Source organism: Aythya marila, assembly GCF_965140915.1.
Source record: "Aythya marila genome assembly, chromosome: 2".
In the NCBI taxonomy this organism is placed as follows: domain Eukaryota; kingdom Metazoa; phylum Chordata; class Aves; order Anseriformes; family Anatidae; genus Aythya; species Aythya marila.
Window position 1 is genome coordinate 43,912,955 of NC_139043.1, and position 144,179 is coordinate 44,057,133.

Consider the following 144,179-nt stretch of genomic DNA (forward strand, 5'->3'; position numbering starts at 1 on the left):
GTTTCCTAATGACGATACTTGCCTGCACAGGGGGAGCTCACCGGTGTGAAGTTCAGGGCACAATGCTCTCCTCTGAACCTTGTTGTAGTTGGGAGGGAAAGGTCACTTTTGTAGAAAGTGCAGTAATAAGTGTGCTGAGAATTGCACCGATCTGTGCCCTCCCTCCATTAGGGCAGTAAAATCACAGGGAAAAGAGAAAGCGCTGCCCTACAAAATAAGAGGTTAAAAAAATAGATATATTTCACAAAACTTGTGCATCAGATCTGCTTGTAGCAGGAGTTACAGATCTTTTAGATTAAAAATGAAATCTACAAAGAGAAATCCAGGACATTTGGTGTTGTATTGTTTGAGCAGAGATTGCCGAATGCGAAGCATCCAGCGGGGATCGCAGCAGCGCTGCACTCTAAGGCCACGCTTGAGGAATGGGGAAGTATTTTAAAACACATCGGCTGTGGTGTAAATCAAACACCTTCGCTGAAGCCACATAAGGGCTCATCTATGCAAAATTTACAGCATTTTAAGCGTACATTTAACTTCTGATAACTCTGGTACAGTTCTGGCTGGGAACAGTATTAGAGCAGTTAACACTTTTTCAGCTTGGTTATGACAAAACATATATGTTTAAGGAAATACAGCAACAAAAAAGAAATACCAGAGCGAGTATCCATACAAAGTTTCACTGGTTTGGCTATCCTGAATTCGACCCTGGCTCTCAAAACCTTTTTTTGCCAGATAAACCCTTCCTATAGAGCCCTTTGCACCTGTACCTCCGGCAAACCAGGTGGAACGAGGCCCTTACCCAGGGTGGAGATGCAGCTCCGTAATTAAACAGCTTCCTTGAGGAAAACAGGTTTGCTTTTCAAAGCAGTCTCAACAACAACAGGGTCTAAACCAGAACAACACCGAAGATAAAAGAAACGCAATTAGCAGTGCAAAGAGACGAGGAAATGGCTCTAGTGCGCAGGAAAATGATTCATAACGCTGCTGGGTAATTTGTGCTGGGCTATTTATTATGCTCACACACATGGTGATATATTAAAATTCTTGTTGGCAAAACGTCCTTTCAAAATTAAATGATGCTTTAGCCTCACCACCAGGATTTTTCTCGTCCCAAGTCATGTTTGTAATAAACTTTATTAAATGTGATAAAATATTACACAGTTCAAACAGAGAAACCCAATGGGGAAATCATGTCCATTTCTGTGAAACTAAGTAGTGGAGCTTTGTTGCTGGCATTAGGAGAACAGCTTTGTGCTTTGCTAGAGATATGTTCTAGAAAATCCCCATAGTTCTCCATGAATAATTGAAGACAATATATAACCGAGATGCTTGTTTGCTACCTCCAGAGTTGGATCCTCAAGGACCATTAAATTAATTTTTAATAACGTAGGCTACGGCTAAAGTTACGGGACACGAAATTTCACTCTAAATATGTTCATCGTAAAAAATAAAATAAAATTAAATCTCAAGGTTGCAACCTGGGTAGCAGGAGGTTTACAATGACTAATAAAGCAGAAAGGGAGACATTAGGAGAGCTTACTGTTACTCCAATTTGTTTCTCACACCTCATTTGTTATGCCCTAGGTAAGAGGGACGCCTCTACAGACTTCACTCCACAACTTTAACAGTATGCAGCGTGATTGTAACACTCACATTTTCCAGTCTTCTTCACTTACACAGGCCCTTTTTATTTTTTATTTTTTCCCCCCAGAAGCAAGGAACCGTGCAGACCTTTCAAGTGTGCCGGGCACCTGCCTGATCCCATCCACGTTGGTTTTTTGTCATACACGGGCAGCGACAAGGCAATTTCTGCCAGCGCCTCGGGGCGATGCTGCAAACGTTTCAGAAATTCATTAACCGAGAAGAACTCGCTGTAATAAATTGTCTGCAGAATAAATTTGCACGGAACAAAATAATCATTAGGAAACCCGGCCCACTTGAAGTAGTCGCTAACTGCACCTAGGCTGCCATTAATCGCTGCATAATAGCATTTCACCTAGTATTAACTCTACCCTCAAGAAAGGCTGGATTATCTTTGGAAAGAAAGGTGATAAAGCAAAGTAACAAGGAAAAATGTATCTTCAGAACAAAAAGAGAACTTTTCAAACATCCTGTGTCATGGAGAAATCACCATTTCTACAGACTCTCTCTAGAGATGTATTGAAACGCAAGCACATTTTGTAAAGCTGTAGTGGAGTTTTCTGACGTTATTTGGGCATGAGGTTTTAAGGCTCAGGATGACAGCCTGTACCCAGAGCAGCTTTTACTCCACCAGAAGCAGAAAGCAGTTCTGGAAACTGTAATTTCTCAACGCTCTTTGTTCCAGGCAATGGTCCCTGTTCACTCAGGACAGAGAAGCCTTTGCCCAGGAGCAACGGTGCTGAAGGAGGCAAACGGAGGGGAGAGGAAGGAGCAAGACAGAGATGTGCTCAGCACCTAATCCCTTCCACTCTATTCTTAAACACTGTTCTGTTTGGACATGGATATTTAGAGTAAACTCGTCCATGATCAATACCTCCCAAGAATAATCTTCTGAGGGAGAAAATCAGCAGCCACTCACCTGGTCAGAGCTGTGCTGCTTTTCTCCAGAAGGAATTTCTAGAACACATACAGCGAGTTCATTATATGCTCTTAGTGCTTTACTTGATGAGAGGAGCTTTTCAGAAGTGACCTTTGAAATTAAGACATAATTAAGTTTTAAGGCTTCTGAGAGAGATCTGTGAGGACTTGTTCAAGACATTTGAAGATACCTCCAAAGGCAGTAAGGTCTCCGTGGCTGCTGGAGGGCTGGCCACCCAGGTAGCATCACCAAGAACAACCACGTTTCTTTGGAAAGCCCTACATATGGCACATGGCCCCATGGCCAACCAGTGACCAGATGAATGGAGATTACTAGGCAAGAGGAGGGAAATGTATATATGGCAACACACGGATAAAAGCTTGATTCAATTATCACTAGATATAATCTGGGATGAATTCATCTATTTGTGATCTTCTTGATGTTTCTTAAAATGTTTGTAGTTTCTATTTTCATGCCATGTCTTTCTCAACTTATTATGTACCTATATCTTTAATTAATGTCTCATACCAACACTTTGAGTAGAAGCTTTAAGTAGTTTTTAGAAGTCTCTCGTCCAGATGTGTATTAGGCTGATGAATTTACAGAACGTAAATAATTTGTTGGAGGTGGATCTGGTCTCAGCCAAAAATCTGGTCTCAGCAGGGCCTTTTGGTCCACCCACTTTTTACCATTCCAAAATTGATATAGGGGATTTCTGGCCAAAACCAGAAGGCATGTACATCCCGATTTACAGCACAGATTATTTTTACTCCAGAATCTGTCATATCAGGACAGCAGAGATCTGGACAGTAATAATACATTTGCAAACATACAGTCTTTTAAATTTTGGTTCATTCATTTGATTTTTGATTAATTAATTTGACTTTTCTGGTAACACAGGCTCTAAGAGATCCAGCTCTTAGACTGTTCCAGGCATCATATGAATACAATCCAAGACAAGATTCCCTCTTGCTAAAAGCTTTGTAAACTGGTTAGTCATATTAAAGCTTCGTGACCTTTACAGAAAGGTCTCACCAGCTCAAAGATTAAACAGAGAACATGCACGTGATCATGCAATGCACCAACTGCCCTGTCTTTAAATACCACCTGTTGGAGGGATTGTCCGTTTTGATAATATCACCCAGGAATTTTCCTTTGTGTGAAACTGAAATTTATGGATCTGCATTTACTCTTAAAAAATGTTTTTTTTTTTTTTTTTTGAGCATTCTTTGTGTAGAAGTCATAGCTCTGGCTCGATGGACTGCTTGAAATGAACGCGGGTGGAAAACTGGAGTCATCTACGCCCTTAGAGTACAAAACAAGCACAATTCAAAAACAGCCTAGAACTATGACCCACTGACTTAATGAACTAGAAACATGACATTAAAAAAACAGCCCCGAATGAGAGGTTCCCAGGAGCATGACAAACTGATGGGTAAAATAACGTGCGGGTTGGACAAAGCGCTATCAAGGAAATGCCTTGATCTTGAACTGTGGCTGTCAGATCACAGGGTGGTCTTGAGGGAGGACATCAGGTTCTCATCCGATCGCTGCTTTTAGTAAATGGTCCCAGAATATCCAGTTACAGGCGGAGGGTGTGCACAGCCACCGCAGGCATGAGCTGACTGCTCAGCTATGGCCCTACAACAATCCAACAGCAAAGTGGATGATTAAGGAGAATTAATTAAAAAAAAAATTAAAGCGGACTGTGATCTTCAACTACATCAAATTGCCTTTTGTTCTCCACAGCAGCTAGGTGGGGATGTTGGAAACGAATTAACAAGAAAATTATAACCCTGCTCTTTTATCTAACCTCTACGTTAAACATCATTTCATGCTGTTGTTGCAGCCAGCACACCTTCGGCCTCTACCATGGTTCCAAAACTTTTTTACTTCTGCTGTTGAAATCCAAGAGAAGCTTGAAAAGGGGTTGGCAGCAGAGTCTAGGGGGAGTGGGGCTACAGTTAGCACAACTCACAGCATAGACAGAGCCAATCTAAGCCTCTTCTCTTTTGATAAACACATTAGGAAAAGCAAAAGTGTTCAAAAAATATTTAAGTGTATCAACAGATGGTGACACACAATATCCAAAAGCTGGAAACAAGATTGTAAGGAGACTTTCAGAATGTAAAAGCTAGCAAGAAAATACTAAATTTCATCTCTACTAAATAAAATATCGTCAAAAGCCTTTTTTTTTTTTTCTTTTTAAGACATTACAGAGATCGCAATCAATCAGTCTGGCTACTTAGACATACAGCGCCCCATCAGAGGATTTAGCAAAAATGAAGTACTAAATTATTCAGTATTTAAGCAATCGTGTAAGGAATATGTAGCTGTAAAGGACAAACTGCAAAAGAATATTTTTCTGTTACTTCAATATATACTGTAGTTTCAACAGGACAAGGTAAAAATCTGAACATTTTTTCCACGCACAGAATTGAGATCCCAATTTAGCCTCATATCTCAGTCAAATTCTTCCTGTATTTATATGCAACAGAAGAAGAGCACAATCTGTATCTCTGAATTTAACTTAGTATTTTTACAGCCATGCTCTCTCACAGCTGTGTTGCATTTGATTTTTATTTATTTATTTTAAGCCTCCTCTGTTACAAATTCCCACACTGTTATGCTTATAAAGAAATATTAGGGAAGTCTCGTCTTTGGATCCATGTACTACAGACATACAGCATGTGTGTAAGCCCAAGGAATCACAAAAATAACCCTGTTCAGATGCATGCTGTATTCTCAGAATGACAATTTTAAATGAATGAGCTTTAAAATTTCACCATTTTCCCAATAAAAAAGCTTTTTAGCTATAACGTACACAATCTCGATCAGAACCATTCAAATTCTCCAAGAAAAGCTCTGATGCATTTTGAAACACGCTTAAATACATCAGCTCTAACCTTCTGCGATATTTACCAGTTTTAAGTCTTTTTCAAGATTCATAATCAACATTTTGAGTGTCTTGCAGAATGTGAATACAAGCCAATCGGTCCCTGAAAGCATATCACAGCAATTAATAGCCAGAAGAACAGTGACCAGATGGATATTATTTCACTTATTTCATACAATTTTTATATACAGCTCAGAGAATCAAAATTGCATATTAAGCTGTTAAAACACACGTAGGAAACTGTAGCACTGTAATCCATACAGAACTGATGCCATAAAACGTTAAGCATACACCTGACAAAATGGAAATTGTTGTTTGCCACTGCATGCATCTCCAGATCAAAGTATTAAACAGCATCAAAATAACGCATTAAAGGTGATTTTAATTTATTTTTCTTAAGTCCCCGTGTCTTTTATTCTAGCACTGAATCTTTGAATTTCCTTCTGGCAACTGCACTAAGAGAATAAACCTTCCGGAGAGGTTGAATGACACGATCTGGGCACCGTGGTTTATTAACTCACGACGGATGACCAGCACACGTTTCAAGTCTTTGATCACTGGGAAAGATTTTTACTTATCTTTCAAACATTTATTGCAGATTTCTAAACAGGAGGAGGAAAACTCCAATTAAGCCAAACATTAATGACTGAAACAGCAAGACACCAACTCCACCTAATTTAACATTAGAATTTGTTTTCAAAACAAACACTTCTTGAAACTTCATACTGAGCGTGTTTTCACTTGTTGGTCACAGAGCAAGCAGGAATTCTGTACCAAAAACCACCACGGTAGATGTTAATACTCATTTAAAACTATCGGCACGACGAGCTGACAGCATACAGTCTGTTGAGCAGAAGGCGAGGTGTTCTGCCCCATTTAAAAGCAGGTCACAGTTTCAAATTCCCATTTCCACTCTGCCATTGTGATGAAAGGCTTTCAGAACTCTAGCCCCATTTCTCTCCCTCCCCACCCCCCAATTAAAATACTGTAACATAAAATATAATTCTGACAGATTTAAACCATACACACAGCTACCTAAACGGACAGTTCTGTTACTTTCAGGACAGTGTTCAAAATAAATCAAACCTGTCAAAATAAAATAATACCTATGACACGCACATTAAGTTCAGGTTTTTTCCCCAAGGCTTTCCTACATATATTTAAGAAAAAGAAGGTTGTGAGGACAGCATGTTTGTAAACTCAACCGTTCTGCAGTAAAATTGAACCACAGAAAGTGTGCTATAATTCAGCTAAGATACAGACCTTACAATGTTGAATTACTGAACTAGAAAGAATCTTAATTTTTGCTGCTGCTCAATTTTTGAGCAGTTTTTAGAGATTGTAGCGTGCAGCCCCTTTCTCTGGGAAGACAGCAGCAGAACCGTGACTGGCTTATTGCACAAACCCAAGAACTCAGCCAGGCAGTGAGCATCCAAGGAGCAGGCTGCCAGCCTTTTGGGGGCTGACATGTTTTGTCAGAGGATTTTAGCTACTTCCCTGCTAAACGGAATGGCGAGACTCATGAGATGTATTCCAGACTGGAAGCGTCTAATTGCAATTATTTTCATTACTTCCACATTTAAACTCCATCATCCGATTCCCTCTCGCCCGTCCTTGCCTACTCCTATCAGGCCGGGGTCCTGACAGACCCTTTACACTTGCTGAAAGATCCCACATCCTTTCATAAGGGCTTTTTACAGCTTACTTCTCCTTCCCCAGCCACTTCTAGCTGCCTTCTTTAAGACTCGGAGAAGGTCCGTAAGTCTTATCACTGTTTTTTTATGACATTAATGTCAGCCTCACTCAATCCCTAGCGGGATTCCTGTCACAATCACATCTAGACCCTCAATCGAGTCTACTAACCTTCCCTCATCAAACATTTTCTCTCTTCTACAGAGAAATTGGAGAGCTGCTTCTTGCCTGAATGCCTCTAAAGGGGCATTCAATTCAAGGAAGAAGAAGAAAATTGCTACGCAGCTTTTATTACAGGAGCTGCCCTACTTTCAAAGAGCTACAGGTGACAGGACTGGCTCAGTTGCTTAGTTCAAATGGGACACAAACATTATTGTCAATACTAGGTGGAGGGAGGGGAAGTAACAAGCAATAGAAATTAATTGTTTAGTCAGAAGAAACTATCAACTGAACTTTATGACCTATGCAGGAATTGCTAAACATTTGGCTGAACTAAAGGCCCAAGAAACTCCAGTCTGCCTCTCTATTTTAAGAGACACGTTTGAGAACACAGTGTTGCAAACTTAACAACAACGATGACAAAAAAAACATCATAATTTGAAATTGAACCTTTCAACTGAAAAACTAGAGAAACCCAACAATTTCCCTCCTCGATACAGATGTAAATATAAGGCAGGTAAACATCAGAAAAATCCTTTTTTTTTTTTTGCCAGTTGTTATCGGTGAAGTCCATAAATATTAAGCTGTTGGATTTTCCTCAAAGGATATTTTGCAAAGTAGCAACCCAGATACAAAACACATCTTGGCACGTATTACAATGAAAAAGCGTTGACAAATTCACACACTTTCATTTTGTTTAAGCAATAAAGTACCAGTATAGACACGTTTGCTCTACAGAGCCTTACTGCAAGCTCCTTGCTCTCACTGAGAAGTACTTAACACTTGCAGACAACCCCACTCAAATCAATGCTTCCTTCCCTTAGATGTCACGTTAAACTACTCAGGCACTAAGTGCCATGAATGGGATTTGCAATCTGGTAGTAGTGTACATAAAGATAAGTCTTCACAAAATTTGAATTGTATTTGCTTCACAAATACAGGAAAACAAAAATAGAATGACATCTCCTCTACAGTAAGTGCAGACAGTACAACTGGCATGTTTTGAAATTCTAAGGCAACAATATGGGACCAGCATATGAAACTGTACTATAGAGACCAAGTTAATGTACTGCTTTCTTCTGCAGAGTAGAAGTAATTTTTTTTTTTTTAATTCATTAAGAGGTAGCAATATGAAATGCCAATATTGCCACCAGATAACTTATATACTCAATTTCTGCATTGAAAAAATCCATTAAGGTGATATGTAGTGTCTGGTTTGAGTACTATACTCTATATTCATGGAAGTCTGTCTGGCAATATTCGTGTGTATTAAAAACACACATGCACATTTTTGCAGACTTGCAATTTAATATCTTTTCACCGTTAACTACAAAAATGCAGTGTGGCAACTGCTTTCACACACTGGGACTCCTACAGCAGTACAGAGAATGTACAGATGCTTCACCTAGAACTTGCAATACTGTGCATTGTGCAAATTGCCTAGGACCCCAATCCTTTCTGAGCAGCAGTTAGAAGAAAATTTGAGGGTTGAGTACAGATATCAAAATACAGATTTAAATAATTTACTCTTAAAAACACTCATATTTATAGCCTCTTACAGAAAATAAACAATTCATCTGATTATCAGATAGGTCCTCAGCTTTTCCAGTTCCAAGGTATACACAGGTCTCCATCCTGCAGCACGGAGTAGAAGTGTGAAATGCAAAGGTGCATGCCTTGTAGGTAGGGTAATGATTCTTCCAGCAGCCGCTTACAGCAATCTATCATCTGTGCACTGGAAACGCTGGGTTCCTTATACAGCCGGTCCAAAGAAAACTTCTCAGTGGAAGTACCAATGAGCTCTTTTTCTGTAATCATCATCCTAGCAAATGAAGACAACATACGAGGACAAAATTAGAGCTTTCAAAAACCATTAACTTGAACCAACCTTTAAATAAGTACATTTACAGATTACACACATGTAAACAAAGGTAACGCTTCTTCATGTACAGGTATGGTACAGCTGTAATTTTGGTGCAGGACAATACCCACATCTGCCTCAGAAGCTAAACTGCGTATTCTTCCATGACCATGGGCAACACCATGCCTACACACTTGAAAGCCTGCATCATTAAATTTTTATTTTTTTTTTGCTAACAAGGTAATCGGAAAAATACCAAAAGAAAAATCCTGTGAGGTCTATTTCTAATATAAGGCATGGAAGTACTCAAATAACCTTGGAAGTACGAAGTTTAAGAGTAAAACTGTGTAACTACTCTGTCTTCTTAACAGTACTCTGCATGCCATCAAATCTAAGGGATGACAGATACAGTCACTTGATGTGTATTAAGTGTGGTAGTAACTTACTAATTGTAGGAAGTATACAGAATAACAAATTCATAACTTGCAGATGATTATTTCCATTCACTCTAAACAAAGAGTAGTGAGACAGATCACACAGCAAATTCAAGCTCCTCAGAAGTAAAGTTAATTTGCAGAATTAAGATGACTGAAACTGTGGATTGTATGATGCAGATTCAGATCAGATTCAGCACGCTTATACCTCTACCACAATACAAAACAGCTACCTTCTGAAAGTGAGGAAGTGGATTCATACTAGAAGACTGACATTATCCGCACAAATAACACAATTTTGTGGAACAGCAATGTCCAAACTCTCCAGCACATCAGGTCATACAGAATTCCAATTATGCTATGCTATTTACCACACATAAAACATTCACCTGCATGTTCAAAGTATATCTAGTACATCTCAAAATGTTTTTCTTTATCTCAGATCCCCTATACAGCCACAAGATGCTAAAGAAAATCAGAAGTACAGAAAGGGCTCTTTTCAAGGAACCATTAAAAGGAAAAAGGGGTTTTCAGCTTCAATAAAGAGACACTACCAGAGAAACATGACATATCCACACACAAAAAGAAGAGGTAATAAATACGGAGTGACTGTTTTGTATTACCTACAGCATAAGAACAAGAACGCCAAATGAGATCATCAGGCCATGGTCTATAAAATAAAGAATACCTCTTCCCTCCTTCAATACACACGTGGTAAACCTAATTCAACTCCGCAATTTGCTGCCACAGGATATTTTGAAGCCACGAAGTGTAAGCTGGCTCAAAAAATAATTAGACAATTAAGAAGGGAATAAAGATCTAGTGAATGCTTTTAACATGAGATAACACTTCCAGCTTCAAGTACTTAGTCAAGTACAGACTGTCAGAAACTGGAGAGGAGTACAGAGTAAAAAGAACACCATAATTTTGCCCCATTCACATAGCCTTTCCATAAGCTAACAGATGATGGGGTTTCAACAGACCTTTGATATGACCGAGTATAGCTGTTCTCAACTGTTTCATACAAACCAGCAATCATGCAACACACAGAAGAGCTGAGATATTTAGCTTGCCTCTTACATTGTTACAACACAGCTGCTTATACTCTGAGGGGAGCCCCACAGTTCTTTCACTGTTAACCTAAAGATGTCATTATTCCTGGATGAGTGTCTTTATGATGTGGGGTAACGTGAGGGTTTTGGGGGGGAGTGAGTTACCAGATGCAAATGCATACATTTGCTACAACATCCCTCCCAACCTCTATAGACAACACTTTTCCAGCTGTCACATACAGAAAGCTGGATAGAGAGCTATTCAACAGTTATCACTGGCAAAAATAACCAACCCTTCATAGCTGTGCTTGGATTATGGAAAAACTCCAAAGAACCTCCATGCTGTACCAAAGTCCTCCCAAACGAGTCCTCCCAAGGAATGAGATCTTAACAGAGCTAAAACCATAAAAGCTTTCAGTAAGGCTTATTCCTAAAATAACCTTCATAAGATCATAGATATGCTCATGACAAAGTGTGAGGTTTCAGCAATTCATTAAAAGCTTTTGAAAGCAGAAAGATAAACTTGCAGTAACGACCTGTAAAAGGATAGTAACACTCGGTTATCCATCACAGTGTTTTATTCGAAATAAAATTGGTATCTCTACTTCACACTCTTTTTAATCCTCAAAGACACAAACAACACACAAGGTCAACAACAAAATTCACAAGTGTGCTGGATATTACATACTATGGACTTAATGTTAAGTGCTGGTACTGAGACTCACTGTAGTCACTCTCATCTCACAAGCACCTGTGAAAAAGTACCAAGGATGTATTTTTTTCCATCATTATATCCCTAGTTTTTCTCTTCCCCTTATTATGTGCTACCTAATCTGTTCCTCATCTAACTGACAAACAACCAGAAATAACAATTCTCTAGTCAGCCTCAGCTGTTTTTAGTTTTGTCATTTTCTTGTTGCAATTTAAGTAGCATAAGTAGAAGTATGTTGCTTTTCTTACTCCATAGAAGAGCAAGAATTTTCCTTTGTTAACAAAAAAAGAAAAACTCTTCTTTTGGGATGTCATTAAAAAAGTGTCTTGTAGGCAAGGATCTGAATTTCTGAATAAAATTTCTGAATAAAGTACAATTTCTGAATAAAGTACAACTATTTCTATCAGCTGAAGGATGGGTATTTTCTGACAACTGTTCATTCACAGAACACTTGAATTTTTAGCTTAGTAAAGCTGGTAAGTACATTTTTACTTTAGAAACAGAAGTTATTTCCACCAGAAGAGCACAAATACTTTCTTCAAAGTTCTGTAACAGCTACAAGTATACAAAGATTTTCGAAAGCTAAGCATACTGAGTCATATAAACACTTACTCTTCCTTTCTTTTCAGGTTCTCTCTTGCTTCCTGTGCTTTGGCAACAATAAACCATTGAAGGGTTGCTGGATCACAGACTGTTGGGATAGTAAAATGTCCAAATTCATGTAAGCTTGGTGTATATCTATCACTGTAATGAAACATGATGGAAATAAAAACAAGGTATTTTTTTCATATAAACATTGACATGAATTACTTTCAGAATGAATTCTAACTATGAGTAAGAATATCACTATATCATATTCAGAATAGCTGGTAAAAAATTAATCAATTTTGGCTTATGAGAACATAGAAGCATCACACAAATCTTTTCATTACTTTTCATAGGCAACTCAGTCAAAAAGCATCAAAAAAATACACCAACACCTTTATACTTAACTGCGTTGTTCTAATGGTGCAAACCCTTTTACTGGTGGAGTTACTCTTTATGTGAGAGAACAACTGGAACGTATGGAGCTCTACCACAGGGTGGATTATGAGCGAGTTGAGAGCTTGAAGCTAAGGATAAAAGGGCAGGGTATCATGGATGACACCACTGTGGGGGTTTACTACAGGCCACCTGATCAGGAAGTCACCAAGACTTCTACAGACAGCTGGAGGTAGCCTCACAATCACAGGCCCTGGTTCTCCTGGGAGACTTCAACCACCCTGACGTCTGCTGGAAAGACAACACAGGTAGGCATAAACAGTTCAGGAGGTTCCTTCAGAGCACTGATGTCAACTGATCAATGGGTGGTGGATGGGCCAACGAGGAGACGTGTGCTGCTGGACCTTGTGCTAACAAGACAAGTTGGAGATGTAGAGGTTGGTGGCAGCCTTGCTGCAGTGGCCATGAGATGGGGGAGTTCAGGATCCTATGTGGAGGAAGCAGGGAAAGAAGTAGGATTGGAGCCCTGGACTTCAGGAGAGCAAACTGGCATCTTCAGGAACCTACTACTTGGAGGGATCCCACTGGTTAGGGCCCTAGAAGGAAGGTGGGTCTGAGAACTGGTTAATATTCAAGTGTAACTTCCTTCAAGCTCAAGATTGGTGTACCCTACAAGTAAGAAGCCAAGCAAAGGGGGCAGAAGACCTGGGCACAGATGAGCAATGAGCTCCTGGAAAAACTCAAAACAGAAAAAGGAAGTAAAGAGCATGTGGAAGAAGGGACAGGCCACATGGGAGGAATATAGGAATGCCATCAGGGTATGCAGGGATGCAATGAGGAACGCTATGGCCCATCTGGATGTGAATCTGGTGCTGTGTGCTCTATATGAACCTGCTTGAGCAGGGGGGTCAGACTAGATCTCCAGTGATCACTTCCAACCTCAACCATTCTGTGATTTAAACCAGCACAACACTGTAAGATAAAAACTCTAATTTTGACTCTGAAGTTGATTAAAACATGCAGAACGTCTTTCAGTCCGACTCCTTCTGAACCCACAAAAAGGCATACAAAACCTTGAGAACTAAAAGACTGACATGAAAGTCTGAAATTTAGTTTTCTTCTTAGTGAAAGCAATAATCAGTGTGACAAAAAAATAAACAAAAAAAAACACCACAGCAGTAAAAGCTCTAGAAGGAAGAAATCTTCCCTATAAATACCTACCTTTCTAGAATCATTTGCAAGCCTCGCAGACTGTGAGGATGAAAACGTAGCCTACTGTCAAGTAATTTATTACAGAAAGAGTCCAGCGTCTCGTAGTACTCTTCTAGAGTCAACAGCGGTTGCAGCTCTTCTATGTATATAACTTGTATGCCTCCCAGAAGTTGGCTTATCCGATCTTCCAAAAACAGCAGCCTTTTCTGAAGTTTGTAATAATTTGGCAGTCTTTCAAAAATCTGTGCAGGCACACACACAAACAAACATTTCCTATGTTACACAGAACATTGTAATTGTAAGAAATTAAAAAATAAAAATAAAAAAGGAGCCACTGAGCAGTGCAAACACGTGATCCAAGGGAAAAAATTAATCAAACCATATAAAAAAATTAGAAATATTACATATATACATTTTGGTGCAAGATATAACGGAAAATGTTTGTAAGTATTTTCAGTATTTACACTATAAAGGCACCAAAAGGCCATAACAAGATAGATGGATGTCCTTTATCTCTCAATCTATGGAAATTAATACTCTCAGATCCCTAAACAATTATAATTTAAGGCCTACGTAAAATGTTTATCAGCACAGTTACAGTGATAGAGTTATTCTACATACTGTTAATGAGAGTGGTTTTGACAGAATAATTTATATCAACTCTAAAAAAAAAAAAAAAAAAGGCAGTCTCTGTTGCTGGAACAAGCTCTTTCTAAGGATTTGATTCGTAACATATTTTGTCTGGAGTCTGAAGGGAGGGGAGGGAAGGATGAGGCTCCTGATTTACAAATCTACACCAGAAAAGATTAAGAAACGTTCAGACTTGTGAGTCAATACACAAAAGGTAGGTGACAGGGAGAAGGCTGGAACAGGGAAGAAAGTGAAAAAGGAAAAGTCCATAGTAGTCACTTCCTACCACCTACCCAATTATTACTAGAATGCAGCTTTTCATATAAAAAATACTGCCACTGTTCTGAAATTGTTCCAATCTCTCTAGAAATGACAGAGCAGCGGAATCCAAGCAGCTTTTGGCATAACTTCCATTGGTTCAGCATTTGCATTCCTTGTATGGAAAAACTGCAAAAATCCTCTAGGTATCATTATGATAAACCATTTTACAGACCGATGTGGACATTATTTTATTACTTCCTTTTCTTTTTGTTTTTTGTAATTCCTAAATAAAGCACTAGAACATAGGAACGCTTCCTAAAATGGGTTAGAATGTGACAGAAGTTTCTACTCTCTAAAAAACAAGTAGCTAACCAGACCCATGAAGATCTTCATCAACTTTTCCTGTGTATTTAATCTTTGGTGCACTTTTAAATAAAAAGCCCTTGTTTTCAGGTTTGAATACAGACCTCTTTGACTTCCAAAGCAAATACCATCACCACGCTTGCTTTGCATAACAAATTAGTTTGATTTACATCTAATCAGGAATACAACTTTGTTTGTTAGCAGGAGCAGCAGTAAAGATCTGACAGAGATTGTTAGTAAAAATACATCACAGGATTAAATTTGGGATGCAATATACACAGTTATGCTAAACATAGCAGCTGCATTATTTCCTTTAAATTACTCATCAGTGATCTGCAACAATTAATATTTTGGTTACAGTTTAAGAAAGGATGTCATAGCAAACAGCATCACTTGCTTTGAAATCTTACTTTGGTCCAGTGATGGTGAACATCCATGGTCCCCAGCATTATGTGGCCTGCCGCACTCATACCTGAACGGTCTGTGAACACCACTGTGCGCCCTGAAGATTGAAGAAAGCTCTTTACTAAGTTTGGTTATTGTAATGATTCCCACAATTATTTAAGGTCTAGCCATGTAAGTCATAAGCAACACATTTTCACTGCACAAAAATAAACCGGTGCTTTCCTTCTGTTCAGAATCTGAAAAAGTGATTCTTAAGAACTCTGGTTCCAGAATTTTTCCATGCCAACCTCAACTAGCTTTTATTTTCTCTGTTTGAACAGATAGATTTGATAGATTTTTTTAGTTAACCAGACTTTTTCTTACAAAGACAGTTCTTAAAAAAAGAAAATTGCAGCAGACTGCATCTTCAAAGAATCTGTACAAATAATACATACCCAAAGAAATATATGCTGTGTACTTAAAGTATGTGGAAAAGGTTGGTCAAAGACCTATTAGCACAATCATTCAACGCTATTTCCACAAAGCTATCTGCAGCATTCAAGCCATCAGGAATGCCTTCGTATTAAGTTTTTTATTGGCTTGCTTTTAAGAAAGAATAAAAGCAACATAAAAGTCTAATGCTATTTTTAAGTGTAGCACAAAGATTCTCAAGTATTCTTGAGGGAAATAGCAGAGGCAACTACTTATCAAAATAAACTTCCAACAGATGTCTTCAGTGTGATGTATTAGTCTGCAAGACAAGGCTTAAATAGAAGATCTGGAAAGTACCAGACACCAAACCTGAAGAGTGTAAAAACCAAAACCAAATAAAGCCACTTAATTTCGCTGCCGTAAAACAATAGATGACAATTTCTATGTTATGCAGCATTAACATTACATGGCTGGAACTGTCTAAAATCACTAAATATAATGCTGCGTGCTGAACCAGCTGTAAGTTAAAGTAATGCTACTAGTAACTCCACAATAACTCATTTTTGAGATCAAAAGGGCAGGTGTTGTCTTTGTAACGAAGCATACTGGACAACTGTAAAAAGGGAGCATCATTCCATTTTTGGTGTTAAGCTCTGCAAGAACTACAAGGATGAGATTGAAATAATTAGGAATCTCTAAGATAGGAAAAAATGGACAAAAGAATAGAACATAATGGCTTCCAATTATGAGACCAGTTATTACTCTTCAAGAGTCTAGATGGAAAAGGCAGCTAATTATGTTGAAAACATACCTAGGGGAAGAAAAAAAGCTTCTCCTGAACCCATCTCTCTACCTCAGCATACAGACACTTCAACCTGCTCTCAGCAATCGTGTTTCCAAAATACTTAAGAGCAAGCAACACTGACTTCAAGACATCTAGTCCATCCTCTTACCCCAAGGCAAGACCAACTGTACTTTTAGGTACTCACAATTATTTGTCCAGTATATGATTAAAAACATTTGAAAATGGAGACTACAACAGGGTCACAGGACAGACCTCTCTAGCACTTTACATCCTTACCATGCTTAGGTAAAGAAACTAACTTGAAATCTGACACAGTTTATACCTATTGTTTTACTCACTCTGTCTTTTGACAAAGGATTAAGTGAACCCTCAAATGAAAGCCACTCAAAACTGAGTATCTGGAAACAGGCAAAAAATGTGGAGCTACAATTACAGCAAACAGCTACTGCCAAGGCCAAACAGCTATATCAAAAAAAATAGTGTGTCAGATTTACAGAATATTTTATTTTTTTTCCTGAGAAGGGACTTCATTGTGAGTATTTTATTGAACACACACGGTAATACGATTTTAAAGGGATTCTATGAAGTCCTCCTTATATTGTACATTTAGAGAACCACTAGCATTTTTGTCTTGAATCTACCACGAGTAACAACCTGTCACTACCCACTATCCTTTCAAAGACAGTCTGAATTTTTTGCATTTGTTTGTAGTACTTAGTCTTGTGCCTTCACCTCACTCCTCTTGCATTTATCAAGAAGTAAAAAGCTGAGTGTAGAGAATGCACTGTAAGGAAGGGTCACTGAAAACAACCAGTAGCTTAAAATGTAAATTCTCATCACCCTTTTAGTAAGCCTACAAGTTTTTTTTGCAGTTATCAAAAGCACTCATGAAAAAATACTACAGCTCCCTTGTCAGAGAAGAGTCATGTTAGCCTTTGAATCACTACTCTATTAGGATATATGGAACAAGCAGTGGAAATATACCTTTAACATTCTTTACTACTTCAGGTCTCTGTTGGACTAAGCGACCTAGACTGTGCAGTTGGCTACAGCGATGAGCAATACCCCAGCTTCTTTGCCACCTGGATAAAAATACAAATGCGAGCATTTCATTTTCAGCTTTATAAAAAAAAATAACAAAACAACAACACACAGGCTGAGATACAGACAAGAACCTTACAACTCAAATGACTCAAAGTAACACTTCTTCGACAGTGATAAAAGCAAAGACCTATCAGAAAGCTGTCCATGTCATGCTATTTGAAGAGATAAATGTCTAAATAAAATTTCTCAATCTCCCTTGAAATAAGTGCCAAGAACAATATGGGATAAAAACAGATAAGAGTAAACTCATCTAAGAAAAATAAATATAAAAGCTGGTGGATGGAACAGAATTTGAAAATTAAACCTCTTGCCTAATAAAAAGGGGGTTAGTTAGCAAATAGTAACATACGAGCCAGGATTCGGTCCACTCACGTGGCATGCAGCTTCTGTTTGCACACTGTGTAATGTTTGTCTAGAGCAGCAAATATTGTATATAAAGGAAGTTGTCTTTTAAGTTCTTAGCTCAAAATATCATGATTCTAGCAGTAAATTGCCCTTTTCTTTTTTTTAAACCACATTTGGAGTGGAATAAGTTTTGCTTCTATAATATCATCTTTGTTAAACCACTCAGTAGCCAGGTGCTTTATTAGTGACTTTAATAAACATAGTTTTGACATCTCTTTCCATCATGTAGAAGAGACAAGCTATTAATTAATCATTTCAAAAAGTGTTTAAATTAAAAAGTTGCCAGTATATCAAAAAACGATGCTTTTCATCTTTGGAAAAATTGCTGGCTGATATTGAACCATCTCAGAATGGGAAATTGGCATTCCAGGATTGTGCTGTGCCTGGCTGGGATGGATTTCCTTATCTTCATAGCAGCCCTGCGCTTTGGATTTTTGACTAAGACCAAGGACAACACGCTGATGTTTTGGCTATTGCTGTGCAGCACTGGCACAGCACTGAGGTTCTTTTTCTTCTGCTCTGCCCCCATCAGGGAGCAGACTGGGGGTGGGCAAGGTGGGAGGAAACAGCCAGGACAGGTGACTCCAGATGACCAGAGGGACACGGCCATTCCTGGTTATGGCATTTGTCTTCCCAAGCAACCATTATGAGTGCTGAGGTCTAAACACCTGCCTCTCAATGGAAAGTACTGAATTAACATTCAATTAACAAAGCTAACATTCTCATTCAACCTTTAAACACCAGAGCATTAGGCTGGAGGATCACAAATAGTAGCTTCCTATTAATATATTTATTTTTCAGACTCCTGGTACTTGAATTCTTTCCTAAACGATGGAAGGCTAATGTAACTTCTGGAAGGTTCTTAACTCCTCAAAACATAGCAAACCTATGTATTTAGTTACAAATGTTAGGTCTTTCGGAGCAGATTGTAACAGGGAACTTTTGTCCCGCTACAATTCTTCTGGAGAAATCTTGTTCAATGCAATAACAGTATCATACATGAAATACAGCTGCTTTGCTAGAATAGGCCTTTAAAACTTATGGCACCGTATTACAAAATGCCTCACTTTGGCTGTCCTAATGCAAATCCGACTAAGGTAATTTATTACCTGATATCTGAGAGCTGGAGCTGATGAGAAAGTTCCAATTTTAAACGTTCAAGTTCTTTTCTAAGTGGCAAACTCTTCTTTAGCTTTTTAACTGCACTTGCTTCATTATCATCTAGCCAGGATCTAAAAAAAAAAATTCAAAAAAAAGAGGAAAAAAGTAGAACGTTGAATTTTCTCTCTCATACAAACAGTACATCTTACTGCTAACATTGATGCTTTATTTCAAGTTACAAGGTAAAGAGATTTTTTTCTTTCTAAAGTAGAGGTCAGAAACTGAAAGCACTAACTGCTTGCCATTAAAATATTTACAAAGGTAAACCTGCTGCTCTGTATCTTCAGGGGGACTAGGCAATCAGATTGAATGGAAAGACTTTGACAACATTGCAACTATAAAACTTTGAGAGGTGTGAAATGTGTAGAGCAGCAGATTAGTGCTATTTATTTAGGCGAGCTGCTTCAGACATCAGTGCTTTAATGAAAGAAGTTCCCAATCATCTGTCTTTAATAAATAAATTATCCTAAGAGACTGTCAAATAAAGGAGGTGGTACTAAAGGGCCAAGTTACAAAACTCTTACAGAGCTGGAATGAGCACGGATTATACAGGTCAAAGTTTTACCGTTCTTTTGTCAGTAATCACAACCCTGGAAACATGACTTACGGTGCACATCTAAGGCCTTGAATAAACAGTTCATTCTATTTTTAGGAGAAAGCTACTCTTTAAGAGATTTAGCCTTGGCTGATAGCATAAGCTTATTCCCACACACTCATTTTTACAAACGAATACTTCAATTCTTATAAAGTATTCTAAGGGAATAAAGCAAACAAAAAAAGGAGCCCAGCACCAAACGGCTAGGTATTAAAACCAGACTGTTAATAGATAACTGCAATGTGTCATGTCTTGTCAATGTGTAAAAACAAGTAAAAATGTTATACACTTGCTAAATCCCAGTTAATAAATGTTTTACAGTAGTATGTAGTATAGTGATTTTCGTTGTGGAATGCTAGGACGAACAACAGGTATTTTTTATTTTCCAATGACAGAAGTCTCATCGTTATAAAAAAAGTTTTTGATACGCTGATTTTAACCCTGTCCCCAAAAGGAGCACATACAGTTTATAAACAACCAGCTTCTAAATTATAACATGCTGCATATAACACAAGTTTAGTATTTGTAACTGATGGTAGACCCTTAGAAGCACAATGCTATGCCATCTGGCAACTTGAAACACTCTGACCTTAATTTTCATGTATTACCTCCTTTCACGTATTATTAGGTTACAAAAATAAAATCAAATACAAGCCTTACATACGTTAAAGTAGTTTCCACTCTTTGGGCTTGTTCTAGGTCTTCCTCAGGATCCTTGAATCCAGTAAACGAATAGTAAGTTTTATCCCATTTGATCGGTCTGTTCAGTGTGCTTTTTGCTTCCTTGTGGGGCTGAGAGTTCACATTCAAACTCTGAACATGCTCCGTAGACAAACTGCAGGAGTTGAGAATATCTAATACTGTGCTCAGGAGATCTCTAGTATGTAGTGTAAAACTGACGGCTCGAAACCCTAAAAAATACAAGTCATAAAAATTAGCATTATTTAACTGAATTACTTTAACCACATTCACATTTCTCTCATCTTAAAAAATTAAAAACAAGGGTGCGAATACGCAGAAATTATTATGGCCTTGTTTTTTCAATATTCACTGCAAAATTCAAAGCAGTTTAACCTTTACAGTCATCTATCTCCAGAACTATAAACATTTTTAAGTATCTGAATCATTGGTCAAATCAGAAATCTAGCCACAGACGCAGCAAAATCCAAGAAAATATTATTTTGCTTTAGCAGTGGCAGTGCAACAAAGAATTCATATTATTACTGATCATCAATTTGCATGGAATTTGCACTTACACACTGGCTAAAATTAAGGTCCAGTAGTTAAATGATTGGACTAACTGCCCAATAAGAAAGGAAGCCAGTTCTGGAGTCAGAAGCAGAATGCTGCTGACAGTTCAACTGGCATAAATAGACTGGACATACTGCTACTATTTTCTTGAAACACAGTTATATTTTTGTTTTCTGGCAGTAAGGTCCCTCACAATTTGCTCAAGTTTTTGACTAGCAGAATATAGAACATAAAACTCATCTGTCAGATAAGGCATTTTGGTTCATGAGAAACAAATACATAAAACAAAATTAATGAAAACCTCTATTCTGAGCTTGGCAATATTGACTGTAGTCTCAAAGCTAAGAGAACACGTGGTGAATTAAAGCTTCAGATACTACATACGGCATCTGCTTTCAGAAGAAATTCCTGCTGATCCTACAGGCACCCTGCTATTGAGTACTACATATTGTCTGCAAAACAAGGACCCTCTTGTTGTTCAAGTTAAACATAAATAACGTATTTGAAGCACAACAATTATCACTTACATCAGTGTTTTTTTGTTTGTGTTTTTTTACTTCATCATACTGCAATTTAACCTCAAATTCTCATTCTTTCAGTACTTTTAAAAGTTCAAGATGTTTAATTAAGATGGTCTTAGCTGGTCTGATCTAATACACGTTTTCATGGTTTGACAGCATTTTATTCAGTTGAAAAGTCATCATGACTGCACAAGGCATCAAAGACTGCACAAAATTCTTTCAAGATTTTTAATACAGTAAGATACATTCTGCATGATATAAAAGCACCTGAAGTACTGAAGGATTCTTGAACATTAGAAGAGTTTGGTTCTCTTTCTCTTACATAAAAAGTAAGCTGAGTTGGTTTAAAAGAGCGAAATCCTGGTTTCTGCAGATTCTCCAAGTAGCCATTTAACCTCTTCAGAGAGTTTTCATTTACTTCCTGTTAAAAAAAAAAACACACACAAATGGGCCAGTTCTCATCTAAACCTTTTTAATCTCAAACGCAAAATTAGCATTTTGCTAATTTTGTCTGAACGACACAGTTCATATTCTCAGCATAAATGAATAATTACCTTGCATGAATACACTGTATGATGCACATACTTGTACATTCCTGTGACGGATTCCCCAAGCCCGTTTTTAGGGCTTTCAAAAAAGGACTTAAGAAAATAATCCATTGATTTCAAATATGATGCATGGCATTTCAAGCAATGTTATAAGTTAAATTGAAAAGACTCCATTGTGTTCATTACAAGAATTAAACAGAAAATATGACTAATAAAAAAAATGTTTAAGGATCTATCCTTGCTAAAAATAAATTAAGCAGTGAATCTTTTTGTTCTTTTGTAACTGTATTCAGCTGTAATGCTACCCCACCCCAAAAGCAAGGAAAACAGCACACTTCCATCCTTGATGCACACCACATTTACAAAGAAATCCCACTGTAAGATTTTTACCCTTTCTTTGGGATGCTGGCCAAAGAAATCCGGATGCACAGCAAAATAGAAAGGTCTGAGAGCATTGATGGCATCAGCTCCTGACAACGTTCTTGACTGAATAATGCATTGTAGCAATATCTTCTCCAGACATAACCTAACAAAATAATAAAATGTTTATGTATGATGCAACCAATCAAGTGACAAACTGGTATAAATTACATTAGAATGTGACAGAATGGAGTAAACATTCTCAATTGCAAGTGTAATCATTTAAAAGTGTTATTAGAAGTCTGAGTGCTGTTTTTTTTTTTCCCCTTGGGACTCACAAAACTGCATTTATACAGAGCAAACCTAACAGGTTCCAGACACGGTGGATGCTAATGGCTGATTAAAGACATTTAAGTACAATAACATTTTCCTCTAAAGTAGGCTCAAATGATAATTTCCCAGTCAAGTAGTTAGAATGATAAAGGCTGGCTTTAGTGGTATTTTTTGCAGCTGTTCCTAAAAAACAACCCTTGCATACTTTTGAATCTCCAAGTTAAAAACCCAGCCCCCCATTTTTTCTTCAAGCAGTGCCAAGGAGTATTAAATTTTTCCCAGATATAATAACCACAATTCAACCAAGAAGTTCTGCATTTGTTTGAGAGTCACATAGTCACGTCAATTTTGAAACAGATTCAATCTAATTTCCCAAACATTTACTCCTTTATAGGAGACGTCTAGTAAGATGACAGCACTTTTTTGTCCTTTGATCTTCACTGAAAGACAACAAAACCGAATTTCAGTGGTAGAAAAGAAGATTGTTTCAAGTAAGACCACAAAGAAAAAGTCAAATTGAAGTTCTAGGAAGTAGAGAAAGTGCAAAAGATTGACTAACTCCAATTATGCATAAATTAAACAACAGTTCTGCAAACTGCACATTTGTGCAACAGAAGACTGAAATGGAAGAAAAAGCAAGTTCTGAATTAAAGACCACCACCATTTCCTGCCATAGCTTAAAGCTGATATTCAAGTCAGCATACACTACAGTGTATTTAAAAATGGCAAGAAGAGGCAAAGCGTGAATATTGAATGATATATTTCTCCTTCACCTGATTTCACAGGGTAACAAATTCAACAGGCTAATCATTTCCTCTGTGATTAACGTTAATTTTGTTTTGCAACTCAGAAGGGTAGGGATTCTGCTCTGTTAAGCAATACAATACTGTTTCACTCCTCACAGTAACATTCACTCAAACTGCAAGCCCCAGTAAGAAATATACGGAAGGTAAGAAACAAAGCTGCTTCCAATTCACATAAAAAAAAAAAAAAACAAAAAACTATGTTAGTAATATTAAGCAAGACTGTAGAGAGCTATTTGCTCAGCATCCTATACCAAAAAGCCAACCTTGGACACAGAAACACGTGAGACTGTTTCTGACTGCTCTCATTAATTAAAACCCACCCCCAAAAAGCCCTAAGTCTGTGCTCAGACAGCATTTCTCATACTGGCAAATGAAACCGCCGAGTTGCTAAGCTGATGCTATGACCCTTACTTTACCTTTCTTCTGTCAACCTTTTGAGCTCTTCAATTAGAAACATAAAAGCAGTTAAAGCTAATGGTTTCTGCCTCTAAGAGGAAGGCAAATATTGAATTAGCAGGTCTTAAAAGTCAGCTTGCTGAAAACAGGAAAAGTTTGTGTAGAGAAGTGGGAAGGAAAACCTGTAACGTAAGAAGAGTGATGAAATTTCCAACTGCTAATGACTAAAGATAATTTTTGTGAGTGTGATTTAAACGGAAGACAGAAGTCTGTCATTTATTACTGGCAGACATTTCTACCTCCTTGCTGGACACGTCTGAAAAAGGCTCTAAGATTAGTCATCACTATAGCTCACGATCCTACTCGAAACAGCAGGAGATGGTGAAGTACTCTGGCAATATCATGCTTTTATGGAGAGAAAAAGCTCTCAAAAAGAACGTGCCAGAGGTGCTCGGTGACACAGGAAAAAAAACCTCTGCCTGTCCTGGCAAAAAGGAAACAAAGCACACCAGATGGGAAATCCACTTGCTCATAGGCTTTATTATTTTGAACACGGAAAGACAAATGCAACTGTTTTGCTGAGAAAAAAAAAATCTTTCATATTTGTCTTTTGTAGCAAGTGGACACGACGGTGAAAAAAATTATTTCCAGCAAGAACAACAAAAAAGCGAATCCAACCAGTTACCTATCTGATGTCAGATTTTCATTAACAGCCACATCAGAAACCCACATCCTACTAGGCCTGGCTGCTGGGAAGAAAGAAGTAAAGGGTTTGGTTCTTGTTTCACCTTGTTTGTACACATTTACCCTCCAGCTACGTTGCATGCTGCTTCCAGTAGTTTGGGGAAAGTTTCCAATGCACCTGGAAATTATTAATCATTTCCATCTGCTATACTACAAGAAAAATGTCCAAGTATGGACAACTTCAGTGCACTTGTTTTGTATCTAAACAACTCTGTCATGCTAGTAGGAAGGCTCAGGATGCCAGCCAAAAGTCTATTTTGAACTTGCTTAAAAGAGAAACGCTCAAAGGCCAAAATTAGTCTGCGTGACAGGAGGAAGAATTCATTCACCGAAAATGAAAGACAGAACTCTGAGGCATCCTTCAAGTGAAGTGACAAAATATATGAATCGAAATGAATTTAGGGAGAGAAAATGCAAGGAAGATGCTTATGGCTTCTTGCAGAAGGGGCAACATATTGTTCCCAGAGCTTCATGCTGATTTGAAGAGCAGAGAAAGGCTTCATGTTAAAATCAAGGTCATAACCACTTCGAGGGCAGCCGTCTCCGCTCCATGAAAGACGTGAAACACAATCTCTCTTAGAATACATTATGCAATCGTATGCTAGGGCAGATTTAATTTATTGATTAATTCCCTTCAGCTTTCTTTCTACTTTTTCTTCACATCTCCCTGAAGCCTAACTTTTTGCACTGAAAAGCTTTGTTAAATTAAGCTCGCTCCTACAGATACATTCACTCTTTTTTAAACACTGAGCTTTAATAACTCAGTAATACAGTATATTGGATACTGTATTCAGGTTTACAATACCACTTTCTCATAATTAAGCTATTTAGGCCTTGCTTTGTTTAGAGCCTTTTTAGCATCTTGCTTGAGGACAAGCGCATAGCTTTTGGGCATTTTTCAACTCTGGATGCTCTGTTGATAGCTTCAGGCTGTACAGATGAAAAAGCCAAAGAAGTAAGGATTAAACAAAAAACACCTCATCAATTTTACATGCATGCAAGTCATAAGCAAACTTTTAAACACGTGCTAATTAAGTCAGCAACACGCCTTACCTTCTCACGACTCTCAAGCAGCAAAACATTTCAACGACTCAATGCTCAAGAAAGCTTTTGGCCATCCATTCACTTAAAAAAAAGAAAAGAAAAAAACTGTTTAGTAGTGAACATGAGCATAGACCAGCATTTCTCTAAATCTTGGGTGATAACTTTTAAAGTGAGAATAGCAGTACAAAACTGAGAAATCACACAAAGAAAAAGTTTCACAGAGAACAGTTTCCTGTTTGCTCTGCAAACAGACTGCAAGGAGTCTAACAAACATTAAGAGTTTCTACTGTGTTTTGATTAGAAGATGAATAAAGATGTTCTAGTTAGGGGAAAAAAAAATTTGCATTAAAAATGTTTCCTGTTTCTCCTGATGTTCAGTTTTTGTCTTAAGTATGGAAAAGAAAAAAAATAAAGCTTTTCAAGCATTAGCCTGTCCAATTAATGGAATTCCAGGTTATTTTTTACTCCACTAAGTCCAAAACTTTCAAACAAGTGATGGTATTTTAAAACTTATTTGCCAAGTGTTTTATTGGACCGAGACATAGAAGCAAAGGGAAGGCCTGTTATGCAATAACGCCTGTTAGCCTTCTGAAAAGTTTGCTGGCACTCACAAAAGTTAATCAGCTTTTTCTACCAGAGAGAAGAATTCATATTTCTGGATTATCCATCCGTAAACTGAGCGTTTTCAAACAGGAGATAAAACACTCAGCACATCAGACTGCAGCCACGCACCTGATTGATTAATGGGGATTAAGAGGGAAGATCCATACGGGCAACGTTTCCTCGTAGGTTTTCGGTGCACTTTTAAGAATACTTTATTGAAAAAACTTGGCTTTTACAGTTTACAAAGTAGCAAGCACCCCAAGTGTGTTATTTCACCCGGGGTGAGGCATTACCTGAGGGACACCACCCTGGCTTCCAACGGGGTGTCAAAGTTACTTTGTTTAGCAAAACAGCTGAAGTTTGAGAAGTGCATCTTACTGAGATTAATACAGTTTATTAAGAGTATGTTATTACGTGCAGGTAGAGGCAAGACATGCTGAGATAAATTTCTCCAGCTTTTAAGTTACCTTCTGATTATCATCCAGGAGAGCGGGACAATGGTCCCTTTGCTTCTTAGTGCCTGTGGCAATGGTATTAAGTGAGGATTTTCCCCAGGAGCAGCAGCAGCAGGCTCCCCGGTGCTGGGACAGCTCTCCCCCTGCAAGTTTACCTCCGGTTATTTGGACAGGGGATGGAAAAAAAAAAAAAAACACAACAAAATCTCCCTAATCTGCGGCGACGCTTTACATAACCAGACAAAAGCATCATTGTTCCTGCTCCAAACGCTCCGCTAACTGCTCGGAAGCCGTCCCAAATTAAAGCCTCAGCCTCCAGGAGGGGGGGGGGATTCGCCCCCTAAGGACACCTCAGGAGCACGGCGCCCCCCGCAGCCCCCCGAGCAGGACGCGGGGGTCGCCGCCGCTGCTTCCACCGCCTTGTGTCGGGGCTTACCTGCGCCTGGCTCCTCGGGCAGCCCTCGGAGAGCCGGCAACGAGCACGGGGCGAGGCGGCCCGGCTGCTGCAGCCCGAGCAGCCCCGGCCCTGCCCGGCCCGGCCGCACGGCGCCCCCCGCTCCTGCCCCTGCCCACCCAGCCGCCCGCCGGGGCCCGACCCCCATCGCCCGGCGCAGCCCCGGCCCCGGAAACGGCGCCAGGGGGCGGGGCCCGGCGGCCGCTCATGGGGGTTCCCGCTGCGGGCGGGGGCTGCGCATGCGCAGCGCGGATGCGCTGAGGGGAGGCGATGGCTGCCCCGCCTCGTTGGGGGGGGGAAAGGGGGTTGAGGTGTGTGTGGGTAGCGGCAGGTTTTGGATGGTGGTTTTGAGTAAAATGCACTGGAAACAGCAAAAACAAACGGTTTTTCTTCCACAAAACTAGAATGGTGTGGAATTTGGTGGTGGCGTTGAGCGCTTTTTGACAATACGTCATAGCCAGGTGAAACACACGCAAGGGGTATGGCTACCACACTCCACCTGGCACCGGTGCCTTGGTCACAAACTGCATCCCACCCTGTAACCTCCATGATAACACTCCGTCCATTCCGCCCTGTAACACACAACGCAAAGATGCTGTCCCTTCCCATGTGCAGCGTGTCCCCAGCTCTTCCCTTTCCCGTTGGAGGAATAGCCCTGAAACAAGAAACGTGCTCTCCCAAAGCACACGTAGGAGTTATCAAAGTTCTCACGTGCACCTCCAGTTTCCTTCATTCTGCAGAAAGACAATACCAAGTGGGCAGAGAATCAGCCACGAGCTCTGCAGTCACCAGAGGAAAAGCAAAAAGCTTCTGCAACTCCCAACAGCAAACACGTTTATACACCTATTTCGCTTCCAAGGTACTTCATGCTGCTACAGAGACATTCAACCCCAGAACAAAAACATCTACGGCTGATGAGTATAAGAACAAAAAGAGATTAACTATTACGGACTGTCACTATTCGCATACACTCTTGCATTTCTGGGCAGAAAAAGCTAAAAAGAGGGCTGACAAGGTTTAGGAACTACGTGTAGTTCAGTGAAGGTTTAAATCAAGTTAACACTCGCACAACCCTTGGGGGATTTGCATAATTTTCATAATGTGCAGCATGTTTTTGCCTCCTGATAGAAGCCATCCGTTATGTAAGCAAATTGGTTGCATAATTATGCAGATGGGAAAATAATTTTAATTGATTCAACAGAAAAGTGTGCTGTTCATTTGTTCTTTTCACCTGGGATTTCTTTTTACTCTGTGAGGAAAAAAATAAATTGGGAGAGATAATCAGGAGGTGATGCTGCCAGATACCAGCTCCATTGCACGGGGTACCTGTTTTCTAACAGATCCAGGACAACAATCTCCTCCCACCCTTCTGAACACAGGAAGGAAATTCCTCCTTCTTAGCCAAAAGCTCTCACCATTTATTGTTTATGAATATTGTCACAATAGTCTGTGCAAGTAGTACTGTGACTTTATCTGGTATCATTCTCCTTTATAGGTTGGGCTTACCTGTCATTCTGCACGGTTCCTCCCACTGGCTCAGCAGGAATGGCCTTCAGGTGTGAATGTATTTCAGCAGAAAGGCCAGAAGTCCATAAAAACAAATGGGTAATCTACACCTTCAAATAATTTCTATAAAGTGGCACACACATTTCTGAATGGAAAGGTTGCTTTACAACAAAGTGTAAACATCTAAACATCTGAAAGAGTAGGTATTTTGACTACTTCTTGACCCCTAACAGAAGGAAACATAAGCATCACAATGTGAGAATTGTGAGAATTCAAGTTGTGTTTTTGCAGTGGAAAATTCCACTAACCTTGCATATTCCAAAGTGATTGTGGAGGCGTAACAGTGGCATAACAGTGGGGAGAGAGTATGTTAAGCAGATAAGGGGACAGTAGAAGGTCCCACTGTCCCCAGATGAAGGAAAATAGCTAAGAAAAACAAGATGAGCAGTGCAAAATCAGTAAAAACAAAAAATCACAAGCCCTCTAGTCACAAGAAAAGAAAGAGGAAAAAAAAAGAAGGAGAAATAAATTGTTTCTCACAATAAAGTTGCTAGGAACAGCTACAGAGCCCTTTTCTCCTTGCTCCTTTATTTCTTTCCTCATCCTCAGTCTGCAGGGAAGTCAAGAAGTGGTATCAGTTTCTCCAGTCCCATTACACCCCAAAGCACAGAAGCTCTGAGGCCAACAACATCACTAGTAGCTTTTGGTACTAGATGTGATACCGGTCATTTTAGAGGAGATGCAGAAGGGTTAAGACTGAAAAACGTAGACCTGAGATTTGCCACGAGACAAAGACACAAGACACATCCAGAGAAATGTGAAAGGACAAAAACGTGAACCAGCAATCGCTCTTAATGTGGCCATATTTTCCTAAGCTGAGTAGTATGGCACTAAGATTTTGGTAATTAAATGCTTGATTGCTACACCAGAGACGTTTCATTTTACTCTCTCCCCCCATGTGCGAAGTCTCACTAGCATCCCATTAGGATTCCTCAGCGAGCTGAGCGCAGCACACAGGCCGTTCCCCCAGATCCTCCACTCGAGCCTGCAGTTAAAACTGGAAGCTGGCCATGTCCACAGCTGGGAGCTTCAGCCCAATTTATTCATGAGCATTTGCTACATTATGTGCTATGGCATGGTGAAAAAATGCATAATCGGACTGATTTCACACATTCTTAACCTCCTCACACAGTATATCGTACTTGAGATCCTTGTAGTAGTTACTAGATATTAAAGTCTCTGCGTCACTGGCCTATGCTTTTGCATACCTATGAATATTAATTATAGAGATCTGAATGGAATTAAATATTTTAATGACTGATTCACAGGTGTTTTGGGTATTTCACATAAAGAATAAAACCCAACATTTATTAACATCTTAAAAATTCCTCCAGAACGATACCTCCCTTTACTACGTTATAAAACACCGTAAAACTATCAAGCTTCTATCTCCAGCTTCTCACCTCCATCCAAGAGGTGGGTTAAAAACTCTCAAAACTATCAACACTTTCAAATAAAATCGTTGCAAGTCTTCCAAACTACATTATTCTGTTTTAGTTACAAGAAACTGTCCATACCTAATAAAAGTCATCTTTCCAAGAGCATACCTTGTAATCAGCGAAAATTTAAGATTTCCATAAAGAGCAAGGGCATTTCTCATACATCAGTAACTAACAGCATACTGAATTAGAATAGCTTTGTCTAGATTTAGCTACTGAGTGCAGCATACGATTATTATTAATAGCGATATGGTTTAGTGGAGGACTTGTTAGTGTTAGGTCAGAGGTGGGACTTGATGATCTTGAGGTCTCTTCCAACCTACACAATTCTGTGATTCTGTGATTTTTTTTGAAGCACTGTCTCTGTCTGCAAACACCTAACTATACCTTTTGTCTCCTGTATGAGGAAAAAAAGAAAAGCTATCAAATGAGTTGCTTATCTCTAGCAGAGAAATTCTTTCAGCTATTAAGAAACAGGAACTTGTATAAGGGGAAAAGCAAAAAGAGAAATATTTTCCAGCGGTGGCTAACTGCAAAAATGCATCTTCTCTGTTGTCCTTAACTTTAATCTTTGAAATATTTCTCCATCTTTTCAGGAGCATTTCCATTCCACAATGAAGTTTTCCTCACTTGCTACGTCCTTTTAGCACGTGGAATTTCTGTCACCAAAAGGGTACTAAGAACGCTGATCAAGAAACCTTTCTGCAATTTTGATACACAACAAAATGACCAGATTTATGCAGTGTTTCAAACACCCAAAAAGTAGGGAAGTGTAAGATATAAGACTTAAAGTAAAACTATTTAAATTGCCTCCTGGTTTATCATGGTGATAGGGAGAAACAGTTGGATCCTGATGCACCCACCGGTTTTAACAGAACTTCTTAGCAGTGATGCGGGGAGGCTGCTTTGCCTGTTAATATAAAATATGACTGAGATTGCATCACATCAGCTGAAGATGGTACTCAGGGTCTGGAGCCAAAACATTGCACAAACTTTCCACAGTTCCAAGCTAACCTGGAAAGTCGATGGCTAATCTCTGAAGAATAAATCAACATTTGGATTTTTTTTTTTTTTTTTTCTGGGGCTGATCTAAGCAAAAATTCAAGGTTACTTATATTGGAAAAATAATGCTGTCTCTAGAACATCCCAAACTTTGAAGCCGTAAGGATTACTAAGAGAATTTTGTCCTCCTGCATCTCTCAAACACAGTATTAGCCACATCTGGTACTGCTTACAGAAATGTGGGATTTAGCTGAAGTTCAGATAGCTTCCGACTAATTCCAAGGAAGATTAAGCTACAAAGGCTCTTACAAGACGTAATTAGCAAAAATGACTTAGTTTCTTACTGTTGACTACATTGCCAGTTTTAATTTGTTGAAGTCTCCAAAATTGCTCTTGCCTGTAATGCTGGAGTGGCTGGCAGAACGTCAGTTCAGATTTCTCATCTGAAACCTCATATCCATCATATCCAGCACTCAGCTACTAGGGAACAAAGCAGCAGAACGCTACTGGATTTGCCTAAGTGGGTAGCCTTGCAAATGGGAGAGCCATCTCAGAGAACACCGAGTGGTAGAACCCAAACTCTGTCAGAACTAGTGCCAATTGTATATCAAGGACACGGATTTTAAAGAAATGCCATCTGATCGTTACTACTGAAGCTGCTAGTTTTTATGAGGAAAGCAGGTGAGATCCCGACAGAAGAATGATAAGCTGCAAAAACGTAAGAGCTTCTATCCCTGTATTTTTCTGTACAGGTGGGACAGTGATCTCTGAGGTCATCAGACTTGAATCTTTCTTCCTCCAGTAGCAATTCCAAGACAGACTGGATGAGCAGTGGTATCAGATGGAAGAATTCCTGAAGAAATAGGAATGCTACAAGCAGCTTGCTACAAGCCTCCAGCTCATCGTACAGTTGGCAGAAACTTAAAAATGGTAAAGTCAATTATCAGATGCGAAGGCAGAAAACACTTCTCTCTAAGAGCACCATCAAGGGAGAGAGAAAGTTTTCCTTTTCAGTGAAAATGCACAGATACACAAATGGGAAGCCATATACAAGCTGTTATCTAGACACAGCTAAACCTTCAGCTGTGAGCGACTTGTATAGAATCTCAGTTCTGTGAAGGAAAGGTATCCTAAGTCAGGCACGTCTCATGTGGGAAATGATTTTGAAGGTGTTTTATTCTGCTTTTTACTGTGTGTAAAATGCTCTTTTTGTCCTACTATCTGCATTATCATCGATAATAAGTACATAAAAATACAACTTGAGTTTTGAAGCCCTGCTCTAAGTCAGTAAGGCTGAACACAGTGGCAAATACCTTTAGTAATTTTTATTAGTTTTAACAATGATCGCTTAAACCACTGAACCCCCTCCCCCAAAGTCTTTATTTTTATTTATTAATTAATGACTACTGAAACAGCCAGACCTTTCCAGCCCATTTCATATTCTCCTGAAGCCACTTTAGAGCAGATGTATGCTCCAAGCTGTAAACTTCTTCCATATTAACATTCACTGTCGTACGCTTAAGAAAAAGCTTTGGATCAGACACATGAGCAGCCAGGCTAAGTCTCTCCATTCCTGCTTGATAGTCACTGTTATTCTGAACTGTCTGGTCTTCACATCTGTAAGTGAATTTTCACAAATACAAAATTATGCAACGTGCAGGCCCTCCCTCTGCCATTTGCCTCATGGTTTATACTGGCAACAAGATCACAAAAACATTAAACTAATGCCTTGCATTCACTTATGATAGATGTTAACTTCTAGACAAATTTTAGCTGATTATTTTGAAGAATTTAATAAGTTAGACTTTAGAATTTAAGAAGTTAAATTTAATAAGTTAGAATTTAATAAGTTAGACATCTTTTTAACATATTTTGCAGTACTGAAACGTAATAGGATTTAATGCCAGTGCAAAGCAGGTCTGCAATATTCACATTTCATGAAGAAATGCTCTAGTCTGGGCTGGCAAATTCAGTAAAGGAATGTAAACCATTTTATGAATTGGATATTCCAAGAATTTATATAACATGCTTGAATCCAAAAGGATTACTCATGCTTGGCATGTAATCACTTTTGGAATAAGGATGTGCCTAAGTGACATGCCTATGTTTTTGCAAGAGCAGAATTTACTCTTTAAGCAGACAAGCAGAGGTATGACAGCATACTAGCAAAACTGTCATCTAGTATAGGCTGCAACCTCTACATCAACAAATATTCATAAAAAATAAATCCCTCTATGAAGTTTAATTTCCTTGGGTGTCAAATTAGCTGAAGAATATATCCCAAGCATAATCAGAAAAATTCTTCTGGTGACAAAAATTCTCTAAATGATACTGTTGTTCTGGCCAGCACTGTTTTCCTAATAATCTGATCATACTTAAAAAACTGAGTGCGATTTGTCTTTTCTGCTGCATGTAACATATATGTTTCTTATTTTACAGGACATGATTATTTTGACCTGAAGTAACCACTGTTCCAAAGATAAATTTAACATTCCCTTAAAAGATAGCACAAAAACTTAAAGAAAACAAATTGTGTGTCTTTAAAGGTAAGATTTTCAAAAAAGACAGGGTAAAAAAAAAACACACAACAACAACAAAAAAAACAACCACCATCTAATTTATCCAAAAAAGCCCACAAAATTAAGAAATGTATTTCTCAGGATGGGTAGAGCTGAAAGAAGACACAGCACTCAAGTTTGAGATGCCCTCATTCATCCTTCTTAACAAATGCAGCTTTGCTATGCAGTTTCACATCTTGATTCTGAGCCAAACACTCCCAGAGAAAATAGGGTCTTGAAAAATAAATTACAGGCATAATCCAGTGACAGTGGTTGGTGGTTTATGGACAAGAGGGAGAAGCAATGAAACAAATTTTTATCTTGCAGTTACTCAGTCTCACAGGAAGGGAAAAAAATCACACTTAATACCAAGATACTCCCTAGAGAGAGAATCAAATAAAATGGTTCCAAGCACTTGCCAAAGAACAGCCAAAAAAGTTGCATTTGCTTTATGAAAGGAGTTAACATTTTGACTGTGCCTTTCTCCTCCGATGCTTAACCACAACCCAAGACTCTATAGTGAACTTATCCTGTTTTTGAAAATACAGAAGTACACATTCAGCTAGGGAACAGAGGCCAGTATCACCCAGGAACACATGCTACACATGAAAAAATAAAACCAGAAACATTTACTGTTACATCATCAGTTTGTACAAAAAGGATTAAAAACAAGTTTTTAAACAATTCTCTTTCCTAACCAATAGAAAATAAACTCTCTCATTAATTACATGTTTAGACTGATAAGTACAATAAATAAGGTACATGTCTGACACAAACCTTTTCAGTATTATTTGAAGAGACTGAGTAGTAGCCCCTGGACTTTGAATATCGCTGGCATTTGAAACGAGGAATAATTCAATGGCCAACAGCATCTCAATCTCAGACACGTAAAAAGGAATTGGCAAGATTTTGTGATGTAAATTTCCCTCTAGTGGTGGGTAGCAACCCAGTGACAAAGCAGCTGTGAGTAAATGCAGAAACATAAGAAATTAAGATTACCAATACTGAACATGGATCTGTTTTCTTCATGCCCCGTAATAGCCACTGATTCATATTCCCAACTGTCACTATATCCCAATAAGTATTTTGGTTACAAATAAATTCCTGACACTGACAAAGAAAGTGCTCGTCTTACAAGGAAGAGCCATTTCTCTCACCCTTTTCTCCCTAAAACTCTGTGCTGCTAATGATATCCAAAGAAAATCTTGGAAGGATTTTTAAAAAGCAACTTACTTTTGTAGTAGGTTCTAGCTTTACTCCACAAACAACTTCTTCCCAAACCTGTGATTAATCCCCTCAGTAAAAAAAAATCAACAGCTATATTTTTTGAAAGCATGAAGTCTACTGCAGAAGATGAGACCCCAAGGTTCTTGCTCTCAAAACAGGCTTTTATCAGCAGGTTAAAAATGCAGCCATACTGAGAAACATCAACAGTATCTGAAATGAAAAGAAGAATGTTTACTACTCAGTTCAAATCAAATCAAAGCCTACTTGCAGAATCGCTTCTCAATTTTGGGGACCAGCTCCAAGATCAGGCTTTTTGCTTCTAGGAGCAAGATGGCACAAGGTTGAAATGATTTATTCATCAAAATTCCTTCCATACAGTTATACTCATTTCATTTACATTGTGAGAGAGGAAGTATTAACGTTCAAGTAATGATTTGCTCTGAAAACCAAGAGGATCAGATAAAAATACATTCACTTGCCTAAGTCTAGAAATAAAATCCTCACTTGATCTCTCAAAATTTGCACCAATAAAAAAACATTTTGGTCTCTGAAGATCTGCTTCTACTCTAGATGGTCTTCCACACTAAGGCAATGCCTAAAAGCACACACTGATAATAGGACTGAGACGTCCAGACAGGAGTCAGCTGAGGCTTCCTTGGAGCCTAAGTAACTACCCATCTCAAGCTGAAGTACACATCGGAACTGTCAGATAAATTGAGCCCAAAAGAGCACTCGATTCAATGTATAAAAGTCTAGGATGGCTTGCTCAGTTTTCTATCCTATTGTACAGGCTGTGTATGCTCTTTAAAAATTTAGTGGATCTTCCTTGTGGGCCTGTGTAACTGAACTAACTGGAGAACAGGACAGGCAGACAAACTGTGTGTGAGTGCACATCTGTGAGACAAAAGCTGCAGAGTTCACTGACACTACCCTCTTTGGAAAAGAATGAGCCTGTATAAATCCATCTTCTTCAAGAAATGTGACAAGGAAAACAAAGAAAAAAAAACAGTACAGAAAAATCTGTTACGTTTTTAGCTCTTAACACAGTACCTCTCCTTACTTACCAGTACTATTTTGGAAACCTGGTAAATTCTGCAGAACTTCCAGTGCCTGCCTGTATAAACTCTGCCTCATGTAGTTGTGCACTAGTGAATATAACAGATTATGCCGATTGAGGATGTCCTCTTCATCACAGGGCCACTGTGGTGTATTTGTGGTCCATTCTGACTCTGCAGCAAAGAATGGCATAGTGTCACTTCTATGAACTAAAACTGCTGGATGTTGTGACTTCTGGCCTTTAAGGGTATGCTGTAAACTGTAGCAGAAAACAAACTTCAAAACTTATCCTAAAATGCAGTTTTTAATAACTTCTTCCTTATCACTAATACTTCTCAGATGGATTCTCAGAGCCCTTTAATTTTAAATAATCCCTTTTATTAAATATCACAATAGTAAAATGAACTGTCAGGGGCATATCTAACTATATCTGTATACAGATATGTATGTATTTATTTAATAATATAAAACAAACATGAATAGAACATTTTAGATCCTCCATGTTACTTTATAGAACACCTCCTATTCTTGTTTACACACTTCTGAGTTTCTTCTTTCAGTAGGTCAGAATTCCAAAAAGCCAACAACTATGTGTTATTTTAATTTACAGACCAACTTGTAACTTGTAGCTGAAAGCTTTCACCAAATGGGGCAGTTCAAATTTGAACGTCAAAACTCTGTTCTTTGTAAGCCAAGCTTACCTCTCAATACCCATGTCGCTCCATCCAAACTTCCAGTTTTAAGAAAAATTTCTGCAGCATTATTAACAATTTGGCATCTTGATGCTAAGTTCTCTGCACCCATAAGTCCTTTCAAGACTGTAAAATTTATCTGTAGCTCATGCAGTTTATCCAAAACCTTCCTTCCCTAGCACAAGAGTGAGAAAGGAAACAGGGAAGGTCTGAGAACGCAATGACATTAATACCTACACATTATACAGCACATTTAATTTGGTGACTAAGTTTTGTACACATCAGTTTAGTGACATTATCCAAACTAGGGGGGAGCGAGAAAAGGATCGCATAGTAAAAATTCTAACAAACAATAGCAGATTTTTTTTCTTTGTGATTCTGTAGACAAAACAAAACAGTTGTTGTTCAACAGCTCCCAGCATACTATTCTTTTTAGCATGTTTACAGTATATGTTCCCAGACAGTATTTTAATATGCTTTGTAATTTATTTGCATTTGCTTGCTTTAGCATATTAATATTTTCACTCTTTTGATTCTGTTCAGCCCTGTATAACTTATGTAATTCCAAGAATATCGTATAAGGACTTTTCTTTTTGCAGTAGAGACATAATAGTTAACCTGAAATAATTCATCCAGCATAAGCCAAACAGAACAGATAATTCTACCCAGCAGGATAAAAAAAAAAAAGGAAGAAGTTGTGCCCATCTGACCAACAGTAAAACAACCAACAACTTTATCATCATATACCAAGTTGAGTTTTAGTCTGGTTTCCTAGAAAAGGTTCCTGTCAAGCTTCTTTTTCTTCCGCTTTTTGGCTGGCTTTCTCAGTCACAGATAAAAGAAAGGTAGCAGCCTCAAAGATAATAAAGATGTGACCAACCTAAAAAAGCGCTGATGAAGCTGAAAAGGGATACTAAATTAATGTCCCCAGCAAGGCAAAGACAGGCAGGGTTTAGCACGTTAGAGGGAAAGGGAGGTTTAGAAAAACAGAGATGTTGACAGAAAATGAAACATACTTATTAGGAAGCTAGCTTTCTGAAAATGCCTTGTGTGTATGCATGTAAGTACCGTGAGCTGGCATATGCCCCAAATTGGAGACTTTTAGATACCTACAGGAATCTGCAATGGTTATCTCAACATAACCTGTAGAAGAATACAAACGAAATGGTTGCAGTTATCATCTATGGTTAGATCACATCCTTCATCCTGTCTTATTTTCTGGACCACTTTTTTGAAGAAGCAAGACAGGGCATCAGGAAGATAGCCCATAATCTCAGGATTATGGACTTATTTCATAGCTACAATGGAGCAAAGCTGGTTGGAAAGAAGTAGTAATGACAGTTCTAGTACATCCCTGAAGCAGAGATCCATTTGGAGGTTGTCAGTTCTGATAAGAATCACTCAGAGCACCACCTCATTCACACTCCAGTATGGTCATCACAGGTTGTCTGTGAGGCTATTTGAGGATCTCGGAGAGCAGTCTATTGAGAGAGGGATTTGACACCCTGTCAAAGGAGTGATGATCTTTTGCTCTACACATATTAAAAAAAAAAAGTAGTAACATAAGAACTGCCTGCTCTTAGTAACCTCTATCATACAAGAGAAACAATACTCGTGCTTTTGGCACCTTGTGCCTCTGATGTCAGGAAATGAAGATGAACTTCCTGGGAATATGAGATCGCGGAACCAAGTATCAAGATTTCCCTCACAGGAGATCTTGGAAAATAGCTCACTATGAAGGTATTTCCCTGCAAACACTGAATATATGCTGCCTCTGCTGAAGACAACAGCCAGAAAACAAACCAAACTAAGCTCTTAAATGAGAAACAAGAGCACTGAACACTTCTCAATGGCAAGAATTTAGACCACCTCAACAGAATCCAGGAATCTCCCAATGATTCTACAAGTGAGTTCTGTGGAACAAAAACACTTTAAAAATTCTAGTGCAGTATTAAAAATCTGCTACTGCAAAGAATTCTTTCTTCCCTTTACTCTCAAAACAGTGTCACACTTGATCAGGACCTGTTAGAGATCCTTCTTCTCAACAAACTGATGCTGCAAAACTTCTGATTCATCAAAATGGGGGTACAGTGTCTAAACCAAGAACCTTTATCAGCAATCCCCTGGGACTTGGGGTGGCCCTGGAAACAGACAGCAGCGCATGAGTTTCATGTAATAGAATCCTTCATGGTCATGCCCTATAGGCAGTAGTTCAAAAGACATTTTATCTCCTTAATGCAAACTAGAAAGGGATCCCCAAGAATAAAAAGACAAAAGGGGACAGGCAGAGTTTGCTTTTGTTCATGAAAATACATCCTTGAAATCACGTATAGGATGAGAAGTGTCCCAGTACAGAGTAATTATTACTTGTAAGGATCAGCCCTAATGACAGAAAGGCGAGTTCAGAATACAATCACTGACCAAAATACATCCCAGAAGCACTGGTGCTTCAAATTCTCCCTTCCATGATGAAAAGGAAGAATTTAACATCAGAGCAGAGCTTGCTGCAGTGAACTTATGGTCAATTAGTGAATGAGTCCTAAGGAGTGGAAAACATCTGGTGAAAGGTCTAGTCTGAACACTGGCTCATTGTAATATTGGACAGCAGGAAAGGACTGTAAAGGGTATTTCTTGGTGAGGTCCAACTCTTTGAGAGATTCATGCAACTCATAAATCCAAATCTGGCAAGATGTGTGAAATGAAAAAGAACCCGAGAGTCAACAGAAGAAAAGCACTTTCAGTTGCGTTCTGGGGAATGAGCACTACGAAGTGCAGCAGGAGGAGCCCTGCTATGCCTCTCTTCTGTCTTCTCGACCTTAGCCGTTCTATCTCAGGTCAGGCTCAGAAGAATCAGTGCAGGAAATATTTATTGAGTTGGGTGGTCTTGGAATACAGCAGTATTACCAAATGGAAGAAAATGGCATTTGTGGGAAACCATCACCAGCTTGGTCCAGAACCTCAGGAAGCCCGGTCTCTTAGCCCTGATTCATCCCTAGCTCAGAAAAGGCAAAGCGGACCCTGAACAATCAAGTTTCTAGGTTGCAAGACAAAGTTATGACAGACTTGACCAGACAGAAACATGCTCATTTACGTGCTTTTGTCTTGAACCATGCTGCATTCTTCTACCAAGCAGTACAAATACCTTGTACATCTATCACTACAAGGAAAACAACTTCTACAGTCTGTGTATATTTTGCTCATTTAAAAGCTGTAATTACATAATGTATGAAAAATAAAAAGTGTATTCATTCTCACAAGCAACTCCCTCCACTCTAACCAACAAAGCAAGCAAGAAGAAATCCCCACACATGCAAGGCTCAGAAGACTACTGCCCAGAAAGGCACAATGAAACGCTTTGATCCAGCTGGACAATTAAGAAGCATTAAGAAGATTGTGGGGAGGCAGGTGGCACATCCACATACTCAACTAGAGAAACAGTTTGGCACCAAGTAAGGTAAAGACAAATTCTTTTTCTTCCAAACAGGTTACTATAGCGCAGCGTACCTTTCTCCACTGTAGCACTTTGCGATAAGAATTCATCATGCTAATCCCAGTCCTTCCAATGAAAACCCTGTCTGCTTCATTACATGTCGGGTTTGTTATTACTAGAAAGAAAAAATGTGTATTATTTTTCTTTTCACATGTAAATGCTGTTTCAAAGAACTTGATCACAGATCACAGAACTTACACTTGAAAAATGACAGTCATTGTGAAATATTAAATACATTTTCCGAAATACTTGGCATTAAATGGAATTATTTCCTAAGTCTGACAATAACAGTAGTTTATTCAGACATTATTTTCTCTAGTTTATCCATAAGATGCTTGGACAAGTCATGGCATAACTTAGTAACACCATAACTTAGCAACATCATTACTTGTAAAGTAAGCTCTCAATCTGGCACTATAGAACTGGGTAATTGCAATTTTTTTCACGCCATATTATTTAACTACTTTGGAAGCATTGTTGGTACTATAGGACAATGGTTTCCAGTGTGGGATGGTACACAAACAATTCTTCCCACACAGGTGCGGGAAAGTATTTTTTGTGCCATTGATAAATTAAATAAAAAATTTAAAATAGTGTTTATTTCATCCTTTTTTAAATTTCTGTTTTGATGTATGTTTTATAATGCACATAATAAAACATACAGTGCAGTACTGCATGTATATAATTTATAAATAAATACACATAAATTGGGGGTAAGTGTTCACAAATTTGTTACTGATAGGGTGTCTATCAGTTTGGAGACCACTGCTCTACAGAAGACAGACCAAGTTTCAAGCCCCATCAAAGCCTTTTGTCCGTGTCATAAATGGAAGCTGTTTTATACTCTGAAAGTCTGTAATCAGAAAGGTCGTGTCACGTAACTGAAATAAATATTCATCAGGTTTTAGTAGTTAATACAGGTTGAAAAAGATCTGAGTCATCCCTAATACAAAGCTGTAATATCCCACTGACACTTACTTCACTGAGCCTCCGTCTTCTACAATCTTATTAGGAGGAAGGATGCAGATAAGTAAATGAAGAGGCATAGAGAGGAAAGTAGAAAGAAAACCTGCCAGAAATATTAAAGAACTAGGTGTTTTGAGGACCCTGCCCTTGCAAAAATTCTTGGTTCTTCAGGAGACTGAGAAATTCTGAAAGTCCAAATTGCTAAAAACCAAAGAAACCAAGCTAACCAACCAAATGATACATACCTGATGTAACCCTGTCCAATATGTTTTTGAATGTACAAGTACATGCAGCCGTATTTATAGCTCTGAAGTTTATTTATGCTATGAAGAGTGTTGCACTTCAGACAATAATTAAACATGCTCGCCTTTGTCCTGAGAACAGGACATTCTTCCTTAAAGACCAAGAGTTTTGGTTTCTCTTCATAATCTGACAGAGCTCAAGTGTGCTTTTTTCAGAGCAAGTAGCTCTTTCAGTGTAAGCACCACAGGTTTCACTTCTACCAGAAAATGATATCTGTTGATAATTTAATCTGACTGTATTTGTGCCTAAAGAAATTCTGAATGCTGTATTAGATAAAAGTAACTGATGTGAAGAAAACAGTCAGTACACGATTTTATTTTTGACCTCATAAAAACCCTACCAAGAATAGGATGAGCAATAAAGCAGTTTCTCCATCTTAATTTTACCTGCATCAGCAAAATCGCAAAAAGGAACTCCTGGTCTGTCTTTCTCAGAATCTCTTGTTAGTATTTCAGTAATACATAAAGACAATTTCTGAAGATCATCAAAATGTTCACATCCAGTTCTTGCGTTAACATACAAAGTTCCCATCTTACTCCAATCGTTTTTTTCCTTGCAATGCTATGAAGAAGACGAGTGACAAATATAAGCAAGCTTGCTTCCAGAACACCACAGAAAATATACTGAAATTCTAGAGATAATCCTGAGACAGACTTAAAGCAGAAAACAATGCAGCTAATATATACCCTGTGTCGTGTGACATTACTGAATGTATTCTGATTTATGACATTTTACTTTAACAGAGTATCACCCATTTCTTAAAGGAACAGATCTGAGAGTCTAGAGAAGTTAATCTGCAGAGATTATAACCAAATACAGACATTTCTAATGACATGACAATTAAACCTCAATGTTTTATATTCTTCTCTCTCAACACTTTTATTTTTATAACATATTACATATTTTTATAATATATATCATAAAAAATTTGTTAGCATCACCAAACCTGTTTTCTTTCATCAAGGATTAAGTTAACTTGAACCCTCCTATCACTGCAGGCTAGGACTAATCAATGTCTCCTCATGAGACATTCAGTACTCTGGTGCAACTTTTCTGAGAGGTTTAGAGCTCAGGCTACATTTCTGTACTGTAATCTAGCACAGGCTGCATATGCACATGCACGTAGAATAGTTAAATTTAAACCACGTGCGTCAGGATTCTACTGATAACAGCATAGGGCTGTGCTGCAGGGTCTGCAGGTACGCCAATCGAGATGAGGTATGTGACACACAAATGCCAACAAGGAATTACAGAGGTTTTCAGGAACTGACTGGACAAAATTGTGACCAGTCCTGGTCACAGTCCAGGTTCTTGCCTTCTTAAATTTAGGTTTCAGGATCTGTGCAATGAGTCTAATAATATGTAAACTATACTATAGTTGTTCATAAAAAGTAATTTGTCCCTCAGGGTGAAAAATGCAGTAGCCTATTAAAGAAGTTATGCTGTAGTATTTTCTTATTCTTCAAAATAACCTGCATTTCACAATTATGCCTTTTTATATAAGGTATTGATTCTGCTGAAGTATTAAGTAATTTTTGGTGAGGAATGATACATCATTACCAATTAAAAGCACAACAAAAAATGCTGACAATTCTAAGATTTTTGAAGTAGATGCAAAACTAGGATAAAAGCTACAAGTATGTAAATTAAAACAAGTACAGACATCACAGAAAAGCCAGGCAGTTTTTCCCCGCATGTTCATCTTTCCCCAAAACTGTTTTACATAGAAATGTATTATCATCACATTAATTTAAAATGATGTAAAAATTGCTATTTTATGTAGGTTTAAAAAAGTCGTGGTTTACACATTCCAAAAGGCTTGAAAAATGCACACTGTACCTGAATTTCAGCCATTATCAAATTGAAGTCAAAGAGCCAGCTGCTTTTAAAATGTCTTTCCTGATATCTTCGGGGGAAAAAAATATTAAAACTTAATTTTAACACACCCTATTGAACTAAGCTATGAACTAGCAGGTGATCAACAAAACTGATCGAAAACTGATGTAATTTTTTATTTGATTTACTACATATAATATGCAAAATGGACACTGAAAACAGACATTCATGATCATGCCAAAGGGAGTCAGTACATACGTTATGCAAATAACTGAAAAGCAGTATTTTCAACAGGTAATATTCCCTTCTCTTGGTATAAATGTAACTGAACAGGCAGGAATAAGACTTACAATACATTAAGTAAATGCAGACCTCACTGTACATGTGTCTGACAAAAAGGTTAAAAAAAAAAAAAAAAAGTTAATTACATGAATCAAAGTGTAATTCAGCTTCAAATACCTCAGAATGTAATGGTTTGTTCTGATGCTGCCACTGGAATAGTGAATCCACCTACCCAGTGTGATGCTATCACGTAGATACACTTCACCTACACATGAACGAGCTAGCACATGTAGTTGAAGCGGTAAAGCTGCTCAGACTTCCCAGATACAAACTCTTTCTCAGTTTGTGCTGTAAACACAATACATACTGAGGCAACTTGGAAAGGGTCATTCCTTTGTGGAACGTGATTCCTGATCTGAAAAGTGAAATCATCTCTAACACAGGTGGTAAACTGCACGTATAAAACACTCAAATCCATAGTTGAAAGGTATTGTATGGGAAAAGTATGAAAAGCAGCAAACAATTTCTGGAGTGCTTTTCCTTGAAACAGTGATGGCTTGGTTTTACAAAGTAGATGCCTGGTGCATGTTTGGTTTCCTTTAAGAATCCTATCTTCCTTTATGAACCACAAATTTAGTTTCTCAACTTGTGCGTGCATATATGATGCAGAAAATTTAAACAAAAAAAACTCGGGCAAGAGATGGGGAACATCAACAGTTTTGGAAGAGGTTTGGGCTCTGATTTCACATTTTGTCCAGCATAAACTAGTGGTACTAAAAAAAAATCACCCTCCTTGACACTTGTCTTGTGGAGGCACATATGTTTAAGATGCACAGTAAATGAAACTAGAAGACTACTTCAGATTATAACTAACAATTTTACTGCCTACATGATTTTTATTGCAGAAGTGCTGCTTGCTTATGCTGGCCTAAAATATGCATTAAATAATTACATTTCTAATTTGACTGCACTTGTACAAATTTCTCCAAATAGTTGGGAACAGCAACCCATCAAACTGTACTATGACAATATTCAAAAGGCTAATCAGAACGGCAGCCTGAACCTAAGGTTTAAGTAATGATCCTTGATCTTTGAAGCATGGCAAATTGACAGCATTTGAAAATACAATTAGACACAATATGGTTGTATTTTCCTCCAAACTCCTAAATTTATACTTTCTAGTCACCTTTTACGTTTTTACATAAATTTATGAAATAGAACCTGAAAAAGGAACTAGACAGATATAATTATAGAAATAGCTTCTTAAAGGCATACCTGGATTTTATATTCAAAACAACATTTATTTCCTGGCTGGAAACTTGCAGTTGTTGAAGGAGTTTAGTAATGTAATTAAAATGTTCAAACTCAAGAAACATACCAGCGTCAATGAGCTGTAATATCAAACAGGGGGAAGAAAAGTAAGCATGCAAGAATTGTCATCGTGTATATCCACAGGCAAGCATCAGTGAAATACACGTCACATCGAATCTCAGTCAAAAACCCATATCAAACATTCAGCTAGCCACAATTTAACTTTTACAAAATACCATTGAAAAAATATTTAAGAACTACCTTGCATTTTAAAACAGGCAAGCTATTTTCAGAAATTCCTTTAAATAGTAGTACAATCAAACTCATACCTTACGAAAGGTACTGATTAATGTAGGCACAGCATTTCTTATATTCAAAGAAGCCACGTGCTCGAAAACTTTCAGCAGAACATCCACAGCCGGCTATAATTTAGACAAAAAAAGCACAATTAGTTTTATGACTTTGTTCAACTAGAAAGGTTTGAGTTTTTAAAATAGGAGCTTACATTTTTTTTTCTTCAAGAATTAAGTACCGAAGTAAAAACAAACTTATTACTACAAATGGTATTGCCCCCCAAAACTGAGAAACTATGGATCAAAAATGTTCAAAATATTTCAAGGTGACCTACCAGTGTATTAATCTGTACAGCTACCCGCAGTATCTGAAACACTTCTTGCAACAAACAGTTCTTGAGCAAACAAATGAGAAGATCGTTCAGCACTTGAAAAGCAAAATCTTCACCAGGAGTAACTTCTCTGTAATACCTGACAAATATTTGGACTGAAAAAGCAATTAAAATAATTTCACTTTGGGGGCATTGATGCTTTCTAGACAGGTTATTACCTTAAATTTTAAAAGCAGTGTAACAACTCTTAATTATCCAGAATATTATGGCACTGGGATATGGGGAAAAATAGGTAAAAGGAAAGTTTGAATGCAACATTAACATTACTAAACCAAGACTGACTGTTCTGAAATACCTCGTATCATTGAGCTGAGCTGAAGGTTTCAGGAAAGCTTGGCTAGTTTAGTGCAGCACAAGAATGCACAAAAAACAGGTTAGATGTGGTAGCACATGTGTTACCTGCATTTCAGTACTCAGTATTTCAGTAAGGCAACGTTACTACACAGGGTGCAACAGGATCCCCTGTTCGTACTGTACTACATCCTAGTAAGCTTTCAAAAACGTAGGTAAAAAGAGAATGACTGTCCAGACTAAAATTTAGCCCTTTATGACTCAACTCATAGGCTCCCATGGATTTATATCAACTCTGGTCTCTAAAATGTGTTGATTTTAATTGTCTGCATATATAGCAGTGTGAAAGGACTAAATTAAAGCTGTTTGGATGCTGTAACAGCACTTCCTTTAAAGAGCTTAATTCTAAAGTTTTTGGATATGTAGTATTTAGTCAGTATTCAGTAATCAGTATTTAGTTCAAAACTGCCTTAACAAAATCTTGGTCCTGTTAAACCTTTCCTCTTACCCCAATATCTATTCTAAAGTCTAGATCATTTTCTAGGGAAGTAAGATTTTTAACAACCTCCTGAGATAACTGACTATCTAAACACACATCCTCAATGGGAAACTGATATATGAAAAGCACATGGATTCCTACTAAATAAGAACTTTATTCATTGTTGGAAGTCATCTATTTTTCTCCAAAGTCTACTTGTTTTAAATAAGCTAAATATCAGATATAGATAAAAAGATACTTATCATACCTGCACGTTTTAGAAGACCTGATTCGTTGATACTAATGTATGTCTTAAGTATTGCCATGCAAATCTAGAGAAAGAGAAAAAAAAAAGTAAAACATTACCTCAGTTTATGCCAAACAAACTACCCACAAACATGAGTTGTATAAGGAAACAATCTTTACATTGCTTCTATTTGACCCATACGTACCAACATAAGCTATAAGAAGGTAATTGGGTCTGAAGGCAAAGGCAGCATCAAAGGACAGTAAATCAAATAGAAAATAACATACATGAAATGTTTGGGAGAGGAGCTGCTGGAATCACAGCTGTATGCACGTGTGTGTACACTTGTAGCAAATGAAAAAAGGATTTTGAAAATACTTGGAATTAGTAAAAGTGTGGCACACTAAATAAACAGAACAGCAAAGAGGTGAAAGTGAAAACATGATAAAAATTACACAAATGCACCAAGTAGTAAGTCATAAAATCATCGAGAACTGAAGTTGCTAACACTAAGACAAAAACGTTTCAGCAATCAATGTCTTAAGCTGCTTTAAAAATACATTCACCTCAGCTTTGTGATACACATTCTGCTATAGCTCTGCAGATGAAAAGTAAAAACTATGCAGATTAAATCTTAAAATTCCAAGCTAGGAAAAAAAAGAACAACACAAAAACAAGAACCTTTCGCATCCCCTTTGTCACTTCTGAAAAATTTACAGTCTCTCTGCAAAACGATTTAAAATGGGTCTTACATCTAATACTATTTTGTGAAATAACAAACAATGAAGGGACACAATCCCCCCCCGACTGTAGATGTGTTATTGCAGAATTGAATTGGGTTTATTTTTAAACGAAACTTCACGATTAGACAGGATCCACTCACTGAGTCTGTTACAGCGAATGAATTACCATGAAAGCACTGGCTTGTGGCCAAGACATCTTTCTTTAAAGACTATTAACCTTTTCAGATCCCCAAGGCAAACAACACTAAAATTGTACATTTAAATACACCGACTATAAAGGTTATTATTTTTATTTCCAAACAGCATCACACTGTTGTTGAACTGTGGCCTAAGCCACCCCTTGTGGAAAATCACGTCGAATGTTTGATCTTTGCTATGTGTGTGCTGTCACTCTTGCAAGGGGTTAACTCTTTTAATCCAAATCCAAAATCCCAGGTGGCTGAGGGCATTTCCAAAACAAACTTTAGCACATGCTTACAGTATGTAAATTAGTTTGCTTTCTTTAGGAATCTGTTTTCCTCCTCCTTTGGACTGACTGCCAAAAAAAGCCAAGATTGCATCTGGAGCTCTGACTGTTCCAACTATTAGTGAAATTGCTTGGAAAATCCAGTTGTAGTAGGATTTAATCATGGGACGTGTTATACTACATGCATAAAAGGAGTGAACTGTGTGCTTCAGTTACAGCTTCTAGGAGGCTTCAGTTGATTTAATTGTTTAAATTTAAAGTTAAAACTGAATCTATAAACCACGTAAACTGTGAGAATCTCTAACCTTTGAGTTAATCGTAATAGATTTCAAATGAAGGTGCATGAAACTAGGAAGAGACAAAAACACACTAAAAAAAAGCAGCACAGATCACACTGTTCTGTCACCCACCAGCTGATTCCAGAAATCACTTGGTATGACAATTTAATAAGAAATGTAACAAAATGGCCACTTATATTCTAAAAGCAGCTGGCTGCCCAGTCAAACAGTTTTACTATAGTAACACAGAGGTGCTTAAATTACAAGAACAATCACCAAAATTCATGAAATCTTTCAGCATCTCTCCGTGTGCGCTCTGATGTTTATTAAGAGGGAAAACTTCATGCTGCAGCCCTTTATGCAGTGAGATCAAAACCAGGATCGTTTTTACAAGAGGTTCTTTTCTCACAGGATACTAGCACCTGTAAGATGCACATTTCATACTACATGTGGCTGAAGCTGACCACCACAAAATTATCTGTTGTCCTCTGTATCTTGGTGACACAAATCCTCAGTCAGCACAGGGGACTAGAAGATACATACAGCAAAAAATCTCAACGTTCAAATTAAGGTATCTCATCAGGATGTGACATGCATCTGTTGTCCTTGGAGGCAAATGCTTAATCCCTTTTTTTGCAACCAAAGGGAATAAAATTTAAGAAGGAAGTTCAAGCTACTTACATATAGTCAAATAAGTCAAAAAGAAGGATGCTGGGCACCTTTTTTCCCCCAAATAACAGTTTTTTTTCTTTCAGTAAGTGGTAGCAAAGAATACATCTGCAGAACAAGACACCTGATACAAGAGGAGATACTTCCACATACTAATAAGTCATTATTTTAATCAACTGGTTTTGCATTTCTGCATAAAAACCACCCCTAACTGATGACAATACTGCCACTCCAATCACACCAAACCAGCACTATTGACTAACTATTTTTGCCATTTTAATTTAAACGTCAAAAGCATTCCTTTTTACTAACAAAATTTTAAATTGGAGTGAGATGCTCTTGGACAAACACAGAACCTTTTATTTTTTTATTTTGAAGACAGCAACCCCATTTAGCTTTCTGAAAATGCCTGCAACTCCTGATGCTGTTAGAGCTGCAGAGACACTGATGGTCCAGAGAGACGTATGAAAACCTCAGCAAAAGAATATCATCATTCAGTGCCGAACGATGCTCCAAAACCCTTTAGATTTATCAGACATCTGAATCAATAAATTATTTAGTTTTGTATGACCTTTTAAATATTAAGTGATTGGGATTTTTCAGCCTTATTTCCTGTAACTGCTGAATGGACAGGATGAGCCAAGCTGTAAACTCTCTGATAGACAGCTATTCTTGGAAGGCTAACTGATGTCTAAACCTAGTTAAAACCATGACCTTATCTCTGGGGAGTATTAAAACAGTCTTAATAGTCTTGTTTACTTTGCCTAATATAAAAGAGATTTCACTGTGTGAAACTACAGTCAACTTTCTTTAAATAAATAAAACTGGTAACTTGCAGAAGGTGCTGAGCACAAGACTATGCTGATTTTCAAAACAAACAATGTTTTCATGAATTAGATCACTGCTTTGCTGTGTGACTAATCACAACTGTGAAGAGTATTAAATCGCAGTGGGTTAGGCCATCAGGCATCAACACATTACCTGATGAAAATGAAGGAAGCTCCATTATGGGGAAAGATAATTCTCTTCAAAAATTCTGCTAACAATCATCATTGGAAACTTAATACTGAACAAGTGGACTGCTGGTCTGCTTAACAGTTCCTGAAGAGATTTATTTTTGCCCTAAAACTGAGCAGATGACTTCTTTGTTGCTGCTGTACCTGTCTTCCATTTATGTACTTTGGTGCCACCATGAGGTGTACAGCCTATTATCATTTTACAATGTTCAAAAAAAAAAAAAAAAAAAAAAGCAAAAACAAAACAAAATGAAAATATGCTTCCAGACTACCACCAAAGTTAGGCTACGTTAGGTGGGCAGAACTGTACTTGTGCTGGGGTGCTACACCATAAATAAAATCATATGGAAAGGATTTTAATAGCTTAGCACAAAAATTATCGTTTTGCAATGTGTATAGGTAAAAAGAAGCTTTACAAACCATGGTAATTCACACAAACTAGCTGGAAATCACTGATATTCACTACAGCCTGCCAAAAACATTTCACAACTGAGGCAAAAGGAAAACATACCATAAAGAATTATTTTCAAATGATCTTAGTATTTTTAAGCTGTCATATAAACTTTCAAAGAGGTTGCAGAACATCAGAAAAAAAGGCAGCTTTTTTCAAAACATAAAAAGGAAGGAAACAACATCAAGAAAACACCAAATTACAGGGACTTATTTTTAAAGTTCTGACACAGTACATTTATTTATTAATTTAATATTTTTAATATTATTTGCCTCTATCAGGTTTGATTAAAAACACACATCAAATTATTTTTACATGCTTATTTTGTAATTTCTTACTTAAGGTGAAAAACACTAATGATAAAATTCTAACTCGTAACAAATTATCTTGTATGACCTGATGAGGACAAGTTTAGGCATTTGTCTTTGTTGTTTTAATGTTTTATTTCCTACTAAGTGACTTACATAACCGCCAAAGTCTCAGCTAATGCCAAAATCTTATTACATGACAGCACAATGAGCTTGCCTTGCACAGTTCTTGGAAGTAGAATTTTTTTGTTAGGGGGTTTGAAAACACATTTACTTTGCTCGCCACCAGCAAAGTAATATTGCCTGCAAATACGGGAATTTCTGCTCCATTGGAGGAGATCACAGCATCTTTAAATAGACATGCACCTGCTCCACAAAACTTGCAGAAAGTTATATATCATATATGGCTTCTGAGTTTAAGAACTTATACAAAGTTTGTGTTTGCTTACGGGGCTCTGATGCTTGGCATGGAAATGTCTCAGAACCTTCCCATTCTACCAGTCCTCATTGGTATGGCCTAATTCTTGCTCTTTTGTTGATGTCTGCACTCAAAAAGTCTGCAAGTTCACAATTCTAGCATATTTTTAAATGAACTTCAAAAGATGAACATCTTTTGATCCATCAGTCTCTGACATTTACTCTCTCTCAATATATAAATGAACACAGGAGATGTTGTTTGGCTTAAAAAAGTGTTCACATTTACAATCTGCTTCTTTCTTCAATAAATCTCTTTACCTTTTCATGTCTTTGTTCAGGAACGTGCCGAAACCAACATTTTGCCCTTTCACAGCCACGCAAACTCATGAAATAATATCTGCAATATTTACGGGGCAAATCAATCATCTCCAGGATCTGCTGGACTGAATGAGAAGCCTAGAAATAAAATTAAAACAAGCAGAAAAAAAAACAACAAATATTTTTGAAAGCATGCGTTTGTTTGTTTTTGTTTTTGTTTTGTTTAAAGAATGTCAAAATATCAAAGTATTAGAAGAAGAAAGATGAAAAACTACTGCACTGCATGGCTCTGGATAACAAGATGATAATTCTGGGCGGGTCAGATTCCTTTACCCTTTTCAGTGCCCAGCATAATGGATAATGCAGTTTCTCCTAAACATATGAAACTTTGCTTTTCTCTTCTACAAAAACAGTAAAACAAAAAGCCTTTTTCATTTTTGTTTAAGCTGGAAACAGAAATCAGCAAATCTCTAGTGTGAACAAATCACTGGTTTTGCTCTCAGAAATTGTATTTACTCATTTTTAACGTTTTTAGAGGAGTAGAAACATAAATCTAACAGGTTTGTAATTTCTTACTGGACCTGTGGAGAATTGTCTCGATATCCCTAATAAATTTAGTGCCGAAGTATCTGAAATCACTACAGATTCTGCAACTCACTTTTGCATTTCTGTCTGTCATCCATGGCTCAGAATCTCCATTGTTTTGCAATGGCAGTGAAAGGTCTTTTCCTGAAAATGTACAATCTAAAAATTAGGATGAAGACAATAAATGGATCATGTAATAAAGTGAACCATACTGAAACCATTCTCATTTATCTTATTTTTCCTTATATTTAGAAATCTGTCAAGTCATGGCAATGATTAATGAAAATTTGATTAATACAATTTAAAACCAGTAATGGAACTTGTACTTTTCTTAGTTATCCTAAAACTGAGACTTTAACCAAACTTCAAGAGTAAGGACCTAATTGCAAGCATTCACAATTAAACTTCACAACGTTATGCAAAGTTTCTTATCTAACTTACAGAGATGAGAAAAGAAATGGAATGAAAATATCCAGAAGTTTTAATTTTAAAAGGAAAAAAAAAAAAAAGACTTTACCAGTAATCTTTGCACTGCCACATCACTAACAAAAAGTTTAAACTATCTTTCTGAAATGAAATAAAACCTTTCATAAGTTGTATGTTTCAAGCAGTGCAATATCAAGCTCAAGCCCAATGGAAGTTATTGGTTTCTTAAACATGAAACTTGGGTTTAGATCTTTAATTACTGCCGATAATGGAGATTTCTTTTTCTGAAGAATGAATAATGTTAATAGAGGATAAGAGTTCAATTTCTTAAACTTCACATATAAAGAGAAGTAAAAGCTTTTGAATGCCTTGCTTTCTACGGTGCCCATCTGGCATCTTGAAAGAACTGGGTATTCAAAAGGCAGGGTGCTTAGTGCTTTCTGAAAAACTACAGTTTAAATAAAGAATATCCAATAAAGAGGCACGTTCTAGTAGAGATTTGCACTAGGCTCTTCATTGGTATGTCATTCTAAGCAGATAGGGCCATCACAGGATGGGAAGTAGAAATGGATCAATTAAACATGCAAATGTTAAGTACTGTCATGGCTGCACGATTCTGTGCAGAGATGATGGGGAATTCAGTAAATTTAGGAAGGGACAGATTTAGTGACAGAAACAAGACTGAGAAAACAGCCAGCAGCTGCAGAAAAATGCCACGGTGAACTTCAGCTCAGAAGTCTTTCCTCTAGATTCTTGCTGTCCCCACAGCCTAGAGTTTCTGGCCAGGTCCTTTCAACAACAGTTTGTACTCTCCCTGCTACCGTATGCCAAGTTCATAGGGGAGCAGGCAGTAGGAAGTGAAACAGCTTGATCCTGCCTGCACTTTTCTGGGGGAGAAAAGGGCTGTTTTACTCTTTCCCAGCACTGAAGCTCTTGCTTTGGTAACCATTTCAACTGATACCAAGGAAGGTTTACAAGAACTCTTCAGAATATGAGTACACTTTTAAGGCCAAAAACATAAGCAATTTTAAACCACTGTAGTCTGGAGACATATTTCACAGCTGCTTTTTATAGCATTTATGTTTCTTGCACTTCCTAAACATACTGTTAAGTGATGTGATGATAAAATTGTTCTACAAACTCTGACTGGCAGTGTAATCTGAAATTAAGCAAGAACGTCTGCCACTGATCTCAATTCAGAAAATCCGCATTTATAAACATCCACATTAACCAATCATTCTAAAAACATCAATTCCCAAAACAGCTGTTGCAAAGGAACAGAATGCCTATCTATCCATAAGTAATCAAGTCCTGGTTTTTCTCTATCTCGTCTGCCAAATAAAACTATGCATTTATGTAAGGCTAAACATCAGAGTTCTCATGTGCAGGGAAAAAGATACAGAAACTATGAGTATGGTTCCATTACATTATGATTTCTCTGGTAGCAGAAACCCTTCAGCGGTACCTGTCCCAGTTGTGAAATATACCAGGTCAAAATGAGGTGCTGCTTATTAAATCTAGATCATTTCCTTGATGCACTTTAGCAAATGCTTCAGAAATGTTTGAGTTGGCATACACAAGAAATTTCTGATCTTCGGCAAGGTGGGCAAATTCCTTTGCCAAGCATTGCTGACAGATAACAATCAATCAAGAAAACCTGTTGTCACATTCTCCGACCACAAATAAAGAAAAATAAGTTATTTGCTAAAAACACAAGCTGTCAAAATACTAAGAATACAGACATTATTGTACCAGTAAAGTATTTGAGAACTATAAATAACAAGATAAAATGACTGATATTTCATCCAACCTAATAGGAATCTGCTAAAAAATCCAAAACAAGAATCAAGAAAACAAACCTAAACAAACAAAACCCTAACCTTTTACATGAGCGTGTTTATTTTTGCTTCCATGTATAAAAATAAAACAAATTTCGGCCAATGACTTCTGAAATTGGAGAAAATCCTTATGACTTTATAGGCAGATAACACGACTGCAAAAATTAATTCTGGAGGGTTCACTAATACAGCATACGATACCATTCTTCCTGGGTTTCAGCACTGTACTTTCATTGAGGACATCTATTTTCGGGTCATGCAATGGAGATCTTGAGAGCAGCTCACAGTTCATAAGGTCTGTGTATTTACAGTCACTGTTAAGTGTTAAAAAACAAACGTTTGGTTAGCCAAATTAAACACGCGCTTCTCTCATATATTAAACACCTATAAAGACGGATTAAGTATTTAAAAGATGAGAATTTCTGCAAAAATTAAAGCAAGGCTTAAAAACTCACTGTATATTTAAATGGCTAGCAGTCCCAACAACTTTATTAAGGGGGTATTATATTAAATCCCCTTTTACCAGATCTTCCCTTCAGTTAAGAATCTAGGTTCAGCATGAACAACATTTCAGCACACTTGCTGTTTGGAGAAAGCAATAGTCTTGCTATCCCCTATGAGAGGCATGTTCTAGCTATTTATTACTTCTTATAGCAAGGATAATACAAACCTTTTTGAAACTTCACACTGTTTTTAATACAGTCTGAAGCAAAAGTGTTAATGCAGAGAAGAATAAATTCCATAGAATAAGACCAAATTCATTAATATCAATCTTCACTTTTATTCCAGTCAATATATTGCATTAGTCCTCAGAGGAAAAAAAAAATATAAAAAAATCTGTGGATCTCATCGCCCAGAATTTTCAAGTTATCATGTAAAAAATTTTTTATGCTTCTTCACCACACCAGCCTCAGATGTGTTACAACAGGATTTTCATAGCAGCCTACCTTCAGGATAACAATCTCAGATTGCTTTTTAATCTAGACGTCAAACTGCACAATTCAGTCAAGAACGCTGAACTATGTAGCTGAACAATCAAATTCTTTTTTTAACTGACATCATCACTAGAGGCAGAATTTGCTAAAAAGGGACAGTAACCCTGTCTTCTCCTAGGTGAAACTTTGCAATACTGACATTTTTGAGTAAGACTAGAGAAGAGTTTTGCTCCAAATGAAGGATTGGAGTAAGCACAGAGTGCTGTGTTGCAACTAAGGAAGTTTATCTCAGCTCTACTGCTCTGTTAAGGAAAGAGATGGATTAATGTGCTACAACTTGCACAAATATTTTTATCCAGCATAATCTATTTTTTTTCTGTAGCATAAAGAGCCATTTATGGCATATAGTAAATCTAAAATATTTTAACAGGAGGAAGAGCTTGAAGCTTCTAGCCGATAAAAGAAAAGACGTAATATTCTGGGTATAATGTACTTCTGGTACACTTCGAGTCTGTCACAGGAATGTGACTGGTACTGGAAAAAAACAGTTCTTCTATGCCAGCTAAACTTTCTTGACTATTGTGAAAATGACTCTGAATGTCTGTGACTCACTTTCTCTCTTATTTACCTGAGTATTCCATGAGTTCAGTTTATTTTTTCTACAAAGTTGTCTTCTGCTTCATTTTTGGGCTGATGTTGAATGGAAGCATATGACTTTGACGCTTCAAGTTGTAAGTACAATAAACAAAGTAAGCACAGCTTGAAGCCAGCGTAGCAGTTGAGCACATGCTTAACTCCACCTGCCATGTTTTTAAGCGCCTTTTTTCACTGCTGCTCAAATATTTGTCCGTCTAAATTTGAGTGAAATCTTTAAATGGTCTCATGAATTTATAAAGTCCCAAGAGGCAGAAAAGAAAGCTGAGAGTTTCTTTTATGTTCTAGTAAATGCTATTGTGGCTGGAAATCTATCTTGCATTGTATTTATATAGAGATGCCAACACAGGTGAGACACTGGCACAAAGTGGCTATATTTAGTCACAAGTCAGAAGACAAAATACCAACTGTTGTCTGTTAGGCTACTGCTGTAATATGGCTGTAATATTCTTGTACGTAGCACTACGAATTATGCTATTTGACACTTTTTTTTTAATGTCATAGTAGAAAAAAAAAAGAATTAAAATGCCAGTGGTGTTTTGGCAAAAACATCACCTTTCATTTGCAAAGTGACTGGGTTACGTGAAGGTTACCTGAAGGACACAGTATATTTACCTTTTTTCTGCTTCACCTTTTTCCTCTGGTTTAAGAGCAGCCACTCCATCTTCAAACCTGAACTGTGAAGATATTTAAAATGTACTTTATGGCTTAACTTTGGTTAAGATTGAGGTTTGGGTGAGATTAGCTGGAGATATTTATTGTTGTCCAACACGGCACAGAAGAGCACACATATTAGGACACTGATTTTATAAAGCCACAACACCATGAAGTAGCCCATCTGGGGATTGGCCTGGCAATACTGCAGCAAGTACTGCTCCTCCAGCAACCTACACAATTTGACAGACCCTTTCATCCTCTCTAACACACTAGGGACAAAAGAGTGCTGTTCACTTTATGAATCATGTGCTAGGAGCACCAATTCCATTGCTGAAGGAAATGCTTCAATTCTGCTTTTAAAAATCGTTTTTGCCAGGGAAACCCATTCCTTACTGTTCGATTACCTCGTAATTGCACTTACCAATTTTTAGCCATCTGAACTTAGTAGTTTAACTTACCCTGTTAAAATCATTATCCACTCCAGATGTAATGGAAAACAGTAGGCACTATCAGCACCTACATCTGAGTGGCAGTGAAATACAAATTCCAATCCATTATCAAATAGCATAAAACTTCAGCAACTCTTAAAATACCTAGACTTATTATCTTGAGGAAGGAGGTGAGAGAGCATAAAGGTCAAATAAAGTCGCTGAGCATGAAAATTGCTTAACATTCCCTCAGAACTGCAAGGAAATCAGTATGGTACTGTCATGGCACTTCTGCCCAAGTAATCAGTCACAAAACGCTTCTCCTTAGAGGCAGGATGGCTGTGCAGCTCCCCAGGGTTCAAACACCATCCTTTCCTTCTGAGGCTGTGCGGTGAGAAATACTTGACACCTACTTTTACTAAGTATGTTATCTAAAAACATTACATATGCACAGTGGTGCTCGCATGTGTCCATTGAAACAGTATTTTTCATACAACCGGTAAACCAGAATTACCTTAACAACTGAGATGACAGCATCTTGTTTCACTTCAAATTTGAAGATAAATGATTGATGTCATGTTAAAAACAAAAAAAAACCGAGTTCCATCAAGCAAAACTTAAAATGTCAACAGCATGCAGTAATTGTAAAACTCCTGATGTAATATCTCTTAAATTCAGGAATTTAAAAATTAGCAATGAAAACTATCCAAATACATGGATTACCATTTCTTAGACTGCTCAGTGACAGAAAGAATGATTTCTCGGTACCTTTTCATTAATTTCAAAACTCTTTAGAAATCCATCTTGCTTTCTCAGTTGCCCATCTTCAAAACAGCCCTCTGTAACACCTCGCAAAGGACTGTTTCTACTGGATGAATTATGGGTTTTAATATCTGTAGCTGAAAACGTACAAACACATTACTTTATATTTCCCATACTACAAGACAACAAAACTTTTATTTCCTAGATATTACAAAGACTTACAACCTATGACATTTAAGAACTTGTAGGACTTCCTAAATGCAGAATTTACATGTAAAGTTATTTCACTTTAAAGCACAAACCCTTTCAAGTAAACATTAAACTGAATCTGCAATTAAAATTCCAACCAAGCTGTATGTTCTGCAGTAGTCCCTGTAGAACAGTGTAACAGGTTTATTTATATCACATTGAATTCAATATTTTAAAAATAAATTCAGTTAGGATTTATTATTAAAACACAGCCGAAGATATGTATGTTAATTTGCTATTCAAATAAAGACTTAAGTCTCTGCTGGAGAAGAGGCGAAGTTTATCATAATGACATGATGGAACTCAGCAGTAAATACAGACAGCTCTGAAAAAAATCAAATTCCTGTGATACAGTGAACTTGATAAGAATTCAGTGCAAGGGAATTTCAGCACCTTTTGTAAGTGCCACAGGAAATGAAGAGGCCACCTCACTGCAGCTCTCTGAAGCGGTTCTTTAAGCACAATAAAAGGAAAGAAATTCACTATTTCATCGTGTGACAGAATCACCGGTGTCTTTATCATCATCAGGTCATTTATCTTTTTAAAAGGTTATAGTCAAGAGTCATCACGGACAGATCAACACGCATGTGCTAAGTTAAGTGCGTGACTGGATCCCAAGTTACTCAGGCCTGTGAAGAACGAGCTGCTTAAACCTTTTTCTTTATTCTAAGCCCCACAAGAAGACCCAAAGACTTCGAATTCCGTTAGAATATGCTGTAAAACAACAAACAGATTATTCAAAGTAGAAGTTACCAAAGAGTACAGGACTGGCTTCCAGGTTTTCCAGACATGTCAGTACTGCAGGTGCCATGCTCTATCATCTGGTCCTTTCTCTTTACATAACAAGAGGCTTAGCTGTACACTTGCTCCCTCCTGCACCTCAGCAGTCTTGGTATCTGAACTCTTACACCCCCATTAACTACTATTTTGCCTTGTAATCATTGAAGCTTGAAACCTTTTCTCCCACAAATGCTCACTATTCCCATAGGGAAATTCAATCCTTTTTCTCCAAGACGCTACTTCTGCCCAAACCACTCACTCTTCCTACACGAACGTTAACACATTAATATAAAAACACTCAATGTCTTACTATTGTCTCATCAACGAATAGAGTTCCTTTCCCGAAGTGCCAGAGATGTCAAAAGACAGAAAAGAAAAAAAGGACAGAAAAAAGAAAAAGACAGAAAAAAGACAGTACTATCAACAGACAAGAACTACAGGGAAAGACATGTTCCCTGTAAAAGGTTTGTACCATCTCAAAAGACAAGCACTTTACATAATTAGGAAATAAATCACTGTTACAGTAAAACATTATTACTGACAAGTTCTCATTTTATGTGGAAAGCACAAATCCCAGATTTTCCCACTGAACATCTTTGTGGTTCCTTCCTAAGACGCTTACCTTTTATTGCCAAATCCTGTGAATTTCCAGCATGATTCAACATCCCAGATTCCTTTACGGTAAGGTCTCTGTTTTGAACAAAAAGTACATTTAAGATCTCCATCTTGCAAAAAGAGAATTCATCTAACCAGTTGTGTAAAATTAAAGTTCTCAGTAATACTTTTAGCTACAGACAGAATCCTTACTTCCAATACGCTACCCTCATTAGAGTGTTCTTAAATCTCTTTTGACTATGTGTCCATTCCTACAGACATACACCTAGACGTGTTAAGTAAAAACATTTCTAAATCCAAATTTTCTAGTAAAAGCCCATCATCTCATTTCCCCTTTGCTTAAAGCAGGGAAAAAGGGAATCTTCTCTATACAGCAACTTATGGAAATACTGGGCTAATAAACCAATTTGCAAGTATCTATAAAATGTGATTTATAGCAATTTCACATTCAAGACACTTTTCATAACGATGAATCCCAAAGACAATAAGAAAAAGGTTCACAGAAAGTTACTTAGTTCACCTATTTAAAGCTAAGTTAGAAAAATATTGTGTATTTCTCCTTAAAAAGCGCAGAAGGTAAAAATAAATTAAAAATCATATACAGAATAAATAAAACAACAAAGTCATCATCGCAGATTTTGGAAGCTTATACCCGGTGAATGAGACCAAGTGTAACAGCAACAAGCTACCCAGAAAAATGGAACAATGGGAATTTGCAAGAACCTAATGGAAACGAAAGCTTCCCAGCATGTGTAACTTTGAACTACCCGATATGCAGGCACAGGCACCTATGCAGGTCTACAAGAAATACCACAAAACAGAGTTTAATCAAGTTAGAGCAAGTCTGCAGAGATAAGATGGATTTTTACTAGAAGCTCTCAGCAGGCTTATTTCATCTCTTTCCCACATGACCATACATTTCTATGAAATGAAGAGCTTGAGTGATTTTGCCTACAATTGACTTTTTTTTGTTGTTGTAAAATCGCAGTGCAGACATTTCCAGAAAGCTGTCATCTTCATACAGTTTTTTTTTTAAATGGAAAATATATAACAACATCAAGAGACTGCAATCTTCACGTTCAGGTCAAATGCCATTTCCAAATCCTTACCAGATTCTGCTGTGTAGGCTGAAAAATTTATGAGAACCACTTTTCAAGTTCTTGCAAAGAAGGTGCCTCAAACATCTACAGAAAGCTACGTTTATTACAACACTTGGCTTCTGCTCACCAGCCTGCCAAATCTAGGAGCACTGACAGAACCTGCAGAAGTCAATGCATTTTTGAGTTCAGAAATGGAAACAGACTGATCACGTCAGAATTTTTTGAGTAGTGAATGCAGGATGCTCTTGTATGCTGTTGATGATCAAGTTTAAACAAACCTCTCTTTACAGAACAAGTTACGTGAACCAGAGTGCTGTTCAGTTTGCTATTTCACATTTGAAAAGGGAATAAAGTTTACAGATCTTATTTGAAAGGAAAAAAATAAAATGCATGAGTGTCTTCAGGACAAGAATGGCTGCTGATGCTCTTCCAAAGATAGCCACCAAATCTTCTGACTCTGAGCTGCTAGATCTCAGATTTTTGTGTTTGGAAGAAGAGCACAAATTAATGCACCAATGGCGTCCTTTCCAGTTGCAATTTTAATATTATTAAACTCCTAAGTAACACTCAACATGATTTGAAAAGCTTTAACAACCTAGCTATGTGCTTTCAGAATAATTTGCTGCTAGCAGACATCCAGCTCTCCCTGTTCTGTATCAACAACAGAGAGAAACACCATCATACAAAAATTAATCTACTGAAGTCCATCCCCATGCACACACCCAGTGAAACAATTTTAGCAAAGATCCAGATTCTTTCTCTTATCATCTGCCCATCATCAGTCTGAAGGGAAATCAGAGCAATGTTCTGACACAGGTAGAGAAAACAGTCAGCAACAGCCACCACCTGCAGGCATCAAGACCTTGCACCTCTAGTTCTAGTTAAAACCATTTTGATTATATTTTTCTAGAGTGTAATGGTTAGTATTAACCAAACACGAAGCAAAACATGCATATACTAGAATTTACACGAGCTCGAGATGGCTGACAACAGTGCAGTTCTGACTCACTGCTCTATGCGGACAGATGGAAGCAGCTTTCCAAACTGATGTTGCTGCAAAGCAAAATCGAGTATGCATAAAATAAAAAGCCAAACAATTAAATATATACAATACCAGGATATTTCTAAGGAGAGACCATGAACAAAAACAGCATTTTGTTTTAAAATATGTAGTACAGTATAAACAGAACTCAAGGTCAGTCTTCATCTAATGGTTTAATAATGTTACTCCAACTCAATGTCATTACTAAGTAAGGGGAGTATTTATCCTCCCTGTGAACTAATTACAAGACCCAACAGACCTTCAGATAGTACTGTACAAATAGCAAACTTCGCACTCACATGTTGGTTACAGTAGTAAAGGGCTCAGAAGGTCTTTGTTCTTCAGGTTTTGTTTTGTTTTGTTTTAGTAAAAAGTATTATTATATTTTTTTTTTTTTTAAATATATTCTCATGTCTAAAACCCGCTTAGCACATTGAAGAAGATTCCCTTCCACTTTCACACAAGTTTAATGAAAGGGAAGGATAAAGAAGGGAATAAAAAAAAAGGGAAGAAGGGAAGGATAAAGAAGGGAAGGATAAAGGGAAGCAAAGAGTCAAAAAATGAATGTTGTTGTAAGATGGTGCAACTTTGAAAATAATAATAATAATTTTTTTTAATAAAGGTAACATAAAACAACCCATAAGGTGCCAAGGAAGAAAATCAAACACCATCCAATTAAAAACAACAACAACAAACTTATCTTCAGAAGAAACAAAATCTCATACAATTGCCTTCTAAACTTTGGTTTTCTAAGATAAAAAATTCAAACTCAAAAGTCATTTATCAAACAGAGTTATCAGAGCCTCGAGAAAAGAAAATGGACTGGTGAGTAGACAAATTCATCTATTCCACAAGAGAATACTGCTTGTTTTATAAAAGCTTGTGGCTACTTTAAAGTGACTTTTATTATCACCTCAAAACCCAGAAAAAAAAACAAATGCCTGATAATGTGTACTCGGCTTCTGCTGAATGAAGATGCAGGCTTATAAACATCCCAAACGTGTTAGCCAAATTACAGATCTGAAGACTATTCACATGTCCAGGGGTAGAAGAGAAGTGGGGAAGGAAAAAGACAATGGAGGGCTGCTGCAGAGACAGCCACTAACTCAAACACAGACAGCAAAAGTATAAGCTACACCTGGAAAGCAAGGAGTATTTGTAAGTATCGTACCACTTTACACTAAAAAACTGCCCTCAAAGGGATACTGCTTAAGCCAGATAATTAAAAATACTGTTATTTACTAAGAATATTACTCTTAATAATTAGCTTTCCTTATACTTTTGTATTTCACATCATTGAGACAAATTCTTGAGGACTAGGTTTTCCTTCCATTCAGGGTTTATCCTTGTCCTTACAAGGAAGTTTATCTGAGCACAGTTTATCTGCACTCAGAACCCTACCATACCTCAAACTTCTAACCCTAAAGCCAGCCCAAACATTAGCCGAATTCTCTAAGGAAACCTACAACTGCAACCAAAGTATACTGATAGGAGATCAAAGTAATTGGGATTACTGTCATCAAAAAGAATGATAAGCATACCTAAAATTAGCATTTACTGAACCTCTATTTTCTGAAATCACAGCACACTCAGGCTTAAGATTCTGCTTCTCTTCTTTAATGAAGATGCTACCACAGGATGCCTTCGCGGGCCAATTTTCACAGGCTGTGAGTGCAAGCTCTTCTTCCTCACTAGCTCCAAAAAGATCAGGGTCGTCCTGAATCACATCAATGACAAGAACATCTTCTTTGTAAGCTTCCAGAACATCTGGAAAAAAATCACTTTTGGGCTGTGAATGATTCACTCCTGATTTGTCACCATCACGTATTTCTAAGGCAGCAGGAGGGTCAACTGCATTCCCTGAACGCTCTGGAAAATTCGGCTTCCACCCACAGTCAGTAGCACTGAAGCCACGTGGAGATGACTCCTGCTGCCTCTCAGGAGCAGGACACGGGTATGAGGAGGCGTGTTCAGGGAGCGGGGGCATCTCCTTTGAAAGGGTTTCAGAGCCATCGTGATGCAAGTCCTTCCTGTTGACCTTACCAGCATTTTTCTTCATGGAAGCTGTAGATGTAGCATCACTAACCACAGGAAGAGGCTGCTGCTCAGGATTTACCGAAGTCTCCTCATCTGTTTTCTGCCTTTGTGAACCACCAGAGCTGTCAAGGAGCTCTAGTGGGCTACAGGCTTTTCTTCCTGATGAACTGACACATTCCCATTTCCTGGATTCGGGTTTGTTTCTGCGTAAGGGAATTTTGAAATTTGTCAGGTTTCTGGTGTTCAATGCTTTCACTAGTTTTACGTCAGGAAGCGTCTGGTTCACAACCGGTGCCTTAGGGCTGAAGTTTATTCTGCTTTTGTTACTTCTAGATGGATTATTCTGGACTGTCACACACGGGCTTCTCTTTGTTACAGCTCCTTTGTTTTTATTTTTTGGTTTTGCTGGAAAATTTAAGGTCGCTTTAACTTCTTGCATATCATCAGGGTTAAAAGCCAGAGCACTTCTAACCGTATCAACTGGTGATTCCACATTTTCATTGCTCATTCCACAACTCTCATCGATATCCATAGAAGAGGATTCTGGGGTTTCAACCGAAGTCAGGCATTTGGCATTTAGGTCTACTGCTTCATCTGCACATTCCTTAACTTCTGCCAGTGATGTACACAAATCCAACTGCCTCGAATTTTCTGTCACGGCACTGTTTCCTACAGCTTTGACGCTGCTTGGATCAGAGGATCCCTCAAAGACTGGACTTAGAAGTCTGTTTCCTTCTGAGATGGACCAGTGATTTTTGGTAACCCATTCAGAAGTCCTTGCGCAAGATTCACGAGGCCAAACGTTTTTACCAGTCATAGGCAGTGTTCTTTGACAGGTAAACTGACGCAGTTTCTTATTAGCTTTATTCACTTTTCCATCTGTCATGCTTTTGAGACAATTAGAAACACCAGGGGCTTGAGTTAGTGCCCTCAGACTACCTGAAGTAGCAGAGTGCTGCTGTGCTGCCTCACAGCTTGAAGCTTCTCCTTTTGCTACTACAGAGAGCCTGGATGTCTTCTTCAAGCCACCTTCAAATGCAAGTGATTTGGTACAGTTCTTGCTCTGTACTGACGCCTCTTGTGCTTCACGAGTATTGTTTCCTGTATGAAGATCTGCTGTACAATCCCACGAATCTGACAGAGTCATTTCTTTATGGTTTTGTCCTAAGACAGCAGAGGAGCCTGACGTGGCAACGTCTGCCTTTAATTCACACTTGGTGCATTCATCAGGCATATTTGTGAAAACATTCTGCACGGCTGACATCTCACTGATTTTCATCTTTTTTGCACGCTTTCTACCAACATTCATTTTTTTTTCACTCAAAAACTTACTGCCTCGACTCTGACGGCATGGAAGATGCCCTTCTTTATGTTGAGGTTTTACTTCTTCATTCAACAACGAACTACTTTTTATGGGTGAGCTTTCTTTTTGCATTGTGTTAGTGCTGCGATTCACTTCACTCTGTTCTACTGTACTGTCAGGACAAGCAGCTTTTCTCTTACGCTGGGCTAAATGGAAGAATCTACTTAAATCAAAAGTGCTGACAGTTCCACCAAGAAAAGATTTTACAAATGTATTGATGTAACTACAAGCCTCTAATCTCACAACTGGATTCTTTCTTGTTATGCAGAGCAAGCTGTTGCAATGCTTTCGGGTGTTTCTGCAATGGTCAGCAACACGTTCTGCAGATTTATTTATCACTTTTTCTGCTGCAGTTACACTCGATATGCACGCGATATGATCAATTCTGGCTTTCCTTTTTTTAAGCTGTGTAACAGACCTTTTTGCTTCAGGATGACAAAGAAAACTCTTGTTTTGAGTCCCACCTAAAGCAACAGCTGCAGGAGATTCAGAGTAGCGAGGTTCCTTCTCATTGGGATCTTCTGACTTAGTTAGATTTGCCTTACAACTCTTCACAGCCTGTGTACCTGAGTCTTGCTCATTTTTTTTCCATTTTTTCTTGGCTGCTTAAAAACAAAGTAGTCTCATTAAAGAATACACTAAGGGAAAAAAACACCCTAATGCGTTATTTTATAAAGAGGACAAAAACATTCAAGGCTAGCAAAGCACATGACACTGTATAAGCCTTAACATTTATTACAATTCACCGAATATTATTTTTTCATTTTTAATGAGCACTATTAGCAGACGTGAGAGTACCAAATTGTCTGGTCTTCAGAAAATGTATATAAAAAAAAAAGGAACAGAACCTGAAGATGTCACAGGGTTATTGGAAGTTGTGTATTTAAAACAGGCAGAAACCAATTAGAGCAAGTTTGGCAAGGAAACACCGAGGTTATTTGCACCATCAGCCTTAAAAACTTTTGTTTACAAAGTACATTCTCCATAATAGGAAAGCTTGTTTATAACAATGCAATAATTTATTTCTGATATATTGTCCAATTAAATCCTGGAAAATTCCAAGACTTGCATTTTTCTAAAATGCTACTTTTTATTTGAGAGCACACACAGATTATGTAAACTGTACATGTGAACATTTCATATGGAGAATGAACTTGAGAAAGTATTGGTAAAATTTGGTTTTATAAGACCTCAGTTTTCAAAGTCAAAAATAATTTTAGTATCTCAAATTTTTCAGGAATTGTTATCTAGATGAAATATTCATTAATAACCTGCAGCAAGTATTTGTCATTTAAATATACTCATTTTGGAAGTAAAAAGAATGCCTTACAGACAACTGCATTGAAGACAATGAGAATTCTTTAAAAATCCTCCTTCAAAATTGTTCATTTGATACAATATTCTCTTCATACACCAAAATGAAATCTTTGTTCCGGCATCTTTTAGGACTTTGCAGAGAACAGTGACTAAAAAAGCAGAAAGTTCTGACAACAAAACCCAGCACTATACACAGGCAAGCACTAATGACTGCATGATACACATTTGAAAATAATCAAATAATATAAAATTGCAGAATTCACTATCTTTTATTTTAGCTTTGCTGAAACTACTGCCTCTTCCTGCTTGTGCCTTACCTTCTACATGTAAACACGTACACTATGTTGGAGGAGAAAACAAATAAAATAAATTCTTACTCAGGGCCTGCTGCTGATACCCCTTCTCTCTTCCTCTTCTGCCCCCAACCAGTTTATGTGATCTCCTCTCCTTTGTGCTAGAGAACTGCTTTTCTACTTCAACAAAAGCCTGTCCTCTTCCTAAAAATTTCGTCCAAGACTGGTATTCACCGTTCTGTAAAGTCCCTAGCCCAAGAAGCAGCGAGGTAAGAGCCAAGTTACCAGCCACATGCTGACGGCCACGTTGAGATAGGCCACAGACCACCCCTTCCTGCCTGCAGGACATTGCCCCACACATACACTTACCCACAGGAAAAAAAATAAATAAATCTGATTTTTCACTTTCTAACGAGGTCTTACTGCAGCACCATGCCCTCGTCCTGGAAGCCCAGATTCTCCACCTGTATTTCCACAAATGCTTACCATTTTCCCCCAGGCTATCTGCTCCTTTCTGAGCGTCTGAGCTCTGCTGCTGCTCTATCATGCAGCGCTTGTGCAGCTTTCCTCTGGCTGTTGGTTGTTCTTGGCCACTTATACCCTGTATGTGCAGCGAGTCCCTGTTCTTCAGACTCACAGCCCTCTTCTTGGACTCCAGACACTTTGCAACCAAGGCAGATCCACCTCTCTTTCTTGGTTCTTGTAGTTTTGATTTCCCCAAAGATGTACTGCTTTTCTTTCTCAAGCATTTATTTCCTTGTTCCTTGGGCTTTTCTGAACCTTTTAAAGAACACCGATTCATCTTCCCTGGGTTATCTACCACTTCCCAAGGTTGCGGTTCAGACAAGGACGATTCTTCGTTCCCCAAACTCTTTTTAAGATCTGGGATTTGCAGTTTCAGTATCATTAAGGAGCCAATGCCTTTAATTCCAGTACTACATGCGCTGTTCCTAGGCTGCAGCACCTCTGCTTCTGGCAAACAGGGGATAATACTCTCTGTGCTGTCAAGCTCCTCCTCCGAGGTTGGGATCTGCAATTTCAGTTCCATATAGGAACGTTTGCATTTTTTTCCTGGGCTCCTCAAACCCTCTGGGAAACCTGAGAGGTTCAGCCCTTCTGGGCTACCGGTCTCTGCTGAGACTTTCTTCTGCAGGGTAATTTGTGAGAGAAATGGCTGTTGACCCCGTCCTGTCCTTCTGCTTCCAGTCTTTTCCCAGCAGGTTCCTGCCACCCGATTTTCACATACGGCTGTGTGGGGTACCTGCATGGTGACACCCTTCTCGCTTGGCGATGCCACCCTGCACTGGATCCCCTGTTTTTTCTTACCGGGGAGTCTCTGACTCTCGACTTGCTCCTTCTGCATGGGCAACAGAAGAGCATGCCTCTCAGGGCAAACTCCATCCAGCACAGCAGGGTGTGCAGATGATGGTGAGGATTGCTCAGCTCCTCTCTTTAGTGCCAGGCGAGAGCTCTTCTTGCCTACCAACACCTCCCTGGGCTCACCCCCTACCCCTGCATCCACATTGCTCAGCCTGGCAGCCACCCTCTCTACCACCTCGCCACCAGCCACCACCTTCCCCGACCTTAACTGCGGCATGGCAGCACCCTGGAGAAGCCACCACAGAGCCCACAGCCCCCACTCACCTGCACACCCCTACCCTCACGCCGGCCACCCCGGCCCCGCGGGCGGCCACCCCCTCTTCCCGCCTCAGCCCTCACCTCAGCGGGGCGACACCGCCGCCACCCCCCGGCCCCGGCAGCACCGGGAGGGGGATGGAGGCAGCGGCCCCGCACCTCCCCGCCTCACGCCCCCCGCCGCCCCGTGTCCCTCGCCCCGCTCGCAGGGCACCGCCACGGCCCTCGATGCCTCCCCGGCAGCAGCCGCCGCCGAGCCCCCGAGGGAGGCTCCGCAGCCGGGGACGGGGACGGGGACGGAGGCGGGCCGGGTGGCGCCCACGCCGCTTGACTTCGCCCCGCTCCCCCGGCTGGAGGTGCCGAGGGGTCGTGGTGGCGTTGCCAAATGGCGGCAGGGGTCTTGCTCCAGCGGGCCTGAGTCACGTAGCCCGAAAAAAAAGCAAACACCAGCCCCCTAACCTCACAGAAAACCACATACATTGCCCACACAAACAACGCCCCCCCACACCCCACCCCCGCCCTTCCCTCCCCAAACCACATTGCCCAGCCCTTTATTATTATTGATAGTATTTTATTATTATTATTTTTTTAGGTCTTTCGTCCACCAGAATAAGCCCTGCAGTTCTTCAAAGTCCCTCCAAAACCGCGAGGGAACGTGCTTGTGTCCGTACCAGCACCTTACATAAGCTTTGTATTTAAAATACGGCATTTTCTGAGGAGATACTGAAGTCAGAACAAAATAGTCCAAACACTGTGTAGCCAGAAAACTGCAAAAACTTATGTTTGTATTTGAACTACTACTGCAAATGCAGTAGTTCCAATACAAATGGAGGCCACCCAAGCTTAAAGACCATTCACTGTGAACATGAACACATAGAAACGAGCTTACGAAAGCAATGTTGTACAAAGATCGAATCTTTGTGTGGTAAATGCTATGAAAATCATAAATGCTATGGAAATCATAAATGCTGAAACTTAAGTTATTACCAGCAAAGTGTTACTTTAACAGCAGCAATGCTGTCAGCATCATGGCAGGTGTTCATTAATGGCCTCCTCCTTGGGTACAGCCATTTTCCACTCAAAGCAAATGGAGGCAGTCACCTTGACTTAGCTCTCCTTCATGTGAGACCTGGGACCAGAAATAAAGCTTTTTGCGTCTTTCCTTTCCAGAAGTAGAGTGCCGTGGGTGCGAAAGAGGAGCTGAAATTAATAAAGGCATCTTTGGATTTCTAACCAGCTGGCATTGGCCCACTGTGCGACTCTTGCTAAACCACTCATTTTACCTTTCAATCTCCATCTACAGGTAGAGATAATACATCACTATCCTAATAAAGTCAGGAACACTCTTTTATGTTTTATTTTTGAGGGAGAGAGGGGGCAAACCTCTCAATTAGTGAAAAAAAATACAAGGCAGGCTTGAAAACTTCTTAGGTTACGCACATGTTCAAGCACAAAAAAGTCAGTGAGTGGCCAACTAAAACTTATCAAAGCAGAAAATACAGGGGTTTTTAGTCACTTTTTACCTCAGCTCAGTATAGTGCTTCATGTCCTCGGGACAGAAAAGACCTGATAAAGGGGAGCCAACTGTACGGCACTTGCCATCCTCAATGTGCTGCGGGGTTCCTGTTACATGAAACTGTTCGGCTCTGGCAAAATCTAACCTTCTCTGGTTCAGATGTGTGTAACACAGTCTTTGAAGTTTGGTAGCAAGCCAAGAAAGGAAAAAAAAAAAAAAGCCAAAAAGCAGTATTAAAGTAAAGCTGGAAGAACGGCATTTGATTTAGCTTATTGCTCTCTGGTATCATTTTCAAGATTTAGTATCTAGTCAGTTATTTACAATAATAAGAATTTTAGTCAGACCAGATTTTTATGAAATGAATAAAAACTGTACTTGAAATGAATACTAATTAAATACATTCTTCATGCAAGTCCTTTGAAAAAAGAGCTAGAGCCTCAGAAAGGACATTTTGAAGCAGCTGTGGATTATGTTAAAAAACAGACTGCATTCAGTTAAAAATATTGCTAAGAAGAGGTAGTGTAAACATTATCTTACAAAGCAGAGCAATTTAACCTTCTTTTAAAAAATGCTTGAAATAAGAGGCAGAGATTTAATACGCAGACGTATTATTTAAGGAAATTCCATGTCAAGCGTTTATTAAAACTGCAGGTTATTAAAGTGTAAGTAACTTAAAAAATCAAATAAACAGCTTTAGGGGAAACATGAATTATTGTCACATTCCAACAACATCTGAATTAGTAATACTACAAGCAGATGTTTAAACTTTATTGTAAAATTCTGTCTTGTTTGGAAAAAAAAAAAAAAAAAGATAAATGCCTGTTTCTCCTGAGTATTGTAAATTGTGTACCTCAATGCAATATCTAAGCGTTAGACTTAATTCAGCTTTTGCTGGTCTGTTTCTTTGTTTCACTGGTTTCTTCATGCTAGACGCTTAAACAGTCACAGAAATACTAGGTACCCAGTGTCTGAAAGTAAAAAGGGAATCCTGCTGCCTAAAACCATTATTTTTTTTTTTCCCCAGAATAACCGGTATGTTCAAAGATAACTGGCAATTTCCAAGAAGGAAAATGCAATTTATGTGACTACATTTATGTAAAGTCCATTAAATTTTTCTTTCTTTCTTCTCCCAGAGGAGCAAGTGTTTGCTCTTAGCCTCCCAACCAACTTCATTTTCAATACCAGTGTGGATTCTGTAGCTGCAGATCTAACACTGATACGTTTGACCAATCTTCCAAAAGTTTTTGAAGGGCTGATATTTAGAAACCTGTAAATAACAGCTGCATAGGTGAGCAAATCCTACACAATTTTTACTGGGCTGTATTTTGGACATTGCTGATATACTCACCTAGCAACAAGAATTAAGTATTCTTTGTGAGCTAGGGAACTGGAAACAATTAACTTGAAAATTAATTGTCTTTTTGTATTTTTTGGTGAGGCAATGTGAAAAATGTCCCCCAGGACTGCTTCCTTTTGCATCCTTTCCTTACATCTTCATGTTTGGTTGAGGAATAGATTTGTTATCTCTAGCAAACCTTAGCATAAAGATTTTGTCTGTGCTGTAATAGTTGAGATTGAGCTCTGAAGAATGTTCATAGTCTGTTACATTCCTAAAATATGCCAAATTAAAACAACTAAAACCAAACAGGGAAGGGTTTTAGTCCAACATGTCCGAGAAAGTATATTTCTACAGCCTGGAGGGTTATTTAACAGTTCTGATGTATTGGTTTTGTGAAGTTAGCACCCAAAGATATTACCACAGATATGATTTTTAAGTAACTTCTTTTGCCCCCCTGCCTTCTATTCAAATATATGGCTGGTTTGGAAATAGGTTTATTGCTAGCCTGTTGAACTCAGGAGTTTTGTCTCGTATTATGCATATTATTTGTCTCACAATATGCGTATTTCCCTCTAAAAATGCCTTTGCTTTCCATTCACCTTTGACATGAGTTGTAATGAGAATCGTGCTACCTTGCCTCATTATGCTGAGGTACAATGTGCATGTTGGGCTGATGTCCTTGGTAGCTCAGCTGTGTAGGTGTTGACCCAGTTCATGCTAGCAGCTTTTCTACCCTGGCACTACAAACTCAGTGAGACAGGGGTCATGTTTGGAAACCACTGGATATGCTCGGAAACCAAAGAGCTCACTGCTGATATTGTTAGAAACAAATATAGTATTAATACAACGATTAATTGATGTGCAACCAGTATGGTGTTGGGAGCAGAGGCACCTCAGTGGAGGTATGTGATCCGCTTTGCAAAGCGGTTACACTGCATGACATCCTGAGTCATGAATCCAGGGAGTAGCTGGGATTTCAACCTTTATTTTGGTGGCTGTTTTTTTATTATAGGGCTGTACAGAGTAGATTAAAGTAACTGCGTTTTCCACCAGTTTAAAATGAGACATCGGAGGGAAAAGGACAGCTGGTATATTTCATAATGAACCATCTGGCTTCTTTTGGTAGATCCTCTGATTCCTAATTTATTACTGAATTGTGACAGCATAAAAATCAAAATTATCAATTGTGTGGAATCAGTGTTTCCCTCTGGCACATTTTGTGCTCCTGCAGTTTCTGTCAAAGGATGGTCCTAGGAGGGATAAGGACCTCTCACACTGAGCTTTTGCAAAGCTTGAAAGTCATCTAAACCAATCGCCTTTTTTTTTTTTTTTTTGGTAATCATGCTGCTTGACATTTATTCTGGAAGACCTACGTTCCAGATGATCACATCTGATCTGAACCTTGTAGAAAGTGGCACTAATCAGTTTTAAGTTTCCATGAGGGAATTTCTGCTTTAGGTTCATATTCCGTTTTATTCACATTACTTTCTGTCTTTTTTTTTTTTTTCTCTTTTCTTTTCTTTTTTTTTTTCCTAGCTTACACTGCTAGGAGATTAATAAATTAACTAGAACTTGAAATTCGGAAAATAGAGATACAATAGAGGAATTAATTATTCAAATAGGAGACCATAAACCAAGTCTCAGTTTATTTTAAAATGCTCCAAATAAAGTATATCTTTGCTTGAACTATATAGTACATGTATGTAACCACATACCTACTGCTAAATCTGCCTTCAGAATAAACTTGTTTTAGTGGCTGGATGAAAGAGATGTTAGACTTTAGAGGAAAGCATCTGCAAGCCAGCAAGTACATGACGCCTCCATCTCACTGCCAAGAAGGATTTTGAAATGTGATTTCTGAATGAGAAAATTAAAGAAGAAAGGAAAAGTGGAAATGGAAGTTCAGTAAATCAGAGCTAGGAAAGCCGTACAGTAGGGGTGAATGAGACATAGGCAGTGTAATAAAACAGTAAATAAACAGAGGGAAGTGTGCCATGGAGAAATCAGACAAAAAGATTATAAAATTGCTTCAGAAAATCACCCTTAAAATGAAAGAAAGGAGATCTGAAGACAAAACACGGTGGGAATTTCTTTGTGGTTCAGTCTGGAGGAACAGTAGAGGAGCACCTTCAGCAGTGCTCTAAGGAAAAGGAAAGAGCCTTGAAATTTGGATGGTGACATTGATAAGTGGCAAACTAGAATCCAGATCTGAATGCTGATTAATCTTACCACTGGACATTGAGGTATCCTCAGTGACTGGCTCCTAGCTTCAATTTCTTGTTCTGTGGACATCCATTAAGACCTTACATCTGTGTCCATTTAATAGCATCAAGGTGTCTGACATGCTAAGTGTGGAGCCTTATAGTCAGAATAGCTTTCTGTGCCTTTTTTTCTCCTTGGGTGCTTCATCCATAACCATCAGATCACTCCGCATCCACCAATAAATTCTGTAGTTTATATTGCTTTTGAACAAGAGGAGTATATTTACAGTTACTGTATGTTTTCAGAACCTGAATATGACTTTTTCAGAGCTGTAGATCTATGAAATGGCTGCTGTTTGCCTTTTCTTTCTTTCTTTCTTTCTTTTTTTTTTTTTTTTTTAATTTTCTCCTTGGAGACAGTATTGCTCTCTAACAATGAAAATACCTTTTGCAGCTGAAACGTATTTTTTCAGCCGTGCTGACTGTATTGAACAGTACTGAGCATGTCCCCGACAAACACAGCATGCAACCTTTTTAAAATGTGGTAGCATCACCACTGCTGAATGCCACATGTGCTGAATGCCACCGGCATAACCAGGGTAACCTATGGAAACAGACACCCTTTCAAAAGATTACTCTTTGGTATTAAGGCTGGCAATAAGTGATTATTATAAATTCAATGCAGTGTTGTCACCACTCAAAGGACAAGTCAGAACATCAACCCAGTTAATTTCCTTCTTGGTGTTTGTCGTGGTTTAACCCGGCTGGCAGCTAAATACCACGCAGCCGTTCGCTCACCCTCCCCCCTCCCTCTCTGGGACGGGGGAGAGAAATGGAAAGTGAAGCCCGTGAGTTGAGATAAAGACAGTTTAATAAGACAGGAAAATAATAATAATAATAATAATAATAATAATAATAATAATAATAATAATAATAATAATAATAATAATAATACAATGATGATAATAGTACTACTACTAATAATATGTACAAACAAGTGATGCACAATGCAATTGCTCACCACCCGCTGACCGATGCCCAGCTTAACCCCGAGCAGTCCGGCCCCCTCCCCCCGGCTAGCCACCTATATATTGTTTAGCATGACGTCAGATGGTATGGAATACCCCTTTGGCTAGTTTGGGTCACCTGTCCTGGGTCTGTCCCCTCCCAGCTCTTACTGCACCCCCCAGCCTGCCCGTTGGCAGGACAGAGCAAAGGCTGAGATGTCCTTGGCTTAGTATAAGCACTGCTCTGCAACAATTAAAGCATCGGGGTGTTATCAGCACTCTTCTCATTCTAAGCCAAAACACAGCATTCCACCAGCTACTAGGAAGAAAATTAATTCTGTGCTAACTGAAACCAGGACATCTATCCACCCCTTATTCCATACCATTTATGTCATGCTCAGGTTACACTCTTTTCCATACATTCTAATTAGTCACCTATAGTAATCATGGTAGTGATAACATACAGTATAATATACTATTTAACATGGTGCAATTCAGTTCATGGGCTATTCTCACCCAGTATTAAATCTCCTTGAGGTACACACCGGACCTCTCCGTTCTTTTGCATCACCCACCAAGTATATCCAGGTCCCTGAGCGAAAACAATTCCACGAATAGGTTTGCCTTTTCCTGAGGCAGGAGTAGCCCAGACTGTTTTACCCAGCATATTTTTTACATGCACTACAGGAACTTTATCCCCATCTACAGTACGTAACAGGTTTGATTGGGCAGGTCCAGCTCGGTTGGTAGATCCCCTAGTATTGACTAACCAGGTGGCCTTTGCCAAATGCGTATCCCAGTTTTTGAACGTCCCAGCGCCCATTGCTTTCAAGGTAGTCTTTAACAGGCCATTGTATCGTTCAACTTTCCCGGAGGCTGGTGCATGATAGGGGATGTGATACACCCATTCAATACCATGTTCTTTGGCCCAAGTGTCTATAAGGTTGTTTCGGAAGTGAGTCCCATTGTCTGATTCTATTCTTTCTGGGGTGCCATGTCGCCATAGGACTTGCTTTTCAAGGCCCAGGATGGTGTTCCGGGCGGTAGCATGAGGCACAGGATATGTTTCCAGCCATCCGGTGGTTGCTTCCACCATTGTAAGTACGTGGCGCTTGCCATTGCGAGTTTGAGGGAGTGTGATGTAATCAATCTGCCAGGCCTCTCCATATTTATATTTCAGCCATCGTCCTCCATACCAAAGAGGCTTTGACCGTTTGGCTTGCTTGATTGCAGCACATGTTTCACAGTCATGAATAACCTGTGCTATAGCGTCCATGGTCAAGTCCACCCCTCGATCACGAGCCCATCTGTATGTTGCATCTCTACCTTGATGGCCTGAGGTGTCATGGGCCCATCGGGCTATAAATAATTCACCTTTATGCTGCCAATCCAGGTCCACCTGAGCTACTTCAATCTTAGCAGCCTGATCCACCTGCTGGTTGTTTTGATGTTCTTCAGTAGCCCGATTCTTGGGCACATGAGCATCTACGTGGCGTACTTTCACAGCCAGGTTCTCTACCCGAGCAGCAATATCTTGCCACAATGCAGCAGCCCAGATAGGTTTGCCCCTACGCTGCCAGTTGTTTTGCTTCCATTGCTGTAACCATCCCCACAGGGCATTTGCTACCATCCATGAATCGGTGTAGAGATAGAGAACTGGCCATTTTTCTCGTTCAGCAATGTCTAAAGCCAGCTGAATGGCTTTCACTTCTGCAAACTGACTCGATTCACCTTCTCCCTCAGCAGCTTCTGCAACTCGCCGCGTAGGACTCCATACAGCAGCCTTCCATCTCCGATGCTTCCCCACAATACGACAGGACCCATCAGTGAACAGGGCATATTTCTTTTCATTCTCTGGCAACTGGTTGTACAGTGGGGCTTCTTCAGCACGACCCACCTCCTCCTCTGATGATATCCCAAAGTATTTGCCTTCTGGCCAGTCCATGATCACTTCCAATATTCCTGGGCGACTGGGGTTTCCTATTCGAGCCCGCTGAGTAATCAGTGCAACCCACTTGCTCCATGTAGCATCAGTTGCATGATGCGTAGAGGGGACCCTTCCCTTGAACATCCAGCCTAGTACCGGTAATCGGGGTGCTAGGAGGAGCTGCGCTTCAGTACCGACCACCTCCGAAGCAGATCGAACTCCTTCATATGCTGCCAATATCTCCTTTTCAGTTGGAGTATAGCGGGCCTCAGATCCTCTGTATCCCCGACTCCAAAACCCCAGAGGCCGACCTCGAGTTTCCCCAGGTTCTTTCTGCCAGAGGCTCCAGGTGGGGCCGTTCTCCCCGGCTGCAGTGTAGAGCACATTCTTTACATCTGGTCCTGTTCGAACTGGCCCAAGGGCTACTGCATGGACTATTTCCTGCTTGATTTGTTCAAAGGCTTGTCGTTGTTCAGGGCCCCATTCAAACTCATTCTTCTTACGAGTTACTTGGTAGAGTGGGTTTACAATCAGACTGTAATTTGGGATGTGCATTCTCCAAAACCCCACAACACCTAGGAAAGTCTGTGTTTCTTTTTTGTTAGTTGGTGGAGACATAGCTGTTATTTTGTTGATCACATCCATTGGGATTTGACGACGTCCATCTTGCCATTTTATTCCTAAAAACTGGATCTCCCGTGCAGGTCCTTTGACTTTATTTTGTTTTATGGCAAAACCGGCTTTCAGAAGGATTTGGACTATTTTCTTCCCTTTCTCGAAAACTTCCTCTGCTGTGTCACCCCACACAATAATGTCATCGATGTACTGCAGGTGTTCAGGAGCTTCCCCCTGCTCTAGTGCAGACTGGATCAGCCCATGGCAAATGGTAGGGCTGTGTTTCCACCCCTGGGGCAGCCTATTCCAAGTATATTGGACTCCCCTCCAAGTGAAGGCAAATTGTGGCCTGCACTCTGCTGCTAGAGGGATGGAGAAAAATGCATTAGCGATATCAATTGTGGCGTACCACTTGGCTGCCTTCGATTCAAGTTCATACTGAAGTTCCAGCATGTCCGGCACTGCAGCACTCAGTGGTGGCGTGACTTCGTTCAGGCCGCGATAGTCCACTGTTAGTCTCCACTCGCCATTAGACTTTCGCACTGGCCATATGGGACTATTGAAAGGTGAATGAGTCTTGCTGATCACTCCTTGGCTCTCCAATTGACGAATTAGCTTATGGATAGGAATCAGGGAGTCTCGGTTGGTGCGATATTGCCGCCGGTGCACAGTTGTGGTAGCAATTGGCACTTGCTGTTCTTCGACCCTCAGCAACCCCACAACAGAGGGGTCCTCTGAGAGACCAGGCAAGGTAGATAATTGTTTAATGCCCTCTGTCTCTAAGGCAGCAATACCAAAAGCCCACCGGAACCCTTTTGGGTCCTTGCAGTATCCTCTTCTAAGATAGTCTATGCCAAGGATACATGGAGCATCCGGACCAGTCACAATGCGGTGCTTTTCCCACTCATTCCCAGTCAGACTCACTTCAGCCTCCAATACAGTCAACTGCTGAGATCCCCCTGTCACTCCACAAATATAGATGGGCTCTGGTCCTTTATAGCTCGATGGCATTATAGTACATTGTGCACCGGTGTCTACTAAAGCCTTATACTTCTGTGCGCGTGATGTGCCAGGCCATCGAATCCACACAGTCCAATAAACTCGATTGTCCCTTTCCTCCCCCTGGCTGGAGGCAGGGCCCCCCTAATCCTGGTCAGAATCTTCCTCGTTTCTGTGTTTGAAGGACTGTCTGCTGGAAGTTGGAGCAGCAAACTTTTCGGAGAATCCCTTTTTCCTGATTGTTTTCTTTTGCAACTCACGTACCCGTGCCTCTAGGGTCGCGGTAGATTTTCCATCCCACTTTCTCATGTCCTCTCCATGGTCTCGTAAGTAAAACCACAGGGTGGCACGGGGTGAGTACCCACCATATCGTCTTCCTTGTGTGGGTGAACGCCTACCCCTGACAGCTGAGACACTGCTTTGTACAGGTGCGAAGGAGAATAATCTCTCTTCAAGTTGGTGAACCTTTTCAGAAAGTTTCTCCCAAGTGTTCTCCTTTGGTCGGTGGGCACTGGTTGGTTCAGGTGGGGAGGACAATAGATTCTCTTCAAGTTGGTGAACCTTTTCAGAAAGTTTCTCCACAGCTGAGACGCAGGCCTGTAAGGAAGAGGAGAGACTTTCTTCGTACTGCCGGAGTTGTTTAGCCGCTTCACCCACTGTGGGTTCCTCATCCTCTTTCCAGGCCATTATTGCCAATGAGCTGGCATATGATGATGGTGCACTCCGTACAAACTTCCGCCACATGGGTCGTGTACACTTGACTTCATCTGGATCTGTGGATGTTTGTTTGAGGTCTGGATCCTCATAAATCACTTCCCGTACGGCTAATTCCCTCAGGTACTGGATTCCCTTCTCCATAGTGGTCCACTTGCCTGGTAGACATAAAATATCTTCCTTGAAGGGATACCTTTCCCTCACAGCTGAGAGGAGACGCCTCCAGAGGCTGGTGGGTCGTGCTCCATCTGCAATTGCTTTGTCAATGCCGGCGTCTCGAGCAAGGGATCCCAGCCGCTTGGCTTCCCTGCCGTCTAATTCCACACAATTGGCTCCAGAGTCCCAGCACCGGAGCAGCCAGGTGACAAGCTGCTCACCTATACAGCGACCAAAATCTTTTCGCACATCTCGTAGCTCGCGCTCGTTTAGGCTTCGGGTAGTTACTGTTGCTCTTTCGGCATCCTCATCTTCCTCCTCCTGAATCCTTGACGGCCCAGCGTCGTCATCATCTTCGTCATCTCTATACTTAGTTTTGGCAGAAGCCTCACCTGGATTGGCAGAAGACTCTCTGCGTTCTAAACGACTTGAATTTCTATACCATATTTTCACCTTCTCTACAGGGGCAGCTTGCACTGCTACTGCTCGTTTCTCTGACTTTGTTACAGGGTCTGCCACAGGGGTTGGAATGCCCTCTGCAGGGTCAACTTGCACTGCTACAGCTCGTTTCTCTGACACGGCCACAGGAGCTGGAGCGGCTACAGGAGCTGGAGCAGTTGCAGGAACCGGAGCTGTAGCGGCTACAGGAACTGGAGCTGGAGCTGGAGCAGTTGCAGGAGCTGGGACTGGAGCAGCAGTAGGAGCTGGAGCTGGAGCGGCTTCAGGAGCTGGAGCTGGAGCGGCTTCAGGAGCTGGGACTGGAGCAGTTTCAGGAACTGGGACTGGAGTAGCGGCCGGAGCTGGAACTGGAGCGACTGCAGGAACTGGGACTGGAGCAGCTGCAGGAGCTGGAGCTGGAGCGGCTTCAGGAGCTGGAGCTGGAGCAGCTTCAGGAGCTGGGACTGGAGCAGTTGCAGGAACTGGGACTGGAGTAGCGGCCGGAGCTGGAACTGGAGCGACTGCAGGAACTGGGACTGGAGCAGCTGCAGGAGCTGGGACTGGAGCGGCTGCAGGAGCTGGGACTGGAGCGGCTGCAGGAGCTGGGACTGGAGCGGCTGCAGAATCCACCGTAGGGGTCACAGTGGCCGTTGGATCTGTCACAGGGTTTGGAGTGGCCGCAGGGTCTGTCACTAAGTTGACAGCAGTATCAATGGCAGCTCGATAGGCATGAGCCAGGCCCCAGCACGTTACAATGATTTGTGTTACTTTGGAACTGCCAGAATCATTACACCTTTTTTTCAAGCATTCTGCCAGTTTTTGAGGATTTTGCCATTGTTCAGGGGTGAATTTCCAACACACTGGGGGTGCTAACTGCTCTAGATGCCTGCCCATATCCACCCATACTCCCTGCCACCCACAACTATACTGCCTCCGGGCAGATCTCCGGATGAGCTTCATAAGTAGTTGTTTAACTTTAAGCAGAATCTGAAGTGCATTCATGAGGCAGAACAACAAGACTATGGTATTCTGAGTATTCCAGAAATATTCAATATCTTGGAGAACTATTGTAATAAACTCGGAGGATAAGAGGGTGGTGAAGGAGGAAGGGAGAGTGATCAAGGAGGGTACAGGGGTGGTGAAGGAGAAAGGGAGAGTGATCAAGTAAGAAAAATTATCTTCCCCTTTCCCCTCCACAGATTGACTCCCTAATGAAAAAAGGCAACAGATACAATTGCTAATAGTTTCCAAAATACAGTTTCCAAAGTACAGAATCGAAGATGTTACTGAGTACAAATACCAGGTTAGAGTCATGGCCAGATATTTCATCATCTCATAAGCCACTGATACAACACACAGTACCATAATGGTCTGAAACCAGGGCCCGGAGAGGATAAACAACATGACAGAGAGCACATACGGAAAATAACGTGCTATAATACTCAATTTGGAAAACAGGCGCAGCACAGTTGAGATTAAAGCAATCAGCATTATGACAAGTGACTATTAAGCAGGTCTAATACTTATACCAATTTTATTTTAACACACTCTGGTCAGATCTGCCGTTATCTCAACCTTTCGAGCCCCACGTTGGGCGCCAAAAAGACTGTCGTGGTTTAACCCGGCTGGCAGCTAAATACCACGCAGCCGTTCGCTCACCCTCCCCCCTCCCTCTCTGGGACGGGGGAGAGAAATGGAAAGTGAAGCCCGTGAGTTGAGATAAAGACAGTTTAATAAGACAGGAAAATAATAATAATAATAATAATAATAATAATAATAATAATAATAATAATAATAATAATAATAATAATAATAATACAATGATGATAATAGTACTACTACTAATAATATGTACAAACAAGTGATGCACAATGCAATTGCTCACCACCCGCTGACCGATGCCCAGCTTAACCCCGAGCAGTCCGGCCCCCTCCCCCCGGCTAGCCACCTATATATTGTTTAGCATGACGTCAGATGGTATGGAATACCCCTTTGGCTAGTTTGGGTCACCTGTCCTGGGTCTGTCCCCTCCCAGCTCTTACTGCACCCCCCAGCCTGCCCGTTGGCAGGACAGAGCAAAGGCTGAGATGTCCTTGGCTTAGTATAAGCACTGCTCTGCAACAATTAAAGCATCGGGGTGTTATCAGCACTCTTCTCATTCTAAGCCAAAACACAGCATTCCACCAGCTACTAGGAAGAAAATTAATTCTGTGCTAACTGAAACCAGGACAGTGTTGCACTTAGTGTACGTGTTTCTGTTTATGACAGTCTTTCCTTCCTGGCCTCTGAGTAAGTATTGAGCGTTGGGCAGTTTCATCTAAATTTGACTGCGATGGGATGAAGACTTCTGAGATATTAAGTTCCTCCATATTTCATGAAGATATCCATGTAGATGAAAAATGGTCTATGGAAAGAGAAAGGCTAATAGGCTCACCCTTTATTAAACATCAGAGAGCCCAGAGAAGAAAGAAATGTCATATACCAGGTATTCTTGTCCTACAGCTGATAGAGCTATGGGTTTTGAGCTCTGCAGTAGGGTTTCAGGCAGGACTTTCTGTCTGGGGACATCTTGCTTATTAGAAGATCTGCCGGTGCAGAGAGCTTTCACGTGAATTACACTTGGTAACAGAGAACCTTCTGGCCAGAATACACTTCAGAAGTTGTGCCACACAGGATGGTAGCTGCAAAGCGATATTACTCTTTGCAGCCTGCATAAACACTGCCTCTGGATTAGTGGCTTTCTGAGGAAGTGGTGAGGCTGTAAAGGTACCACCCTTGCTGGTGGTACTGCTACCATTTGGGCTGTGCCTGCACCTGACATTTGCCACTGAAATTTGGCATCAGTGAAATAACCTCAGCTTTGTGGGAGGGATTTCAGCGAGCTGGCTGGGACTCCTTTGCCCTGTGCTTTGCTGGCATCTTGTAGCAGGCTGAATGAAGGGGAGGTGAGGGTGAGGTGATAAGATTTTTGCAAGAAGTTTTTTCTTCTCTCATTTTAATTGTAGTTTCTTGTTTATATCCACCACCATCAAAAAATAACTGCATGTGCTCCAAATTTGGGAAAGCTGCCTTGCTTAATCAACAAATACCTGTGTTACATACTACACTGGGTTCCTCAATTTATCCAGATCTGATATGAAGAGATGCCTCGCTTTGTGGCTGGAAGGATCTTAAAAAGACTAACAGCAGGGAACAGATATTGATCACAAAAAGCATAAAAACAAATCTATCTCGGAGTTTGGCTCCTAAATTTTCATTTAAGGAAGAACAAATACAGTTTTATCTGAGACAGTATGATTCAGTGCTAGTTTTATGTACTTTTATATTAGCAGGTAGCTAATGTAGCTGCATTCTGTCCTCTGTTTCCTTCCCGGTGTCATGGGAGATGTCTTTTATTCTGGCCACAATTCTTCATCCTCCCTGTCTACTATGACCTCCCAGTAAAATTGCTCCTTCCAGTCCATGCTGATTGGTATTGACCTGCCTGTTGGTGGAGCTGCTGTGAGCCCTTCTTGCCCATAACCTGTGTGCAGCTGAGAAGGACGCCAGGGGAGACAGTTACAGCACTGAATATTTCTGTGTATCTTGTATTTTTGCTACCAAAATGCATTGTGCATTAAGAACATGGTATGGCGTCCTTGTATTTTTTTGGAGTCACATGAAAATGTTAAAAAAAAATTAAAAATCTACTGGCCATTTTTGCTAGTCAAATCTTATTAACTCTAGACAAGCTATAACATAAGATGAATATAATGTTGATTTTTTCCAAGAAACCTGTGAATGCATCAAGAATCATCCACTGACCACAAGCCATGTCTCCTTAGTCCTGGGGAACTGTTGCTGAAACTCTTACCTGAGCCCAGCTGCTAGGCTTTTTACCTGTCTAAAATCATGGCCTGCCAAAGGGGCAGGAACAAGGCTTGATTTTGGTAGACTTGAAATCAAAAGCCTGAATTGTACCTGTAAACAAAAGAGGAAAGCAACACAGCTCCCAAAGACATACTATTAGATCTTCTGTGCAGCTAACTTTGATGAGGTGACCGTCTCGTTACCAGATGTGATGTGTCTGAATGACTTTTCAGGGCTCTTCCTAGAAATGAGCCTCTTCCTTGGTCCATGTGAATTTACAGCAAAAGATTTTTTATATGTAGTTTATGTTGTGTAATAAATCTGTATATATTTATTTAACATTTATTAAACTTATTTAATTTGTAGATATTATTTACATTATATAAGTGTCTTCAAATATCTATTCCTGCTTATTGGATATGTTTGAGTTTCATATTCTGTTTTGAACCTTGAAAAGAGCCAGGTAATAGTTCGAATTCATTTTGTATGCTCATCTATCTGTCTGAAAAAGACAAGTGAAATCCCTCTGTTGCCTTCTGTGGGCTAAGAATGATGCTTCAAAAGATCCAGGTGATCAGGGCTAGACAAATGCTGGACCCTGCAATCCTGTGGGGCAGGATTGTCTTGCCTTGTCTTCTCCCCACCATCCCTTAACCTTTAAGCTTCATCTTCAGGTAGTGGTTTGTCACATAAATCCCCAGGGAGTGTCATCTTGTTATTCCTGGTTGTTGAGCAAATTCAAAGGTGTAACCAAAGTCAAATGATTATTCCTAATTGTGAGTGTGTTTGGATATTTCTAACAAACATCTTTACTTCAGTGTAATTATAGACTTCTGTGCACACAATATGTTCCCTTAGTTTAGAGGCTGTATTTGTTAAAACGATGAATTATCACATTGCTGCCTTGTTTGGGAGGTTGGACAAGATGTGCAGCATTTATTTTTGACACCTGTTTTCTGATACCCTCCCCTTTGTCTAAACAAATGTTTTCCACAGAGTGAGATGGAAAGAAGGCCGATGTAAATAGCTGAGACCTTGCTGCCTCTGGGCAATTCTCAGTGCAGCCAAGTGCAATGCATTGCCAAGAGGCTATACATAGGGTCACAGAGAGCAATTTGATGGTTTTTTTTTTGGTATTGGTTGAGTGTAGAAAAATAGCAGTTAAGTGGTCCCGTGCAAGGAGCTGCCTGATATCTCACTAAGACACCCTGGCACGCAGGTTTGCCCTTTCGTCCCTGAGAGTCCTGAGCAGCAAAGCTAGACAGAGAGACAGCAATTTCAGTCAGATTCAACTGGGTAGGATCAGCAGGACAAAACCCAATACAAGAATCGCTATAAAGGGTGGAAAGGAGGCAGCAGCCTGAGGCGGCTGTGTGTGAACGGCACAGGCCTCGGGCACGGCCTGAGGCGGCGGCGAGGCTCTGCTCCCACCCCATGCCGCCTCAGGGCCCTGAAGCCTGGCTGGCCTGTTGGCTGACCCTGAATGAGAACCCATGTTCCTTGTGTTTGACCATGTTATTCTCTCACTAAAGGCTTAAAAATGACCTGAAAGCTGCCTGAAGTCAATGGCTGGCCAACAATTTCCCTGAGGCCTGTGTCTTCCTCTTTTATGTGAGAGTAGATGTGAAAGGCATGCCCCAGCGTGAACGAAAATAGCAGTTCATACAACAAACCCCATACTGCCAAAACCTGTGGCCCTGAACCCTCACCTCAGGTTTTGTGTCTGCTCTCTTTCAAAGCAACAGCTACGCTCCTCGGCCAGCACGCACTGGCCCCATCAGCTGGAGCCTGCGCACCTGCAAACCTCTGCATTTGGGGATGACAAGACAAGGAGAAGCAGGAGGCTTTCAAGAGATGATATGAAATACTACGTGGCTGACGTGAAATGAAAGCAAATTAAACCAGCACACCTCATTAGTCATGTAGAGATTCAAAGATGTTGCTCTGAAAAGGAGCTGTATTCAGTGCAATAGTATTCACTAGAATGCACAACCCATATATTTTCATTGTCCCCTCTCATATATGCTCCCATTTACATCACTGTTTTGGGGACATTTACTTTTTAAACTTCAGGCTCTTGGGTCAGAAATCACTATTCTGACTCCCCACAATGAAGCACCTGCTGGTGGAGACTGTAGTTTGCCACTGTGCACTCACTGTACATGTGGAAGAACAGCAGGAATGTTTGCAGGGGCAACCGAAGGAAAAGTTTAATCATATATGGCCTTTAAATATTGACTAATTGATTTAGCACTTGAAAAATATTTGGGGCTTGTAGATTTTGTCTTCTAAAACTGTAAATAGCTACTGCTAGCAGTCTCCAGCTGGATTCGGGGAACGCTGTTGGTCAGAGTGACCTTCCCTCCTGTTCATTCGTTGTTACTAACAAGAGCTGGAAAAAGAATTAATCAGAAATGTCATTCAGATTATTCAAACTATAGTAATCTTTAGATTAAAATGTACCTTTTGAGAAATGAAGTCATTTTTATGATGAGGAAACTAAACTATGTTGAATTAAAGTGCCAGAGGTTGTTACAGTTAGGTGTTTATGTAGATTTATGCACTCAATTTTGCCTGCTATTTTATGAAATTCTCATGATATAAATTGTTTTGCAGAATCATAAGATGTTTTAGGAGAAATATAGGTTGTGGAGGGTAGATTGGATTTTTCAGGGCTGAATGGCTGCTCTGCTTGCAGCCTCTGCTGCGGGGAAAATGACACAGCGGCATCGTGGATTTGCAAAGCCATAGACAAACAGCAATGAAATAGTAAAATTTTGATATATATTAATAAGTCCAGACAGGAAGCATTTATTTGAAAAACATAATGGATAACCCTTTCTTGATCATTGAGAACTTATAAAAAGTTAGTTCTCACTCAAAACCTGAAGAGACAAGCAGTTTTGTCTGTTCTAACTCAGTCCATTGGGATTACCAGTAAGAGTGGAAAAGAGTTTCTTTAACAAACTAGATGAATTGGCTCTCCTAAATGCAGCTGCTCTCTCTGTCATCCTGAGCCACTTTACAGCATGCACAGCTGGTTTGCTGATACTAAATAATGCCTACAACTCTCTTGGATTTTTTTTGTTTTCAAACAAACAAACAAACAGCACAACCACATACCAGCCCACCAAACCCCAGCCTGCAGGAGCATCACTAAATAGAGTATTTCTTTATGCAAGCAAAAAGTTTGGCCATTTTTCAGTAATGTCTTTCTGGCCCTGCCTGTGCCCCTCAGCAGGATGGGGTGAGGAAATCCCCAAGGAGGGACAAATGGAGATATTTCCCATAGCAGGAGCAGTGTGGTTATCTCAGCACATTGCCTGAGACAAGCCTAAACCCTATCAGCCCTTCTGGGGGTGGAGAAATTCTGTCCTGGAATACCCTGTCAAGAGAAGAGTTTTCTGATTTCCATTCAAGGTTCAGATTCCTCCAGTGGATGTTTTTCTGAGCAGACAAAAATCTCTGAGAGAAAAAAAAAAAAATAGCCTGCCAAAATTCTCCAGCTGGCTCTTGCCGTTAATGTGGGGAGGAAGCACGAGGTTTTTCATAGCTAATAAAGATGTTATGTCCTACTTTATCATGAAGCTTAGTTTTGACTGTGGGAATGTGACTAATTCTCCCACAGATTTAACGCTGGCAAAGTAACACAGTGATTTATGCTCATTAGCTCAGATCTCTTACCTAGTAGCACCTTCTGCTGAATTAACACTTGCTTCTTGGGTTGTCCAGGTACCAGCTAGGGCTCCCACCTCAGGTCTCCAGGCTCATTTTGGCATCAGATACCTGCACCAACCAGCCTCTTGACAATTCCTGCCCACAAAGTCAGCCTGCAGAGATTAGAGGCCAGTGTATCGAGCTGACTTCGTGGACAGGACCTTAAAATGCAAACTTATGGCAGGCTCTGCACTTTTTTTTTTTTTTTTTTTTTTTGCCAGGTCCTTCTAGCTGTCAATTGCCGTGGTTAATCATGAAGAAGAAGCAGAGAAATGGAATTTTTCAGGGCACTTGTGTTGAGGAGGGTGGGTGGGGATCTTGTCCAAAGTGTGCTTATTCCCAGCAGATGGTGCTGCGCTGGTGGACCTGAGCGAGGGATGGAGCAGAGGAAAGGGCTCGGGCTGGTTGTCTTCTTAGTGCCAGTAATTGTCCACCAGCTTGATACACAGCTCCTAGGCCACAGATGTGTACATATATTATCAAAGGAAAGCACTGGGGATCCTGAAGACACTGCAAATTTCTCTGTGCACATGTTGAGTGGAAACAACCTGAATGCCAACAAAGCTGGCTTGCATATCTCCAGTAGGAGGGCACTAGCAAGAGTCAGAAGTCATTTTGCTGACTTCCTCCTGCTTTTAATATTAACTTCTTTTAGTGGGATTTGTTTAATTTTTGGAGCAGACAAACTTTCTAGGGCAGCCTTCATATCACTGGCCTGTTTTGTGCCTCATCAAAACACCTTTCGTAGTGCTTAAAAGCAGAGTTTTGAATATGTAGGAGGAACATAAGGTATATGTGAGACATTTTCCATTTTTCTGTGCTTTGAAGCAGTACCTGATTTTAGGCACCTTGTTATCAAGGTCACGGTAACATTATATTAGTACCCTGAACGTTGTTTAGCAGGAAATTTTTAACCCCGGAGTCAAAAGACTTGATTATCAGTGTTGAGTGTAATCAAGTAGAATGAGCACATAAGAAATCTTCACAAGCAGCACAGCAAAGCAGCTCAGTGTTGTTTCCTTTGCAAGGCCGTGGCCTTTTCATCGCATTGACTGCACAGATATAGCTGGGCTTGCAGTGCTTTCTCCCCTGCCTTTGTGATTATCACTAAGCAACTGGCCCCTCGCTGTTTCTCTGCTCCGAGCTGTTTTATAGAGATTTGCATCATTTCGAACTTTCTCTTTTTTTTTTTTTTTTTTACAAGCTACCACAAATTAATGGACAAAAAGAAAAGCGCCTTGGATGAGTGACATTGCTTTGTAGAAGAATTATAGATGATATTCTTTTCTGCAACCCTCTATGGAGAGAACATGAAAAGCGCCTCCGCAGCCCCCACAGCGTCCTGCTGCTGCGGAAACCTTGCAGGTTTGCAGGTGTTTTGGAGGTGTCTACAAACAATGCATCGAACGTGTGTGCTCGTACATAAACGTCCTAGCTCAGCAGCTGAGCAAATCATATGCTGTCAGTGAAATTCACAGGGTTTCCTACTTGGCCACACAAGACCTGAGCTATTTCTGTGCAGAGCTCCAGTTTATATAACCTGTTTACCCTGTGGGGATGCAAAAAGTCTTGGTTCCTGGTTGAAGCTGACCACCTTCAGTAACAAATGTCTTCTAGGGGTGAAGGAAAATCGAGTGACTCCCAGCTCCCCCTTTTTGTGCTTTAATACATTTCTGAATGTCATGGAAGTATGGGTTGGTGTATAGTGAGTGTCTGTATTTTTAGTTTTTTATTCCATAACTATTCAGGAGTTTTGGTTCATCCTTATAGTGGACTTTCACTAACAAGTAGTTGGAAATTGTCCCAGCTTAGCTGGCTTTCATTTAAAACTTTTACAGCTTCTGATGGTGGATGTCTCATTCGAAGAAACCTCCTTTTCCCACTCGGATACAAGCCATTTTGCAAAGACAGGGTGAAAAATCCCATTTTTGAGCTACGGGCACGGTAGGAAATGCCATTCCCACACTCAGCAGGGTGAGCGTGCTCCTGCCCCACACAACCGAGCCTTGAAGCGTGAGGCTGGTGGTAATTCATCGCAGCCTACGAGGTGATTTTTTTCCATGGCGCTCACTCCCAACACTCAGGTCTATCTCCTTTGCCAGCACTTGGCGCCTGCAGTGGACTAAGGTAGCTGTGCTCATGCCTGGAGTCGCAGAACTTCCCCTTCCAGCAGCGCAGCAAGCCACCATTTATTTTTAATTGCTCCCCACCGTGTAGGCCAATTAAGGATGAAGCCAGCAGGGCAAGGATCACTGGCAAACCCTTTGAAGGGAGCAGACCCAGCATTTGCTTCGCCGGAAGGCTGCCATTCACACATTTGTGCAAGAATGCAAACAATTGGGCTCACTCAGTGGGACGGGAGCGCCGCCGCCTTGGGTTTGAAGCACGCACCTAGTGCAGATGGCAGCGAGAGTGGCAGCATCGCTGAATATTATCCCCGGGGTTAGAAACTTTCCAAATGAGATTTCCATTTGTGACCCTCCCCGTTTCAGCAGGAAACACCTGCTAAGGCAGCTTTAGGAAATGCCTCTCATTGTCAGCTTGTGTTTGAGCTCTGGGTTTCATAGCCCTCGTGGTTCAGCAGGCTTAAGAACTTGATCTTTTGATAGTATGAAAGGGGAAACGTTAGAGGATGCTAGGCACAGGATTCATTTTTGGCTCATGTTTCGTGCTACCGTAATTACTCCTTTCAAATTCTCATCTAACACACTTATTTTCTTAGCTTGTGAACCTGAAAGAAAACAGAGTTGCTGGGTACCCTGAATAGGTTGGTCATTTCCAGGGAGTCCTGGGTGGAGGGCTTGCTGGGTAGGTTGGAATTAGCAACCAAATATTTAAGATGATTTGGGAAAGGAGAGAGCCTGCAAATGTGCTCGGTGATGCTGTGAGCTATCTGTGCCTTCCTGGTTTTCTGGAAGAGAGCTGGCACTTATTTTCAGTTTTGCTCAAAACTGGGAAATTTCAGTGTACACAAAATCAAAACGTAATGAGGAGAAATAGTAAACCAAAATGTGGTAAACCCAGTTTTATCCTGGGAAAAGTTTTTCACTTTCTCATCCCAGGATGGCTTACTGTTCCTTAGTGTGGGCTTGTACCAGCAGCTGGCAGTGGCTCACACATCTGCTCAGCGGTACGGACACACAGAAATGGGGCTCAGGACTGGTCTGGTCTCTCCTGTCTGAACCCATGACGTGTAGGCAAATGTTAGTCAAAATAAACCCTAATTCTGGCTTTGTTCTTCTTTTCAACCTTTTTAACAATTATTTGTAAATTATTTTTTTATTGTATTATTATTGTTACTATTATTGTTATTTTGAGAGGAAGACTTGAACTGAGAAATCTTATTTTATTAACAAGAAGCCTTTTGGGAATGGTTTAAAAACTGTGGCCCCAGCTCACATCTGTGTACAGGAGCATTTTCTAGAGAAAGGCATTCTCAAAACATATTCATTACGCCTCTTACCTGGGCATTTGTTTAATCCTCTGTCTGAGGAATCCCTGTCTGTCCAGAGGGCTCAGGCTGTACGTGCTTCTCTTAATACAGCAGTAGTGTGAATGATGCAGCTCAACTGAGACTGCAACGCCAGCGTATGTGTAGCTAGCTTTAATTTTATTTGTAAGCCATGTTGCCTCGTCCTCACGCATTATAGAAAACCAGCACCCTCTGGCTTGTGTGTAAATCTTTTTCCCCCAGAAACTCCTCCAGGTGCCCACGAGGGACTTATTCCCAGGAGCTGGGGCTATCCCTGGCTCCCTGGCTCCTACAGGGCATCTCCCTGCTCTGCTCCTTCCCTGCATGTCCCCTTCTGGGGATGCTGCGGCTTTCTGTTCCACTGAAAGTCATTGTGAAGATCGGGTAGCTGATAGCTGCTAGGGCAAGCTAGCTATTAACATTGCTAAGGGGGTGCTTTTTGCTACATTCAATGTGTTCCAGCAGTCAAGTCATGTAAAATTTTAATTATATTTCATCCGTCGTGACAACAAGAAAAGCACTGTTATTTTGCAAAACATTCACAGCTCTGCTGGGTGTAACTTCGCCCTGATTTTCCAGAAACGGACCATTCTGTACGAAATGAATTAAATGAACTGCTGCAATTTTTTCTCCCCCTTTAGCTACCTACAATGTTAATATATTATAAAAAACGTAAATCCCAAAGCAGTCCTTTCTGGGAAGAAATGCAGCTTCTAAAAAAAAAATATGTATAAATAATGATGAAGGGAGACATATTTGTGTTTGTCTGATAATGGAATAATTTGATGCCCATGTGTATTTTAATCTGGCACATGGTAACTGTACCGCACGGCGACAGAACAATCCTCGGATTTCAGAGCTGGGATCCTCCAGCAGACGCGGAGTTGTTTTCGGCGTGGCAGGGAATGGTAGCTGGGGAAGAGACAAAGCTGTTCATTGTTAGCCGAGGGTTTATCTCTCTGATTGCCTGTAGTGTATGGCTCGGGAGGTAGGATGTGACTGAATATCTGCTTGTATGGCTGTTATCGAAATATATGTGCGCGCATTTGGAATGCGATTTTTCAGAATAAAGCTGGATGTGCACTTCTGTGTGCAGTTAATCATTCTGCTCTGGCGCTTATATCATGAAAGCTCAACAATTGTGTTACAAATAAAATAAAATAAAATAAAATATTGTGATCGTTTGTCTTGTTTTCCCCATGATTGATAAATTCTTGGTGTATCGATACATCAAAACCAAGCCTGTATAATATACAGAAGCCTGTTGTATAAGAGGAAAACCAAAACATTAAATAAAAGGAAACTCCTAGCCTATATTCATGAGCACCTAACAGCATTTAATAAGAGCATCCAATTCAGGCCAAAAGCCATATTTTGCCTTGTATCAACCAAGTTATCTCACGCTGGGGATTTGGCTTGTTAGATTTGCTTCCCCCATTTTTGCAGCCAGAAGGTCGTTGCGAGAAAAGTTTTGTTCTGATTTCTTAATAAGATCAGAATCATGTTCCGGTGCACGGAGACCAACTGGCTCTGCGGTTCCTGCAGTAGCCTGGATATGTTTATTAAGAGAAAAAAGGTTTTCCTATGGTCTAGAAAGTGCTGTGTTGCTTTTCCATAGCCTGAATATTCATTAAAAGAGCTGAAATGAGCAGGCAGAAGAGCCAGCCTACCATGACCAGCCATGCTGCTAAAACAGAGTGCAGAAAACACAAGAATGACACCAGGCTTTGGAGCCACCCACAGCAACGGGTGGCCAGGGAGAGGAGGTGGTGGTAGGAATGCAGGCAGGGTCAGCTGGGGGAGAGGCTGGACAAAATGCAGGAGAGCAGATGGAAAGAAACATCAGGTTTTGGAAATGTGTGATGGGAAAAAAAAGGATGGCTTTAATTAATTGTGAGCCGAGACTCCAAGGAGACTCCAAGGTTCAAGATTTGCTGTGGTTCAGGGTCCCGGTGTCTCAGCGGGTGAACAACCCAGTGTTTCTGTCTTTCAGTTGCCCACGGGCACCTTCTAGGTACCAGTGTATCTGTTTTTATATATCTGGTGTGCAATACCAAATGTAAGGTGTTCGGCACAGTTGGGAATACAAGTTAAAGTGACCCAAAAGACCACCTCTCCTTAAGATGATCATAATATAGAAAGGCTTTCGGTCTACGAGATCCAAACAACACCTCGGCGTAGTTCTGTGTTTAGTGGGATTTCCTTGCCAAGTTCTCCCACAGCTTTTTGACCACCTCAAGCCTCTACCACCTTTCCCAGAGGCTGTTGATTTCAACAGAGAGGTCAAAACCTCTGTCCTGTCCTGTCACAAATATTTCCCTTTTATTTTTCATCCGATTGCAGTATAGGGGCAACACCCGGTATTCAAGACATGTTTTTCTGCTGCCAGAGGAATAGCTTTTCTTTCTCCTGTTGACATAAATCACAGTGCAAACATCTTCCTGACCCCATGATGGGGTTGTGAAGCTGCAAAGCTTCAAAACCAGCACTGCAAAGGAGCTAGCACTGCTCTGAGTCTGTATGGAGATGGGTAGATATTTCACTGTCATACTGGGAAGTAATCATACATGGGATGGCCTTATATTAATTCCACGCCACAAGAACATTCCCATAAGGTTATTTTTTAAAAATCTGTGTATTTTGAATCCCCACTTTTTTGTGTAAACACGAAAATTACGACTGTTCTCTGAAAAATCGTGGTGCCCAAAGCAGAAATTACTCCTTCCTGAAAGTATGGTGCATTTTGTTCCCCGGGTGCAGCCCATCTGATTAGCCTGGATTTGCATTTGATGAAGCTGCGCGTCACAGATTTTGTCACCGGTGATCCTTCTTTTCAAGGGGCAAGGCTGGTGATTCGGGCTGAAATATGCTCATTACCAAAACCCACCCTCACGTGAAGAGCTCAGCGCCGCTGCCTCCACCCCATGCCACCGAGAGCAGGGAATGTGAGGTGCCAGCCGCCAGGTCGGGCAGGCATTCCCCGGCATCCCATGGAGGGAGAGATGAGGGAAACAACATGCTGGAGGATGCGATGCTGTTGTTATATCTGTCCTCTGAGCACCTGGAGCCGTGGGCTGGAAGGAGCTCTGTGGCTGACGTACGAAGGCTGAGCTCTCTGGTGCTTCCCATGCAAAAGTGAGAAAGTTTGCATGCGGATTTTTTTTTGCTGTTGTTTGTTTGTTTCTTTAAAAGCCCATCCTTGGCAAACAGCAGCTTAAACACCCGCGAGAATAACACGGGGGATTATTCTGAAAGTGCTGTAAAAAGATCGCAGCGGAGGGGAGCTGCTGATTGTTCAAAGCGAGGCAAAGCTAGTGCAGCCCATTCATTTCATTCATCCTAAATACCCCATCGCAGTTTAATTCCTAGATGTACTGTATGCCCTTTCGTATATAATCAGCCTAATTTGTCTTCAGCTGCAAGCAAGTGAACCAAGATTCATTTAGTTAAGCAAGCTAAGCAAAAACATTCTTTGCTCACAGATGGGTGAGGCAGCCGATATCTTAAGATAAATGAAGGGAATTTTGTGTTCTTTTCTTAGCTGGGGGAAGGAGTCCTATGGACAGAAGAATGACAAAACAAATTCTGTCCCTCCACGTTTTTAATTAGTTAAACAGGGGAAAGACTAATAGATCTCATCCTGGAATCTGGAATCCTAATTTGCAATATTGGATGTTGTTTTGACTTAAACTGGCACTTTTAACAAATAGACTTTTCACTAGAGGTTTTCAGAAAGACCATGTGTAATATTAGATGAGAGGTACTTAATTAATGGAGGAAAGCGCCAACAAACTATCAGCCAGCGCTGACTTGTCTTGGATTTGAAATAAAAGGTATTTGCTCTGTGCTGCCTGCCTGGCAATTACCGCTAAATGTGGATGGATTTAGGCCAATTCTTAATGAAAAAGGGGCCAGCTCGCAACAAATGTCCCCCATGTTGTCTTGGGTTGCACTGATAGCGCGGTGAATGAATCAAACAGAATGCAAACATCAAATCGGGCTGACCCCGGGGCACCCAGGGGAAGCCGGAGGTTGGCTGTGACCCTCCTCATCCTTGTCCCCTGTCCGAGGGCCCGGGCTGTAGCCAAATCTGCTGTCACATCTCTCTCCTGGATAGCCAGCGGAGCTGCGGAATAGCTGCGAGAAGGCATCGTGTTATCAAATGGGAGCATATGCAGAGGAAAAGTGCTGAAAATTGAGACCCTTTTAACCCCTGCAATCACGCTGAATATTAGCAGGACCTTCTACCAACAAGACTATATGGGCATTTTCCTGAAATAGCCTTGCTGCTGACTGCAGGCAGGGAGGGGAAAAATGCTCCCAGGCTCTGGTATTAGCTGGGTAAAGGAGCAAACCCTTCAGGACAAGTTGCCTTGTGTCTCAGTGTTGCACTCTCGCAGTGACAGAAGGGAGCACAAGCAGCCCTTGCTGCTCATCTCCATCTTCCCAGGGGGAATTCAAGCAGGTGGAGGAGCAAGGGACGATGCATTCCCCTCTGCCCCTCTACGTGGGGCTGGAAAGAGGCAGCATGTGCTGATCAGCTGGTGGAGAAGGAAACTGTGCAGAGAGAAGGTTTTCTGCTTGGTGAGGATCTTCTCCTCCATGCACCTCTCCTCTGTCCTCCCCCTGTCTCTGCCTTGGCCAATCTCTACAAGATGCACATTGTGCATATTTCTATTAGCAGCACTGTGCAAAATGGGTTAAATCTCCCTGGGGCTGGGTCTCTGCATGCCAAGGTGCTGGGCAGAGCCTCTTCTCTATCAGAAGCTCCTTCAGGACTCTTTTATTTTGCCTCTTTTATTTGCCTGAGATTTCTGTTGTCTCTTTCTCCTCTAACCACTGAAGCTTCCTAATGAGTCCCATTGCTGGCACCAAATGAAAGCAAGCAAGCATTGGGTTTCTGCCTTGGGATGCAAAATGGAGCTTCTGGCTCCTTGCACAAAATTCTCACCACATTTCTGTAAGTACCCACTAAAATCTAGAGGTCTCATCGATAGGAAATCCTATCCCAGGAAGAAGAGGGGCACTATCAGGTTGCCCCAGGGCAGGTGGGCTCCTGGAGGAGATGGCAAGCAAGTCCCCCTCGAGTGTGGTCCGTGGGAATTGTCTGGGCTCACCCCGAAGCAGGCTGAGTTATCTGCTTGGAAAATAAACTCTGTTTAGAGACCTTGTTACTTCTTTAGGTTAGCCAGGCATGGCAGCCAAATGAGGATTTCCCTGCCATAATCTTCAGAGCACAAGCGTGGAATAAGCTGCAGCTATCTGGGAAGGGATGATGGTATTCTGTGCTGGACACTCAGCAGTGGCATCACGCTGTCATCTTACAGCCCTCAGCTTTTTTTCCATGGTAGTGGTGCTCAGCAAGCAGTCCTTTTCCCAGCTGACTCCAGGTACACCAGGGGAGCATCTTTCTACACCCAGCTGCAGCACTGTTTGCTCCCATTTATCCCCTGTCCTGCTGCCAAAAGACAGCCCACAGCCACTATTAGGGATGGCATTTTTTTTTTTTTTAATCAAACTTTTAATATGCTGAATGACTCTTTCAGAAGCCTGGTCGTGTGTGTAGTTGAAGGAAATGGTTAATTCTGGAGCACAGCTACAACTAGTTTTGCTTTTGTTACACCAGAGATCTATCTACCACTAACGCAGTTAGGGAATGAAACAATATTTATACTAGAGATGAAAAATGCATCGACTGACCAAAACCTTCTGTGCCACTGAACACTGTACGGTGATCTAACCAGCAGTGAAACAAATAACTTATCACAGCATTGGAATTACATGCACGTAGTGGGAAATTCTCTCTCTTTTTTTTTTTTTTTTTGTTCACAAAAGGACTTGATCACATGCCATTATTCCAAGAGTAGCTGAAATCTCTGCAGGCCTTTGCTCTGTAATCTAAAAAGCCCTTTGCTTTTTACTATCGTAGGCTTTGGCAGCTACAAGAAAATGCAAAATGATGGCTGTGCTTGTATCGATTATCATCCTAATTCTGCTTCCAGTGAAGTCCATTGCAAACCTGCTGCAGCCTCCCATGGGAGTGAGTGCAGGCTGTGTATAATTGCAGTTACTTTAATACAAATTTACCTCCTTGACACTTGAAATTCTGCATGCCTGCTGCAGCTATGCTGTGAGTGGTATTCAATTAACTGGCTCCCAGAAAAAGGCCGAGCCCCCTCTTGCTCCCATGCTCCCACTTTCTTGGAGCGGGTCCTGCGGCACCACGGGGGCTTTTTGCCACTTCCCCATGTGCTTTCCCCGTCTGATCACCTGTGAGGTTCCTCTGAGGCATCACGGCTGTGTGATGGATACGCTGCCCGCTGGCAATTGCTCATTTTGATGCTCTGCGTGACGTCTCTGCTTCACGTCTGGCTCCTTATCCCGTTATTTATTTTATGACCTCTCTGCCGATTCTGATCATCAGTCACTCCGAGTTCTCTTTGCTGCCCACTTCTCCTGCTTGGCTTGCTCAGTTAGCGTCCCTGCATCTGCTTTCTGGGTCACAGTGAATGAACATGCACTGGCTGAATGCCTCCTTCTTCAGGAGGTTACACCTTTTAATATTTCTAAAGCTGTTCAGAGCCTTTTATCAGTTCTCCCATTGTCCGAATGCCGTACGTGTAGCCATTTAGCCTTGCCAACAGGGCACCTTCAGCAATAGCTTTAATTCAGCCAGCACAAGGGGTGGCCACAAGGCCGTGGCTTTATCCACGGTCTATTTTAGGTTTGTGGGTTGGGTGGAGAAACAGAAATGTAGATGTTTCTATCCTTTCTAAAACCTGGATGACCCTGAAGCTTTGTTATGTAGAGGAGCCACCACCAGGGAAGATTCACCTCCTCCCAGCTTGCTCTATGGTGTGCAACCTGGAGCAAAGCCTGTGGACAATAACCTGACTCTGCTGTAAACCTGGGCAAGGTCAGGACTCCAGTTTAACCTCATACAAGATCCTAGGTGCCTTTATGCACCTACTAATTGCAAACTGGAACCGGGAACATACACTCCTTACAAGATGACTTTTGCTTCTGCCTGCAGCCAGTCAGCGTGGCACCGACTGCGGAGCTGCTGAGGGAAAAGCAGCGTATCATCACCAACCTGCCCTTCCTTTCAGAGATATCTCTGCCCTAGAAGAATGGGAAGATTTCAAATGCTAATATGGAGAATGCTGGGTGCAGTTCAGAAATGATGCTTTCACAGAGATTATAAAAATTTATTTTGCCACATGTCCCTCAGTTGTGCTAGAAAGCGATTAAAACAGGTAGATAGGACCAAATTTGCACCAAATTATTTTTTTTTTTCCACATCTCCTGTGATGGTAAACTCAAAACAGAGTTTCCAGCTTTACATGTTCAGAAGCAAAGCACTGTGAAGCCCCACAACAGAGCTGCTTTGCAGCCTGGACTGTTCCTGTTTAAACATGTCAGGAGACAAGATAGTTTGAGAGGGGGTACCAGCCTTACGAGGGCAAGTTACAGGCCTGGGGGTTGCAGGAGGGCTGTGGAGGCCAGGATGAGAGAAGGGAAGTGCACATGGCCATGTGAAACTTGGTGCCTCCATCATGGGGCTGGAGAGGCTTTCATGGCGATGTGTAGCTTAGAAGGTGTGGAGAATCCATCTGTGCTTACATCTGTGGCAAGCAAGAGGCCGTATGGAGCACTCAGTGAAATATAAGCCCTGATATTTTGATATTAAGATGGCAAAAGGTATCAGCTGAAGCACTACAAGCATTACGTCTTAACTCCCCCCTGAAAACAGGCTACAAAATTCCCCTTAACGTGGCAGTCTGTCAGGGAGAGAGAACCAGGCCGCTTTGCAATTTAACAGACTCTCGGTGGCCAGTTTTCCCTCTTTCCCAACCCAGCTTGGTGGAGGACCACTGTCTCCCCAGAGCTCAGCCCTGCCAGAAAACAAGCACCGACGTGGCTGTAGCTAGGCCGGGAAGCATGGCCTGTCGTCTGTGGAGTCTGGAGAAACTTTTTGTGGTTGAGACTTGTGGGTTTCGTTCAGCTGACAACCAGGAGTGATTGAAAACTCATTTGCATAGCAAGTGTGCATTAAAATGCGCGAGGCATGCAGGGCTGTGGCTGGTGGAAGAAAAATGCATGCAATTTGTGGAAACTGTGGATTGTTATGACTCCAGAATTGGCATATTTATATGCTTCGTTGTTCTTGGATTTACTATTTTCTATTTGTCAAATCTAACGTGTGTGACATACGTATCATGACAGAGTCTCCTGCTCTTTCACTGCAGACCTTTCAGTGCAACCGATGCCACATCACTGCTTTTTGAAGCAATGACTACTGGGCACGGGCTAGATGACCCAAGAGAGATCCCATCCAGCCTGAGTCATTCATCATGAGAAACACACTTGCCAGCCTAAGATATTTCCTGAGAATTCATTGCACTACAAATCACAATCAGGGAACGAATATAAATCCCGTGTGATGTGTCCGACTGAGACAGTATTCTTAATCCTTCTTTCACAGTTGTCTAAACACAGTAAAATTGAAGGCGAGATTAAGACCTGTTATGCAAAGGATCAAAAAATATTTCTTGAGGCATAACATGAAGAAATTATCTTTTTGATTTGGGGATCCCAAATGTTTTCCAGCAGAGGTGAAGAGCCCTTTGGGGATGTCAGGAATGTAGGCATATATTGAATAACAGACAAGCTTGTTCATCTTAGTCCTTTTCTGCGGGACACTTGGAGGAATTTCACAGATCCTGCAAGACTTTCAGACTCCACTGTGGGTGGAAAAATGATGTTAAGGGAACAGACTTAAAACTTTTAATCAATTTTCTCGTTTTCTAGGACTAAGAATTCAGAATATGTCACGGCATGTAAAATGTTATCTCACTGATGACACAATTGTATTTCCTATGGAGAACTGGAAGTTATGAGACTATATTACAAGTTGGACGTTCCTACATAAATGTGATCTACCTCCCTGTGAGATGTTCTCTGCATCCCTCTCAGCACACAGATTTACTAGACAAGGTCTCTTTGATTCCCAAAATGATGCAGAACAGCCTCATGATTACCCCCATGAGCTCTGCATGTCAGCTGGGTCATCGTAAAGACTGAAATCACGGGGCTGTGAGGTGGGTTACAGCACGTCTCCAGTCCTGTGTGAAGAGTGAGCTAATTTAACAGCGTGTGGTTTGATCCTACAGGCAATGGGACAAGCTGCTGAAGGAAGGATTGATTCACTGCTGCTGATGCTGCCTGCTGCTAGTCGTGGGCTTCAGTGGTCAGGTAGTGCATGGGGTGTGCAGATCAGTGGGGAGAAGCAGAGCCAGGGAATTCCCTTTTGTTCAGAGTAAGAGGCCAGAAAACTGATAGCCTCTGACTTGGCAGAGGTGGTGACAGAAAATTCCCCCATTTCTCACGGGGGATAATAGAAAGAGGTTGTACAGCTTCAGGCAAGAATAAGCTCTCTCTGAAAAAAAAAATAAAATAAAATAAAAAAGTAAAAAATACTGTGTGTTTTTAATGTTTGTGTGGCACTTGGAAGCTGGAAATTGTTGTAAGTGCTAAATATTATGTTCCCTAATGTGTAAAACGGTGACTAATACTATTACATTTCTGTCATACAGAAGCCCTTGGGATGCAAATTCAAAGAGGCACAATAAATAACCATAAAAAAATAAGGGTGGAGAACAAACTCCGTCTTCCCATTTTGGTGCGAATGTGCTGACTGGCAGCAGGCTTGCCCAGGCACTTCTCTGCTGTGCTCAGGCTGCAGAGCACAAACCCAGCTCAGTAAAAAGGAACTGCAGGAGCCAAGGGGGCAGAGCAGCCATGGACAGAGACCCAGTCCCCAGGTGGTCCCCACAGATCTGAGGGTTGCAGATCTGACCCTTTTCCTTGATTCTTTCAAAATAGTGAATATGAGTGGCCGTGCTGCCCTGGTAATTTCATTCATACATCTCCGAGCCATTAATGCAGAGCTCTCGGTGTTTCATCCTTCTAGGTTGTGATAACCGTTTAATTTCACCCTCCACTACTGAGACTTTGGGGAAAGAGCTGGATCCCTCTCAACACCACTCTGGCAGCCGACAATCTCTGCAAGCTCCACCACAGGGACAGTCCCAGCTCAGCCACTTCTAACGTCCCATGCAGGTGGGGAAGCCTTGCCCAAGCCCCCCCAAACATCCCTGTGCTCCCACAGGTCCCAACCACAGCTCTGCAGGCAAGGGGCAGGGGCCTGGAGACCACGTGCTGTGTGGAAAGCCCAGCCAACGGAGAGAAAAAAACCCATCAGGTTGTTTCCCTAAGCCTACATATAATAAGCTGAGCTTGATGAAATGTGCTGCATGAATGCATCTTGCGTGTGGCTGTTTCTAGGGGAGCAATTTTTTTTTTTTTCTTTTTCCTTTTAATTAGCCAGGCTTAAATTAGCAGCAACTACTGTTGATATTCCTCCGTGAGCAGCTAGAACACTTTCAATCAGGAGCCTAATTAATATGCAAAAATGTGATTTGTTTTGATTTCAGTCTGGAAGGGCTTCTTTCCCCCCAAGTTTCCATTTCAGAGTCTTCTGCTCTAAATGAAGGTGAAATTACTATGTAGTGGCCATGTAATAGAGCTCATATCGTCAGGGGAAACACGTTATAGGGAGTTTCGGGAACTCTTACCTGGGTTTGTAGTTGTTCTGCTTCATTTTTCTGTGCTAAATAATAGCCTGCCATGGGACAAAAGGGGGACTCACCCAGGTTGCTCTGCTCCCTCACAGGGTAACTAAAATGAAAACAAAAGTTTATTTCCCAAAGGCATTGGGACTCTTCTCATGGACCTCTTCCTCACCCAAACCGTGGTTTTGAACAAGAGGAAGGTACGAGGTTTTTTTATTAACTCTCATACTGCTTCACCAGTGTATTTGCATCAGTGTATTCATGGTGCAAAAGACCGATGCTGGCCTGTCCATAGTAACACAGCCCCAAGCCTCGTGCATGGTGGAGGAACTCACTCTGCAAATCAGTCCTGCTAATAACACCAGGTACGAGGCCTGGTGGCTTGTTGGGAGGTTTGAGGGCTGATGTTGCAGCCAGCTTCATTTGTTTCCTCTCTCAAGAAAACCTTTCCAACATGGAGACTTGGGTGGCAGAGACAGTTTTGGGCTGCAGTGTGGTGAGGTCTCCTCCCTGGTGGGATTTTGTTGGCCTCTTTGTAGCCGGTGTCCCTGTCCGTGGCACACAATCGGCTAGGAGGTCTTTAAATCTGTTTCTGTGCGACCCTCAGTTGGGATGGTTGGGGCTGTGTCATTGTTCCTCGTAAGCATGCTTAGAAACCCTGCTGTGTGTCATAACCCCTCTGTGGTATGTGCTGGGCATAGACAGAGAAAGCCAGGGAAATGCTGAAAGAAAATGTGAAAAGGTCTGAATTTCTTGTCCCTTTGAGCCCCCTTGACATGGCAGGAAAAGCGGGAGGAGAGCACCGTGCCTGGCCCAAAGCTCGCTCCTTCCCCTGCTGCTGCACCTCATGTACATAAATGCCTTTAGCAGCTGCAAGTACCACTAGCCGTGGGTTTTTCCTTACATTCAACAAAAGAAAACTTTAATTTCAGCACACCAGAATTTTTGCTCACTGCCATTTAGTGCTATTTTTATAGGATTTTTTTTTTTTTTTTTAAAGTGGTTTGGGTATTTTTTTCCCTCTGAGAAAATCCCAGCATTTCTCACTGCTGATCTCAGTTATATTCAGGAACACTCTGATTTTTTTCAATTAAGCTGTTTCCAAACTTGGACTTTTCCTTCCATGAATGTATGGGGAAAAGTGTATTTTTTTTTCCCTGACCAGCTTTAAGAGGCCCAGTAGACTCCAGTCATGTGCTTAAATTAGAAGAAGAGACCTGATTCTTCAGATGTAGGGTAAACTGATTCACGTCAGCTTTGAGCCACAGGGATTGTGCACAAGAGTGATTTACACTGTGTAAATCATCCGGTATGGCACCATTTGCCTTAGGCCGCTTATGTGGTTAGAAATGAGCCATGATTCCTCCTCTGGATGGTTGGTTCAAAAGCAGAGGATGTGTTTGAGCTCCAGAATGGGGTGTGCAGGATCGGGACACACTGCTTTGAAGGGGCTCGGTCCCCTCTTCCACCCCACAGTGGGGTTGTGAGGAACCTGGAGAGAGGAGTGATGGGACAGATTGATGGACTGAAGACAGACAGGAGGCTGTGGGGCTGGCACGCAGGGAGCATGCTGTGGTGCTACAGCCCTTGGAAGTGATCACAAAGCCTGTGAAGATTCACCAGATATTGCCCTCAAAAGGAATAGTCTTGTGATTATGGGGGGAACAGTCATGCCTCTGAAAGACGTTTGCTTCTGTGGGTTAGGACAGACTTTTGATGTGTGTTTCCAACATGCCTTTCTTCTGCTGTGGTTCCTCATATCTCTAGGGTTTTATGGTGAAGGAATTAGAGCCCTGCATGTCCCCGGAAATTAAAACAAAAACTGGCTTCAGTGGTATTTCCCCAAATGCATTTTCATCTCATTGAATCTGTCCTACCAGCAGCCCTGAAGCATCAAAGATTTCATTTTCATCTAGTAGCGATCAAAAGCAACATCAGCAAGGAATAAATACACAAAGCCATGCTGCAGGGATACGAGCTCCCATGACAAGGCGGTGCTGTTCAGTTTATTAAAATAGAAAGCTCATGTGAGGCTGCTCTTGGTCACCGAATGTTTCAGTCATTTTGAACATCTGTGTTTTGCAATCTGGGATTTTTCTGGATCTTACCTTTGAGGGAGTCAGTCTTTGGGCAGGGTGAGTGAAGATGTGGCCCCAGTTAAGGCGTCTGAGTTTGTGAAGCACCCAGGACATGGGCAGCCCTGGCAGGGAAGCCGAGGCTGGAGGCATTGGTGTTAAAGGGTTACTTTCCCCTGACAACACACACTTTTCCCCCATGACAGGATAATGCTGTACCTTTGGCAGGGCCAGTGGCAGGGAGCATCAGCTCTGCTTCCCCGACCTGCGTTCAGGCTGCCAGGATGCTGCCATTTTGATTTCCAGGCTTGAGGACAACATGGTTTTAATTCACAGAATAAAACTAGAAGGGCTTTTTCAGCAACACGGCTGTCAGAATGCAATGAAACACTTTTGGATTTAGACTAGCAGAAAGTGGGAAGGGACCAAAACCCACTCCTGGAGGGAAACAGATGTTTCTTGTCACTGGAGAGCTATCACAGGAGATGCTGCCGTCGTACCACAGCTCAGGCTGGCGGTCCCCGAGGTAGGACAAAACAAACCACAAGTTTAGATGGAACAACCAAATAATGAATTAGATAAATTAGACTCTGACGAAGGGCAAGGCTGTGCAGAGTGGGAGTGCTGCCCTGGAAACCAGCAGCTGCAGTGCCGAGGTTCCTGGGGCGCACGGGGATTTGTATCCTCAGAGAGTTTTCCGTAACGTGTCTCCGGAGTTGGGGTAAGTGCCGGGCCACGTGGCTGTCACTATGGAAACTAGTATTTTTACATCCTAAGGAACAGGCACGGAAAAAACCCTCACAAAAGCCCTCTGCCTTTTGCCACTCCCTGAGGAAGAGGTGCAGGCCCGGCCTTGCGTGCTGCCTTTCACAAGCCCCGGCGCCTCACCTTCTATTTATTTCTCCTCCAGTATTTATTTCTCCTCCTGCTCAAACCTCTGCTGGACTTTTCAGCTCTAAGACCATGAAACTCAGCCACAGTTTTTGGTATAAGATGTAATTTGCAGCGTTAGCAGCCGCTTCAGGTGGCAGGAGCTCTGTGCACTGAGCTTGCGAATGCAAGCTAGGCTGGGTACTTCTTTCTTGTTAGCGAATGCTTGGAGAACTAGGTCTAATCAAATACAACATAAAAACTCATTTATTGAGGCACACGTAGCTAGCCTTGTTAAAGAATGGCAGCAACTGTCTGCCAAAGAAATGTAATTTGGGGAATTTCCCTTAAAAATAAGGACAAGGAGTATGACACAGCAAAACCTCTTCTGCTTTGGCTTTTAGGCAGGGAGTATCTCCCTGAAGGATAGGTTATAAAACTTCTTTTAGTCCATATGATCTGCAGAGACTGCTTATTCTCATCTCTCATTTATATCAACCTTGGAGTGAAATGGACTTTTAGCTTTACTTTGTGACTTCTACACTATTTGTGGTACAACTTTATTGCACAGTGGGGGTGTTTCAGCCCCATTTATTTGTATTTTTGAGGCCTGACGATCCACTGAAAGGACTCTGATTTCACTGCCGTGTATATATAATACAAATACTTGTATTTGTGAACTATAAACGTTGCTGTCCGTCATTTACCACAGGGAGACCTGGGCAAGGCAGACTGACTTCACATCCTCAGCTTTCGCTGCAGGGATGCTATCCCCATCCCTCTCGGCTTCTTTTTGTTTGCTCATTTTGCCTTTTTTCCATTCTTGTGCTCTCTTTGCCGCTGGCCATTGTCTTGCCACGTGCTGAACAAAGTCCAAGTTGTACAGAAGTGATTTTGAAGCACCAAGCCCAGGCGAGGTGTCAGAATAAATAAAGGAGGGTTTCTTAGGTTATTTAATCTGATCAGCCTTTCTATCAAAGACGTGCCTTGGCTTCTAAAATGGTAGCTGTGGAGAAGCCCCTTTCCTTCCTACCTAGTGTCACCTCTTGAGTTAAGATGCCTGAAGACACTTTCCATATTTTCTCCCTCCTATTGAGATGCTTTTATGGCACTGAAATAAAACTTGACTCAGGTTTGTGGATACAACAGTTCAGTCCCATCTATTTTTTGTTTTTGAATGCTGGTATTTCAATGGTCTGAAATATCATTTTAATTTCATATTAGTTGTTTGCAAAAGAGGAAGCCCTATTAAAGAGTTGAAAAGGAAACCCATTAATGCCACATTTCATGAGGTACTCCGTGATAACAAAGCAGCATGCATGTGAAAACACAACATGAGAGCTGCTTAGCCCTACTGTGACTGTCAACGTGGCTTTTGCATGCAGGAGAAAGTGCAAAATTCACCAGGATGCTACTCTCTGAAGTGCTGCATGCACTGCTGGCAAGTGAAAGAAAGAAACAAGAGTCAGTCATTCAAAATAATAGAAAAACAGCCATAGTACAACACAGATGAACTGAAAAAATAAACCCTTCAGATTTTAAAGGGTTCGAGGGTGAAATTAAGTATTGTTTGCTTAAATATAAAAAGCACTTTCAGTAACAACCCTTTAGAAATAATAATAATAATAATAATCTCACGAGATTACAGCCCCATGTTTCAGTTTTGATAGGCTTTGCTCTAACCCCATCACCAAACTAAAACTACAAAAGTAGGTCTTTAAACAATTCTGATGTGGTATTTTGGGAAGAAACAGACCACAAGTACCAAAAAGGATCCAGAAAGCACCAGGAAGCTCTCCATGGGTATCCACAGACTGCAAGGACTTCCAGTCTGGGGGGCTACCAGAAACCCAGCACATGTGAGGGTTTTCCATCCAAGCAGCAAGAACTCCTGTTAAAATGAACGGGAACCACAGGGGCTTACTTAAGAATAACACTCACACACATTTAAAACCCATGTTGAGCTATTTATTCTGTGCGTTCACCTTTCATTTGTAGTACATGCTAAAATTAAGTACTTCTAACTGCTGAATGGAGCAAACAGAAATTGCTTCCATCATCTAAAGTTGACAGCCGGCTATTCAGCCCACGATCCTCCCTACTGGATGGCACGCTCAGGCTCCTTAATGATGAGCAGGAGCGTTTGATTTTCAGCAGCAGTGCTACATTATGGCACGCATTAATTTGCTAGGAAATCACTTCAGAAGAGCATAAAGTGTGATGGATTCCAGTTAGAAACACAGAGTACAATAAAGGCCCCAAAGGTACCTCTGAAGTGTGACTTCCCAAGAAATTCTTTAACAAAGGGAACCGAAAATGAGCCATCTTACACATACTGTGCCTTCACACAGCACACTTAGCGAAGTACGGAGACAGTCTGCCAGGTCACCCGGCAGTGGATATTAAGCACTAGCCTATTTCAAATGTTATGTGTATTTACAGACCAGCTGAATAGGTCGAACAGTTTTCTAGTTCACAGTGTAAGATGAAATGATATTTAATTCCATATTTGAATAGCTGCCGATGTAAATAGAGTGTATGAGCAGGGGTTATTGAGGTTATTTCACTGTCACCTCCCGTTTCTAAAGGCTTGTGTATTTTACCCCATGAAACAGACCTTACAGTGAAAGGTATCTGGCTTTAAAGCAAGGTTATAATAAACAATGAGACTACTACACAGAGGACACATTTTGCATTAGCAGAGGACAAGTTTAATAAAACATACTTCTTGCACATCAGATTGACAAATTCATGCTCATTTTTGCCATGGTGCCTGAAATAGAAACGGGGTCTTAATTTCCCTCCCGTCAATGTAAAAACACCAGTGCTAAGCTGCATCACCAGACTGCCCTCTCCTAATGAATGACAGTGCCTCCCATACATCTCCTGCGTGGCTTTTTGCTATGAAGGAAGTGCAGGGTTGCTTCTGTAGAAAGCCCACCTGAAGAGGAAGATTAGGATGTGTCTAACACAACCACCTTTGCCACTTTACACTTGCATTTCCAGGCTGTCCTGTACTATCGCTCATCTTGTGTGTGTCCTGACACCCCACCAGTGAAAAGCACATCTTGGGCCCAAGAGAATGTGGCTGCTTTCAGAGAGAAAACTTGAGCAGAGTTTCTGTTTCACTTACTGGGTGCACACAGCCGTCAGCTTTTGTGGACCTCCATGAACACGACGTGGCTCCAGGTGGGAAGTGCTGCCCTGCAGCCCTTAAAGCTAGGAGCAAGTGGGCTTTATGGTATGAGGGAGGAGGTAGAAGAGCCTGAAATTCAGACCTGAAACACAGGGCAAGCGTTATAGGGCCCCTCTGGACAGTGTGGGTCTAATAGCCATTTTCTGGGGGTTGTCAAGCAATGCAAACTCAAACATTTCCTCTGTTTTAACAACAGCAGACGATGGCACCACTTCTGACCAACCCCACTCTTTATTTTCGGCACTTTGTCGTTCATTACAACGCACCTGGGGCTGCTGCAGTGTCATTTCCAAGGAGCCTGGCTTCTTCCCCGCTGCCCACAGCACCTTTTACAGGACGACACGCCACGAGGTGTCCGCTGGGCTACACGTGGAGCACGCAGGGGCTGTGCTCACCCTGCAGCTTCCCACCACCCACTGCCAGAAGCCGCGACAGGACTGCCCCGCGCCACACAGCGAGGCCGGGCGCCTCGGGGCCAGACCCGCAGAGATATTTAGGGGCCTAACTTCTATTTCAGACTGCCGTGGGAGGCTGGTGCCTAAATAGGAGTTGAGCACCTGATTACCTTTGCAGGTCTGGGCTGGGGCGGAGGCAGCGAGGCCGTGCTCCCCCTTGCCGTGTGCCCGTCCGTCCTGGGGAACCTCCGCTCCTCCCCGGCCGGTGGTCGAAGCGTGGTGCGGTGCCACCCTGGTGTTGTGAAGTAGCCGTTCTCCGACTGGCGACGGCCTGATTCACAACACCAGCTGCTGCACGGCACCCGACGGGGCCCCGGGTCCTCCGTGCTCTATCCATCACGTGCTGGAAAGCAAAGGGACAGAGTTAAGTCCGTCGACCCCACAGGTTACGTGCCCCCACCCGATTACAGTGGTATGAAAGCGTGAAGCGTGCTTCTCCCCCAGCAAGTGCCACTCTCGAGATCTACAGCTCTGTAGAGGTGGTTGCTGCAGTGCGATACGGGTACGGCTGCATCCTTGCTATTCACGTCCTGCCTCCACCTCAGGAGGATGGAGGCTTGCAGGCAGGGGAAGTAACCTAGAAACTCAGCCAAGCCCCAAGAGACACGGAAGAAACAGGCTGCTGCTTCTTCACCAGTGCCAGGGCATTGTCAGAAGGAGAACGGTGCCCCAGGGACTGTGTGGCTTCCTTGGCACCGCTCTGCCACTCAGCCTCACACCCCTCAGCACGCACCTTACCCGAGGCAGGTGAGATGCCTGCACATGCCTGGTCTAATGCCAGGAGCTGCACGGTGTGCTGGCATTTGGGATGGTGCCCCCTGCCCCCAAAAGTCCTGCTGGGACCCATGAATACCCAGTCTGCAGGCCCTTTGTTCCTCTCCATGGCCCCATACCCCTGGGGCTGAGAACTAAACGCAGGAGTCCTTCAGCAGACCGGAGAGAAAGCAAGTGATGTGAGGCCTAGCAGCCCTCCAGCTGCTCATTTCCAGTAGTTCTCCTGAAATGTGTTTGATGTGGAGGCAGTACTTCTGCCTTTGCTGACAAGGAGAGTGCACCCCAAGCCTCCCCACCATGCCATTTAATGCAAAGGAAACCCCATACGTTGTCTTTCCATTGCAGAGATGGGAGCTGTGGTCATGGTAGGCAGAAAAGCTATGAACGTACGCGCTAACAGGAGACATCCTGGAGAAACAGGCTCTAAATGGAGCTGCTGGAGGAAATGGAGATGATTCCCCTGAGCAGATCCTTCCCTGCGCGCTGTGGCAGGGAGCACACCAGGTGAAGCACGCCGTGTCACACCCAGGGTAAGGCCAAATGGTTTCTGTACATCCCTTCTTCCATGGTGTCCTGGTTTCAGTTAGCACAGAATTAATTTTCTTCCTAGTAGCTGGTGGAATGCTGTGTTTTGGCTTAGAATGAGAAGAGTGCTGATAACACCCCGATGCTTTAATTGTTGCAGAGCAGTGCTTATACTAAGCCAAGGACATCTCAGCCTTTGCTCTGTCCTGCCAACGGGCAGGCTGGGGGGTGCAGTAAGAGCTGGGAGGGGACAGACCCAGGACAGGTGACCCAAACTAGCCAAAGGGGTATTCCATACCATCTGACGTCATGCTAAACAATATATAGGGGTGGCTAGCCGGGGGGAGGGGGCCGGACTGCTCGGGGTTAGGCTGGGCATCGGTCAGCGGGTGGTGAGCAATTGCATTGTGCATCACTTGTTTGTACATACTATTATTACTTTCGTATTATCACCATTGTATCATCATTATTATTATTGTTATTATTATTTTTGTTATTTTTTTTTCCTGTCTTATTAAACTGTCTTTATCTCAACTCACGGGCTTCACTTTCCATTTCTCTCCCCCGTCCCAGAGAGGGAGGGGGGAGGGTGAGCGAACGGCTGCGTGGTGTTTAGCTGCCGGTCGGGTTAAACCACGACAGTCTTTTTTGGAATGCTTGAAAAAAAGGTGTAATGATTCTGGCAGTTCCAAAGTAACACAAATCATTGTAACGTGCTGGGGCCTGGCTCATGCCTATCGAGCTGCCATTGATACTGCTGTCAACTTAGTGACAGACCCTGCGGCCACTCCAAACCCTGTGACAGATCCAACGGCCACTGTGACCCCTACGGTGGATTCTGCAGCCGCTCCAGTCCCAGCTCCTGCAGCCGCTCCAGTCCCAGCTCCTGCAGCCGCTCCAGTCCCAGCTCCTGCAGCCGCTCCAGCTCCAGCCCCACGTTGGGCGCCAAAAAGACTGTCGTGGTTTAACCCGACCGGCAGCTAAACACCACGCACCACTGGATCTGTGGATGTTTGTCTTTTTGGCGCCCAACGTGGGGCTGGAGCTGGAGCGGCTGCAGGAGCTGGGACTGGAGCGGCTGCAGGAGCTGGGACTGGAGCGGCTGCAGGAGCTGGGACTGGAGCGGCTGCAGAATCCACCGTAGGGGTCACAGTGGCCGTTGGATCTGTCACAGGGTTTGGAGTGGCCGCAGGGTCTGTCACTAAGTTGACAGCAGTATCAATGGCAGCTCGATAGGCATGAGCCAGGCCCCAGCACGTTACAATGATTTGTGTTACTTTGGAACTGCCAGAATCATTACACCTTTTTTTCAAGCATTCTGCCAGTTTTTGAGGATTTTGCCATTGTTCAGGGGTGAATTTCCAACACACTGGGGGTGCCAACTGCTCTAGATGCCTGCCCATATCCACCCATACTCCCTGCCACCCACAACTATACTGCCTCCGGGCAGATCTCCGGATGAGCTTCATAAGTAGTTGTTTAACTTTAAGCAGAATCTGAAGTGCATTCATGAGGCAGAACAACAAGACTATGGTATTCTGAGTATTCCAGAAATATTCAATATCTTGGAGAGCTATTGTGACAAGCTCAGGGGATAAGAGGGTGGTGAAGGAGGAAGGCAGAGTGACCCAGGAGGATACAGGGGTGGTGAAGGAGAAAGGGAGAGTAAGCAAGTAAGGAAAAATATCCTCCCCTTTCCCCTCCACAGACTGACTCTCTAATGGAGAAAAACAATAGGTATAATTGCTAATAGTTCCCAAGATGCTGTTTCCAAAGTACAGAGTCCACGATGTTACTGAGTATAAATACCAAGTTAGAGTCATGACCAGATATTTTATCGTCTCATAAGCCATTGCTATAACACTTAGTACCATAATGGTCTGAAACCAGGGCCCGGAGAGGAGAAACAACACTACAGAGAGCAAATACGGAAAATAATGTACTATAATACTCAATTTGGAAAACAGGCGCAGCAGAGTTGTGATTAAAGCAATCAGCATCATGACAAGTGACTATTAAGCAGGTCTAATCCTTACACCAATTTTAGTTTAACACACTCTGATCAGATCTGCCGTTATCTCAACCTTTCGGGCCCCACGTTGGGCGCCAAAAAGACTGTCGTGGTTTAACCCGACCGGCAGCTAAACACCACGCAGCCGTTCGCTCACCCTCCCCCCTCCCTCTCTGGGACGGGGGAGAGAAATGGAAAGTGAAGCCCGTGAGTTGAGATAAAGACAGTTTAATAAGACAGGAAAAAAAAATAACAAAAATAATAATAACAATAATAATAATGATGATACAATGGTGATAATACGAAAGTAATAATAGTATGTACAAACAAGTGATGCACAATGCAATTGCTCACCACCCGCTGACCGATGCCCAGCCTAACCCCGAGCAGTCCGGCCCCCTCCCCCCGGCTAGCCACCCCTATATATTGTTTAGCATGACGTCAGATGGTATGGAATACCCCTTTGGCTAGTTTGGGTCACCTGTCCTGGGTCTGTCCCCTCCCAGCTCTTACTGCACCCCCCAGCCTGCCCGTTGGCAGGACAGAGCAAAGGCTGAGATGTCCTTGGCTTAGTATAAGCACTGCTCTGCAACAATTAAAGCATCGGGGTGTTATCAGCACTCTTCTCATTCTAAGCCAAAACACAGCATTCCACCAGCTACTAGGAAGAAAATTAATTCTGTGCTAACTGAAACCAGGACACATGGGAACACCAGAGTCTGCCACTAGGACTGTGGGTGGGAACAGACAAACAAACGAGCCTTTTAGGAGCCTTTTTCAGGGTTGTTTAAAACCTTATGAAAGCTTTCAGGCAACCTGTGCAGAAGTACAGCAGATGAGTGAGAAATGAACACTTAATCAAAGACTTTCTCTGCCCTTACTGTACCACAGATGGAGGCTGGTTTTCTGCCTCTTCACCTCCTCGAATAGTCCAACGTGGTTTTAGAGCACAACCTGAAATATCCATATTCTTCCATTTTTATGTAGCATGGCTTTATTCATTCATCTGTGGGGTACAGTTCCCACGTTCTCTAACACGACATGGTTGGAAAGCTTTCCTACAATTTCCACTAGGTTACACGTATTTAAGCGTACAATTTCCTCAACAGCTGAGTAACCAACACCTACAGCACTGCGTTCTCCCATGCTGGCTGGCTGGCTGGCTCTATGTGCCCTGAGGAAAAACACCCAAACCAAATATTTATTTTAGGATGACACTAGTTAGGAGAAGAACCTCATCTCCTAGAAAAAGGAAAACTAACTTCTCTGTCTGGGGGGAGACAACCCAATCACCCAGATCACTCTCCCCATGAATCAGCATTTTTCATTTAGAAACAGGAAGGGGTAACGAGAAACCCTGCCAACGAGATGCTTTTTCTACAACAAATTTTTGCCTGGTGAGCCTGGTTCTCTGGGTCTGTGCAGCAAGTGCAGCTCCACCGCCAGGGCTCTGCTATTGCTGTTAATATTCCATGCAAATAGATTTCCTTGCTTTGGTCACAGCAGTCTATTAATTCAGCCCGCTTGTCTGGTACATCTTTATCCTCTGCAGGTTAATCCTGCCAAATTCCTTTGCTGTAGTACATGTCACACAGCATATAATATCCAACAATGCAATTTTGCTAATCCTGTTTTATCAGCTTTGTTGCCCTGTCTGGTCAATCCAATAGCGAAAAAAAAACGCACAGAAGGTTTTTGCCAAGATCTCCCTTCTCTTTTTGCCCTCCTCCTCTCCCCCCCCCCCCCCCAACTTTGTATGGTTTCAATTAAATGGTTTGAGAGCAGAACACAGTGTTTGGATATCTGCCAATGTCCTTCAGATGCAGAATGTCAAGGCACTTAATTATATAGGTCTCCAAACTCTTTCAGATGCCCCACCTACCCAGTCAGCTGAATTTACTGAAGGCAAGTGTAAAAAATTAGCTCAAATCTCTTTTTAAAACACTCTCCACGCATTAAGGACTTGAAGATGGCTGAATAGCGATATATTTATCGCCCATTATCTTACTAAAAGATTAAACAAATGAGTAAAGACTGTCTCATTAACAGCTCTTTGTTGTCTTGTTTACTGTTTAGTGGACTCATTAACATTAATTATTAGAAGAGGAACATCAATTATTGCAATAACCTTTGTCAAGCCTAGTAAACCGGCTGCTGAACAGCCAGCGGATCCCCGTTCATCCGGCAGGATTGGCACGCACAAAGAGAGGGATGTGAGGAAGGACGGCGGCCACGCCGGCTGCAGCTCGGAGGCAGCTCGGGCACCAGCAGGACCCGCTGCCCCGGACCTCGAGGAAGGAAATAAAAGGCCAAGTCAATCCGAAGCTGAACTCCGCCAGACCCAGCGACGGGGGGGAGATGGGAACAAAGGCAGCCTGCCTTCCCCTTGCGCTCACCGTGCTGTATGTGTTACACCCCTTGTTTTAAAGCCCTTTCCCTACACGCGTGTACAAACGCAACACGGGCTGCAGCATCGATGTCGGGATTCTCCACAAACCTCCAGGGAGGGGTTTTCAGGCCCTTACCAGGTATTAAAGCTGGGGTCCCCCCGCTGGTTTCTTTTGCCTTCCGAGAAAACCAGCCCCAGGTGGGGATCTCCTCTGTCTGAGCAGAGATTCAACGTTTTATCAATATTTCAAATACTCCGTATACTTCAGCAGCTCTGGCAGGAGTTAAGTATCAGCAGTAGTGCATCTATTATTTAAAACGCTGCCAGGAAGAGGGCTGAGTCACTAAGCTGGATCCCTCACCTTTAACTCTGTTTCTCATCCTAAATGCAAGCACCAGCCTGTGCCCAAGAATGAAAGGAGCCTTTTAGGAAGGACCCCGAGCCAAATCCACGGCTTGTAAGGCTGTATTTATGCACAAACAGAGACGAGGGCAGCTAAGTACTGCACCTCTTGCAGATGCTTCCACAACTACATGCTGTGAGCCGCTGAAAGAGTACGCAGAGTGCTCCTTACACCAGCCAGGTTTTAAAAGAATAAAAAAAAACAGCACGGTCCCACCAACCTCGGCGACCCACTTGCCGCCCCTCCCAGTGCATTGCCTCGGCGTGGGTCTCCCTGCTAATAAAAATAATAAAAACGTGCAACAATTAAGCTGTTTGCTAAATTAGTGATTCTGGCCCTACAGCCTCCTGGCCGGAGAGAGGTCCACAGAGACGGCGTAGCCTGTTACCTTGGCAGGAATTGTGCTGACAGGACAGTCCATCCGTCTTGGCGTCTTTAGACAGCTGTGCTTACCTAGCAGAATGTAAACATCTTTGAACTTTGCTTACTGGCTAAAAGGAAGCGTTAGTTTCCTATTGCATTTCCTCCTGCAAGATCAATCATACACACAGGCTAGACACAGCATCCCTATGTTTGTAATTAATCTCGTAAAGGAAGAATATCTCCCCTCCATCGATTGCTGTATTTGTATGCAGTCTTCCTGTGAGAGAGAGGAAGAAGAAAATAAAGGCTGGTAGCAGAATAATAATCAGCTGATCCCCTAATAAAGGCTGGTATGTGCTATACAGACAGAGCGAGATGCTTTTGTAGTGAGCTGGTTCTTTGTTGGAGAAACCACCTTGTACTGGATGCTGATCATTAACACTGAGGACTTCAGGACAGTTTTTAGACGTCCCAATAATACAGATGTTTTACTGCTTCTTACTAAGAACCAGTTCTTACACTTCACATTTCCTGGAGTGGATATGGAAGCGTTTAAAATCCAGCCTAAGAAAACATTCGTTAAAAAAGCAAAACCAAACAACAAAAAACCACACCCCAACATGCTAGATGAAGACTTCGTGAAGAATAATTTCTCCCCCCGAGGTCCTGCAGGTGTGTGTACAGTCACTGCACTTCTGAGGACGATGGGCTCAAACCAGCAGGCAAGGGGACTCAATGCACTCAAAGAAACGAGGAAGCAAGTGCTCTTCAGCAGCTCCTAGGCTCCAGCTCTGACCTGCCGCAGCTTCAGATCTACCCATTTCATTGCACTAAAGGCGCTGAGTTCACTGACATTTACATTGGGCCAGCATACTCTCCGTAATGAGAAAATAAATAGTCTCTGGGATACATTTAGAGCGAATGTACCATTCTGGTAGGCGCTACATTAGTTTAGGGTGTCACTGCCTGTTTTGATTTGAAGAAATAATACACAGATTTGCTTGCTGAATGCACTCCTTGGACAAGTCAGAGCCGTTCCCCTATCATCCTAGCAGCAGCAGGACAGGGCTGTTATGGTTCATCGCAGAGCTCACCCTGTGGTACCTCACACATCCTGGCTTAGAGGCTGGGAGACTGGGGTCTAGTACCTTAAAAAACAGCTATTGAGGAGTATTGAACTGCATTTGTCTGAGAAAACAACCACCAACACCACTATGTTTTAGGAAACCAATTTACACAACAGGGAATAGCACTTCAAAACAGAAGGTGGGGCTGGTATTATTTGCCCCCAGCACCGACACGACGTCCACACCAGCATCATGCTGTCGGAGCAGGCAGCAGCGTGGTCCTTGCTAAATGCTCTGCCGTGCTCTGGCCCCGTGGGGGACACAGGCTGAGAGCTTTTGTTTTGCACTGCTCCTTTTTAATTTGGACAGCTTTTAGCTCCGGAAAAATTAGGTTTGCCTCAAAGGAAACAGATCTCGGATATGCACAAAATGCTTAAGTGCACCCTTTTCTTTCGGAGTACTTAAATAATGCAGCCTCCACTTAGATATAGGCACAATTTTCATAAATAATTGGATACTAACCCCTCAATTTCAGAAACTCTTTGTTGGAAAACACTCACATCTACACGGTAATGAGCTGGCTTTCATCTCGGAAATCTATGGCCCATTACAAGATTGCCTGCTCATTGTTTAGAGGAATTACCAGCAAAACCAAGTGACAAATCACCAGCCTCAGTCTTTCCGCCTCTATTCACCAGCTCCCCGCGTGGCCAGCACCTACCCCAAAAGAGGGATGCTTTGGGAAGAGCATTTGTGCGCCCTCGCCTCTTGCTCCATTCTCCCTGCAGCGCTGAGGCGTGGTGGAAGGGCAGAAATTCACCCCAATGCGTGGAGAGCCATCGAGCCCTCATGGGATGAGCAGAAGCTCACAGGCCTGCATTGCTCCTGGGGTGCCTCCTCTCTTGCTCCTCCTGGATCGAGGGCTTGACACTGAGAATCCTGGAGGGGAAGCGTAAAGGTGCAGCGATGCATCCAGAAGCATCCCTCCCCTCCCATCTTGTCGCCCGGCGCTGCCGAGCATCTTCCTCGCTGGTGGAGGATGGAGCTGCTTCCCCCTTCTCCTGCTGTGCTCAGCTGCTGGGCTTTGACGGTCCAGGGTGAAAAGAAATCATAATTTCTCCCTTTCTCCCACCCTTTCTCAAAAGTTGCCATTTGCAAACGTTGATCACTACAACTGAGGTGCTGGTCAAGTGTTTGATAAGGTGCAGAGAAGACACTGTCCGACACAAAATACAACCACAGTGAGTATTTGACCAAAGCGAAAACGGGGCTGGGCATGGGGTGCTAACCTACACTTTCTCTCTGTTTAAAAGGGGGACTTCGAGGCACTTGGCTGGCTTAGCAGCTTTGATGCCTCTCCAATTGCCCTCAGGCTACGAATCTCAGATGATGAGATTTTCCTGTGGCATTTGACTTTCTGACTGAAACCCAGAAAGCTCAGAGGAGCCAAGAGAATGGAGGTGAAAGTAACCCATTCAAATTGATAATAAACCCACTGTGCGTTCCTAGTAAAACTTGCGTAGAGCGAAAAAAAAGAAGGGGATTTTCCTATTTGCATTTCCTCCATATCCTTGTGACCACCACTGGCCTTTGCTCTGATGCGTACTGCTCTCAAGTCTCAAGAAAAGCAAACCACTCTTCAGGCTGCAATAATTTCTCAACCCTGATGACTGAGAAGAGGCCCCTGCTCCTCATCTCTCTGCCTTCATAAAGCTGAAGACTAATATTAGTGTTGGTTTCTCCCTTCTGCCCACAGCCAAACATCACAGGTACCTTCGGCTCTTGCCCACCGAACCTTTTATGGCCAAATCGTAGCTGGGGATAGGGAGAGCTAACACGACAGCCTAATAACCCAGGGTAACTGGAGATCAAAAGCTGCAGGAACGCGGGATTTTCTGCAGTGCTGTGGTGTGGCAGAAGAACAAGGGAGAGAAACTGAAAACAGATGAATGTGGAGGAGCCAATACTGCATTTAGCTGGGGCTTCGGATACATCGTGTTGTGCTTTCTGTTACTGAACTCCATTGGATTTGATGTGCCAAACAGACTGAAAATCACAAGGTATGTGAAAGCACAGACTCTAACGCTTTACAAACCTGTAGCCAAAATGCCAACCCTCCAGCCCAGGTGAAGATGCAGTCACTGCGAGGTGGTGCGAGGTGGCTTCTGCCTCCAAAACCCACTCTGCGGGGACAAGCTTTTAACAATGCGTGCGCAGCACTGCACGTGTGAACTTGAGCATCTCTGGCAAACCCCTGCTGCAAGTGGTTGGCTTGTTTCTTCAGGCTCCCACACAAACGCTGCTACAATGGCATTTGGTGCCTCTCCCAAGGGAAGGCTCTGTGTCAGCCCTCAGTGGATGGGAAGGATTCACCCGGAGCAGGACGGGACCTCGGAGGTCGGGATGCAGGCTCACCCGGCAGTGACTTGCCAATTCACTGAGATCAGAAATAAAGCAAAATTGGCCAGGGTTTGATAGCATTCCTCCTTAGTCAGAAAAAAAAAAAAAAAAAAAGAAAAAAAAAAAGAAAAGAACCCAAACTTCTCCAAATTCTATCTGCTGTCTGTTATGCTTCTTTCACAAGCATATACCTTCCCTGTGCCCATACTCTGCAGACATACATTTCTCAAAGCAGGCAGGAAGACAATAAGAATTAACAGGATTATTCAGTTCTGGTGAAGCCAGATAAAAACCACGATCAGAGTAAGAATTCAAAATTATATTCCTAATGAAACATAGGTATGCCATTTCTTCCTAAAAAAATAAAAACAGAAAACAAAACAAAACAAAAACAGTACAAACAGACAAACAAAAAACAGAAAATAAAACCAAGATGAAGAAATCAGGAAAAACTAGAAAACAAAAGGAAACACACCCCCAAACATACCAAACAAAGAGGAAAACCCATCTCAAAGCAACTCTCAAGTATGCAGGAGCTTTCCTTCACTTTGCAGAGACCGCAATGCAACCTCTGTTAGTGCAAACCAGCTGCACAAAGCCACCCCCTATTTTGTTAGCAAATCAGCAAAAAAAAACATGAATTGAAGTGCAAATACTGTGGAGATTTACCATTAAAGCTGCAAACTTGACAGAGAATCACATATGGTCAGTCATACCACAAACACGAAGCTGCAGTCCTAAATCCAGCTGGTCTCCTTTATCACAACAGGATGCGTCTGTCTAGCAGTAGTCACTGCAAGAACGAAGTAATCTAGTGTCTGGAAGATAACAAGTTGGAAGCAGTCATGTTTGAGGATTTCAGCTGAATTAATAGCCATAGATTTTATTGTCCTCTGCCTCTAGCTTTGCTTTCAGTTCTTATTCAGATTCGCTCTCATTTAATGAGCAGAATACAATCAGGAAAACTAAGCATAATAGTTCAATTAAGCATTTTTTTGGGGGGGGAGAAAAGCATGCATTTGGGATTTTTACTGTACAACGTTCACGTCTCTGAGGGGGGATGGGACTATTACGGCACTAATCTGTTTAACAGAAACAAGCACAAGTATTCTGAAAATGAGAACTGCACAGCGTTTCATTTTAATCCCTACCTAAAGACAGAGCTGACAAAACATACTCACATGTGCAAATGGGTTGCTCAGGAATGAAGCTAAGCTCAGGTTATTTGCACAGATAAGGCTTTTTTTTTAAAATATTTTTTTATTTTTTATTTTCCCCCAGCAGAGATGACAATAAAAGTACTCCTGTCATCATCACAGCCTCCTGCAATGTTAACATTGAATTTCTTCTCCGTGTGTGCATGTGTGCAGGCAGCTTTTGTTAACGTTTGTCTACCAAATTATAATAGGTGTCTTTCCTTGTGCACTGGCTTGTATGATAGAGGTTTAAAAGACAAAACCAAGCCCCGTCTTTAATATAGTGTTATCGGAGGCATCTCCCTCGGGGAGGTGTTACGGCCATCTAGCAGACACCGAGATGAGATATGCGCTTCTTTGGAGAGATATTGCCACAAAGCCTTTCAGACAGAATGGATGCTCAGCTAATAGATGCGCATAATTACTAATCCACGACGTGCCTTGATGGGGAATTTTGACAGGCAGTTGTGAGAGGTATCACAAATACATACAGTAGCGCTGCTGAGTTTGCAACTCGTTCGCTCGGAATCCTCCAAGCTGAACTTTTAGCAGGTCTGCAATTTTTTGGGGTTGGTACACTCGCAGATGCGTTGAGACCGCAGCCCACGCCTTCCCTCCCCTCCCAAAGCAGGGCATGGGGATGAGAAATGCACGTCCAGGCTTCCCTCACCCATACACAGAAGGGGCACAAGCTCCACGCCATATTGGTGGGGTACTGCAGAAATCGAGTTGCCTTCATGGAAGCCCAAAATTTATGAGGGGAGAGGGTGTTGATACAGAAATACATCTACGGGGGCCAGCAACCCTACCTCAGAGTTAAAGTATAGGGGACTCTGTTGGTATCAGAGCTCTGCAAACACACATATGGGCTGGGTATGATGGAGAAGACAAACTCGTGGGTGAGTAACGGGCTCTATTTCCCCATTTCTTTCCTCTTCATCCTTGCACAGCTGAGGGCAAGGTTTCTGATTGCTGCTCCTGCCCTGCAGAGGGATGCTGGCCCCAGTCACTGCTCAGCTGGTTTTGGGGAATGATCTAGATGTGCTGCAAGGAGGTAACCCCTCACCCTCCCTTCCACACCCCCAGTTTTGCTGTGAAATGCAATATCGAAAGGAAACGCTGCGATGGCACATCTTGCTCTGAGAGATCACAGAGTACAAGCTCCACTGGCATATTGCTCTGAGAATTTTAAAGAAGGGTACATCTGGCTTTTGTCACCATCCTTCTGCGCTTCCATCGTAACAGGAGGTGACCGTCCCTGCTAAAATCCCTCATTTGTTTCAGCAAAGCATCTGCCTGGCCCCAAAATGCTTTGAACAAGCATCTCAGGAGCTTCTGTCTCAACCGAGAGTGAAAAAGCTCAGCAAACTGCCTTAGTGTGGGTGACACTTCGACGTGCACGGGCTTTAAAGAGGAGAGGGAGCCACGGGGATCTGAGAGCAGCAAGCAGCGCTCTCAGCGCCGTGGTTCATTAGGAGAAAGGCCACCGAGTATCTGCGGTGTATCAGGAGCCCTTGTCATGCACTGCAAACAGATTTGGAAAGGTTTTCTAAACAAATCCTAAGGAGGTTATTAAATTTGCCATTCTGTGTACAGAAGGCATGAAAAAATTATTATAAATGGGGCAAGCAAATAGAAGTCTGACTGCAAATAATCAAACTACATAAATAATACAAGAATGATGACTAGATTGCTGTTTTTTGAGTGGATTCGAGGCAGATGTGAAACAGGTGGTAATTATTTGCTACAGAGTAACTGCAATTTATTTGAATTAACTGCATAATACATTTTGGCCACAAATCATTGTATTAATGTAATGTTTTCTGAACTTCTTTGAAAAAAAAAAAAAAAAATAGCAGCAGATCAAGTTGCATTTTTACCATGGCACTTGCATTTTGTTTTTATCCTCAGTAAGACACAAACATTCAGGCAAGACCTCTGAGGCCCGGCAACTTGCCAAGGCAGCAGAGACCAGGAGCTCCGGGAAGAAAACGAGCACCTCCTGCTTTTTTTTAGTTATTTATAAAATCTTCATCTGGAAACCCCTGCTTTGGAGAGCGGAGCCACACCACAATGGGCTCGCGCTGCTGCGGCTTGGTTCTTCAGTCTCAGGCATACCTACTCCATCTCTCCTAGTTCCAGGCATGTAAACTAATTACAGCGATGTTCCAGTGGAAGCTTCCTGCTTGATTTGGCATGCCGTTCTTTCAGAGCACAATGATGAAAAATCTTAATTTGCTTCAGAGGAGCCTGTTAGCTGTATTAATAAATTACAATGCCGAAAATAAGAATAGCAGCGCCTGAAATTCCATGAGCATAGAGAAAAAAAAGAGCACTGAACAAAATGCATTAAAGCTGCTGTGCAGAGCACGTATCTGCTATATTTAGCTTTTTACCCTATAGGATGATAATCCTAAAGTGGAACGGCAAACCTGCTGAATCATACATCTTAAAAATGTAGTCGTCCTCAAGCAAAACACACCAGCCACAGGAAACCAAATCTTTTGCCTTTTGCCCTGCCTTAAAACACTTACTAGACTGGAAGAGATTAAGGAATACCCAAAAACTTCCTGAATGCGCAGTTCAGAGGAGCGGGGAATTAGATCAGAGTTGACGTACTGAGAAGCAGGTACTCGGACTGTTTTGTGGAAGGAGCACTCTCTGTTTTGAGAGCCCAAAGCATTGAGACAGTTTCAGGATACAAGTACAGGGATAAAGGATCCCATACCACGTACCTTGTTCAGGAACAAGGGCAAGAGAGCTGGCTTCAGGAATGCCATTCACACACGAAGGACTCAGTCCACCAAGCCCCTCATCCACTGCTGACACCGATAAAATTGTAGGGGGGGAAAAAAATGCAGACCCTCACCAGAATTTGCAAAAGGCTTGCGTACGAAGCTTGGCAAAAGCACAGGCAATGTGCACGAGCAGCGCAAGCCTCTAAAACTGCTGACAACAAATGCCACATTTTTGACAACGTATTTTAAAAACGGGAGGCATGTTTTGTCAGGCTGAGAATTCCTTTTAGAGCAACTGAAAGGTACCAAGTTCCTACCTTGCTTGAATGAGCAGTGCCACGGGTTGATATGGCAATTTTCACCAATAATAACTTTTGAAAAATAATATCCTTTTTTTCTCTCAACAAGCTTTACAAATCAATACGGAAAAAAGAACACACTTGAATTAAGCAGATGCTTATGACATTCCTCCTGGCAATTTAATGTGATTTATTGAGTTATACTGCAGTCTTCATTTTTTTAACCAGATTAAGGTTGAAAAGGAGCCGGCAACTAAAACATTTTTTCCATTTTTATTTATATTATATTTAGTTATGCTATATTTTTAGTTAAATAAACTTGTGGAAGAGTACAGAAGCTACAAGACCTAATGGCCCGGATATGTAATTAATCAGATTTGAAAAGCAAGTACCATTTATCTCCATAAAACAAATAGAATCTATTCTATTAAGAAAACCCATTCAAATCACAAATCTGACTGCTGTTAGTGAGAATATTTTGCTTGGCAAGGGGCCTAAAGGCTCTAAAATTATATATTCTATTTTTATTTCCTCCTTGGATTGGATTAGTTACTAAGGCAACTGAAGAGTTCAGTTCTGCTGGTTAACAGTTATCCTGGATTTCATAAAATCAGTTACTATATAGGGCCTAAGTGCCCAGAAAGAAAAAACAGCACAGTGGTTTTTTGGAGGCTCTTTGCTTATAAGCGGTTTCGTACACCCAACTGTATCTCCTGACGTTTTAAACGCATGTAATTATATCTGGGTCGCAAGTTTGTTCAAGTTTGATTTCTGGGTTCTATTTTTATAAAAAGAGGGATGCAACCTCTCCAAACCAGCGTCCTCCTCGACAAGAGAATTTGATCACTTTTCATTTCCTGAAGATGACACAGCTCCAATTCACTGGTGGCACCAGCGCAACGCGTGCTCTCCGGTGTGCTGAACAGAAATAGGGCACTGTTTAATGGAAAAGTTAAGAAGTGACAGGAAAGATAAAGAAGATTCCCCAAAATAGCTCTCACTCCTGAAAACGCTCAAAAATTTTGGCATAAAGGAAAAAGATCTGTAACACCCTTTAAGTCTCGTCTAATGGTCATATTTTTAGCTGATCTATTGCTATCACTTTTAATTACAAATTTTCATATGGCTATACTTTTGTCACCACGGAGGAAAAAAAATATATTTTGAGCCTCTGAGGAGTGTAAAGTGTTCTGTTTACTGTTGCAAAAAGCCCTCTAAAACCTCCACCGTGCAACCTGACGAGGTATGTGCCAAGCCCACCTTATGCAGCACAAAACTGGGAGCAGATGGGCAGCTTGATGGCTGATTCCTTTGGTTTGGGTGGTTCTTGCTAACATAACTTCAGCTCAACCAGTTGGGTCAGCTCAACCCAACCTCCTCCTCTACTTCAGCAAACCTTGTTTGAAGATGATGTTATTTTGGACGATAAGAACATACACTTGAGTGACCAGCTGCCGTGTCAAGCATCTTTCCTGCTCAGATGCAACTAGGTCAGGTAAAGTTCCTTCCTTTCCAGGCTACAAGAAAAATGCTGTTAAAGCTGGCAAATCATTTGGATGCACCAAATATCTAACTTTGCTTCACTGAGCTGTGGGGCAAGGAGAAGCCAAGCTGAAGCACAGGGTTGCACGGCTTTCACCAGGCAAACACGCAGGTTAGCAGAGGGATGGAGAGATGCTGGCCTGTGCATCAGTCCCAGCGCTGCTGATGTCACCCATTTCTTCTAGACAACGTAATTTAAGCTCATGCCCATAAATAGATGTTACTGGATGATGACAGAGGTAATCGGAAAGGCTTAAAGCAGTTACTCCATAAATCATTTGTATTCGCTGGGTTCCACCTGTGCCCTCGCTGTACTCTCCCTCTTCTGCTGGCTTTGACAGACAGTGCACAAAGTGGGTCACTTTCTGCTCCCTTGAATATTTTATCACTAAAACGGGAACAGCGAAAGGTCGGCGTTCAAAGGGATTCCTAGTTCACATCTCTGCGTGGCTTCAACAGCCCAGGTGATCTCGGGAGCAGGCCTGTTGAGAGGCACACAGGACCTCTGGCAGAATCGCTGCCCCAGTATCACCGTGTTTCCTCCCATGCGGCTCCTCGCTGTCTCAGGGCTAGTGTCCACACAAAAAACCCTATTGCTAGAGGCTAAAGCTGACCCCCAGCATGGAGCACACTATTCCTGAAACTAGTTCAGGGTTTTCAGCCCCTTCTTTCAACTACAGTCAATTCTTTAAGCAGCGCTCTTCTAACAACTTTTCAATAAAACAACGATTGAAGAACCATTAGTGATGCTTAAAGAAAGCCTACAGCGGTATGAGACCGCAAGGCAAGAGTCCACCTTCCCGTCAGCTGCACAGAGCAGCAGGTTTGTGCTCAAACCTGCTCTCTTGAGAGCCTACAACCTCTGCAAGAGCAAAGACGCTATTTCAAAATCAAAGGGAAGGGAAAAAATTCATCCTTGTGATGCCACCCACCTCTGCTCCCCTGCCAATTGCAGGGAGAGTGACATTTCCATCACTTCTGTGCTCCCATTTAAGCTGGGAAGGCCCAAAGCAGCTGGGGCTTTACCCGTGAAAGCCAATGCTACAAATGCCATCGGGTACAAGTTTGGGTACAAAGCATTTTTTATTTTAATTTTAAACGTTAAGAACTGGAAGAAGTACTGGGGAAGATGGGGAAGGAGGGGGAGCAGCATCTGAGCACCTCCTTAACTAGTGTAGTCGTTTTAAGTACTGATGCTGAACAGTGGTACGAACGAAAGGCACTGGAAAATATGGGCATTTAAAAATCAATGGGAAAATGCCAAGATGCTGACCTGCAGCTCCTGTAATGAAAAGTCAGCATTACCAGTGGACATGTTAGACTGTGAAAACTCAGAAGCAAGTCAGCAGCCTAACACAAAGCAGAGCACAAAGCTAGCCCTTCACATGCTTTTTTGTAGCTTCTCTTGCTTCACCAAAGCCTTGTCCTAACACAGCAGTCTATCAATCTGGATAGCAAACTATCCAGATTGAGCAGGATTATGCTATCAGAGCATAACAGCCACGGTTAACAGGACTACAGTGACAGGCACTGCTGTGCCCAAGAAATAACCTCAGAACCAACGTTTCAACACCAGAATCACCACTTCACAAATTAACTAACCGTTATCTCTTAAAACTCCACAAGCACACCAGGGGAAAAGTCCTTCAGAGATGTTCACCCTTGTCATTGGGCTCAATCCTTCCAATTTTCTGAGCAAGGCTGACTAAGGTGGTCTTCACTTTTGGCATACGTGTGGCCCCCCCCCGGCTTTAGTAGGGCTGCTCATGCTTGGGTCTCCTCAATCCACTGCTGAGCACCCATAGTTCTCAAAAGCACTTTTTTTTGAAGAAGAAAAGAAATGAAGCAAGGAGACCACATGTTTCTGTGCAGCAGCTTCGCTCTTGCAGCGCTAGCTCTAGCTGCCCACAAACAGTATGCCTCACACCGTGCCACAAAGGCATTCAAATCGCCTTCTTTGATTTTCAAGTTAATCCATTCCCAAAACTATTACCCCACGCGAGCCAGGCTGCTGATTTAAACAGGAGCACTTGCAGGTTTGCAAAATCAGGTCACGGGGAAAAAAAAAAATCCTTTGTTTTACAATGCCTGGAGAATGTACTTGTGGGAAAGACAGGGTTTCTTTTCGAGGGAAGGAAATATGCGGTGAAACTCAAAAAAGGAAAATGAATCCTCACTTCTGAACTGAAACAAACTGCTGTCTTAGTGGCACAAGTAAATTAAAGGTGAAGGCTTTGTCAGTGGCTGTGCGCTGTGGAAGACAGCTAGAGTAAAAATGTAAGATTTCTGGGACAGGAGGAGTCACAAGAGATGAACGTTGCATGATTTAATTATCCAACTGGAGGGAGAAATTAAGCTTTTGACTCGGAGCTGCATATAAAGAGAGCAATTAGACTTCTCTTTAAGAAAATTAGCATACGGTTTAAGGAGGGAGTAATAGTTTAAAATGCTAGTATGAAATTGTTACTTATGTGCCATGGTAATAGGCAGACACTGCAGCATGCTATGCAGATTGAACTGGATGTTCCCTGGGTTTGTAACAGCATCCCCTCCACAAAGCGAAGCGGCCTCATGCTGCCGTGCAGGAGCAGGAGACCTGCCCCCAGTCATTTTTCTGGGCGGACACTGCCTCTGCATTTCACACGCTAGTTGCCGTGTCAAAACCCGAAGTGCTGCTACATAGCTTGGGTATGTTTTATTCATAGATTATTAATCCCCTCGAAATCAGTGTGTGCTGCAAAACTGTTCTTGAAATCGGCTCTGCATATACATGCACACGCTTAACTCGGGTTCAAGTTTTTTGACAGATTGCCATGTAATAGTGTACAGTGCACACAGAAGAGCAATCTGCTCTTCCTCTTGTAAATGAATATACACACATGCCTTTGCTCTCCAGGTGCCACTGGCACCGCATTAAATAATTCCAGTGAAAAAATGCTAAGTATCCAAAAAAACAAACAAACAAAAAAACCAACCCTCAGCCAAACTTCAGATTTTGCAAGAAGGCAAATCAGTACGAGTCCTTTGACCAAAACAAAGCCCTGCCAATCTATTCTAGGAAATAAGTCCTAAAGTGTTAGGAAAATATTTAGTAATAGATTTAAAACTTAAACTAAGTGACTTTCAGGACCAGGATCGGATATAAGCTTATGCTCTGTACTGTGCACCAACTTTCTATCAACTCCATCCTTCTCTTGGAATGCTACCAAAATTACTGAGCTCTCATCAGCGCAGAGCAGAGCACTTTTGACCCAGTGTGCGGTTTTGTTATGGTATCCTTATTTGAACAAGTAACAATTCTGAGGAAGTCAATGTTTGCTCTGCTATTATTTCTATCTAGCAGCACTTTCCAGAGCGAAGAAATTGCTCTATCATGCGTGTAGGAGCACTTGGCTTGCGCATCAAGAGTCCCCAGAGGGTTAAAAAAAAAAAAAAAAAAAAAAAAAAAAAGCACTTTTTGAAACCCTATCAACATGCACACAAATTGCACACCAAAGAACTGGCTAGTATAAGTTTGAATGCATTTAATACCCAAGTGAGGAGCAAGGCGGTAACTCTGAGGTAACAATCTTTCCCTTTTGTATAACTGGCTGTCCAACAAGACGTTTGAAAGAGTAATCATTTTCCATTCATGATCTTTTACCATCCACTTTTATCATCAGATATTTAACTTCTCTCTTCTAAACTAATGCAAGAAAAAGAAGAAATCAGTGCAGGTCTTAGTGCATTGATGTAAGTACACGTTACTTTAGTTTCATTTTCCATTGAACAGACTCACAGGGCTCTCTTTGAAGCCCTAGGATCTCAATGGTAAAAACCTAATGTGATTTGACCTCTTTTATACAGAAAATGGGTTGATGGAAAGAAGATAATGCCTGCAGCTTTACACAACTCTTACATTCACTGAGCTTCTATTACTAACCATAACAGAGGAGAAAACATTAATGTCCACACATTAATGTACACACATTAATGTACACACATTAAGTGTAGATACATACGTGAAGGATATCGTCGGATTAATCACCAGTTAGTTAACTCTTGATCTTGCAGAGTCTCACTATAATTCAGCACAAAATCGACCAAAACGAACACCTGGAGTGGTGAACACCTGGTTTGTAACAGCCACCCCAGGGGACAGGCAGACATTTATCCTGCTGCATGGTTTGGGTACCCTCGTCTCTTGTGCTGTAGGGATCATTCTGAGAAATTAATTAAATTAGTAAACACGGGTTGTAAGTACTTAAAGCAGTATTTTTATAATACATTGACAAGTCTTTCCTTGAGTATTACACTACTGGATACCAACCAAGGCATTACAAGGGGACATTTAGAGTGTGTCTTGTGCCAGCATGGCACGAAATACACACTAGCCCCCGATAACAGCACTCTGCAGGAGCTGCTTCTTGATACTGCAACAAGCAGTGCGAGCTTGCGTGCCCGTCTCCCTGCCAATCCTCTAAGTTCCCGTAAGCACTGGTCATAAGCAAGGAACAGTGTGCCTGAATTACTGCTGGCAAAGAGCTGAAATGTATTAATGCAGATCTAATAAAGGCTAGTTTTGGAGGCTTATAAAAACCTATATATTCTTTTGAATAATTAGCGCTGGCAGTAAGCCCTTTAATCCCATAAAGCCCCATTATGTCAATAACAGACCTCACACAACAGGCAAATGGTATGGTGTCAGTACCGCAGCCCACGTTAGGGTGAACGAGCTGTCAAAAACAGGTTGGGGCTGAAATTAACCCCCAGACAAACGATTTACAGCAAGCCAGGTTCCTCCCTCATAGCATCCACAGGCACATTGCTAACAACAGGGCAAGCACCACGAGTGGAGCATCCCTCATGCCTTGTGCCACCCTAAGTTAGTCACTATTGCACTGCCTGGTGGAATAGAGCCTCTGCTGTTGTAACAACCATGATGATTACACAGGGAAAGGATGGTGGTCCTTGGAGTGAGTTTCCAACCAAAATGTCCTCAGGCAAGAGGTCTCTTATGTTACAGGGGCTGCCCTCAGTGGGTACCAGGAGTTTTAGCGGCTCTGGTTCTTTATCAGAGCTCTGGTAAGAGAAAAATGAAAGCTAGGAGAACACAAAACACCTACCCCAACACCCTGTGTTTCAGAGGGACGTGCTACCCCCATTAAAATCTGTGCTCGGAAATGAACATAAGGCAAGCCCCTGCCATCTCCCCAAATTAATCAACCACCACAGGCATGCAGGGAAACACAAAGCAGGTTGAAAAATAAAAGGATGCTGCTACTGTGCTTTGAAATTTTGTCATCTGCTGACCCTAGAATCAACCCTCTGGCCGGGTCAATGAGACCAGCAGGCTTCGGTTGCAGTGCTGCAGCCACCCTCCGTTGTGCTTCCCAGCATCTTCCCTCTCAACCCATTTCATTAGCCTCTCCCTAATTGCAGGGGATTCAGCCATGCAGAGTTAAGATTCTGGTTTGCTTCACGGAAGCCAGAGCAAGATAAAAAAAAAAAAAAAAAAAAAAAAAAAAAAAAAAGGCACGAAAATGCAAGTTATTAAGAAATTCAGTGTTTTTAACACCACCCTCCCAGCTCCAGGCATCGGCAGCAGTCGATTCCATGCAGACGATAAAGCTGTTCATCACTGGAGGACCCGTGCGGGTTCGATAGCTGATGTAAAGCAGATGATTGCTTCCATCGATTCAGCCAAAATGCCCCAGCAGAGCTGCGTGCTGTCGTGGCCAGAGTGCATGCATGATTTTCTGATGGTTTAATAAATAAACCATTGATTACAAAATGGAGCCTGATAAATCCTGACGGGGCAGATTTGCAGCTGTACCTCTCCTCTGACTCCTATAATTAACAGCTCAGTGCTGTGCTACAGCGAAGCAAGGACCGGCTCATACGGCAGCAATAGCGCGTTAGCAACATTTATGAAAATGCGCAAAATTACTGCACCCAGCATAAATGACAAGGTCACTCCTTGTTTTGGCTAAAATTTTCTCATCCGGGGCTGTCTTACTACAAAAGAGACCATTTCTGACACCAGGGCTTCAGCCTCCTGATGACACCGTGGCCAGGAGATCAGCCCTCAGGTCGGGCACTCACCAGAAGGTGTGAGAGATGGGGATGACCAGCTGGGCTTCAGACACACGAGGGCTGCTAAGGGAACAATCCCACTCCTCGTCACAGGTTCAAAAGAAAAGACACCTTGAGAAACAGTACCGTGGCAAACCTGGAAGAGAGATCTGGGCAACTACAGCCTCGCATGGTGCCTTTCTGCTAAGCAACAGAACTACAGCCCTCCTGCGCACAGTTCCTCAAATGGCCTATTTTTTTTTTTTTCCTTGAAGTGCTGAATTTAGAAGATCTCAGCCAGCGCATGAGCCTTGCTGATGCAAGAGAGAGAAAGCACAAGCTGAATCAAATGGCGTTCACCCGTCCATGCAAATGCCGCTGCTGTAACCGTGATGCACAGAGGTGGAACCCAGCCATGACTCATGGGTCTTCAGTCCCAGTCCCCACCACCACCAGCTCCTGCAGAAAGAATTATGCTTTCTGTGATCAATGTATACGTTCTCCCAAGAACATACTTTGCTATTAAGCCAGGCTACTATGTGTCAAATTACCAGAGGAATTGCTTTACTATTTACTACCCTACTAGACTCTCCAGTCAAAGGAAGGTCCCAAATATGACGGCAACTTGCTCAAGACTCATACTTCACTTTACAGTACTTTAACAGGGTTGCAACTTCCTGAGGCAACATTCTTTTTACAGTTTTAAGGATTTGATTTTTTGCCTTGAAACAAATATATTGCAGAGGAGACTTACAGAGAGAAAGGATTTGTCTGGAAATTTTTACTCAACTCCCTCCAGCCTGACTGGAGACAAATACACTTGATGATTTAAAAAAAAAAAAAAAAGCTCTATTTTATCATGATAAATTCTTGTAATTTAAAAAGGTGACTTTGTACATCTCAATTCAAATGGAAAATGAGCTCTTTGGAAACAGAATGTGCAGATCTACAAAATATGTTAAATAGCATAGGGGATATTACTGAGAAATGTCCGTCGGAGAGTACTCATCTGAGTTAATCCTGTTTCCCAAATGAAATAAAGTGCAACAATAAATAATGGCTAGTGTGTAATTCCATGTAAAGTCAGGACCAATCTTTTCTTTCATCAAACTTGGTACAGTGTATGTGCCATGCAATTTTAATACCCTTAAATAATGTAGGAGAAATAGTGCAGACTAAGACTGACAGGAAATAGTCTAAGTTCCCAATTTTAGGAAACAGCCTATAAATGAAATTTCAGGAAGATATAACTTCTTGATTAAAGGCAAATTTTTGCTGTCATACCCCCAAAGAAGTACTAAATCTTATTACTTTAATTTATTAGATTTATGGCTATAATTTAGGAGAGTACCACAAAGACAACCAAAGAATCAGAGGACCTCATTGTGCTACACTGTCCAGCCATTGCAGAACAACAACCTAGGAAATGTTCAAGTAAAAAACAAACAAACAAACAAAAAACAAACCCATCTCCCTTCATAAGCATGCATCAGCTTCTGATTTTTGACAGGCAGCATCAGCAAATGCATTTCTGACTCCTTCCATTTTCTTGCTGGATGGTTCTTAAGCGTCTCCCTCTCCTCCCCACCCGTCACTCCTGACCCTAATTTCCCGCACGCCAGATTTCTGTCCTGCTGGTGAATCTGATGTGCCTGATAGACCGGGCATGCAGGATGCTGATTAGCTCCATCGGCTTTAAAGTTTCCCTAGCCCATTTTTCAGGTAATCTTGTCTGAATGCCTATCTAGCACTCACACATGTGGCAGAGACGCAGCAGCTCACCTCGTACTCCAGGAAGACCTGCAATGAATCAGTAAAGCTCTCAGTCCAGATGTCAAAAAGCAGAGGCGTAAAAGCCTTGCTGAAGCTGCAGCTTGAAGCCAAACCTGCTGTATGCTTGTATGCCTCCCTGCAAGCTCACGGGAGTGAAGGTTTGCTGCCCTGATGAAAGCTGTGCAAGGCAGGAGCAAATCCACGGAGAGTCACAGCGCATGAGCTTACGCCGGCAAATAGTAATGCAAATAAGTAACTCTACTCACACGAGCAGCCTCCATAAATCCAGAATCATATTTGTGTTCAAATACTTCCTCCCACAGCTGCAAAGTGCGTGGGGAGGCTGAGAAAGAGTCATCTGCAAGCACAAGAATTCATACGACTTCAAGTCATCCTTATTAGAAACAAATGGTACATATACACCACAGGAACAGACAAGTAACCAACGCTGTCTCTGTTCCTTCGGTAAATGAACCAAGAAAACGAGCTGCTCCAGAACAGGCCAAAAAGGAATATATTTTTTCAACCCAAAAGGGCCAAAAAGGTGCTGCTCCGAGCCTCCTCCTACCCCTCCCTACCTCATCTCTGCCAAAGCTGGCTCTGGTCTGCTCCTCACCTTCATCACCATGCTGCTTCAACAGCATCCTCAACATCTGAGGTACTGTATGGCACACTCAGTATTACAGATGGGGGACTCACTGCGGAAGATACCTAGCTGAAAATCACATTTTATAGCTTGTGTTATGCTGACTAAATAATTTAGTAGTCCCTTCTGCTTTTAAAATCTTTCAGGGAGAGAAACTTAACTACTACTCTACCAAGTTCCACTACAAGTAGTAAATCCTTCTACCAAAAGAAAAGTAAACATGGCCTTGAATTTTTTTTTCCTGTTAGACCAAACAAAGCCCCATGTAAGCCAGTGAGTGAAAAGTTTATGTTGTTATGAAAGAGATTGGATGAGTTACAGTAAAACCTTTGAGCCTGGAACTTCTGAACAGTTTGTACCAAACTCTAAAAGACTATAGAAGATAACATATCTTGCCATGAAGTGACAGTATATTTGAAGAAGAAATCATACACAAGAAGGAACAGATTATAGTGTGAGCCCCATTTAACTCTACCAAAAGCTACAAACACTACTATGTTTCAGAAACTGAACCCTAAACAAGAAAATTGCATCTATTATGCTACGTCCCTGGAAAAAAAGGAAAAAATAGCTGCTGCAGCATCAGCCCAAAGGGGATGAGGATCTTTAAAATGGTATAGCTGCACTTAAAACTGTTGAGATGGCTTACACAGCAACTTGATATCAATGAAGTCATGAATTTGATGGGTTCCAAATCCATGATGTGCTTAGGAAGGATTACTCACGTGGAGAAAGTTAGGCACTTATTTTTGCATTATTTATTACATGCAAAACCAGCGCTCTATATATTATTATCCCCTGAATCCATGTCTGTATGTGACACCCTTCCTGAGCAGCAGGCACCTTTTGATGTGAGCCCATTCACGGCTGAACCTCGGCTACATCTTTCACAGCTGCACCACACAGAAGCTCTGAAGCCCCCTTGGACTTTCCTGTCAAAACAGAAGCAGCACAATACAGGTCCCCTGTGCAGAAACACAGCATCTTTAATACTGGCAGCCATTTGGTTGCACGATGCCTGGTGCAGCTTCGGCCCACAGTGGTGCCAGTGTGAGCAGAGAAGGTGGGCCTCATGGAAGCAGTGCTCTGCTTGCCACGCTGCTCATGCTGCTGGTGCTTTCCCCACTGACGGTCACGCATAGATCAGTTCCCTCTGGCTGAGGGAAGGTCACTGTCCTAGCACATTTTCCAAGGCACTTGTGTTGCGATAAAGTTTCCTCTGCTCCACTGCCTCCATCCTTAAACAATGGAACAGATCTTGAGTGCAATCACATAACACGTGCAAGACAGCCAGCATGGGTTCATGAAAGGCAAGTGCTGCCTGACCAACCTCATCTCCTTCTATGACTGGGTGACCCACATGGTGGATGAGGGAAAGGCTGTTGACAGTCTACCTAGATTTCAGCAAAGCCTTTGACATGGTATCCCACAGTATTCTCCTGGAGAAGTTGGCAGCCCATGGCTTGGACAGGCACACTCTTTGCTGGGTTAACAACTGGCTGGATGGCTGGGCCCAGAGAGTGGTGGTGAATGAAATGAAATCCAGCTGGCAAATACCAGTGGTATTCAGGCCCATCCTCTTTAATATCTTTACTGATGATTTGGACGACAGAATTGAGTGCACGCTCAGTAAGTCTGCAGATGACACCAAGCTGGGGAGAAGTGTTGACCTGCCAGAGGGTAGGAAGGCCCTGCAGAGGGACCTGGACAGGTTGGGTTGATGGGCAGAGGCCAATGGGATGAGATTCAACATGGCTCTGTGTTGGGTCCTGCACTCTGGCCTCAACAACCCCATGCAATGCTACAGGCTTGGGGCAGGGTGGCTCGAAAGTTGTGCAGAGGAAGGGATCTGTGGGTGCTGGCTGATGCTCGCCTGAACGCAATCCAGCAGTGTGCCCAGGTGGCCAAGGGCAACAGTATCCTGGCTTGTATCAGGAATAGTGTAGCCAGCAGGGCTAGGGAGGTGATCGTGTCCCTGTACTCAGCTCTGGTGAGGCCGCACCTCGAGTACTGTGTTCAGCTTTGGGCCCCTCACTACAAGAAGGACATCGAGGCCCTGGAGCATGTCCAGAGAAGGGCTACAAAGCTGGTGAAGGGCCTGGAGCACAAGTCCTGTGAGGAGCAGCTGAGGGAACTGGGGTTGTTTAGCCTGGGGAAGAGGAGGCTCAGGGGCGACCTTATTGCTCTCTACAACCACCTGAATGGAAGGAGTGGGGAGCTGTGGGTTGGCCTCTTCTCACAGATAACTAGCGATAGGACCAAAGGGAATGGCCTCAAGTCGTGCCAGGGAAGGTTCAGGTTAGAAATCAGGAGACATTTCTTCTCAGAAAGAGCTGTCAGGCATTGGAATGGGTTACCCAGGAAGGTGGTGGAGTCACCGTCCCTGGGGGTGTTTAAGGAAAGGATGGACTTGGTACATGGGGACATGGTACTTAGGGACATGCTTTAGCAGGAAATATAAGTGGTAGGGGTACAGTTGGATCAGATGATCTTGAAGGTCTTTTCCAACCTTAATGATTCTGTGATTCTATGACAAGGCAGTGGGAAAGATCTGGTCTTAGGGGAAGAAACAGCAGTGTTTCTCCTTTTAAAAACAAACCAAGGATAGAAAAATCAATAGTGTATAGAGCAACTGCGCTATTTTTTTTTTTCCTACAATGAATACTAATGCACACACCTTTTAGAAATCTTTCCCCCATTTTCAATAAGGCACCACACTTCTTTTTCCTCTGCACATGTAGCTCCTCCTGTTCACCTTGCTCTAATGTTCTGAATTTCTCAGCAATTCCAAACCTAATTAAAAAGTCTACTTAGCAGAAAGATGCTTCCCTCCTTTTACTGCCAAATTTCTCCACCTCGTTACTAGCCTCAGACACAAAGCTTGCAATACCTAGGGAAGCAGTGACAGATTTAAGGCCTAGCCCCTGATGCCCATGCAGTGTTTCAGACTAGCACTTTGGGACCAATATAACTAACTGGGAGGTTCACAGTTTTCCAAATGAACACAGGGTAACGGTTTCTCTTTTTTGTCTGAACTTAGCAGAAGCTGTCCAACTTCTGGAGAAAAGTAATCTAAGCACTCCCCGCCAGCGACAGCAGAGCTTTCTAAAAAGCTTTTCTCGAAGCAATATACAGCACGGAGCTGAACAACCCCTTTTTTTGGTCCTCACTTGAGGTGACCTGCATAACTTGAAACACAGCTTTATTACCTAATAAAACCTCCCATCACACTAACTCAGCCTGTGCGGCCATGCACAGAGATAAAACGTGTGCACATGGGCGCACACATGCATCCATATCACATATTCCTGGGTTTCACCATCTGGCATTGTTCTGGGGATTAATAAATGCAAAGTTAGGTTTAAAATACCACAAACGTGCCCAGGGAAGGAGAACTCTCACTGAAGATTTTAACAACCTACACGAAGGCGCTACGAGAAAAACAAAGTCAGCTAAGGCTGCAAGTGAACTTTAGCAAAATAAATGCACATTGATCAAGTCAGTGGATGCAAAAAGTTACAATGATATGCGTTTTATGTAGCATAAGTAAGTCACAGAACAGTACGATTGATTAAAGGTTCCTCAGGTCTAGAGGAATGGAAATATGATAAATGCTAATGCGACAGAAATGTCAAAATAGATGAGGAATTACACATGCCAGTGACTGAGCGAAAACTAGCTGAGATTAAGTCTGAGACAAAGATGAAACGCCAGATTGCCTAAAGCTAATTATCTGGACAATTAATGGAATGCCTGCGACTCATTCTGATTATTAAGAGCACAGTCTATTTGAGAAAGGACAAAGCTATTTGCAGAAGTCCACACTGATTTCCTCGGAAGAGGATGCTGGCAATGAAGCGGAAGAAATTCTTACCCTGGAGATCACTAAGCCAGCTGCTAAAGCACAGTACGGCCATGTCACCTGGTACCAAAAACCACACCGATCCCTTCCTTGGGCTGTCACTGGTGTAAAAATTCAACACACGTCTCATTTCCCAAGTTGATAATTTGACAGCGATCCTAGATAAGGAAAAAATACACGTCTTCAACACATGCAAAGCAAGATATACAAAAGTAGTTCTACCTCAGCCTGCCAGGAATTAAAATTAACTTCTTCCAGTTTCTCCTTAATTTTATCATTTATCAGTTTTAAGGAGATTCCTACATTCTTCTATATCTACCCACTCAAGAGCTAAATGTGGTTCCCAGATACTTTTTTTTTTGATGTGATGACACTTAAAACTATCTACAGGCCAGCCAGATGCAAATATCTGCTCATTCATCAGTTAATAAGTTAACAGAAGGAAATGGTAAAGATGTTTAATAAAAATATTTCACTTGCTTCTTTTCAAGAAGAAAAAGAAAAAAGGCTAATCCCAAATACATAGATGCTAAAGATGCTTTCTGTGTAGAGTTATCAGAACCTTTTGCTACATTTCTGGTACAGGACCATGTTAATATCTGGAATGAGAAATCCCCAGCATGTTTCCCTTTTAAGCACCACATTTGTGACAGTAGAAAGCATGGGGTCCACATCCTTTTGAAGACAGTGTTACATTTTCACATTTTTCCCCCTCCAGCGACTTCCCTGGAAATACATACCCGTCCACCACTGCCATGAAGCCTCACATCCATCAGCTACAAGCTGCTTGGGCAGCAGAGTAAAATGGATGTAGCCCACCCCAGTGTTTCTCCAAAGAGTTTCCCCCTTCGAACACCAGAGGCAAATCAGAGCACCCATCTAGGCTGAGGAAAGACCCATAGTGCAAACATCTGAGCACAAGCTCCACGGGACCTAGAAGGGCCAGCAGCAGGCAGACCAAGCAGCTCCCACCAGCCAGGAAAACTCCCAGGGGCCAAATTTATTCATCCAGGCTCTGTCACAGACCGATGCAGTTATTCTGCTTTCAGCACTTGGCTAACACCTTTGCGCCGTATGTATATTCATTTTGTAGGTTTCTGCATCATTTAACAGCTCAATATGTAGGAATTTCCAGAGTTGTCTTGATCCTCAAATGTGGATGTACTTCAGCACAGGGATCAAACAGCCGAGCTGTTCCTGCTGCTTATTTAAATTCAGCATTGTTCCCTTAAAAAGCAAGCATCTACAAGACAGCACTTTCTGCAGAGAGCATCGCAAGCTGCCACGCTTCTCGGAATAGACCTTTTGCTGGGCTGGTGTCAGTTTAACACACCGTGCCTGGATTAAAACTGTTTTTACAAACACCATTCCAGAGCAGACACCGGATTTTAGCCAAGAAAGCAGCCAGTTTTACAGGAGGGAAACCAAACAATTGCAGCCCGTGTCTTCAAAACATATTTTATCCATCCTTAGATGGCAGAGGTATGAAGACATACTGAGGAAGCTGTGCTTCCTATTTTATTCTCCACAGAAAGAGGGCTGAGAAAGGGCAAAGAGCAATGTTTGGAGCTGCAGAGCCACTGCACCACCACAGCAACAACGTGTTTGGTGAGCACACAAAACTTGGTGGCGAATCTGCATCGGGCACCAGCCCAAGCTCCAAAGTGAAGCTGTGTTAGCAAAGCTCAAGTAAGCTTTAAAAGTATGAGGAATAGGTCGCACATTAAGCCCCAAGTCCCACGTGCAGCAGTGACAGCAGCCACGAGAGGGGTCACAAGCAGGACGGATGTCTGTCCCGCTGCTCCTCCTGCAGTTCTTGGACCGTGCTCAATTACCACCCGCAGGTAGGGTTATAAGCAGAAAGCATTTGGAATCCATAGGCTTAAAATGTTGCTTTTTTTTTTTTTTTCCACCAAGATGAAAAGCGCCCCCAGCGCCTTTGTTTAATGTTCGTATTCCTCACAAAATCTTGCTAACAGTTAAGGGTTTTCCAGGCCCTTAAGGAAAGCACGTTAATATTTCAAACTTCAGAAAGGCCAAATCTCTCCTTTTGGCCTTTTAAACCGATTTTCCATTTCTAAGATGGTGATTAACACCCTGCTGAGAGACACAAGCACACAGTCAAGAACTCTCAGCTTATCAGGCCACACTGGTATTTGAAAAACACTCTTTTCAGCTTACATTTCGGTTTGCCAAAATACAGAAATCAGCTGTTTCCCAGGGGAGAGTTGACAGACAAGCAAAGTTTCAGCACACAGATACGATGGAGGCTTGGAAAAATACACAAGCACAATGAAGGCACCGGTCTGTGCCACGCACTGAAGTCAGGGCAAGGAGGTGGTGAGAAGGAGCGCACGGCGGTGCTTCGAGGGGAAAATAGCTGATAGGTCCATCTCAGCTGCCAGAGTAACCCTTTCTTGCTTGCAAAAGATGATTTAGGGCTCTAAAAGACTTTTATTTCCCCTCAAAAGCGGCGTGTCAGAATAATGCACACTTCCGCTGACCCCATGGGAAGCACGGGAATTGTGCCAATCCATCACGCCGATGCCACCATCCACCACTATCTTCCACGTCTGTGCTTTTAAAGGTTAAGAAGCCCTTGGTTTTGTGAAAGGATATTTTTCCCTTATCTCAGTCTTAAAAACAGCTGGAAATTCATACACCTATCTATATTCAGAGAGGTAAGGCAGGGGAAGCATTGTTGCTGGACTCCAAGTTTCTTTCCAGACTTGACAAAAAACAAGCCACTGCAAATGCTGTCCTGTGTTTTGATTCCCTTTGCACTAAAAAGAGGTTAAGTGGCTACTGAAAGATGCGTTGTAGCTTTCCACACTACAATCCATCCGTCTCGAGCGCAGGCATGAAAGATCTTGCAGGAACTGCAGCTTTGGTAAAGCAACAATTCTGTATTTAAATGATTTGTTTGGACGAGGCTTTCAGACAGAGTCCTGCGTGGCAGCCGCTCCAAGCGTGCAGCACAAGCCAGAGCACTTGCTCCATCCTCCTCTTTCACATTTTCAAAACCCAGCAGCACTCTGACTACTCTTCTCACATCTCAGGCAGGTTTTCTGTGACAAAGAATAACCTGTATTTTCCCAAACCTTGCGGATCTTAATCTGAGGAAGAGGCAATACAGAAGGGGAAATTCCACTTTTACCAAAAATTCTGCCAGAGTAGGTTTTGTAGAACATATTTTTAGACAAGGTACCTTTTAAACCTCCAAATAGAGGGAGAGAGAGATTAGAAAATATGTGCATGCATATATTTGATTTAAATGATAAAATCCTACCCATGAAAATAAATAAGTTGCACACACAAGAGGTGGCCCAAATTATACCCCTGTTGTCCCATTAATCATATTTATTGCAAAAGTCTAATAATGTTATCTTCGGTCCCAGCTTCAGCAGCCTATAATTTAACATAAGCACCTTTTCTTGGCATGCGAATTGGGTACTAACACTGTCTCCTCCAACCTCTTTTGTGCTTTTAAATTAGAAAACCTAAGTGTCGCTTTTCTTCAGCTACGAAATACAGTCAAGGTCACTGTAAAATAAAAGAGCAATTAACTTCACAACCAAACCATTGTACAGGAGCGAAATATAGTACTTCAAGAAGTGGGTAAAACCTAAAAATATTCCTAAAAACGGTATCTCTCGCTCAGGCTAAAATGACAAAGCACAGCTCCAGAAATTCCTGTCAAATCACGGAAAATATTCCACCTCCCCACCAATTTGTTCGCTGTGCTTTCATCACTGGGAGTTAGAAGGGCTTGTGTGATAGCAGTGATAGTGGAAAAGCTGGCTGCCTCCCCCCTGCCTCCAACCCTGTCCCCAGGTGAGCCCTAAGCAGTTAATGAACATTAGCACAGAATTTCTCGTTTTGTCTCCTCTATCAATGAAATGACAGAAGTTGTACGAATTCTCTGTGTAAAATTTTGCAGGAGACAGCAGTGACAATGGATCAGGACGGAGTTGCCCTATGTGAAAAGACAAAGGGAAAGCTAGCATTAAGGGTTTGGAGTTGATAAGTATTTTAAAATACAAAATTATCTCAGCTCGAACCCTTCTCTAAGATCAGCCAAGATTTTGAAACTCGGTAAAATTAAATGCATTATCAACACACAACTGACTGTGCAACCCAGCACAGATGAATTATCTCATTATTGCCATAGAAATCAGATGAGGCGTGCATAGTAAGTGACATATTAAATGCAATTATAAAACCCTACAGAAGTGATGTTAGTGACCTGACACATGACAAAAAAAAAAACACGAGGCATTGCAGAATTAAGGCTAGAAGATGTGCTGATAATATTTCTATACAGCGTACATCAGATAGAAAAATACTGCTTAGACAAAAGTACAAACCCCACAATCAAAAGAGATTAAAAATGTAAGAAATTAACAGGTAGGGAAGGAAATATCTTCAAGAGGAGCAGTGCTACCTGCTGATGCTGTAATCTGCAATTGCCCTGATATGTTGAAGGGGCCGGCAGAGCCACCTCCCCACATCACTCGCCTCCATCCCCTAGCATATAGGAAGAATCACACTCACAGCAGTAATTTTCACCTATGAAACAACAAAGAATTGGAAACCAACACAGCCCAAAGACCCTGGGAAGCCCCCATCCCCTTCACCTGTACATCATTTGTGAACTCCCCAGTGCTGGATGGCCCAGGCTGCCACAGGAGGTTCTCTCTATTTTCTGTTGCAAAGTGTTTCCTTCAAACCTAACCTACATTTGCCGTGCTGCGACGCACTGCTCTTTATCCTGCTCACAACAGACAGATTACAGGTTACTCCCTTCTTTTGATCAGACTTTCATACCTTTCAAGGTCACACAGCCCAGCAAAGAGACCTGGTGACAGCTTGTATTGTTTCAACTTGTCCTACATCCTATTTTCTAAATTCCTCATCGTGCCTGTTAACCTCTCCCACCTCCTTGCATCTTTCTTCCTTCAAGTCTTGTGACCCAAAGCAGGCACACAAATATTCTCCACGAGTCCTTATTGGTATCAGCCAACTCAAAAGGACTAATTCATGCATCCTATGTGCAATGACTCCTTGCAACAGTCCCTGTTGACTTGCATCTAGTTTGTGCCACTTTCGGGCTACAGAAGACATGCCTTAGAGCTGTCTCCTGCTTGGGCAGCACATTTCCCTGGATAAATACCATCCTCACTTATCCCACGGAGCTGCATCCCATCTGCTTCATGCTGGTGTCTCCATTTACTTGAGGCCCTTCCTTTTCAGTAAGCGTGGCAGTGAACCACACAAATCGTCCTGCAAAGGGTAACAAACTACGAAGACAGAGCAAGTTAGTGAACTAGATCACCACGTGCAGGCATGCAGGACATTACACCAGTGCATCTGCTTCAGGGGTGGCACTGTTTAGGAGCCACTTGTGGGCTCACACCTGAACTAGACCCATGCATTATTACAGTTTTATCCCATTTCTGTTACTGCTACACATTTGATCCCAACACACAACTGGGAGTTTTTAACCCTCTGTTTATCATCAGCCTCCAGCTCGACCCTCAGCAGGTTCATCCACCACACAGCTGGGAGACAAATGCAAAGCCTGGCCCCCAAGCCTGACATGAAGCCTGTGTGGGAATGTGTTGTGCCTCACAACAAAGAGCTCGCTCCCTGCCCCACAGCTCAGCACTGCCCAGGAGCCAGAAAGCAAGACCCTTGCATGATTTGATCTCTGCTGGAGACGGATGCTGTGTGCAGTGCACAGGGGTGGCTCTTCCTGAAACCCAGCCTCAACAGTTGGCAAAAATGGTCTTTTTTTTTTTTTTTCTCTTCTGACTTGCATCTGACTTTCACAGTAAATGTGGAAAGCAAACCCTTGTTCTGGTCTGAACCCAGAATAAAACAGTTGCCTGCTCTCATACCTGCACACAGGTTAGTTGTGAAACACTACTGATAAAGTGGATTTTATTAGTTGAAATCTTAAGAAAAGTAATCTGAAGTTTGTTTAGTTTGATAAAGTCAAGTCAATCAACATGCACTTGCACCTGATTCAAAACCAGTTTTTAAATACTTTGGGAATATTTTGGTTAGAGCAGCATATCACAAGGAAGAAAAGCTGCCAGCACTTACAGAAGGCAGAGGTCTGAAATGAGATGGGGCAGTGCTATGGCACTCCTACTGTTGTAGGGGGAAACGAGGGGAAAAAACCCTTTTACTCCTATTTCACATCGCTAGCAAAGGAAAAACATGAGCACACGCTTTCTACATGCCCTTGTCAGAGGATCCGGGGCTTATTGTTCACTTATTGGAATGAGTCAGCTTGAAATGCTTTCCTTCCTTCTAACGCAACTTTCAACTGTCATAAGCACCCTTGTGAGTGGCAGCGGTAGGTGTTAGATGTGGAAACAACCCTGCCAGAAAGAGAGCAGTGATTTTCCGAGCACATTGCTTCATTCCGCAATGAAATAAGTTCTGCTGTTCACAAAGAATTACTCTATCAATTGCTTTATTCAACAAGACAGACCAATGTAACTTCTGTTTTTCCTTCCTTCATACAGTTCATTTCATTCCTCCTGGAGGTTAGGACACTTAGGAAGTAAATTACAAGCTGTCTGGTTTGCAATTCCAGCACAGGGGAGCATAACATTGTTATAACTCTAGGTATGTTACTGGGACACTTCTTCCCTTTAATGCATTCATTTTAATGTAAAGTTAATTAGTTGGTGGCACTAATGAACAGAAATAGCCAATACAGGTATCTACATTTAAGGGTAGATTAATGTGAAAATGACAAAGCAAAAAGATTGGAGCATGCTCAATTCTACTTGCGGGCAGGGTCTAAGCCCTTCGGTTTTAACTTCTGAAGGTTACGGAGTTTAACTGGATTCATGGGGTGGTTTACTTACATTATACAGCAGGGTATTTTTGAGCCATTACTCACTGTCCCTTGTGCCGCCCAAGATACAAGCCAATGAAATAAAGATGAACATTTGTTATTGGCTGGAATCAATTATTTTTTCTGGGAGAAGAGGCTGATTTAGAAAAAGTTAATTTCAGATAAGAATGAGAACAAAGTAACAGATAAGAATTTGAGAGGCTTCAACCTTGCAATAAGTTTAAACTTTCCTCTGAAAAGTTTAAATACAGTCTACAGAATTTTGAATTTTTTCCATGTAAAAGAGTGCAAGAAGAAAAAAGTTTTTCAATGTCCAGGTTGTTTGTCCTTTTCCAAAGGAAGGAACACACCAACAAATTAATTCTTCCTATTCTGCATACCACACATTTGAATCTCTCAGCACTGAGTATCAGCCATCAGAGCCGCTGCACACTGGCAAAAGCTACTTGCAGCTTATTCATTGATGGGAGGGGAGAACCACCAAAGCGTGCTCATAAAGAAGCCCTGACACAGTGGGGGTTTAGCACACCTGCCTGCTTGTCCACACAAACCCTAAATATCCCTTTCTCAGAGTTCACATGGGGTCTGCCAGGAGCAAGCAGGGCCAGCTCCTGCAGCCATACCACCATGCCGGTACTTGCACCACAGTTACCCCAAGGAAACTGTCAGCCAGCATCAGACCTGCACCAGCTCCTTCTTCCCCAGGAGCATTCCTGCATCAGCTTCTGCTTCACCTGCTTTACATTGTTCCACATAGATGCTTTCCTGTAAGAAAAGATGCTCTAGATGCTCCTTAAGTGACATTTCGAGCTGTTTTTAGCAGAGCCTGCTGATTTCTCAGGTTCACAACCCCCTTGCACTGTGTGATTCCTGCGTGCAAAGGCAGGAAGCGATGCTCAGTTTCACACATTGCACGGCTCCAGCCCTCAAACACACAGGCAGTCTGTTGCTTCCTGTGAGACCCCCACACTCACTCACATCCTTTTACTTCAGCTTCACTCTCGGGTACGGCTCCACCACCAAACCCCGACTGCAGCAAGGATGGGGACGAACCCCACACTGCCTCACACCATGAGGAGTTTTGGGTCGTAGCAGAGCTTATGGGTGGCCACAGGGATGAACTGAGCCCTCACCTCTCCAGCTACAGAGATGCTAATACTAATATCTCAGCACACCATCACAAGGGATATAACAGGAAAAGAGAGCTGAGTGCAGAGGGGCACTTCATCTCCAGCTGCATTTCAGTTTTGGAGAGCGATGGTGGAGCGGGATACTGCTCGCAATATCCCTGCTGGATTTAAGATAGCGACTTTATTATAATTTAAAAATCTTTTAATTAACGAATCCTTCTGCAAGCCACCGTCGGCGGTTGTTTCCATGGCTTCTGGTATCGGATATTGCAGAGCACAAAGCACCACCGCAGCGGGAGGGGGAGGCCAGCGCATTGTTCTGCGGGAGATGGGGACCGTGGGGACCACCCCAGGGCAGAGCTAAGGCTGCTTTCATGGCCCTGTGCCCTCGGCAGGGAGCATCTCCCAGGAAAGGGGTGTCCACTGCCAGTCCTACACGCTGCTGTCCTGGCCCCACAGCAGCAGGACCCCAGCTGAACCCTGGCTTTCTCCTCAAGAGAGGTTTGGAGTGAGGATGAGCTGTAAGGAGCAGAGCACAAGTAGCAGTGCTTGAGATGATGGCGGGTCATTACTCTTCTTTCGCAGCAACCAGAATTTACAGCTTGAGACAGGCTGCAAGAGGGGCTGCTGATTGCTCTGATTGTCATCCCCAGCATCTTGACCTGAGCAGTACTTCCAACAACCGCTTCCCATCCAGAGAGGGGGGACAATGTGGGGCCACCAGCTCACAAAGCCTGCGAAGGACCAAACTCTGGAAATCACCCAGAAATCTGCCCAGCACCCCCCTCTCACCTCCCTCGGGTGCAAGGCCAGGTCTGCTTCTCCCACACAGAGGATGGGCACGTTCAGCTCTGCACCGCAGCTCAGGAGCATCCCTGCAGCTCCTTCACACCGCAACGGGCACAGGCTTTAATTCGTTGGTCTCCAA

At 41.8% G+C, this 144,179-nt stretch overlaps 2 protein-coding genes across 3 annotated transcripts; both read right to left on the bottom strand.

Annotated features, from left to right (window-relative positions):
- Nucleotides 1-4,803: 4,803 nt before the first annotated feature.
- TCAIM (T cell activation inhibitor, mitochondrial) lies at nucleotides 4,804-27,375 on the bottom strand. Of its 2 annotated transcripts, XM_082755420.1 has the most exons (12): nucleotides 27,197-27,375; nucleotides 26,773-26,903; nucleotides 25,712-25,783; nucleotides 22,410-22,545; nucleotides 21,739-21,892; nucleotides 20,364-20,610; nucleotides 19,053-19,175; nucleotides 17,419-17,516; nucleotides 15,224-15,315; nucleotides 13,569-13,801; nucleotides 11,979-12,110; nucleotides 4,804-9,129 (listed from the first exon to the last, which is right to left on the bottom strand). In XM_082755420.1, exons 3-12 carry the CDS (start codon nucleotides 25,738-25,740, stop codon nucleotides 8,904-8,906), a joined length of 1,470 nt encoding a protein of 489 aa, XP_082611546.1. In that variant the 5' UTR covers nucleotides 25,741-25,783; nucleotides 26,773-26,903; nucleotides 27,197-27,375; the 3' UTR covers nucleotides 4,804-8,903. The 2 variants fall into 2 exon arrangements, with proteins under 2 accessions (XP_082611546.1, XP_082611545.1); XM_082755419.1 differs by lacking the exon at nucleotides 26,773-26,903.
- A 5,249-nt stretch (nucleotides 27,376-32,624) lies between these two features.
- TOPAZ1 (testis and ovary specific TOPAZ 1) lies at nucleotides 32,625-67,987 on the bottom strand (the record flags this gene model as incomplete). Its single annotated transcript, XM_082755345.1, has 20 exons — nucleotides 32,625-32,838; nucleotides 34,557-34,740; nucleotides 35,013-35,216; nucleotides 36,071-36,235; nucleotides 36,764-36,929; nucleotides 40,259-40,359; nucleotides 41,900-42,074; nucleotides 43,353-43,419; nucleotides 44,907-45,022; nucleotides 45,272-45,364; nucleotides 45,571-45,722; nucleotides 46,665-46,728; nucleotides 51,310-51,447; nucleotides 51,968-52,038; nucleotides 54,360-54,472; nucleotides 56,363-56,424; nucleotides 57,601-57,731; nucleotides 59,246-59,313; nucleotides 62,922-65,382; nucleotides 66,877-67,987. The coding sequence occupies 20 exons, from the start codon at nucleotides 67,985-67,987 to the stop codon at nucleotides 32,625-32,627; spliced, it is 5,856 nt and encodes a 1,951-aa protein (XP_082611471.1).
- Nucleotides 67,988-144,179: the final 76,192 nt, after the last annotated feature.

What these genes read in the sequence shown, in the direction of transcription:
- TCAIM (XM_082755419.1), bottom strand. Translation starts at nt 25,740, where the DNA reads ATGTTTTGCTGCTTGAGAGTCGTGAGAAG. An exon ending in TGCTTGAGAGTCGTGAGAAG is followed by an intron (nt 22,546 to 25,711) that starts GTAAGGCGTGTT and finishes TTATTTTGTTAG; the next exon opens with GTTATGTCTGGAGAAGATAT. An exon ending in AGAATCCTTCAGTACTTCAG is followed by an intron (nt 20,611 to 21,738) that starts GTGCTTTTATAT and finishes TGTATTTTTTAG; the next exon opens with GGTTTCGAGCCGTCAGTTTT.